The following is a 144,179-nucleotide window of genomic DNA, read 5'->3' on the forward strand; positions in this document are numbered from 1 at the left end:
ATTGCTGAGTTAACCTGAAGCAAGTTTGAACTGCTTGTCTGATTCCAGCAAAAAAATGCTCTTGAGAAACCTATATTTATTTCAGTGGACCTTGTGTGGGAGATGGCCAAGTGGCCTGACCCTGAGTGAAACCCTTTGACAATCTGTCAGTTTGTTAAATTATTCCCAGACTATGAAAAATAGATTATAGTGATTTCACCACTACATACCAACTTTATTGCTCATAAGTGCTTGATACAATGTCAGCTGCTTCTGACTTACTCTAGAGGCTTTCAGTTCCTTAGTGACATGGTAGGAACATATAATTGGTGGCTGCTTAAATGTTGAAGAATGTCAATGAAATGGAAACCGCTTTACCATATTGATTTGCTTAACAAGAGGGTGGCACAACATTAATAGTACCCCATTACATGTGACAAGATGTTCAGAGACCAGATGTTACTGTAAGGCTCTGTCACTTCGGCTGTAATAAGATAGGGGCTTTGAGCATTCTAGCTGTAGAAACTGACATGGTAACTATTATATTATCCTTCATGGAGAAGACCTTGTCACCATTTCCCTTCTTGAATATGTCTGGCAGGGTAGATGGATTATAAAGTGGCTGGCTAGGAAGGAATAGGACTTTCAGACAATAGGTTTTCAATTGGACTAAGCCTGGACCCAAGAATGGGCAAAGCCTGCCAAATTACAGGCAGCTAAGCCCATGGGCTGCCATGCTAGCTAGGCATCTTGAAAAATTGCCTGGGTGGTGTTCAACTAAGTTTTACTCAGAGTAGGCTCATTGAAATTAATGGATGTGATTAAGTCAGGTCCATTCATACCAGTGTGTCTACTCTGAGTAAAACCTGAATTTGAACCATCCATATTGTCAAATCCACAATATTTTACAGACGGTGCATTTGGTTTGGAAAGCTTTTTAATTCTAGTGGCTTGAAACTGAACAATTCTTCAGAGGAAATGTCAAGAAAATAAAGATTTTTTTTAAAGCCTATTACTTAAAGTCCATAAAAGCGTATTTAATAGAATGGAAGCTTTCAGAACCATTGAGAGTGGACAGCATGTCTCCTTATGTTGCTGATTTATAAAATAGTGCAAGAGTTATTGGTATTTTACAATCCGTTAACCACTTTATTGTGGTAATAGCAGGGATTGTACAATCCGCTGTGTCTTATAGCAGTAATTAACTGAAGCCTATTTTAAAGCCCCTGTTACTAACTGCTCGTACAGGCAGCTCTAAGTGTGATTTTCCATATGAATGCGTGATTCCTTATATTTCACTGGAGCTATTAATAAGATTTGGACAATAGGTACTCTAGAAAATGATTTGAGGCATGCATATTCAAACATTTTTACTCACAGTTAATGCCAACATGTGTGTGTTGAATGGTTTATTTAAATGTAAAGGTTCATCATTGTTGCACCCGATGTGTATGTCTTTAAGGGGCCAGAGCAAGGGCCAGAGTAAGATAACGAGACCCAGCTTTACAGCTGTGAAGCCTAGCAGGTGCTGCTGAGTTGTATTTGATTAAGGTGTGTCAGCATTTGGGTGTAGTATATAAGGGGCAGCACCTAGCTCTCCCATTCCCCTGGGGGATGGGTTGGTGGTTGGGTCTGGTTTGGTTGTTAATGTATTTAGTGTAAAAGGAGTTTTTGTTTTTCTTATTAAAACCTAGTTTAAGTTATTTTTGAGTCCTTTATTATTTTTTAATGCATGGTCTCCCCAGCAAGCTCTCTGCGCTACTAAACTGCAAACAGCCAACATCTTTGGTTATGGGCCCAGCTGCTGAGTGGATGACTGCATATTTTTGGACTCTGAGAAAGGTTTGAAAACTCCTTCTCCTGTTAGCGTAGTTCAGTGGGTCTGGAAGAGTTCCAGAATGGTTGACCGGGTTCCTGAAGCTGAGAAGGCTCTGGTCTTCCCACAGCTAACAGATGAGAACTATAGTTTATGGTCTTTTCGGGTGGAGGCGCTTTTGACCTCTAGAGAAGTATGGACCTATGTAACTGATGACCCTCCTGACCCTGTGACTAATGCTTGGTCGAAAGGAGATGCAAAAGCCAGGGCGATAATTAATTTGGCAGTCAGCAACCAGCAAGTAGTCTATATAAGAAATAAGAAAACTGCCAAAGAAATGTGGGACAGTCTTGCAGCAGTGCATGTTAGAAAAGAGTCAGCATCTGCATTGACGTTTTTCAAGCAGTTGTACCAGACGAAGTTGCAGCCTGGTGGTGATTTGGCAGCACACTTGAGACGTCTGGAGGCAATACGCTGCGAATTAATTCGAAGGGACATGGAGATACCTGATATTCAGTATGTTTTTATCATTCTATGTTCCCTTAATGAGGACTTCGATGGTATAGCTAGCCAGATATCTGCTGTTCCACCAGCACAATTAACTGTGGAAGGGGTAACGGCAAGATTAATGGGCGAGTTGGACAGAAGGGAGGCTTGTGCCATAAGCACTCCTATTTCCAGAAGTAATGAGGAACGCCATATGCAAACTTGTGGTGATACGACTGCATTTAAAGCTGCCAAGCGTTGTTGGTTCTGCAATAAACAAGGACATTTTGCAAAGGACTGCAGATCCAAAAGAAAGCAAAGTACTCCTAAGTCTGTTTCTGTTCGTCAGTCACGGTCGTCAGCCCAGCAGCCGACATCGTATAGTAGAGACAGAAACGAGCCGCGAGTTTTCCATGCTAGGACAACAGATCGTAAAAGACTTAAACGTGCCAAGTGGAAGTCTTTTGTTGTGGACTCAGGAGCATCTCAGCATATTTGCAACGATCGAAGCTTGTTTATTTCTTTCGAAGAGGAAGTTGGTAATGTACATTTAGCCAATTCACAAGTCTTGCAGTCGCTTGGCAGGGGTACTGTTAAACTTGACTCTTTAAACATTACAATAGCGAACTGCATTTACTGCCCGTCAGTGGACAATTTATTATCAGTATGGTGTTTTGCTCGTCAAGGCATAACTGTGCGTTTCTTAAAGTCAATGTGTGAGTTTTTTGATGGGAACAAACGTCTATTATATGCCCGGGAATCTGATGGTTTATATAGACTGTATTTTCGCACCTACTCACAATTGCCTATTAACTGCAGAGCAGCACAGTCAAGCCAGGGGTTGAGGAATGTAAGGCCTCATTCCGGGTGTGTCCACGAGGCACACAGAATTCTGGGACATCTGAATTTTGCTGATGTAATTAAGACAAAGAATATTGTTGATGGCCTCAACTTAAAACCATGTAAATTCTTTATGCAATGTCTATCCTGTTGCAAGAATAAGATTAAGGTTGCACGCAAGGGTAGATGCTCAGATAGGAAAGTAACTGAGCCATTTGAGCGTGTACATTGTGATTTAGTTGGGCCACTCCCACCATCATTAGGAGGTTCTAAGTACTGGCTCACTCTGATAGACCAGTATAGTAGATATTGTTGGACTTATGCAATAGCTGAGAAGTCCCAAGCATTTGAGAAGTACAAAGTTTTTTGCAACTGGGTAAAAACGCACTTTAACAAACCAATTAAGAACCTGTTTTCTGACCGGGGTGGGGAATTTGTTTCTGAGGATTTTGAGAAATTCCTGGAAGCGCAGGGGACTACTCATGAGTTATCTTGCCCCCGCAGTCCCTGGCAAAATGGGCTTGTTGTGCAGCAAGACCTGCAGGCAGGGGTTAAAACGTATCTGCACGATGCTAATCTGCCCAAAGACTTTTGGGCTGAAGCGCTTAATGCGTTTTGTTATGTTAGAAATCGCAGTTATCATTCTGGTTTAGATGTCACCCCCTATGAGAAGCTGTTTAAAAAACGCCCTAATCTGAAATACCTACGCATTTGGGGTTCAGATGTAATTATGCATTATCCCGCTAAGCAGAAATTGGGTGAACGTAGTGTCCAGGGAAAATTAATGGGCTACCAGCAGGGGGCGTACAGAATTTACATACCAGCAACTGGCAAATTTCATATTACCAGAAGCATGATACAAACTGTAAATTGGAATGGAGTTGCTGTCTTCCAAGATACTGATGGTATAGATAATACTGAGGAAGAAGAGGAAGAAGCAGCAGCAGCAGGAAATGGTGCTTCTGAATTAATGGAAAAAGACAAAAAGTCTGTTGAATCTGATTTGTTTGATGATTTAAAGTCAAAGGCACCCGAGGAGAGGTTAGATTCTCTTGAGTTTTCTGACCGTGAGCTTAGCCTACAGGCATCTCTTCAATCTGACAATGATTTACAACCTGAAACTAGTGGTTCACTTAGTCCCATTAAGTCTGAGGAGTCTGACTCTCCTTCCGGACTGAGACGTTCAGATAGAAAGAGACAGAAGCCACAACGTTTTGCAGATGAACATTTTAATACTGTGTATGCCAATAAGGCAGTTTTTGAGCCAAAAAGCTACAATGATGTTCAGAAATTACCTAAGCAACAAGCTGCAAATTGGTATAAAGCTATGAACTCTGAGATAGCTTCTTTAAAAGAGCATAACACTTGGTCTCTTGTACCACAAACCCCAGATATGAGACTTATTGACCCAAAATGGGTTTATAGAATTAAAATGAATGACAAAAATGAAGTTGTAAGGTACAAGGCAAGATTAGTTGCTAGGGGTTTTCAACAAATTCCAGGCGTAGATTATGATCTGTGTTATTCACCAAGTGTAAAATACGAAACAGTTAAGCTTATGTTAAAAGATGCATCACAATGTGGAAGAGTCCACTATGCAATGTTTCTCTGCTCTTAAGAGAGTGGTAATGTACCTTAAACACACCAAACATTATAGGTTGCAGATTACAACATGTATTGAGAAAGGTTTTGAAATTTTCTGTGATGCATCTCATGCAGTGGAACAAAATAATTGCAGGGGTGTGTCTGGTATGGTGTTTTGTTATAACGGTTGTCCATTTGAATGGAAGTCCCAGACACAAACCATTATTTGTCTCTCCACAACAGAGAGTGAATTATGTGCATGCGTTCAGGCCACTCGTGATGTAGAATGGTATCTGCAAGTATTTGCAGACCTACAGATGCAAGTAACACTACCAGTAAAAGTTTACCTTGATTCCCAGAGCGGACTTGCTATCCTGTGTTCAGAGACCAATACGCAGCGCACTAGAGTCTTACGGTTACGTTTGCAGTTTGTAAAGAAACTAATTGCTGACGAAATGATTGTATTTGAATATGTTCCAGGTGACAATCAAATTGCGGACATTTTTACTAAAGCACTTCCAAAGGTTACACATGAAAGACATGTACAAAATATGCTTTATGTTTTTGTTCCACAATGATGAACCGCAGGGGAAATGTTGAATGGTTTATTTAAATGTAAAGGTTCATCATTGTTGCACCCGATGTGTATGTCTTTAAGGGGCCAGAGCAAGGGCCAGAGTAAGATAACGAGACCCAGCTTTACAGCTGTGAAGCCTAGCAGGTGCTGCTGAGTTGTATTTGATTAAGGTGTGTCAGCATTTGGGTGTAGTATATAAGGGGCAGCACCTAGCTCTCCCATTCCCCTGGGGGATGGGTTGGTGGTTGGGTCTGGTTTGGTTGTTAATGTATTTAGTGTAAAAGGAGTTTTTGTTTTTCTTATTAAAACCTAGTTTAAGTTATTTTTGAGTCCTTTATTATTTTTTAATGCATGGTCTCCCCAGCAAGCTCTCTGCGCTACTAAACTGCAAACAGCCAACAGTGTGTAGCAAGCAGGGCCATGCTGAACGACTGTTCTTCAATGTATAATACAAACATCTGAAAATGACTCTTGGTCATTGACTCTCCACTTCCCATTCATATTGCTTTTAGCCATGTGTAGACCATGTGACCAGGGCTTCCACTTGAGGTATAACCCCCAGTCATGCAAACTGGATGGAATAGCAAAAAGGGAACAGAAAAGACCAATGCAGACAAAGTACAAAGTAAATCATGCTAAGGGGAAACAAGCTAAAACCCTCAAGAGCTGTTCAGATCTGAATTTCTTTGACTGCTGAGGAAAGAGATATCTGAGTCATGATAGTTCACTGAAAGCATACAGTGTTCAGTGGTAGTGAAAAAATGTAAACGTGGAGTAAAACCTATGTGCATATGAAAAATTGCAGCAACACTCAGTGGGACTTACACCCAATTAAGTGTAGACATGACCACCACCTTAATGGAATTATTAGAGAATGAAATTAATACAAGGATTATTTAGATTAATTTTAAAATGTAGCCAAAAGGTGGTATACTGTGTGCAGTTCTAAGGGCCCCATTTCAAAAGGGACATTCTAAAGACTTTACATGATCAAGTAGTTCCTTCCTTTTGCTAGCAGAGGCAAAGTATTTACTGCAAAAGAGCAACCTGCCATGATCTCTTCCATTAGACTAGTCAGTGTGCAAGGCAATATGGAACTTCAGTATGTCAGATTTAGGAGCAGCAAATACATGAGCTGTCACATCAGGAATCCAAGGAAATGCAGCAAGAAACAAATATGACCAAAGTTGGATTCAACATGTCCTTAAGATATTAAATATATCGAATTTTAGATGTCTGCTCATTAAAAAGATTTCATCCAAGAACTTTCAAATACAAATTTGTCTCATCTCCCACATTTCAGGGGATCTAGATGGATGCCTACAACTAACCAAAGTTGAACGCTAAGTTGAAGGCTATGGGTATAAAAATAGACATTTTGTCAAGGCCACTGAACAACATTCCCATGGATCCTTCTTTAGTGTGTATGAAGGCAGTGCTGTAACGGGCACCTTAGTTCTTTAGTTCAGTAGCTTGAATCCTAATATTCTCTCCCCTTTTCTTTCCCACATTGCTCAGGGAGCTCCCCTGACCCTGTGGAGAGGTGGGTGGCTCGGGTGCAGACTGAGGTTTGGGTGGCTTGGTCTGCTAATAATAATAATTCCCCAGCTCAGGCTGGCAGTGGCTCCAGCTGCCCCCTTTTTTTGCTCTTCAAGATATGGCAACCCTAATGTAAGATTTTCTGTTTTTTCTCATAATTCACAGATTTTAATAAAAACTTTTAAGAATGAACAACGGGTGGGAGCTATTATCATAATCTGCTCCTCACTCTGACTGTTGATTTCACACCAATAATGGCACAGGAAAATGACACCTGTTTTAACTAATATTTATTCGGGTTAGTTACAAATGTTAGTATCTGTTTCAACAGCCACAATATCTTACTGAAAAGAGCAAAGCAAAAATCACACATGTTCCAGGCTGTATTAAGAATCACTTAAGGCTGAGTGCTGCTTGAAGATTGAAGAATGCTGAATTTGAAAGAGAATAATGGATGAGTGCTTTATCTAAACACCTGATGGGAGAAAAAAAGGTGTGTGTACGCTACCTAAAATGCCCTTTCAGGTGCCGTGGATAGTTTCCTTCACTTCAGCTTCTCAGTTGAAGTGTTCAGTGCAGTGCAGTGTAGTCTCAGTGCAGTGCAGTGCAGTCTCAGGTTCAGTGCAAGACTACGTGTATTGTTAGAGTTAAGAATTCATCTTCTAGATAAAACAACTTTCAGAAGAGAAGAGTGGAGATTAGGGAAGTTAATTCCATAGTCAATATAGTATGTCCCGTGCAGTATCTATCCCTACTGGACAGATGTCTATAACCCAATTGAAGAGTGGTCCATAAAGCAGGAATTGAGCCTTTAGGGCTGTGACACCTTCCCCACTGGAATTCCTTCCCCTTGACTATTAGACAGGCACCATCTCTGTTGTCTTTTCAGCACCTATTGAATATCTTCCTCTTCCAGAAAGCCTTTTGAGATCTTTCCCTCTCTGCAACTGTGTTGGAATGGTTGTCTGTTAACAGGTGCGGCAACCCTAGGGAGCAGAGGCACCTTCAGCCCCCTCAATATTTTTTTAAGGGGGCCTGCCCCCCTCAGTGTTGATGGGGCCCAGTTCAACATCACAGAAGGCTGCACCGGCCTGCTCAGCATCGGGAGAGGTAAGTGACTTCCCATGTGCAATGCACACTGGGGCCCCCCAATCTTGGGGGCAACCTGGCGCCTCTGCCTGTTAAGGTAGCTGTATTGTTTTAGCACTTGTTTGCTGCCCTGGGCTTCTTTGGGAAGAAGTGAGGGATATAAATTTAATAAATAATAAAACAAGCAATAATTGCTTTCTTTGCTTTACTTAATAGTATTCTTATAAGTTTCCATAAGCATACTGAGATCCAATTCTCACATCCAGAAGACGCCACAGAAAACTTTTGTAGTTGACTCGTACTTTCAAACAGTGCCTTTAAACCCCAATTCTGCAATTCCCTCAGAGGCAAGAGAAAAATAGGAAATGGGTGAACGCAAGCAGAATTGTGTGAGAAAGAACAAACTTAAGATGTGTAGACAGAAGATTTGCTGAATCCAAAAGCTCCCCCTCATATAACATGGCTGTTATCTCTACAATTTATCCTCTGAACCTTCAATGCTGTTCTTCATTGTTGGAATCATGGCACTATTCAGCTTAATAATTGAGGGGCTAGGAGGGCTGCAATGTAGGACACACCCCTCAGTTACTGGGACAGGAGTCAGAGGGACAGGCTGTGTAGTTAGCACTGAGTCCGGGGCCTCCACAGTTTTTGCTTCAACATCATGGCCAGTATCCTCATTGGCTAGTGAACAACTGTCCTTTGTTTGCAGTGGCTTAGACTTTTCAAATCTTAGGGCAGGGCCAGAATAATCATATTCTATTGTATCATCCAGGTTATCCTCCCCAAGACGATAATGTCTCTCTTTCTTTGTAGAAATCTGAAAACAAATAAGAAGTTAGGTAAGTTCCATTTACCCCAGTTCCAAGAGCTAGAGCATAGATACCAGCACACACTCCATGAGAAGTGGAGAGCAGCATAGTCATTCCTCTCCTCCCAAGCACCAGGCGAGACATTTTAGGACCCAAAATAAAAAGGAGCTGTTGCCCACCCCCTGCAGGTCAAAGTGCATAGTACCCAAAGGTGGGAAAGTTTGGCATCCAAAGTGGAAAATCCAGAAGAATAACTCCCTGGGAGTAAAAACACCATAATGAACTAAACAATTTGCTGTCATGGTGCCAAAAATCAGCTGCTCTTTCATGACACCCAATATCAGTTCTCAGAAGTGGTAAGGTCAGCCCTGCAGGGCAGTAGATGGCATAACATGGGAATAGAAGAACTTCATGATAAGCCTTGACTACAAAGTGCTGTATTTACACATTATCCTGGCTTTCTTTAAAGAAGTAGATTAATTTTAAAGAATCTTAAATAAAATAGGAGTTCAGTTGCTCTCCACAGGAAGGGCATTTAAGAGATTTGGTGCTACCACCAAGAAGTCTCTGTCTCTTGTACCTGCACATCTGATCTCATGTCAAGACAACACAAAGAGCAGGGCATCACACACTGATCTCAATGTTTGGAAAGGTTTGAATGGGAGAATATGGTCCTTGAGGTAACCTGCTGCATGAGCACTCATGGCTTTAAAGGAAAAGGATACTGCTTTAAACTGATTTGAGAAATTAGCCAGCAAAAGCAGAAGAAAAGTGTTCCTGGTCACAGTTGCTGCCAGGCCCAGGTGCCTCTTCAAAATGCATACCTGCTTCTTCAGGGGAACATAACCCTATCCAAAACACGTTGTAAGTCTTCTCCCACATCACAAGAACCCTGCAATGCCTCTAATTTGTCCTTATTAACTTTTAACACCAACCATCAAATTATCACTCAAAACAGAAGCAACCTGGTGGAGGGGCCCTGCTTCCCTTCTCTCCCTCTGCTTCAGTTCCATGGAATGGCTACTACTGTGCAACTGATGAGGGAAAGAGGAGCTGGTATCATATTATACATTTTTTGGAAAATGTGTGCCATTTTTTGTCTTATCCTACGGATGGTAAAAAAAGATGACCTAGAGCATAATTTTATCCCAAGTGAATGATTACACTTCCTTTTACAGCTGCTAATGTTGGATAATCTTTTTCCTGGACAAGATCCTGCACATGGCAAGCAGAAGTAGCTTTTGCTACTGCTGCAAATTTTAATAGCTGAATGTCTGTTTTTGCCTTATTAGGATATACTAATAGCAGATCCTCTATCCCAGTCCACTAGCCAGATACCCCTTCTATTCTAGTCCTTAAAGAGATCCATTAATCCTTGGTTCAAGAGGGAGGAAGGGGAGAAAGAATTCTTACTTCTTCATCTGATGAAATATAGTCAGAATCCTCCATTTCTGTCCAAGTGGGAGCAAATTCTGAAAAAGAAGAATGAGGATAATTAGAAGGACTAGAACCAGGGCTTGGTTTCAGCTGGAACTCACCAGAATACAGTTTCGGTACCTCTCAGGTGAATACCATTGCCATTATAAGAAAACAAGGGAGGCGTTCATGGTTTCTATAAAAATAGCACTGCCTAGAACAGAAATATTAAAACTCAAACTCTCAAAGCATAACTTTCAAATTCAGTACTCAACTATTTAATAGTCTATTTAGTCCTAATAGGATCTAAGGCTCCATAAGAAAGCCTTATTATAACACAATGGAGGGTGGGGCAGGAGAGAAAAGCAGGACTGAAATAACAAGGATAACAGGTAGCATAAAAAGCCATCGCAGAAATGTGAGTAACAGTGCCTGCGGAACACCCCACTTTTAACCTAGGCTGTTGGTTTTTAGTGTAAGTAGAATAATAATTTCACCCATACAAACAACTAGGTATAAATGCCACAGGGAGGCTAATACCTTTACTGAGAGTTGCTGTCCCTTCCTATTGGCTTGTAGCTGTTCCACAAGGTTAATTATTTCAGTTGTGTGAAGTAATAACTGATCGTTTCCTTTCGCAAGAGGAACCTACTGCCCACAGATCTTACAAATACTTATACACTGAAGCACCATTTAAGTTAAATGCTTCCACCTGTTATGTGCTCCCAGCTCTAATGACTTTCACATTCCAAACATCCCACAGAGTTCTCTGTACCAAGGAATCAGGCATGTTCAAACTAGCACGTACACCTCAAGACATCAAGGCAGGAAGGGGTTGTAGCCACCAACTCTAGCCTACCACACCCTCTACCAGTCACACATGAGTGAAAAGGCCAAACATGGGTGGACTGATGGACATGAGTGAGTCCCCATATTGGAGAGGATCCTGCAACCATTCAGATTTTCCCCTACCTTATGTAAAGGTACACACATAGGTCCCTGCTCATGCGTGCTGGCTATACAGCCAGAGTGTTTCACATCTGGTGGACATGTCAGCAACAAGGGGCAGGGTTCACATATTTCAATGCATTATGGGGTTCATCTTAATCCTCCTCCTCAAACAATTAGCTTCCATGGAGAGACATTTACTTCATCCCAAGTTTGCAGCCTTTTCTTTGCCTGCATTAAGTAAAATGGAACGTCACTGATTCCTTGCACCTCCATATTGACTGTAAACCACATGACGTGCAATGAGAAGGAGATGTTGTGAGGTTACGGGACTATTTCCACTCATACCTTTTCTTGTGAGGAATCCTATTCGGAATAAGGGAATTTCCCTTTAAAAAAGGGAAACATTGTTCCAGAGATTCTCTTCTAGTCTTGACTTTCAATACTATTAAAAGGAAACATCAGATAATGTTAAGATTCACAGGACTGCAAGCTAGAGCTGAAATTAAATATCCTTAAAATTTCCAGTTTGACTTTACCCAAATCAATTTTTTTATCTCAAAATATTACTATTTTTGTTATCTCTTTAAGGTTGCAGTCCTGTAGACATAACTTACACTTAAGGAGGAACTTATTTCTGATATGACATGCATAGGGTTGCTCTGTAAAGGAATGTTTCCCAAATAGCTAAATGAATCGCTAAGGCTGCAATCCCAACTCTAAGTACTTGGAAGTACTCTCTATTGAATTCAATAGAATTTACGTCTGAGTAGACAAGGTTAAGTTTGTGCTGTAAGTCTACAGTCATAACCCTGCTTGCCTGAGAGTAAGCCCCACTGAATTGAATAGGGCTTAGGATTGTGTTGCAAAATTAGCACTAAAGACCGCATTCACAAAAGGCTATCGATGTCAGGTGTCAGATACTGAATAAACCTCAAGTGAGCTATTTAAAATGTTAACTACCAAGTATAGATGATTATTAGGTATAAAACATTGACATGAAATATAAAATATCCTTAGATGTCACAACAGCCAGAAATAGAATTTGAATGAACAGAACTTATCTGACACCAGCATGTATAGAGTTAATGCCTCTCCACCTACAAATGTGTGAAGTGATGTGCAATAAATACAAGCAAGCAATGGGGACTTTTCAAAATGTTGTATGCCCTGTGGATAAATGAAGGAGGCTGTTCAGTGACTTTGAGAATCCATCTGTTCAGCTATTAAATATTAAACTATTAAGGATTAAAATCTCTGTGCTGAATCTTGAAAACCACAATTTGCATTTGATATTAAAGCTAGGTCTAGACATAGATATAGATATGCTATTATATAGATTATTTAAGAATCAAATTCCATAACTCATGAGATCTATTATAAATTAGAGTATTCCCAATAGAAGTGCAGTATTTTGAAGTATTAGCAAAGATGCCAGGCTTTTGTGAGTACTGTTTTCATATATGGTGCATAACTTATTAATGCAGAAGGCAGGGCAGCCATTTTAAGATTGAAAATGGACATTCCATTCAATGTACCACTTCATTTAATTCACAAGCAAGGCGAACCGGGATACAGATTTTATTATTGTGTGTCAAAAGGCACTGGGATTGACTCAGCCACATAATTTTCCTTCTGTGACATTTTTTGAATAATGTTATAATGCTGAAACAGATTAAAATTACCTCAACATGCTAAGCATCTGAGCAGGTTTGTCTAAACAGGGATGTTTTTAGCAGGTGCTGAAAAGACTAAATGGAAGGCACTTGCTTGTGTCAAGAGGTGGGGAGTTCCAAAGTTTAGGCACTGCCACACTAAATGTGGAGCAGGTATTATGAGGCACCTGCAGTAGTGCCAGTTCCTTCATGGTAGAGGGCTGTTGCCTTTCTCTCCTGCTTGTGGTCTTCTGTAGGGGATTTTGGACCAGAGATGGACTTTAGTCTAATCCAGCAGTACTCTTACCTTCTGCAGGCAGCATACGGATGGCTTATGGTTACATTCCTGAGGAAGGTTCACTAGAGCAGGCATAGGCAAACCTGGCTCTCCAGATGTTTTGGGACTACAACTCCCACCATCCCTGACCACTGGTCCTGTTAGCTAGGGATGATGGGATTTGTAGTCCCAAAACATCTGGAGGGCCGAGTTTGCCTCTGCCTGCACTAGAGAGTCAATAATGCCCACTGAACACAGTAACAATTACTTGTAGGTAAGCAGGCATAAGATACAGGCTGCTTACACTGCTCTTCCCAGTTGCCATCAAGAAAAGGTCTTTTGTGGGGCCTGCACTGGGGAAAATAAAGTCTAAACTAGTGCATTGTTTCTTGATTGTTAATCATGCAATGAGTGCCAACCAGGGACCTTTAGTAGCTTCTTTTTAATTACTTGGTTGGCTTCTTGGTTTGTCTTGAAAGCACCATCCTGTGCATCAGTGAGAACTTCAGATATGGCAATGAGCTTAATAAAGATTTTGGTCCCCAAACTATTAGATTAGTCCTGTTGGTTCTCTGTGGCTGTTCATAAAAAAGGCAGCTGTTTCATTATCTCAATCTACCCATGGAACCATAAAGAGCAAGCTAGCATTTAATCCATTTTTTTTTAAGTCTTGTAGTAGGAGGCTATGTTAATATGCATTTGAGATGGAAAAGCATCTGAAGTTTAAATGAGTCAGAACTGCAGATTCCCAGGATTGTGGGAAATTCAGGGGGGGGGCAGTCATTATCCACAGTCCCATTAACAAATGAGGGTTTTTTCTGTGTATTTCTTCTACAGCTGAGGGAGCACCATGATAACACTGAGCTCCAGTCTTTTCTCTGGTTGGCAGTAGGTAAGTTCCACTTAGCAATATCTTTCCACTATATGGGTCCAAACCCAGTGATCACCCTCTGCCCACAAGTACACAAGTGACTCTGCACACAAGTGACTTGATTCCATTTCTAAATTATTATAGCATTGCTTGGAAGTAAATCCCAGAAATAAGCACTTAGAACTGCATTACAGAGACACCTCTTGTGAGACATTTTGTGCTTTTGTGCAGAGATCCCTGAATACAAAAAGCTCCCAAATGCATTGCCTCAGGATGAAGGGCATACACCCAGATGCTCAGAAAGTTGCTGTGAATCATAACCTCTTTTAGTATTTTAACTTTTTATATGTTTAAAACCATTATTGTATTCCCCCCTTGATTTTGTTTCATCTTTTTGTAAACTGCTTTGAGGGTTTATTTTTAAATAAAAAAAATGATTAAGCGGTGTATAAACTTTATGAAATGAAATAAATAAATAAAATATTTAAACAGATGCATTTCCCCTTCAAATACACACAAGTGGTGACTGGGCAATAGTAGTTTGATAGGGAAAGCTTGGGTTTCTCCTTGTGTGTTCTTTGCACATGACTTTGGTCTACATATATTTTGAAGTGTGCTTTGAGTATTTGTGCCGGTCTCAGTGCAAAGCACTGCATAAGAAGTAGCCCTTAGCTTTGGTCCTTCCTTGCCCTACCATTAGGCTGACTGGGGCAGGCGCTTCAGGTGACAGGTGCTAGGAATGGGGGAGTGGCACTGTGCTCTTGTAGAAAATCAGGGGCAAGGAACCTCCACCTTGTGGGCCAGACTTGGTCCACCAGTCCTCCCCATTTGGCAAACAAAGCTAATGTCAAAACAAAAAAATTTTTTCCCTTCCAGTAGCACCTTAAAGACCAACTAAGTTAGTTCTTGGTATGAGCTTTCGTGTGCATGCACACTTCTTCAGATACACTGAAACAGAAGTTGCCAGATCCTTCTATATAGTGAGAAGGTGGGGAGGGGTATTACTCAGAAGGGTGGTGGGAATGGGTGATTGGCAGATAGCTGTGATGAGCCTGTTGACGACTCTTAACGACTGCAATAGGTCTTACAGGAAAAAGCAAGGGGTGAGAAGGTGAAAAATGGCTTTGTCATGTATAATGAGATAAGAATCCAATGTCTTTGTTCAGACCAGGTCTCTCCATGGTTTTAAGTTTGGTAATGGAAAGCTAATGTCATCCATGATGCCAGGTGTGGGGGATTAAGGGGGTGGGGCTTAAAAGGAACAATCTGGAGCTTGAAATGGGATTCCACTGGCTCATTTGCTGGAACTAGGCATGCTTCCAACTGCCCATCAACTCATGGGTGAATGAAAGGAGGAACGCCTGGGGTGATAGGAGCATGTCTAGCTCAAGGAGGGGTTTTTTGGGGGGGGAAGGTGCCCCATGCCAACCCTCCAATGTCTCACTTTCTTGGGTCTCCCACAGCAGCAGTGGGTGCTTGAGAACTGTGCCATGGATTTTGACAGGTGGGTGCATGGGCGTAGATAGGCTTTATGTTGGGGGAGGCAGAACCTCAGTTAGTTCTGTATTTTTATTCAACGATTTAGGGGGCAGCTTCCCCCCTGCTGCCCCTTTGGGCTATGCTCATGGGTGGGTGGGTGGTTCAACCTATCCGTTAGTCATGTGAAGTCATAATGGCACCATGTGATTGACAGGCAAACATGCCCATCCACCTGTTGAATTTGGCCTACAAAGCTGATCCTGTTAGAGCTGCAAGGATTCTTCACCACTGAAGAAAATAGTTGCATAACCCAGCGTTGCTGCCCCGCTACCGCCCCCAACCTGGGGCAGAACTTGGTGCATCTGGCTCCTGGCTCCCAGGGAGATTTTGTTGGAACCTGGAAGTCACGGCTGCCGCCCCTTTTCCTCACTTCTCTGGCGTGGGCGGGTGGAGGACATGCCTGTGCTTCTCTGGTGCCACCGCGGGCACTTCCCACCCCCTGTCACCAGATAAGTTAGGAAAAGCGACCTCGCCAGAACCCAAAAGCTGAGTGACCCCGACTTTGGAGCAGGGTGCGGGTGAAGCAGCATTTCCCCATTTTGCCTTAGGCGGCAAAACGACGGGTAGGGTCGATCCTGGTCTTGAGCCTTTAGACTGCTTAGGGTTCATTTATAGACGCCTTTCAGCTGGCCCAGCAAGGAGCCTTCTTGGATTCATGTAATCCACAAATGGCAAAACCGCAGCCTAAAGGCAAGGCGATGCCAAAGCTCCGTCTCCCCTCTGATCTTATAGAGATGGGTGCTGCTACCTCCAGTAATATGGGGAAGGCGCTCTGTATATGCCCAGAAATATTCTCCCTCACCACCACCACCACCCAATCTTGCCTGGCTGCAGCGCGGATTGCAGAAGTGGCGCCTCGACCGCGCGCTAAAGCGACAAGGAAGCCCAAAGAGCCGGCAGAATAAAGCCAGAAAGTCACGCTGCTTTCCCAGAGAGGGGTTGTTGGGCAGGGGGGGGGGGAGGCAACCGCCCGTTACCATCTTCTGCGCGGTGGCAGAAAGACAGGGAGGCCACCCGCTCCTTTCGCGATTTGGCACCGTCGCCCTCTTTTAATCGCCTCTGCGGCTCTGGAAAGCCCTCTGCCTTGAGGAGGGGGCTGCTGAATCCGCGGCTTTCAGGACCCCCGCCCCCCAGCCCAGCCCCCTGCCTCGCGCTCGGCCCCCTCCCAAGCTGCAGCGCTGCATTTCGCACCAGAAATCGATAGTCGCGGGGCTGGCCCTGCCCAACGCGGAGGCTCCGGGAGGCTGGCCGGAGCCGCTATATAACCAGGAGCCAGCAGCTTGCGCCTTCTTTCTCCCTGCGCGTCCAGCGTCTCCAGGCGCAGGCAGGCCAAGGCGAGGAGAAGGGAGACCTTGCAGTGCTTCCTGCTCCTGCTGCTTCTCCTCCTCCTCCCTTGGACAAGACGCTTCTCCTTCTCGCCCAAAGGGGTCCTGCAAAAACGCGCGCGCTTCCTTGGCGCACGGAGATGCGCGCAGCGGCAGCGGGCAGGGCAAGAGCTGGCTCTCAGGGATCTCCTCAAGGCGGCTGCTGCTCCTGCAGTTGCTTGGCGCTTTGAAGGGACCCGCTTTGGAGCACCTTACCCGCGGAGGACCGGCCGTTGCGCAGGCGCTGAGGGTGCCTGCCTGCCTGACCTGCTGCTGCTGTCACTTCGGGGACTTTGTTCAGAAGCCCAGCGCCTCTTCCCTCGGCCGCTGCGATGCTCCCTTTTCCGTGCGGAAGGCGTCCCCAGCTGCTGCTGCTGGGCTACTGTTGGCTGTGGGCTCAGAGTTGCCTCTCGCTGCGAGTCCTGAGTGGTGAGTTGAAGGGAGGGATGAGGAACCTGGTTTCTTATTTGGGGGAGAGCAGCGAGAGAGCTGGGACCCCCTCCAGATGTTTCTGGACTCCACACTCCCATCAGTCCTGACCATTGACCATGCTGTCTGGGACTGTTGGGAATTGGAGCGCAACAACCTCTGCAGGGCCCTTTCTTTGCTGTATAAAGACCCCCGAAGTGCTCCGGGTATTCGGGTGCAATCCTTCCACTTCCCCCTTTCTTTGCTTTTCAACTTGATCAATGAACAGTGGTTAGAGATTCCCAAACAGAAAGGTGGCTCTTTCTGGCGGGGATCCTCTTACTTTCAAGCGGGTGGCGCTCTATTGATTCAGTGAGGCAAAGGGAACTCATGGAACGCAGCCTTGGCATTGTGTCACTGGCACTAGGGACGAGCTGTTTCCTGGCGAGTAAAAAAAGGCTCGATTTTTGTCCCAAGTTGATGATTTGACTTTGCGGAAAGATCACAGCCTCAATCCTGGAAACTCCAAAGATGAGATCCCCAATTCATATCTTTAAATATGGGGGTGGAAAGTTTGATGTCCCTTATATTGTGTCTCCTAAGTCAAAAGGTTTTGCTCTGATCTGTCCTCCATTTATAGAGAGTCTATTTGTCCCTCATTTTTAAAAAGTTCAGAGACTGAGAAGCAGGATAGAGGATCAAATATGGAGAAGCAGGATGGGGGCTCAAATGCCAGATAAAGAGTGATGTGAAAGAGATGCCCATCACACCTGACAACTTTCTCAGTTCCTGCTTGTCTGCAGTAACCACCGAAATCCACATTCATGTTTGTGGATAAGGATTTGTGTGGCAGGAAAGATATCAGTGCAAGAATACCTCTGAAGAACCATGTGTGCTACCAGATGTAGACTTCCACCCTGAGTAGTGGGTGGAAGGGGTATATGCGTGGTGTCCTAAACTTCTGAGCTCATACTTCTACTGAACTTTGACGTGAATCAGTATTGGAAAATCCTACAGCTTCCTCAGATGATCCCATTCTGCAGAGGGTTGGACTAGATGACCATTGGGTTCCCATTCTATAATACGATTGTCTTGCCTTGAATATTTCTTTCCAAGGAAAGAACTTCACAGGGAATTTGCTGAACTGCTCAATTCTTTATAATTAGGAAGCCATCTTCATATATTGAAAAGCTCCTTAAGGAATTTTAAAAGAAAATATTGATTAACATACAAAGTTTTTCAACTGCGGAGCAAAGTTCCTTCCTTCCTTATATATTTGCCATAAATATGTGAAATATGTCATAAATATGAGAAATATACTGTGCCTATCCATTCATTGCATGCAAGTGGTGGAGGAGCTGGAACCTGCCGTGTGTGTCCTGCACATAAAGATACAGTGTACATAAGCAATAAAGAATCCAGTTGTATCTTTAAGGTCAACAAACTTACTATGCAAGGAGCTTTGATAGGTTAGAGCTAACTTTCCCTGGTGCAGATTCAGTGTGTGCCTATTTTCTAGATGGACTTGTACATATTATTACCTGAGTGTGTTCTATAGGGTACATTTCAGTCCAATTCTAATGGTTTCCTGAAAGGTCAGGCAGGAAGCAAGGGACTAGAAATTGGATGAGGTGATAGTTATGCTCCAGTTTTCCATAATTAGAATAGATTCATGAAACATGAACACAAGAAGCAGGAACCTTTAGACCCCTCGTCATTGGACACACCACTTTTAAAATGAAATAAAAAGAAAAACATTCCAGGGAGTCTCTTAGGAATGGCTTAAATAGTTCACATAACCTAGAACCAGTTCTGATCCTTTTCAGCTCCTGATCACATGCAGCAGCAATCTTAAGGTGCTATGTAGGCACCAGGGGGTGTCAGTGTCAGGAGCTTGTCAAGGCTGCCACCACAGTTATGGGGACCACTGCAGATCCCCCCATCCCCTGTCTCTGCTTATCTGGCTGTTGTTTCTTGTTCATTCAGTGGCAACAACAAGAAGGAACATTGCCCTTTTGGGCAATGGTGAAGATGGTCTCAGGGAGAGGAAGTCAGTGACAGCAGTCACAGGGAAGCAAGTCCATGCAGGAATGGGGAAGTGTTGAAGGCAACTTATCCACGGGCCCCTCAAAATCTGGATTGTGATAATAGCTGAGGGGAGGGAGTTGCATGTAGCAAACAGGAGATTAATCCATGGCATCCCTTCTGAGCTTTGTGCCTGGAAGCCACTATACAAATGGAACATTAATCAAATCATAGAAGATAACACTGTCCATTCAGATGCCAGGCAGAACTGTTAAAAGTTCTGTACCATCTCCAGGTTGCAAAGTCTTTACCTGAAGACAGTGGCCATCCCTTTAAAAGTTCTAAAGTATTAGGCAACTTCTTCAAAGTACTGCACTAGTCTCTTTGTCCACCCACCTCTTTTCCACCAGAACACAAGGGGAAGAAAAGTGGAGTGGACTTTAGTGAATTAACTGTGCAGGAGGTGCAACAACTGTAGCCTTGGTGTAGAGCATTTCAGGAGTGAACTGCAGCCTATGGATGAAGACCTTGAGATACTTTTGGGTGCTGAATCCTTTGGTGTCTTCAGATAACCTGTTTATGAAGTACCCAACTTGATTTGTTTGAAGAAAGCTTGTGCTGCAGTTAGACTATGTCTTGTCTTTGTTGAGCATTTGTTTGTGGTGATGTTATATGGCCATGAGCATTCTTTCAAAATTCATCCTGATTTGCTTGCATGATGTTTATACATCGTCCCATGAATTGTTTGTTCATCCTACACTTTTCAGTGTAGATTTGTTGTGCCAGGGTAACAGAGTGCTTTGATCCACTTTAATTGCACACACCTAAATTTCTGGTATGGTTTGACTCCTTTCCACAAAATGCTGACACTCAGGAGGTGTCCATTGCCTGTAACAACCCAGGACAAATGCGAGAGTGAGAGTATTTGATGGAGAGAAATGATCATGGGATTTGGAGAGAGGGGCATTCAATACATTGGTAACATGGAGCTCTACTTCGTGTTCCTATCTTATTCAAGCAAAGCTTTAGAAGTGCAAAATATTGATGTCTGGGAATTGGGATGGCATGGATGAGGGCGAGGGAAATAAGCTCAGTCTAGATATGATGGAGCTGATGTTGCTGGGTAGTTTGACTGGCTTGGGTTCAACTCATTCTGGGAGGATCGAATCCTACAAGAGGATCATATTTGCAGTTTGGTGGGTGTTGATTGACCCAGCTTTGTCACCAGAGGCCTACTTGGCTTAAGAAGCACAAAACATTTCCCATTAGCTAAGGCTGGTATACCAGCTGTGGTCCCTTTTAAGCAGAGATAAGCCATAGTCATCCTTACTTTGGTGATTGCCTGAATAGGTTATGGCGATATGTTGTGTGCTGAGCTGCCTTTGAAACTTTCTGAAAATTTATGAATGCTGTTGTTAGACTAACTGAGATGAGCTATAGGTAACACATATTGCTAGTTCTGAAACAGCTTTGTTGTCGATCAGCCCCAAATTCTAAGAGCAATTTAAAGCCTGATAAGCAGTGTTTGAAATCCCCCAGGCGCCAGGCGCATTTTGAGACTGGCATGGGTCCAACTGTGACTATGTGGATGCCGGGTTGGTGACTGACATCTCCATCTGGCTGGTCCCTCCAGCTCTCTTAAGCAGGTAAGCAGAAGAGCTTTTTTACTGTATTTATATCCCACCTTTTTCTCCAAGGAGTACGGTACATGGTTCAGCACCCTCCTCAGTTAATCCTGGGAATGACCCTGTGAGGTAGGTTAAGAGGCTGTGACTGGCCCAAGGTCACCCAGTGAGCTTCATGACTGAGTGGGGATTTGAACCCTGATCTCCCAGGTCCTAGTCTGACACTCTAACCACTACACCACACTGGCTTTCTATAGTATTTCTGCTATGGGGCAGCAACCTAAATTAAGTATCGGTAGGTAAATAAGTATGGGAAAAGCAAATATGTCACCCAGAGAAGGATCTGAAATATTTTCCTTGAAGCTTGAATTTGCTTTATTCTGGATTGTTTCATTTGATGTTTTAATGTGTTGTAAACCACTTTCAGCTTTTTTTCTTTAAAATATAAAGCGCTATAGTAATGAAATGAATAATAATAATAAATTTCACTGGGAAAACCATAGCTATGTTTTCCCAGTAGTGATGTATGAAAGTGAAAGCTGGACCATAAAGAAGGCTGATTGAGAAAGAATTGATGCTTTTGAATTATGATGCTGGAGGAGACTCTTGAGAGTCCCATGGACTGCAAGAAGATTAAACCTATCCATTCTTAAAGCAATCAGCCCTGAGTGCTCACTGGAAGGACAGATTGTGAAGCTGAGGCTCCAATACTTTGGCCACCTCATGAGAAGAGAAGACTCCCTGGAAAAGACCCTGATGATGGGAAAGATTGAGGGCACAAGAAGAAGGGGATGACAGAGGACGAGATGGTTGAACAGTGTTCTCAAAGCTACCAACATGAGTTTGACCAAACTGCGGGAGGCAGTGGAAGGCAGGAGTGCCTGGCATGCTCTGGTCCATGGGGACATGAAGAGTTGGACACGACTAAATGACTAAACAACAAATACATTTCACTGCAAAAAAGAAAAGATGCCTAGACATGCCATTGTAGTGACCGTGACCCAGGTTTAAGGTGCCATTTGGTGATTAGCTGATATATTTGAGTTAATAGTAATAATAATAATAATAATAATAATAATAATAATAATAATAATAATAATTATTTATTATTTATACCCTGCCCATCTGGCTGGGTTTCCCCAGCCACTCTGGGTGGCTTCCAACAGAACACTAAAATACAATAACCTATTAAACATTAAAAGCTTCCCTACACAGGGCTGCCTTCAGATGTCTTCTAAAAGTTTGGTAGTTATTTTTCTCTTTGATATCTGGTGGGAGGGCGTTCCACAGGGCGGGTGCCACTACTGAGAAGGCCCTCTGCCTGGTTCTCTGTAACTTGGCTTCTCGTAGCGAGGGAACCGCCAGAAGGCCCTCGGCACTGGACCTCAGTGTTCGGGCAGAACGATGGAGGTGGAGATGCTCCTTCAAGTTTCTCACACTGCTGATAAGCCTTGGGACCTCAGGGTCCTCTTCCTCTCACATTTCCTGTGTTAACATCAGAGTAAATCGACCTTTTCGGGATGCTGCTGCTATTAGAGGTTAGATAGGTGTGTCTCAGGGAAAAAAGCCTTTTCAGCTGTGATGCCTCACTTATGGAACACTCTCCTCTGCAAAGGTTACCTGGTGCCAATTCTTATGCCTTTTCAGCAGCAGACTCTTTCTCTCTCTCTGCATATATACAGTAACGTTCTCCAGATCTTTTTATACATTAAGATAAAATTGATTTCTGCTTTTGGGGCCTCTCTCTGGGATAAACTTAGCAGCACAATGTACAAAATCATAGTCTATAACAAGAATGTACACAATAGAAAGAAGTTGTGTTCTCAAAACTACACCATGCAACCAAATTCCAAACAAAGTTAAGCACCTTAAGCCTGTTAATTTTAATGGGATTAGACCTGCCTATTTAATGGACTTATTTGCTGTATGTGTGCAGGAAGACCAAATGAGGAGGTGCCAATCACAGAAGAAGACTTCCAGGTGCACAGGAAAAGGTTGATTAGGCCCAATTTGTTTTGGAATAAATCCTCCTTTGGAAGACTCTTGAATTATTGCTGTCAACCTGTCTATAAACCACTGTTGTAGCTTGTTCAACATATACACCAGTATTCCTAATGGTGTAGTCTTAAGCCTGTTTACTCAGACGTAAGCATCTCTATGTTGAATGAGACTGGCTCTTTGCTGTGGAAGACTGGGGATTTCCAAGCCATATTGAAAGCAGAGCTACTTGAAGTTTTGTCTGAGGGTTTATGTGCAGTCAAAGGATTTTTATTTTTATTTTGAGCAGTTGACTCCCTCCTCATTGCTGCATCACAGACTAATTTTGAGATGCCTCTCAAAAAACAACAACAGTGTATTATGAAACATAATGGGAGAGGTGACAGCTGTTGGGGTGTGTGTGTAAAGTCCCCTTGGATTCAGGGAACTAGTTCCATAGACTTACGAATACTAGTCAGGGTTGAACTGTAGGCCACAGTAGGGATGGGGAAGAATTTCAATTCAGTTGACATTTAAGGGCAAGTCCACCTCTTCTGTATTTGCTGAAGAAGTATGTGAACCAAAATAGAGGCATCCCTTAGAATTTGCTCTTTCCCAAACTGTAGAGGGCAGTTCTCCAAACCAAGTAACATGTACACAGATGCATATACAGTGGTACCTCGGGTTAAGTACTTAATTCATTCTGGAGGTCCATTCTTAACCTGAAACTGTTCTTAACCTGAAGCACCACTTTAGTTAATGGGGCCTCCTGCTGCTGCCGTGCCACTGGAGCACGATTTCTGTTCTCATCCTGAAGCAAAGTTCTTAACCCGAGGTACTATTTCTGGGTTAGCGGAGTCTGTAACCTGAAGTGTATGTAACTCAAGGTACTACTGTACTAGGGTGCATAAACTGCATGTACCGGTATATATTTGTGAAAGTAACACAGAATAATACATTATATTAGGGGAAACTGGATTGCAAAAAAATGTTTATAACAGGCAAAATTGCATATTAGGAGAAATTCACACTAAAACACTCAATAATTTTCAAGATTACTTTTTTTTTGCTTTTAAAGGAAAAAGTTTAAAAATGAGAAACAGAGAGAAAATGAAATGGATATATTTTCCCATCCCTGGTCACAGCAAACATAATCTTTGTTGGGTTCTAAATGAATGCTCCATAAAATCACTGGAAAGGTGTCTAATTGAGTTCAACAGCTGTGACTCCAGGACTAACAAGGTAACTGCAATCAAATGCCATCTCTGCAAGTTAGGCCAAGATCACATAAAAGGCACATTGTAGCCAATTGTATTTGTAGTAGCCCCTGATTCAAGTTTTCAGTGCATTTCTGATGTGTAATAGTGCCATTATTTTCTCTTATCACCATCAATTAGCTCCCCAAATTCACCTTTTGTCAATAGGATTGAAAAGAGACGGGCAGCTTGGTTGTTATCAGCGAATATGATGGACATTTCTCCCACTATTTATTCAAAACTCTCCCTGCAACTGCAAGGGCTATAAGTATTTCTCAAAAAAAGGGGGGGAAGAACACTGGTAATAATGTCAAAATGATAGAATGGTGGAGATGAAAAGGATTTGATCTGTGGGCTTCATAAATGAGCTCCTGAGAACTGCATGCTCCTTATCCCCCAGCAGAGCAAAATTATTCTATTCTGTTCTCTTATCTCTGCTAACTCATGATACTTCATGGTAGCTTGCAGCATTTTTACATTCTACCATGTCTTATCTCATATCCTCGTAATTGACCCTGTAGCAATTTTTCTCATGGTGGTAGTGCTATAAGAAGTGATAGGGAAACACATTATGCTTTTGTGTTCATATTGAATTATTGGCAACAATAGCTGTTTGCAATGCAGTAGTTCAGAATGCCTGGAGTTGGCTGAAGAGCAGTCCTTAAAAAAGAAAAGAAAAGTGAGAAGACAGGGTTAGGAAAAACTGCTGAGTGTTACATAACCCGCATTGCTGTACCTATGACATCATAAAGCACATAAAGTGATGATAATGCAGTTTGCAAAAATGCAATTACTTTAAGTATCTGTTGGGCAGCAAATACGAGAGCTAATCTTTTTACTAGCCACCTAACAACCAATGTATTAATCAAAGCCATTATGCCTTAATGACTGCTGTTTGCTGTCAGTTTATTTTTGCCCTTTTATTTGTGATATTTTCTTGATTTTGTCAAGTGCGCATTCCAATATTTATGTGACAGTACTCAAAAAAATATCTCTGAAGATCAAAAATAATTCATAGGGGTGTGTGTGTGTGTAAAGTTGCCATTTACTAAAATGGAAATATCAGCAACAGAAGTGTGGCACAATTCCAGAGATAGTTGTTGTGTTAATAATGGGCAGACAATAACTACGGTAGCCCAAAGAATAGATGGAGATGCATATGTCAATCTGTTTCACAGTCCTTATGGAATGGTAGATCCCTCTGAACACTGGCATGAGCATCTGATCTGTGTGGACACTTTTCGCTTTTCTATGAGCAGTTACTCTGTAGCTGATCACATGAGTTCTTGCTCTAGAAACAGGCATCTCATGGAATCATAGCTCTCAAACTACTGGGGTAACATTCAAAAATGCCTTTATGTCTGCACATGCTCAGGCACACTCTTGCTTTTACTTTTACTTCACACATTCCAGAAGAGAGCTCTGGAAGTTACACAGCTTCTGGAGCCAGCCCCTGGCTCACATTAGAGCTAGTTAAAGGCTTTCCAATATTGATCCAAGACATTTGAATTCACATCACCACTTCACGCTGAATAGGAGGTTGTGACTTATGCTTCTCTACGAAGAATTACAACTGGCTGAAGCATGAAAGCATTTACAACTTTGCAATAAGCAATACCTCTGATTAGGGCAGCACTATGTCAAAATTAGACTAGCTAATTTTAAGGTTGGTTTCCCATTGTCAAGCTTGTATCACCCTTATGTTCAAGATGCTGGCAGCAAAATAGATGGGAATAAAGTAAAGGTTAAGGTAAAGGACCCCTGGACAGTTAAGTCCAGTCAAAGGTGACTATGGGGTTGTGGTGCTCATTTCACTTTCAGGCTGAGGGAGCAGGTGTTTGTCCACAGACAGCTTTCCGGGTCACATGGCCAGCATGACTAAACCACTTCTGGTGCAATGGAACACCGTGATGGAAACCAGAATGCATAGAAACGCCGTTTACCCTGCCGCCACAGTGGTACCTATTTATCTGCTTGCGCTGGTGTGCTTTCGAACTGCTAGGCAGGCAGGAGCTGGGACAGAGCAAAGGGAGCTCACCCTGTTGTGCGGATTCGAACCGTCAGCCTTCTGATTGGCAAGCCCAAGAGGCTCAGTGGTTTAGACCACAGTGCCACTTCCATCCCAGGCTATCTCACAACGGAGCTATGAGGAGCATTAGGCAGAAAGACAGGCATTTGCCCAAGGCCTTGAATCCAGGAGTATTTCCAGACTGCTGCATCTGACTTCCCTACAAACAAATCAAAATGAGTGTTCAGTAAATAATAATGTTTAGTCACCCTGCAAACAAATTAGGATGAATGCTCAATTGATGGCTTGGAAGTGACCCTCTGTCTCCCCAGTTCAATACAATAATCATGAGGCCACACTGACTCACTTTAGGTGTGATTGGCCATTTTCAAATATGCTTTTGATCTATTCACTTACTTCAGAAGATAGAGCAAACTAATGGATGAATATATGTTTTTAGAATCTTAATAACATTCTTGGAAGAAGCTTAGTGCGATTTATCAAATCATGTAGCAAAACACAGTTGGAAAAACAAAACAAACCTTGTTTCAAGACTTGAGCTTTCCTGCATATTCATCAAGAGCTTTGAAAAACCAAAGTTCCTTTATGAAAGCAGTGGTCCTCCTAAGATGTTATCTCCTCCGCAAGCAAGAAAAGAAACATGGAAGTGTGATGCTTCACAATATTTTCAGTTTAGAAAAATGACCCTTGATCACTGTGGCCACAGAAAATAAGTGCAGCTGCTGTAGAGGATCTGCTGCTTCTGTTACTTGAAGTGAAATGAGCATGTTCCACTAGGTAAATGTGGGTTGCACTTGTGGGAGGTGATACATAAGTAGCGGTCAAGTACAACATTCCTTGTTTTCCTAGAGTAGACATGCGGGGGAATGTTTGGTCCAGCCAGTTGAAAACTTACTGTTTACTCCTGGCTGGGACATACTTTCTTTGCATGTGACTAGAGGTGGGCATGACCTTACCTGTCCAGGTAACGAAAGGACAAGGCATGCTGCCACTCTCTCTCTCTTTGACTTCCTCCGTCATTGGAGCAGCTTTTTAGCTAGAAATGCTCTGTTGGCTAGAGGACACTGGGATTATCCTCATATGGGATAGATCCACATGCATATACTTTGCAACTAAGTCTGCCTTCAGGGATCCAATTGTGAACTGATGATGTGAGTAAACTTCTTTTATATACTTTAAACAAGATTGTGGCATTTTTATTCTTTTAAGAGGGATATAAGAAACTGACTAGGAACCTCATATTGAGAGGCTTAAACAAGCCTGCAGCCAGCTATCCTCTGTGCGTTTAAAAGGGGAATGTAAAACTCTGCTAAGTAAAGGAACTTGTTAGCACAAGTTAGGAAGGATATTAATAAACTATATAGCCTCTTCTGCCTCCTTGAACATCCCCACAGTACTTGCCAGGCATCTTTATATTGCCCCTGGTACAAGCAAATCTGCAGCAGGAAGGTAAAGAGGAAAGAGGCAGGTTATGCTGAGAAAGGCAGGTGAGCTGAACAGGTGAATTGTGTCCATTTCCAGCTTCAAAAACCATTGAAAACAAGGTCTCCCACTGACCAGAACATCTTCTACTAAAAAAAGAAAGGGGGGGGTTTAAAAACATCACAGCAGAATGAGAAGCAACTTCATGTGGATTTAGTAATACAATATTATTCAAATACTAATAATTTAATTATTAGTACAATTATCATGAGTTTCATCTGAGTGACTGTAGAGAAAATAAATAAATGAGTGTACACATACATATTATGCCTTAAAGTTATTCTCTGTTCTGTTGAACCAGGGCGCAGCTAGGGTGTGTTAAGTAGAAAACCCCAAGGCTGAGAAGAGCTTGTGTGCCACTTTTGACTAGACCAACAGAAGCCTACACAGGAAAGCCATTGGTTAACCTTTAGCTTCATGTTTAGAGAGAGTGTGTCCCATCCTAGGTTTCAAGTTCTGCTTCAAGATCTCTGTGAAGCCACAGATACCACCAGTTTGAGACTGCTGGAACATTCTTAAGAGACTTCTGCTTAGACAGAACCCTGGCTGTCTGCCAATACTGATCCTATAATTTACAGCTGCAGGGTCCATGAGATCAAATGGGGGTGGGGGAAAGCATCTATTACAGAAACAACTAAATGGGTCTCAGCCTCACATTTTATAGCATATTAAATATATGGAGTGGAACTAATGCCAAAAAATAGACATTTTCTACTTAGAACAGTAAAACTGTCAGAATTTTAATAGTTTGGCGCACAATTGCCTTCAGGAAATACTGTAATATGTAGGGCTTTTTCCTTGATAAAGGCATACCACTTAAACCAACAAGTAAAACAGTGTTTCATTTGCTCCTTCAGCATAATACCAATTTGCTGGTTGAAAAACCATTTATCGTGTATTGATCCAGGTAATTAGACTTCTGCATTTCTTCTGGAAATCTGTGAAAACTAAAATGCTGAGTCTGTTTTAGTCAGATGTGCAAATAAACTTTGATACAGTACTAATGTATGCTCAGGTCTGAAGAGCTCTGTTCTTTGTGGATTCTTTCAGAGCTCACGTTATCTGTGATTGCATTAAATTGGAAGTGTGACACTTTAGGTTATAGGTGATAGATGCATACTGCTCAGAACGGGTTTACACATCCATGTACATTATTTGATTTATCTGTATTTATATACCACCCAACTTTATGAACCCCTAACTAGGATGTGCGTCTTCTGGGTTGTGCTCGTGGGTGAGTTACATGACCCACACCTCACTTTTGCCTTGGGTTAATGTGAATTTTGCTGAGGAAAGGCACTGTGTGTATGAGACTGTGGGACCTGCACAATAACAAGGAAAGGGAAGGGATTGTTACAGTATTTGATAAGAGGCTGAGAAGATGATCATGAGGTGAAGCCATAAGACGTTTGGTAGAGATAGCTTTGAGAATATTCTGAGTCAAAATCTGTTTACGAGATAGTGGGACAAATCACAAGGCCAGTGCTTAAACTTTCCCCCGATTTTTATTTTTTATTTTGCGAACAAGGAGAGTGGAATAGTTCCCACCTCTTGCAACACAGAAAGGTCTGGCCCCACCTCTGATTGATTAATATTGATTAATTATATACCACTTAATGCCAAGATAGGCTTCCAAGCCATTTACAGTAGTACCTCAGGTTAAGTACTTAATTCGTTCCAGAGGTCCGTACTTAACCTGAAACTGTTCTTAACCTGAAGCACCACTTTAGTTAATGGGGCCTCCTGCTTCTGCCGTGCCGCTGGAGCACAATTTCTGTTCTCATCCTGAAGCAAAGTTCTTAACCTGAGGTAATATTTCTGGGTTAGTGGAGTCTGTAACCTGAAGCGTATGTAACCTGAAGCGTACGTAACCCAAGGTACCACTGTACAAAAACCATGTGTAAAATCCTTAAAACATTCAACTCTGAACATCCATAGCTTAAAACATGCAGCAAAACAATAATCTTGCAACAGAGTAACTAGAACAGGGTACTTGGATCAAGAGATCAAGAGAATTCAATATCAGAAGTTCAGGATTAGTGAGTTGGAGTATACTCTCTCTGCCTCTCTTCTCAGGGGAGTGATGGATAGAAAAAGTTCTCCAAGCCCTTTGTAGTGGTTGATATGAAGTACTTTGAAACTCAGAAGGGGCTAGACTGATTTAACTTTTAAGTAGGTGGACTAGAAGGGAGCTTTGGATAAGAGGAAAGCTTACTGTTTCTTTATTTCTACAAAGTTCTTTATTATCCTTATTGTTTTATCATTTCTTTATCACCCATTCTTCTTTGCATTTATAGTATTTCTCCTATTTTATTAAGCAGATATATAATTATTTCTCTACTACCCCTCGTGTTTTAAGTTTAGTTCACATGAGTTACCGTTTTCAGTGTATGGTCTTTTATTAGTGACTCAGCTGTACCCATGGGGAATAGTTTTGAACCCAGATTCATTTGCTGGAAAAGATGGCCAGTGGGAGATCTCCTACCATAAGGCTTGTCTCTCATGCGCTTAAGGGAATCTTAAATTCTGGATGCTCGGGCAAGATGTTCTTAAGTTCTGATTCTCTGGATGTAACTAGGTAGGACATTTGTGTACTTAGAAAAAATATATTGGCAATATATCTCCCCAGGGGATCTTGTACTGTTTTAAATAGTCACTCCCTGACTCACCAAGTCATGTATGGTAGCTTACAAAGAATTTGATCAACCTCCTTGTTTTGCTTCCTACCTGAGACCACCAAAAGTGTGTGTTCTCAGGCACCAGGCAGGTTACTATACGTGGTTGGTTATCAGAATTCAGCTTTATGGGTCACATATTGTGCAGGCTTGGCAAAAGATAACCAGCTAGAAGGATGAAAGACCAGCATAAATGTTGAAGCAGAAAGATGTTTCTTAGCGGAAAAGAAGCTATTAGTTTCCATATATTTATCTTACTAATGAATACAGAGTACGATTATGAAATTATGCTGCGGCAGTAGTTTTTGAAGAGACATAATGTAATGTGATTTATCCTAAAATGCAGATTAGAGCCCATCGATGGAACAAAAAAGAAAAAGAAAAAAAGGGTATGGTTCAGTGAAACATCAATAGTACTTAATGCAATTCATCACAAGATTGGCTTCTGAATCGGATCAAAGTTCTGACAACATAATAGGAAAGGATGATTGCTAATCATATGATACATCATGGATGGGTCAAAATGCTACCCTAGAGATCTGTTCTTTCTATTTATCAGCTCACATCCTGCATTTTCTGTGGCATGTTAGCTCTCAAGCTGAAATTGTGTGTGACGTTAGGTAGTCAGGATCACTTGTAGGATGAATAAAATAACTTTGGTACATTAACAGAGATATCAATGAATTTGTTATCATCATTTTCAGCAGCTGTGACAACCCGTTGCCTATTATGTAGCATTTGAGGGTATAGCTGTTAATTTAAAAAATGTCAAATTGGTCTTTAGTCCTATTATTCCCTTCAGGTTTTTCCCCTATTGGTATCTTCATTTTCTGATCTTCCAGGGATTCTCATACATCCCTCTTCTTTAAAACTCATGGGCATTTGTCAACATCACTCTTTGCCTCTCCAGCAAAACTAGTTTCTTATCCTCCATGGTTCTCTTTAATTCCCTTTTGAAGCTGTCCAGATTGGTGGCAAAAATCACACACCTTCTGGTATAGAATTCCTTGGTTTAACTAAGTGCTGTGTGAAGTAGTCCCTCCTCTTATTTGTCCTCATTCTTCCACCATGCATCTTCATTGGAAAAATGGGTTCTAAGTATTATATGAGAAAGAGAGAAAGACTTCTATCTACAGTGGTACCTCGGGTTAAGAACTTAATTCGTTCTGGAGGTCCGTTCTTAACCTGAAACTGTTCTTAACCTGAGGCACCACTTTAGCTAATGGGGCCTCCCGCTGCTGCCACGCCGCCGCCGCACGATTTCTGTTCTCATCCTGAAGCAAAGTTCTTAAGATGAGGTACTTTTTCTGGGTTAGCTGAGTCTGTAACCTGAAGTCTCTGTAACCCGAGGTACCACTGTACTTCTATACACCATGCATAATTCTGTCAATTTGACCTTTACACAACAGTCAGACAATGGTTTGATGTTTTCGTCAAGTTGTTCACCATAACCTCAGATCCCATTGTCATTTATGTGGTTAGGATTCTTTTTGCTCTAATGCAAATCACTTTCTACTTGGACTTACACAGTGGTACCTTGGTTTACAAACTTAATCCATTCTGGAAGTCCGTTCTTAAACCGAAACCATTCTTAAACCGAGGCTTGCTTTCCCTAATGAGGCCTCCCACTGTTCGGATTCCGATCTTAGACCGAGGTAAAGTTCGCAAACTGGGATACTACTTCCGGTTTTATAGAGTTCGTAAACTGAATAGTTTGTAAACAGGGCTGTTCTTAAACCGAGGTACTGCTGTACTTAGACTTTATGTGCATACTTTATACATATACTGATTTATATTTGCTATGCTCATGCAGTTTTGTGAGTTTCTTTTAAGAGTTTCTTGCAATCCCCTTTTCTTTTAAGAACATTGAAGAATTGGGGGATCATGAACAAATATGGATATCATTCTGTTCCCCCAGAACTACTGATAATTTTTGAATGTTTAAAAAGCACTGGTCCTATACAGATCCTTGGAGGACCCCACTGTTCACTTCTCTCCTTGATGCAGTCTGCCCATATATTCTTATTTCTGTTATTTAACTAGTTTCTGATCCATACGAGGACCTCTTCTCTTATTCCATTCCTGTTGGCCTTATCTGGTACCAGATATGCTTTCTCCTTGTAGAGCTGGAAAGTATTTTTATTCAATTCATTCATGAAAGCCAGCAAGGAATAAATGCATGCCTACCTTCATTCATTCAATATTGCATGCTTTTGATATGGTATTTGTTGGATATTTCACAGACGATGTGGTAGGTATAAAGCTTTCTGGTCTAAATTATATTTTCATGGGAAAATACAAAAATAAATAAAACAAGGATGATGCTGTGATTCTTTCAGTAGGCTGAGTCCACATCTGAGTTTGCAATTTGTTTCTTGTTTTCCTTAAACTATTCGGATCATCTTGTTTCTGTGTCTTAACTTTATACTATATTGTTAAACAGGGTGTTTATTATATTAATATAGATATTTTATTATATATATATTTATCATATTAAACATGATATATGTGTGTGTGTGTGCATGTTAGATAAATGTGAATTTGGTTACTAACAAATGTACATCTGGTTCCTTTGTCTGGATGCCATAACTCACGACCACAGCCTAGGGTTGCATATAATTTTCTGTTGCAGAATTGGGACCACACATGTGGCACTGAAAAGTTGACCAGTTCTGCCATATATGGTAGGGCTAATCATGTGCTTGGGCATGAGGTACAAGCAGTGATGTGCACATATCTCTGAATCAGAATATGCAACCCATGAATTAGATTTCTATCACACTGTCCACTTAATCCAGTAAAGTCAGATTAAAATGATGCAACAATTTAGAACTATATGACAATCAAAACCCAAACCTGGCAATTAAAAGCCAGCAAGAGGTGGCAGATAACTGACCCCAAAACAAAACAAAAAATAATGGTTAAGTGATTAAGTTATAGTGCAATTCTATGCATGTATTCTTGGAAGTAAACCCCATTAAGTTCAGCAGGACTTGGGCTGCATTCAGACAGCACTTTATTGTTTTCCTGACATTTCCATACCTGATAATTTCTTATCTTTTATGTGGTATTTCACATGACATAAAAGCCACTTTTGGAAATCTGGTGGAGGTTTAGCACTTATTTCCATACTAATTGTTGTTGTTTTTTAATCTGTTTGCAATCCCATTAACTCGCAAGCCTGATAACTTGGAAAGCTGAGTTTTGTATTGTAGTTCCATGTGATGAAAAGTGGGGCAATATCCCAGCAAGAGTTCTTCCCCACTGTTCAAAATTCAGCTTGACATGGCAGTATGTCAATCTAAAAGCCACAGTTCCATAATGCAGCTGGTACTGCAGTGTAAACGGAACATTAGAAATTGGGATAGAAGCTCTAGCCTTATTACCAGTAAAACTAATGCAGCAAACCTCACATTTGAATGCAGCCTTGCTTCCAGCCCATAACCATGCGTATTAGCCTAGCAAAGAAGTTTTGAGAAAGGCACTGAAAATATTGTAAGGTGCGGGATGACATATCTACCTAGGCAAGGAGTTACATACGCTGGGAGCCAACATAGAGCAGATCCCCTTCCACATTCTTACTGGATGTACTGCAGACAAAGGGAAGATATACAGCATAACCTTATCAGATGTGCTCAGTGATAGAGTAGCCTAAAATGGGAGAAGGAGGACCTTTACATATTCTGGTCTCAAGCCTGGTAGACTTCAGTAGTGCCAGCAAGCACTTTGATTGGAGTCCAAAAACTTATTGGTATCCAGTGCAGTTAGTACAGCAAAAGTGTTATTATTATGTCCCAAGGACCAGCCCACATAGTGCTCTTGCTGCTAACTGAAGTTTCTGAAAGCTTCTCTATAGCAGCCTCACATAGAGCACATTGCAGTAGCAGTCCGTTCTTGAAGTAACTATGGAGCAATGTAGTGTAGATAGATATTCTTTTCAGAGTCCTTAGCAGGGCTTTTTTTTTCTATCTGGAACTCGCCAGAGTTCAGTTCCAGCACCTCTCAGGTGGGTGCCATTGCCATTATAAGAGAACAAGAGAGATGTTCATGGTGAGTTCCGGCACTTCTTTTTCTAGAAAAATATCACTGGTTGTTTGGAAACCATAGTTTCATGCTATGTCTGCTATGACCCTGTGTGAGCATTGGGTTCATGCGCTTCGCCCTCTCGTAATTTTTCACAGTCACAAGGAGAGGATTAGAAACATTCATTTCTGCTTTTGAACAAATCACAGTTTCTGATTACTGGTGCTGGTTTTAGCCTTTAAAGCCCTAAACGGTTTGGGCCAAGGATACCTGAAAGACCACTTTCATCCATATGAGCCTCACCAGATGCTCAGCTCAACATCCGAGGTCCTGCTGTCTGGCCAATCAATAAACCAAATATTTATATGTTTATATTCTTACATTCGTAGCCTACGTTCCTTCCATTATGTAATCCAAGACAGCATTCATGTGCTTCCCAAAGACAGTCTTTCATCTATTTACTGACCAGAGCCAGAACTGCTTAGCTTCATCAATGTGGTGGCCTCGTGATTCTTCAGATCAGACCTTGGGCAGGCACCTTACACAGGGCATTCTCAATGGTGTTCCCATACCCTCGAACCCTCTCCCCATTTTTGTGACTTAAAAGGTTTTGCAAGAACAAACCATGCTTTAGATCCTGAAGGGTGTATTAGAAAAGTATTTAAAACATGAATACTGGGGAAACTGGTTTGTTCTAATTAAACCTAGTTTGTGCAAATCACAACTCTCTGAATTCATAATGGAGGACTGTAGTTTGTTTAAAAGCTGAAAGGATGCTTCCAATGAAGCTCACTCCATTTAAGCTTCTGATGAGGTCCTTTCCAGTTCCATTTTACAGGACCAGTATCAGCATTTTGATGAGTGTTCAAATTACACTTGTCTCAGGACCTATCATGTGACATTTGCTGAGGAGACAGCTTTTGCTCATCAATCTCTGTAGTTGGATAGGAGCAGAGCAGTTAGGGTAGAGAGGATCAATGGACGAAAGATGTCATTTTCATGTCATTCCATTTCTTTCATTTTCCACAAAAAATTGTTCATGGCTCCCACAAAAAATAATAATAATGAAAATGTACACATGATTCATTGATTTCCCCCCTTTTAGTCTGCACTTGTGGGTTGTAACCTTCACGAATATTGTACCCATTGCGTCTCAAAAGTTATCCTATCAGATTCTTACATTTTTAAGGCACATAACATTTTTGAGTTGTTTATTAATTTTTCAATCATTAGCATGGAATTCTGGGAAAAGTTAAATAAAAGATGGTGCGAGAGTAGGGGAATGTAACCCTGATGTCATTCATATGCTGTTTTGCTATGAAAGAAGGCTCCATTAACCTATAACTGCATGTCTCTATATTGGTGTGTGGTTGTTTTTTTAGGGCAAAAGATATGTTATGGTGATTCAACACACCCCTGCTACAAGATAGCCTATTTTCAAGACTTGTCCAGACGTCTGGGATTCCAGGAGGCTCGCCTGGCCTGTGAAATAGATGGTGGAGTACTCCTCAGCCTTGAAAGTGAAACAGAGCAAAAGTTAATAGAAAACATGCTGCAGAACCTCACAAAATCAGGCCTCGGCATTTCTGACGGGGACTTTTGGATCGGGCTGTGGAGAAGTGGAGAGGGACAAACCACATCAAGTGCCTGCCCTGATCTTTACAAGTGGACAGATGGAAGCAATTCACTCTTCAGGTAAATATTTTGTGTCATTTGCTGCTGCTGCTGCAAACAGAGACCAAAAGGGGATTTGGGGCTGCTAGGCAGACTTGATATTGCCCTGGGGCCCCATAATCCCTGAAGAGAAAATGGATCCTGTGAAATAAGAATAATGAATTATGTATTAGTAATTTATAAAGAAAGAAATGTTTACTAGTGAAATACCCACCAAATGCTGGCAGCATGTATAGAAATGTGACTAAGTGGGTAGATAAATGCTAATCTCAATTTTCTCTGTTTTTGTCTCACTTTTCCCATTTCTCTGCTCCATCACTGAATCTAGCATAGTATTATTTATATCCAGGGTAGTCAACATGCTGTCCTTCAGATGATGTTAAACTGCAGCTCCCAGCTTCCTTAGCCATTGGCTATGTAGGCTGAAGATGATGGGAATTGTAGTCCAACAACATTTGAAGGCACCATGTTGGCTACCTCTGGTCTTCATAGGCATACAGTGGTTTTCCAAAGCTTCAGAATGAAGTATTTCTCAGTCCTTGCTGGGAATTGAACCTTGGATGTTTTGCCTGCAGAGAATGTGCTTTACCACTGAGCTACTCCTGCTCCCTTTTTTAGATCCAGCAAAGCAAAAACAGACTCACAAGCAATAATAGTTTTCAAACTAATTTTTACTGTAATTTGTGTATTGTTATAGAAATTGGTATACAGATGAGCCTTCCTGTGGGAGCGAAGCTTGTGTTGTGATGTATCATCAACCAACTGCAAATCCTGGCTTGGGAGGGCCTTACCTTTACCAATGGAATGATGACAGATGCAACATGAAGCACAATTTTATCTGCAAATATGGTCCAGGTAGGAAATGCTCAAGATGACCTTCATATGTTGTGTGTGATTTCTGGTTGACTTTTCAAACCCTTGAAGTCCTGGTGACTTTACCCTAGTGCAGGCCATGTATCTCATTAAGACAAGTGAAATTCACAGTTTAGTTGGATTAGTGTATAGAAGCAAGATAAAATGTAAACAAGGGGGTACTATGTTATTCTGTTACTAAGAGGCAACATCACCCTGCTTCAAATTTTAACAGAGGGCCTAGATTTTAGCAGAAGTTAAACTAATCATTACACACTATTTTATTTTCTGCCTCAAGCACAGGATCTTGCATTAACTATCCATACAGTAGTATATATATATCTCCTTATAAATAAATTCCATTGAGTTCAATGGGACTTATTCCAAGGGACGTAGGTATAGAATTGCAACTCTAATTAAGTACTTCTTAAGATGCTACAGGATGTATTGTGTCCTTAAGTACAAAAATCTATCCCACTGAACACAATTGTCAACATATGGTTTTAAGTATCTGAAAAGCTGCTTATTTAAATTTAGGATTGCCTGAAAAATGTAAACAACCTATTCCTCCCTGCCTTGTTTATATATTATTTTAACAGATGACATCCTAGAAAAAGAATTAGGAGACAGAGCAGATCCAGATTATGGTAAGAAACGTTTGGATTGAGTTGCAGTGGTAAAGCAATAGAATCTCATCCATCATTTCCAAAAGCAAAACAATCCATAGATTGGAAAAGCAGAGTAGCCATGGAACAGCTGAACAATGAATCCTGTAGAGAATAATAGTTACCATGTATGTTTTTATAAGTGAATGGATACATTTTGGAATATTTCAGTTTGTAACTCTTATTCCAGATGTTATCCCTATGTTACAGTAAAGTCCTTAGACGAGTTTATCACCTACACGTATTCATGTTCAAAACTGATTAATCCAGTTGCCTTTGGAGCTTTTGCAAAGTGCAGTAATATGTGCAGATGTCCCAACACAGGAATTCGATTTTGTTCTTTTAAAATATGTAATTACTTTCACAGAAGCCCAGCCAACGGTGCCAGCAGGGAAGCCTCACGATTCAAGCAAGCCAGAAGATCATTTTCCGGTGGTTGTTACTGAAACTGGTAATTGATGCATATGATTCTGATATCTCAGTAATATTTAAATATAAAGCATAGACTGCAGACATGCAAACCCCACTTATTCATCATATGAATAAACTGGCTGTACTCCCAGAAACTAAAATGAACCTGAGCTCTGGGATTTTAAAAAGAAGAAGAATTCAAGATGTCGTTGCTGCAGGGCAAATAGCTCTACTTGGGTTTTTAAGGGGAAATGCTTTTTGTCAAGGATAGACATCACATCGCAAACAGCCAGAGTCAATATGCCAAGTATTTTCTCCCACAGTTTCCTCTCATTCTTACTTCAGAGCCACACACAGTGAATGAATTGCAGGGGGTTCTGCATGTTCAAGTCTTAATCTAGTCCATTAAGCTTAATGGACCGCAGAATAACTAATTAAAAAAAATGATCTAACAAAACATTTGGTTAATGAACAAGTTTTGGAAAGTCAGCTTTTTGCTAAAGTTCTGCACCTTCCCAATCAGGTTCTTGTTTTGTATGTTTGGCTTTTATAAATGGTGGCTGGTGAGGTTGTTTGCTGAGTACAACTGCCTACAGCTATGGTGCTGAAGTAGGGGGCATGCATTTTCCCCTACATTGTTAGGTAGTGCTGGATGTGGGGTACTATTGAAGCAACCTGCACCCGTGCTGGGTTGACCATCTGGTTACCAATCATACATGGGACTGGGTTCAGCACTCTCTGCTTCCACTCAACACAGAAAGGAAATGATGAGAACCAAAAGCCCTGGCCAGGACTGAAGATAAACCCTGGGTCACTCTCAAAACTTTTGCAGTTGTACTTTATGTGGAAAGGTCTTTAGAGGTGGGCAAGTTGTCTTTCAGGAAAGCTTTACTGCCATGACCAGTTTTTTCACTGAGGCCTTGAAAGAGCCTCAGGGTGGTGTTCTGCAGTCTACAGTTTTAAAATTGGAAGAGTAGAGTCCTTAAGGTTGGACACCTCTTGGGTTGTAAGATTTCATGGACTAGATCACGCTAGTTCATATGTGTGAGCCATTGGCTTAAGAGATCTCTGATTGTTGTGATTAACTGGTGCAGTACAAGAGAATTTGTGCAAGCAGAGCCCATGATTTCAATCAAAATACAATAATGAAACCCCTTTTTTTTGTAGGTTTAATTCCCAATTTAATTTATGTTGTTATACCTACTATACCACTGCTGTTGTTGATATTAGTGGCTTTCGGGACTTGCTGTTTCCAGATGCTGCATAAAAGGTAACTATTATGACTGGACAGAAAGAGTGTCTTGTAACTTAAGCTCATGTATTATAAAATTAATCCTTCCAACTGACTCATATTCAAGGCCATTCCACACACAAAGCAAGGCCATTCTCATTTGCACTTGAAAATGAATATTATTTCAGTGTTATGCCTTGACTAAAATGGCAGGAAGTCCACATTTAATAATGTAGCCATATCGTCAAATATATAATGTGTTCAACATTATTAGCAGGTATATTGAGTTTGCAAACCTTTTGTTCTAAGTAAGTTAATGCTGCTCTCATGCTAGTGAGAGAACTCATTGCTTTTGTAGATTAGTCATGGGGAACCTTGGCCTTCCAAATGTTATTGGACTACATTTTGCATTTTTGTTGCTCTTTGGCCATGCTGCCTGGGGCCAATAAGAGTCTATCAACATCTGGATGGCTGCTGCTTTCACACACCTGTTGTATAGTATAGAAACTAGAAGACTAACATTTAAACCCAATGCCTAAGCAAACAGCCTTTAGATAGAAGAAAAGGTCCTTGTTGTGTACTTGATTACAATGCAAAACTGAACTTACTACTTTTTCTACCCTGCTATCTGTTATCAAAAGGATCACAGGAACAGGCTGTTTTTTAGGGCTGAATCAGCTGAAACACTTTCTTTGACACAGGCTGTGTACCCACCAAACATTGAAAGTACATGACACCACCTGAAGAATCCTGGGAACTGTAGCTTAACCCATCACAGAGCTACAATTCCAGTACCCTCAGTAAACCAAAGTCCCTAGGGTTCTATGGGGGAAAGTAATGTGCTTTAAATGTATGATGTGCACACAACCACAGTACGTAGTCTTGGAATATTGTGGGCACTGTTCTCTCTGCACTGCAAGCGAGGGCGTAGCCACTGCTGCTTCTGCTACCTATGCAGAAGAAAGAGCAATGGCAGGAACAGAAGGATTTGATCCCATGCTGAGCTTTGTCCTCATCCCCATAAAGTTTACCGTATTTTTTGCTCTATAAGACTCACTTTTTCCCTCCTAAAAAGTAAGGAGAAATGTGTGTGCGTCTTATGGAGCGAATGCAGGCTGCGCGGCTATCACAGAAGCCAGAACAGCAAGAGGGATTGCTGCTTTCACTGCGCAGCGATCCCTCTTGCTGTTCTGGCTTCTGAGATTCAGAATATTTTTTTCCTTGTTTTCCTACTCCAAAAACTAGGTGAGTCTTGTGGTCTGGTGCGTCTTATAGAGCGAAAAATACGGTAGTTAGTCTTACACCATCCCCATTTCCTTAACCAATCGGCTGCAGTCAATGATGTGGAGCTGAAGTGGGCTGGGAAAACAACACAGGAATATCTGACTGAAAGTTGCAAGGAGAGGTAGGAGTTGACGCACAAATGCCATTTCAGCAGCAAACTTATGTCAAGAACACACCAAGTTCTGCTCCAACAGGATGCTCTATTGCTCTTGCTCTCAAAGGAAGAAAAAGTTATGATGGTCCCACAAGTAGTGCTAAAACCAAAGTAAGGCACGAGAAGCATCCACACCGAGCATTTCTCCTGTGCTTTATGGCAAACCAGCAACTCATTCATGCTTAGTGGCTTTCCCTTTCCTTTCTTCTAGGGAAGCAAGGAGAAACTGCTTCAATGACTCATCTCCATTATCATCTGAATGCCTTGCAGAAAGTTTAGATTCTAACTTGGTATATTTCTCAGTTTCTATGATTGTATTTTTAAGGTAGAGCTAGGGATCCTGGCAACTCCTGTGATCTACAGAACGCTCTTCCAAGAAACTTTGCACAGGGACAGAATCTCCTCACCAGGGCTCGGTTGGCTTCATTTAGTTTGGTGGCCTTGAAATTATGTTGATCTATATCTATGGATATAGTTCAATCTATGCACTTGGTTCAGAACATATTTTTGCTACCTTTGTTCAGATGACATCCCACTCAAAGTGTCCTTTAAAAGCAGCAGTACTGGATTGGGAGTAACTTGTCCTTTCTTCATTCCATGGCACTGTGGCAAATTCTAAAGGTTTGGCACAATGTGGTTGGGATCAATTGTGCTTTTATTATCAGATTGTTCCTAGCCCAACCCATGCATCTCAGACGACTAACACTTGTATGGGAAGGACTCAAATGTATTGCTAGGCTTTTAGCTGCAGTGCCTTTGAATGGAGCCATAGAAAAGAAGCTTCCACATTATGGATGTAGTGCCCTTAGGTTAGCTGAGAAATAAATGCATACTGCAAAACGGGTTTCAAAGTATAACACTGCTAATGGTGGATTGAAGAAGGAAAGCCACTGGGCTGATTCAACAGCTATGACTATTAACTACCATTAGGAATTTTTGACTCAATACAAAGAAGCTATAGATCAGGTAATGAATAAATGTACTGTAAGATAAATATGTAAAGTACCACACAAAGCTTACTGGATCTAAGCTTTAGACTTTAACTTTTGCCTGAGGGTGGGCATAGATTTTGAGGATCATATAGATGATAGATCTGTGAGAAAACACAGCATTGATAGGCTCATCTTGTATACTTCCTTACCAAGAAAAACATCCTGTCGAGTGTGAGGTCACTTTCCAGCTGCTAAGTGTGGTGTAGTGGTTAAGAGCGGTAGTCTCGTAATCTGGGAACTGGGTTCGCGTCTCCGCTCCTCCACATGCAGCTGCTGGGTGACCTTGGGCCAGTCACACTTCTTTGAAGTCTCTCAGCCCCACTCACCTCACAGAGTGTTTGTTGTGGGGGAGGAAAGGAAAGGAGAATGTTAGCCGCTTTGAGACTCCTTAAAGGGAATGTAAGCCGGGATATCAAATCCAAACTCCTCTTCTTCTTCTTCTAAGTGCATAATCTTTTTACAGGAGGCCAACCAAGCAACATTAGTAGCAGAGACCATTTGGAAAGCCTTTACAATTGTTTATTGTGCACCGTCACCCATCTTTCATTGCATACTTACATGAACATATGAAAGGAATAGATGTATAATAAATGCATGTATATACAATTGTGTTTCTAATTTTCCAGTAAAGGAAGAACAAAAACCAGTCCGGACCAGTCTACGCTATGGATTTCTAAGAATGCACGGAAAGACAGCAGCATGGAGGTATAGAGATATGACTGAAAAGAAAGCAGGAATAACACTTTTCCATTCAGGATCTATTATAATGTCATGTCAGATATTAGCTTGGAATGGCTTGGAATTGCAATGGATCAGCAAAATGAACTGGAAGCTCCCCCTTGAGGCAATTGTTCAGATCATTTTTATATGCAATGTTTGATTTTGAATTCAGTAGCAAAACATGGCACTCCAAAAGAAAAAAAGAATGCATTTATTTTGCTATGGAAAATGACTCTGCTACAGATAGTAATGAGATGGAAAGAGCATTTGGAATATATATGGAAAAATGTCTACTGTATATGTCACTTCTAAACAGTCATTTCTAGTTTAAATTTTAACTCCCTCCTTGTTAGTTTCTCATACGTTGTATTGTCTCTTATTAATGGGTGTACTGTAAATTCAGTTAATATAAATTTACAGTGTAACAAAATAATTTATCTTTGCATAAAAATTTGATAAAAATATTGACTGTAGGATTATTTATTTGAAATAGGAGGTGATTTTACTGTTCTTATTTGACTTACATTACTAAAGACAGTTGGCAACACTGTGCTATTCTGCAAGGATAAACTTCAAAACCACGGGGAAACAAACTGATGAACTGTAATGAGTACACTTTGGTAGCAAAAAGGGTATTTTGATATTATGCTTGTCCAGGGGCAACTTGAGTCATTCTGCCCGTGGCAAGTTATTCATTCAGTCCTTGGAAACAAAACAAAAAAAGGGGGTGGGAAGGCAAAGATCGCTAGTTATTGCTGTGCCAAGTAACTAGATTTTAAGAACAATTGTTGACGATCTAAATAAATAAACTGTCCCCACCTGTGTTCTGCTATGTTAGGAAAGGCAGAAATGTCCAGGGTCCTAGTATAAAGAAGCCAGCCACTGGCACACGGGGGACATTTTGTCTCCTTGTTTTGGTGTTTTTCCTCTTTCCTGCACTGGGAGAGAGAAGACACTGTCCCAGTGCATCACAGTTTCTAGGTCACTGATCCTTTCAAGACCCTGGGAAGCACAACTGCTATTCAAAGGCGGTGGCAGTTGAGGGAGGGATATATGTGGCAATTGAGAAGAAGCTTATATGAACAGCTTCTTACAGTGCAGTATCAGAAAAGCACAACTACAGTCATTCTAATGATCCAACACCAATGGAGGTTGTGTAGGTTGTGTAGGTAGGTATATCCTTGCAGTAAGGAAGCGAAGCTGTGTTGCGTTTTGACCTTCAGAAATGCCAAAGTTGCCTGTTCCAGGAACATTTTTTTGACAGCAGAAATCTCTGCTTCTACCTCAGCATCTTAAATAATACTTCAGGATTGAGATTTCCAGTAACCAAAATCAACAGGAGGAAGGCTTACTTGCAGCGTCTTCAGTACTTTATTTGTGATGAGAAAGGCACAACGAAAGTTAAGCAGAGAGAGCAGGCATGAACAGTATTCAGTACTACAAAAACACATTTTAAAACTATGATTCCTTCATTGCAGGGCGTTAGCTTAGATGTCTCTTGGGGTACCTTCCAACTCTACAATTCTATGATGCTATGGTATACATGTCACAGTTGATGTTTCAGGGTAAAGAGGTGCATTTATAGCATACAGTGATCGATGAAGATGCAAGACACTTCTCTCTCGGGAGAGAGTTCTACCATTAGGGGCTGCCATGGAGAATGCTATCTCCTGGGGTACTGTTCTCTGCACTGCTGAATGTGGTACCCTTTTCTGCTGATTTTGTAGTCCTAACAGGACACTGTTGTCCTGTTAAGTTTCTCCAGAACATACTTATTGTGGAGGGTGGAAACACAGGGGGAGAAGAGGCAGTGGAAGTTCTTCTGAACAAGTGGAAATCCTTCTATTAAAGGAGTGGCTTTGTTGAATATAACACTCTAGTCTTCCATCCATATATTTAAGATGGTGCTAATGGATAGTCTTTTTTATCCAGTCGACAAATTTCGAAACTTTCACATAAACTCCGGGACGATTTGGCAGAGCACACTGACGGCCAAAGGATATCACGCCAGCCAGTAACCACCTTTCATTCTCCTGACACATCAGTGGCCCACCAGAATCTCCCTGGAATGACAAATATTGTTACCTACATTTGTTTTTAATTGGAGACAAAACGCTATGTAAAGCTAAAATGGGATTTGCTATGGCCTTCAGCATTCACTGAGATGCCTGTCAGTTATATGCAGTATTAACAGAACCCTCTGCATGAGCTTCTACTTTAAGCTAAATTCTTTGAGCCAGCATGAAAGTTGTGTCAGAAGGGTTTTTGTAAGCATTGGAGTAATAGACATTGCCTTTCTTAGACGGCAGAATATCTTTAGAAACAATCTGAGGATGACAGCAGCCCATGGCCTGCAATGCTATCAGTAGTTGCTTTGTATTCCCTTGGAGGTGACAGAGCCTAGAGGTTGTTGTTTCTCTAAATAAATTCAAGTATGCTAAGGTCATAAATGAGAAGAATTGAAAGCAGTATGATAATGATGATGTTGATAATGATGCTGTCCTTAAAGAAAGCTCCCAAGTTAAGTAATGCTTTTTCCATATATCAGTTATCAAATTATTATATAGAACATTTAGCACCATAAGTAATGATCAGAGAATCAAAAAATGTGCCTAATAATCATAATCATAATCATAATAATGTAGCAGCTGTATTGTAGCAGAGAAGACATATGTTATCAATTTTACCTGACAGGAATCAGTTCCTCCTTCATCATATCCTGCACATATCATATTTTCAGTAATATTGTACTCTGGCATCAATTGCTGGCATTTCTCATGTGTTATAAGAGGGACTTCTGCTTCCTGCAATATGCTTGCCACAGAACCTGTTTAAACATATGCATTGAATGAGCCTGATCCATAATGTAAAACAAGTTCTTCAAGCAATATTTTAATTCATTCTAACATTGCTCATTTCCAACGGACAGTTTATAGATGCCTTATACTGCCTGTGTTACCCTGCTAATAAATCCAGTGAAGTCTATGGGCAGCTAGGTTTCCATAATGAGTAGAGAGCTTCTCTGCATGTGTGTGTGTATATATATATATATATATATACACACACACCTATTTTAAATACCCACATTTGGGAAACCTGAATCATTCATTTATAATTACTTATGTCTGTACATTTGGGGTTGCAGCAAGACTCATAGAAAGTCAACAAGATGAGCTTGTAGCAGATGTGTACATGAGCATAGCCGTGATAATGCACAGGCTGGCTTAAAGTTTGGACTAACATAGCCAGGTGGTCTTCTTATTAAGTCATCTCCTTTTAGTTGTTAAAAACAAAGATTGTCACAACTATTGACATTCACACAACTTGGGTGGTGTTCAGCTATGCTGTGATTCCACCCTTGCGGGGGATTGTACTAAATGACCCTCAAGATCCGTCCCAACTCTTCAATTCTCTGATTCTCTGATTCACATAGAATCTTAGACCCATTGAAATTAATTAACATGTTAGGACTGAATGGGGTGTCAAAAGAAATGCATTCATTGTTGGTTTACATTTTAGCTTCCATTTTACCTTCCATGGAAATGAGGTTGCTGGCTGGTCCCAGCTGCATCTCTGAGCCTTGGTAAAGGTACCCCCCCCAAAATATTTGGGTCCTTACATGATTGCTCAACCTAAGCAGGTTTTGGTGCAGTCAGTACCTAGATGGGAGAGTGCCTGAGAACGTATACCTCCATAATCAAATACAAATGTATTAGATGAAATACTAATGTTCTATTAAACTACGAATAAGTAAGATATTTAAAGCCATAAAATTGTAAGAATGAAATGCTAAGACTAAATCTAGCTGAATCCTAAGATCAGTTCTCCACAAGAATCTATGAAATTTGAAAGGGGGGCGGGCGAGAAATCACATTTAAATTTGTAGGCTGTTAACTGAAACCAAACTATTTTAAAACTGGTAAATTTATGTTGGCTGCACTACCAAAAGCATTCCATTTAATACTGCACAAAAATTTAGCCAAAATATTTCTCTATAGAACAATGAAAAGCATCTTTAACTTCTTACAAGTCACAAATAATTCCTAAAGGATAACTGAATATCTGTTTGAAAACGTGTGACACATTCAAAACAGATTTATTGTGGCACGAGCTTTTGTAGACTAGAGCTGCCCTCGATTTACAGTTTTTATTGTTTGTAAACATCTATGTGTTTGCCAAATGAGGAGGATACTTGATGCATCAAATGAAATAGGCTCAGGTCCATAAAAGCTAATGCGACAACAACTCAGCTAGTATTTTTAAAGTGCCAGAAAACTCTTTGCTGTTTCTGATTTATTGGTATCTTTAAATATAGCCCCTTGTTTATACATATAATTGAAAGCATAGTCTAGAACAGAGGGCCTGTGGGCACATTTGCAAACCAGAGAAACTGTTGTGGGCACCCCTCCTGCAACCAAGCACACAGCACAACCTCTTCCATTGTCTACAAGAAAATGCTTCTTTCAGGATGAACCTCAGTGGAGAGAGATACCTTGTGAATGACAGGGAGGGTCTTTGTAGGCACATGTGCATCTGCCGGTGAGCCCTGGTCTAGAAGCAGAGGCCAACATGCAAACCAACATATCAGAATGGAAAAAATAACTTTCTTCTCCATGGAGCAACTTGATGGGATTGGTAGGCATTCGTGAGAAATGAGGCATTATGTATTTGCACCATGTATTGATGTTTCCTGATTTCCTTAACCCTGGCCTTGACTGCATTCTGTCCTTTTTAACTGGTGCAGATCTATGCATATTGGTTGTAATGTGCATTATTTATTCAGGGCTAAACTACATGCCATGCATTATTGAAAAGCAGTCACCTTGATCTGCTAATTTGATTGCAGCAGGTGGCTAAATTACTAATTCCTTGCACAACATTTTCCAGATAAAAATCTCCACACCCAATCTGTTGTTTGCCCCACAGAGGGAAAAAAAGGGCTTATCTTTTCTTCTTATGGCCCACACTTTGGTCCAACAGCTCTCCTGGGTGGGGGGTATAATTTGTTCCATTGCAGCTAGTGCTATGACAGTTATAAGAAAAATATTTTTCTGCATAGCAACATATATTTACTTCAAGTACCTTGTATTGATTGCATCATGAAAATACCAAAACACAGAGACAAAAAAACACAGAGAAAAAGTTCTGTTCTGGATTTTAATAGGGCCTTTTAACAGTGTGATGACGTACCTTGATTTGTAGTTCTTCCCCAGCCAGCAATGGAGCAATTAGTTCCTGGCAAAAATTGTTTTGTATTTTCTGGGAAGCAAATGGGCTGAATGTAATCTGTGAAAAATAAATGATCAATCAGTTTCAATTCCAGTGTCCATTATGTCCATTTTGTGATGTCATTATACAAGCAGCTCCTCCACAGCAATGAGTCCAGAATGCGTCCATTACTCAGGTCTATTTTATAATTTTATTGGAAACATGTAGTATCTTAACTTTCCAAAGTTATTCCAGATTTGACTCTAAATCACTTCACCATATGAAAGAAACCAGGAAAAGAAAATGATCCCACCTGTGTAATTCACTCGGATTTGAAGATGCATCAAAGCAATGTCACTATCTTTCGTTCGCTTATTGTAATGGGGATTTATGATGATTTGATCGATCTCTTGAATAACTATTTGAGGATATGACAAATTCAGATTGTTATGCGCACCAAGTACGGCTTTCCACTGAGATGGTTTTAAATTCCTCCTGAGGAATTACAAGGAATATTCTGAGTCAGAATCAACTGTGATCAAATAACAAATCTGAGCAATTTGTGACATGTAATTTCTGTTAATTTCTACTTTTACACCACTTTGCACAATGTCTCAATCATTTGAATGCAGCTGGACCATGCAATGGGCTCTTACTGTATCATTTGAAATTGGTATGGAGGTATGACAGTATTGTTGATATAAACCAGAGCATGCCAAATTTTTACAAGATTCCCACATATTAAAATTGGAGAGACATATTATTTTAACACAAAAATTACACACAGCCTGAAAACTGAATAAGCAATCTGTTTGCTACTGTGAGAAAGGTAATCTAATATTGTGCCCTGCATTCCACCCAAAACTTTGTGGGATGTAACATAAGCAGTCAAGTACAACATTTCCTGTCTGCTCAGAGTGGACACATGGGGATGGTACTCCAGCCAGGAGGACTTCCTGTCACACCTGGTCTGGAGCATCCTCCCCCTGCCTGTGACCAGGTAGATGGATGTGATCCTGTGAGACCCTTTTAAAAGGGTCAGTCATGCAGCCATCTTCCTCTTTGACTCTTTTGCTGCTCTCTTCTGATACTGATGCTTTTGCTGTCTGCTGGCTCTCAGCCATGAGCCCAATCCTCATATGGGATGAACTCAATCTCTATTCTGTAACTACAAGCCTGCCTTCAGGGAGCCAACTGTGAACTGAATGTGAGAAAATTTCTTATTACTTTTAAAAGAAGACCGTTGTGCCTTTATTCTTTTTAAGAGTGATAAAAGGGGAAATTTCCAGGAATAACCCAATCTGGACAAAGCTAGATTGGACTGCTTAAGTAAAGAGATTCATACAAATATACCAACTAGCTGCCTGCAATACACTGGGGAATGTACTCTGCTACTGACTCACTAGCGTGAGTGAGGAAGGATAATATTTAATCAATATATCCTCTCCTACTATCCACAACATTCCCACAAGCCTTCCCTCGGTCAGTTGATATTGGGACTATACTTTCCTTAATTGCCCAATAACTACAGTATGAACTGGACCAGTATATGACGGTGTAGTTGTACACCTTCCTGGGGATACCTCTGCCCATATTTGGTACCCATCTCTCTACCAGATGTCAGGGACTGGCAGGGTTCCACTGAATGTGTGATGGAGGAAGGGGGCATAGAGGCTGACCCAGGAGAGAGGGCAGTGATTTATGCATTTTGGTGCCACCCGCAAGGCAGGAGCCAGGATTGAAGCAGTAAGAATTGGAGGAGGGGGACAGGGCATGTCAGAAATGGAAGTAAGAGGCAGTTTGGGTGAGGGACCTGATCTCTCCTGCCCCACTGCCCCCAATGGGAGCTTGTATAAAAAAAGCACAGGGACAACTTTCATGTCTCAGGTTGTGTCTGCGCACTCTGTCAGACAAGGCTACACAAACTGGGATGGGGGTGGTCAGAGTGGCTTGGTCCCACAGTTGCTTCAACCGCTTCACCCAGCACAAACCTGGGAAAGTTAATGCTAGCTACGTAGACGCTAGAAGCATGTGTGCATTTCTATCTGGTGCGCTGTAATTGTGTGCTTTTGTCAATAAAAAAATTACTATCGTCTGCTTGTCTTCCTTGGCTGGGTGTGCACAGGACACCATGTCTGGTTTTACCACAAAGTGAGGGATGATCCAACAGGGTGCTTAATTTTTCAAGTCACACTTCAGCTTCCACCAAGGTGCCTGGGGACACCATTATGGAATACATCAAAATGTTTGTACATTGCATTCATATTTAAGCAGCTTTTCAGATGAATTTAGATTATTTGTGAATAAAGAAAAGTACGTTTGATAGTTACAGACTTTAATTTAACCTGACTTACCACTGCCTGTATTTTGTGTCTCATTGCACAGGGAAGGGGGGGGGGTCATCAAAGAGGTAAGGATAACGGATGCATTTATTCCACTGCAGAGACACGATCACCTTCTAGCCCAGTACTATCTATTATGCAGCCAAACGAAGAGGGCTCAGGAGTATATTATTGTGCTTTCATGACAAAGGCTAAATGACAGCTTGGTCAGTGACAAATGGGGTGCTTGCTAATACCACTTACATTGCAGAGTGTAATTCATTGCTCTGGTGGTCAAACATAAATACCTTGGCTTATTTTGCCTTACATGGATGGTTGTATACTGGGCTGTGAAGCTGAATCTACCTTTAGAAGATATGAGGTCATTTCTTAATGACACCACTGGCAACATGTTGGATGAGTAATGCAGATACTCAAGTGATTCTAAATAACATGGGAACACTTAGCCTGGTATAGCATATTTCATGTAGATAACTTTACATTAATCACTTGTTACTTGCTTATATCCCCTATTGTAACTGATGAGATATAAGGTTGCAAGTAAATTGAAGAATCATCAAACTGGATTCCATTTTTAGAAGTGAAGAGCTTTGACTGTATTAGATACATTACAATAAATATGTTCACATTCTGATATACTGTAGAAGATTTTAGTAATATGTACTCTGATCAACACTGATTAAAAAAACTGAACTGAACTGAAAAATAATCAACAGTTTATCAGCAAAAGGTTAAATATATGTTAATAATTTATATATATTTACATATGCACAGAGACAAATATATAAATACCAGAAGGAAATGCCTGGCACTGCCCAAGTATTTTTGGAAACCAAGAAATATTGTGATTTTTAAATGAATAGTGTTGAGTTTTTGCTTGTCATGCCAAAAACTGGGTGAAGTCAATTCACTGATTGTCTCCAAAGAACCTACCGTAATTTTGTCTCCACACACACTTTCCCTTTACACCAAGATGACAATGCAGTTGCTTCTAATACTACCATAGCAGTCTTTAAGATCTCCTCCAAAACCATTAACACCTCATTAACACATCAGCTCATAGTGATTTTGGGCCCCAGAGCGTAACTGTCAGTAAAACAGAGCTATTGCTTTGTGTCAGCTCTATTAAAGGCAGCATTTTGTTAAAGAAAATAAAAAGCAACAAAAACCTTGATAGAGGCACCTAAAATATCTAAAAGATTGAGAGACCCACATGATGTTGTGGAAGTGTGCTATGTAAGTTTGCCTAGTTTTTGTTTTTTTTAAAAAAATCATTCAATATGCCAGCATATCTTTAATTGCTAAGGCATTGGAAAATGGCATGCTTTAATAGTGCTAAAGTTCTGTGTTATTGTTAGAACAGTATGAATAAATACAGCTGAGTAAGAATTTCCCAGAAGATCTTCATAACATTAATAAATCTAGATGGAAAAAATGAAGAATTATAACTGATTATGGCTATTTTCAATTAACCTTTGGGAAATCTGCCAGAAGAATTTACACACTCCTTTTGTCTATATAGCAGAACCATCTTCATTGTCTCTATCTATGTGCAACAGTGCTTTTTGGTATAGTTCTTAAATGAGCATTACACCAAGATGCCTGATAAAACCTGATTGAAAGAGGGAGGCTGAATGTATATGATTCATTTTCACTAGAAAGACATTTTGGCACCTGAGGCGAACTACAAAATGGCACCTTCCCACAAGCGATGAAGTGGTGAATGAATTTCTGCATTAGGAAAAAGGGAAGAATAAAGATCTACATTGGGAACAAGGTGGGGAATCCAATCAACCTTACCCAAAGGCTGTTGTGGGTGAGGGGAAAGGGCCCACTGAATCACACCAGGCAGGTGAAGATTCCAGGAGACCCCAGAGGGACATCTCCACCATTTCTTCCCTAGGGAAGGGAGGAAATCAGTAGTGTCTCCTATACACCAAGAGGCAGCTGGTAGCAAGGTGGAGGATCCAGCCTCCAAGGAGTGTGCTGTAGCTATTGTTGCTGGAGCAGCATGAGTGGGCCAGCCCTGACTAGAGCTAAGCTTCATCCCAGAAAACACAGCATGCAACAAGGATAATGAGCCCTTTGCAGCACCAGGATTAAATGGTGATATAATGAAATGATATAACATGAAATTTCATATGATCCCTAACCCTGATCATTCATGATGCTGAGTTTGAAGATTTGTCAGTTTCAAGGTCTAGGGCACCGTCCACCCCACCCCCAATGATCTAAGATCAGAGTGACATGGGCTAAAACAGGTAATGGGGTCCTACATTGCGTCACGGCCATTTCCCCCAAGCCACATCTACCTGCTCTATACCTGATGCCATATGACATCAAGTGTGGGGCTAGTAAAGCAAAGGCTGCAAAGAAATCTTTGGGAGCCTTAAAGTGCATTCTTGATATTACCCAGCAAGAAGGGCTGTTTTTGGTGTCAAAAACCTAGCCTGGCTGCATTTAGGCAGGAGCTCCCAATCTGAGCTTCTGCAGTTGATTTCTGCATAGAGTGGTGCTGAGTTTTGACAGGAATATTTGCAGCCCCAGCTTGAACTCAAGCCATGGCTGCAAAGATCTAACCTTTGCAAGCCCAGTTTAGCTCAGCTGGTAGAGCAGGAGACTCTTAATCTCAGGGTCATGGGTTTGAGCCCCACATCGGACAAAAGATTCATGCCTTGCAGGGGGTTGGACTGGATGTACCTCGTGGTCCTTTTCAGCTCTATAATTCTATGCTTCTATGAAATTAAAGCTGGGGTTGCAAAGAATGAAGAATCAGGCGTGTACCTGACAAAAGTGGCCCCTGAAAGAGGGGTCAGATTCATGTATCCACTCAACCCTGATTTTATGTTAGCTTATGGCTCTCCCCAAAATGGCAAATCAAGCACCATAGCTCAGTTGTAGAGCACTGACCTCTATGTGCAAAAGGTCCCAGGCTCACACCCTGCTATGTCCCCATAGGGTTGGGAAAGACCCCTGTTTGAAACCTAGAGAACCACAGCCAGTCAGCATTGACAATTTGCTTATCTATTTAAAGTATTTTTATACCTCCTTTTATTTGAAATCCCAAAGCAACATAAAACAACATGCTAAAATTACAATAAAACAACAACATAAACAGAATCTAAATTAAGAAACAGCATCATACAGAAGCCAAGGAATACTAAGCAAGATGCACCAATGGTCTGACTTGGTATAAAACAGCTTCCTAAATTCCTAATTCCCGCTAAGCTATCAGAAGTAAAAATATTATGACAACAAAGAACCAGGTACATATTACAAATTAAGGATAGCATTAAGCTTACCCATAAACACAGTGTGCAGCAGAGACCAGCCATTCATTGCTGACAAGAGATGCTCCACAAACTGGCCTGGAATTGAAACGTAACGAGACCATCCAGGGCCAAGCACCTTCTGGAGCATCAGAACCACCTATAATTTTCATTCCATGTTCCTGAGTAATCAGCCTTTCCCCACATGCTACCATTAAAAGAAAAGGTTAAAGTTAAATCCATGTCATTTGTGGGGCTCAAAATCTAGAAGGAAGTATAATGACTTTCCAAAGTGTTGGAATTTCATTTGAGATTGCCTTCTTTATGAACAGTTTATGATCTCCAGAATTACCCAGAGCTACATTATTTGAGTTTACTATACAGACAGATGTCTGCCCATAGTGGAAATCCTTTCTCTTAGAGCCTTCACGTAGCATGAAGATGGATATTTTCTGGAAACACTTAAAGGTTATTTTATTTGTGCTGCCTTTTGGTGTCCTAACTTAAGCTAGGATTTACAATACATTTTGCTCCTGTGAAATCTATTTTATACATGTTAAATATAAAAAACCACATTGTTACATATAGTATGGTAAGAGAAAATGTACGTGGTGCAGGCACTATGTGTTAAACTTTTGAATGTTCATACACTCACGTTTATTGTTGCATTGCAGGTGAATCACTGAATTATTGAGACAACTAGCCCTAGAATGAGAACACAATAATTTTATTTAAGCTGTTTAGTGAAAACAGATTTTCATTACCTGTTGGAACACCATAAGGTTAGTGACATGGTGCTTCTCACCAGATACATTAAATTTTTTTTGTTTAAAATATGCAAGTACCGTATCTTTAAGGATTATGTAAAGTCTACACTGCTGTATAATCTACAAAAAAAGCCACCCCAAACCCTGTACTTCCTTAATCATTAGTATTAGGCAGCATGCACATTTTACAATAGTCTATAGACTCTCAGTACTCTAGTAAGAAAACAGCATTGCTTTCTTATATGTTTACACAGTCATTTGCCACTAGAGATCAGTGTGACCAAAGATTTAAAAATGTTAGCTTGCTAGGAAGTAATGCCTACATAGATATAACTCTGCTCTGTCAGGACTATCTTAGCTTTGCTCAGAAGACTGAGAAATATTTGGTCAAGAAAAAAAGAAGATAGATTCCAGAACAGTAAAAGACCACAGATCAAAATGACTCTAGTATTTCTGTGATCCAGGGGCTTGAAGAATATTTCATTAGCCTGCAATTCATCTGAGCCCCAGAGGCTGTGACTGTGCCATTAGTTAACACATCACAAATCAGTAAATATCAACAAGCATCTTGGATAAAAATTTGCAGATAAATAGAAGAGAACTCCACAAATGAAAAAAAGAATACACATAGTGAGAGACTAGGGCAGGGGTAGGCAACCCAAGGCCCAGGGTCCAGATGTGGCCCAATCGCCTTCTCAATCCGGCCCGTGGATGGTCCGGGAATAAGCGTGTTTTTAGATGAGTAGAATGTGTCATTTTATTTAAAATGCATCTCTGGGTGATTTGTGGATCCTGCCTGGTGTTTTTACATGAATAGAATGTGTGCTTTTTTTTAAAAAAAATGCACCTCTGGGTTATTTGTGGGGCATAGGAATTTTTTCAAAATATAGTCCAGCCCACCACATGGTCTGAGGGATGGTGGACCAGCCCACAGCTGAAAAAGGTTGCTGACCCCTGGACTAAGGGCTTTTGCCCCTGCTTGCATTGCTTGCCAAGGCTGCCTCCTCCAACCAACCCCTTACTCTATTGCCAACCCCCTGCTCACCCAGGTAATCCCCTAGAACTTCCCACCTGATGCAACAAGTACTATTGGCCCTGGGAACTCCCCTCCCACCCTATCCCCAACCATATGCCCTCAACCCAGGCCATAGCCCTCACTGGCCTTGCTTCACACACTGCTTGTGAGGAGAGTGGTATAAAAGGAAGATGAAAGGCAAAGTCAACAGGGTCAAATCTGCAGAGGACTTGGAGGTTGTTCAAAATCACAATAAGCTCAGGTAGAATGTATACAGCAGTTCAAGAGGTACCACTAGAGCCAAGAAGATGCCACCATAGTTAACAAGAAGAGAAAAGGTAGCTGTTAGAGGCAAGAAGGCTTCCTTCAGGAAATGGAAGTCCTGACCACATGGGAAGAAAAAGGAAGACTAACTTTGACAGAAGAGATGCAAGCAAAAAAAAAAAAAAGGATGTAAACCCCACCCCCCACTATACCATTGGGACTGACCTGCAGATTCTGCATAAGTCCTCTCCTAATGCCACTAGCATAATCCTTTTTTATAAAAGATGAGATGATCAGATGACAAGCTGAATTTAAAGAAAAAAATAATAATGTGCCCTAAGCACAACTTCAATTGTTTATCATCATATTTTTAGAATACTTACTTGGGTGTTAGTATTAAACTGTTGTTGACTGCTTTTGTAACTTCCACAAAAAGTCCTGCCCGATCAAATAAGACAGGATACGATCTATTCACACTTCTACAAAGGAAAACAATGCTTGGAATATATTCTTTAAAATAATAATAATAAACCTTCTAGAAACAATTATGCCAAATGCCTTATTAATATAGCAGTGGCTTTAAGAAATGGTCTGATGGATTTCTTTCTTCCTCTTCCTCAAGGAATCTTCCCTTTATAGATACATGTCACACAACATCTGTGATGTATGGAGAAATGTGGCCAGTAAATTGAGCAGTCAGAATACGACAGCCAAAAATTGCTGTGATCACAATGGCACTTTGGCCAGCAAAGGGCAAAAAGTGCTGTACCTATCACTGTGTTCTCCTGTTTCTGGAATGGGACTATGCATGAGCTTGCTAGACACAATCCATTTGAGAGAAGGGAATCAATCCACTTACCTTCTTGCTTTCCCTCCCCAAAATGAGAGAATAGTGGCATCAATACTGACAGTGTCAAATTGTACAGTTTTCATCAGCAACCAGTGATGATAGTAAAATTCATTACGTATTCTGAAAATGTTCAGTTAGGAAGGATTCTCTACATAGACCAATGCATTCCCTGGTTTCAGTCCAACCATATCAAATGACGTATTATTATTATTATTATTATTTTACTGTACTTGACTGTAGTAAACAGCTACAGTCACATAATCTGTGGATGTAAGCATTACACATGAAATCCTGAGCTTCTATACCTAAAGCAGGCTTTGGGGACTAGAGCAAGAAAGTATAGTGCAAATTTTCTCCATGAAAGCTAGAATATTTTTTCCTGAACTCCATTCCATTTTATAAATCCTAGCATGTTTTAATTTAGGTGAGCAGGAGAGAAGGTTAATGTCTAACCCTTAGGACTTTCATTTTACTTACCATTGACTAAAATAACATTTAATTTTAGAAGTTCTGTATGACAGTTCAAACGTGATTTGCTCTTGTGTTTTGTGGTGGCAATACCCAGTAGGACTCTTCATTCCCATTGTGATAAAATATTGAGGAAATGAAAATATAGGCCAAATATCAGCAGAGCTCTAGAATGCAAGGCTAAACATGCAGAAGTCATTGGGCGATTGGCAGAATATCCTGGAAGCTGAAAACTAGGCTAGCTAACACTAGTGTGGAAATACAGCTGGAGAACAATCCCACACTTGGCAGGAAGATGGACTAAGTGACCTAGCAGGTCTTTTCTATCTGCAGTTTCTTTGATTTTATGATTGACTTTGCTCTTGCCACTTTACCAAAGTGCTTGGAAGCAGCAGGATATGCGCAGAGGTTTGAGGGTCTGGCGGAATACAATACATCCATTATAAAAAGAATACAACATAGTCATCTTCCCCCAAAATTTCAAGCAACGGGGATGCTGTTGGCAGTTAGCTGAAGCACACACACTGTGCTAAAGACGGCCCTAAACCACTCTTTCTGTTAAGCTGGTCAGTTTTACACACTGTTCCTCAAGTCATTATCAAGAAGGATGATGCTGAGCACATGCCCAGCCCCTCTGATTTACTTCTCCTTGTCACCATGGGAAGACCAGACATTTCCAATTTGATCAGCGGTTAGTCTTTTTCCTCAGGAAAAGGCTAGGTAAAAAGTGAATTTCCTCATAAATCTCAACTGAAAAAAATGAACTCCTTTAAAAGATCTGCCTGCTCCACAAGCTGTTTTAGCTGCTCAGTTCAGTGCTATCTCCAGTTCAGTGCAAGAGAGAAAAAAGCTAAAGTGCATTGCTTGCAAGTCTCATTAGCTACTGGACAATGCTCAGGAGGACATCACTGGCATCAAATGGCAACTCCCTTTGCTCATGCCCATGCAGTTTTTCAAATATTAGGGTGGTATTCAGTTATATTTTATTCAGAGTAGAACCATTGAAATGAATGAGCATGGTTTAGGGAGCAAGCCAGATCCAAATTCTGCCAGGATGTGACTTAGGATCCATCATACCATGCAGCTAGGGACCTAGGCTGAATCTTAACTCTACTCAATCACATTGCCTGACACCCTGGCAGAAGTGAGGCCAGCAAAAAGGATGGATTAATTCAAACCACACAATGGAAGTCAATAGAGAGGGGCCAATCCTCAGAAATCTGGTCCTAGCTCGCCCTAATGTCCCACACCACTCTGAAAGAGCACTTGGGTAGGGGTGCAGCAGGGGCCTTGTGAACACTCCAGGGAACATACTTCACGAACACTGGACACTCTGAACACATTCCCAACGAAGTGCAAATGGGGAAGAAACAAAATTGTCATGCTAACATCTGTTTCCCAAGCTTTTTCTCCCCACAGGAATGCACCAGCAGTAACAGATGCAATTTGGAGATCCAGTAACAGCAGCAACTGCCCACAAGGAGCAGCAGCCACAGAAAGCAAGGTCAGTTCAGGTAGGGGGATCTTCAACAGAAGACCAGGCAACACCCCCATTCCCAGTGAGGAAAGGTGGCCTGCTAGTGTATCTCACCAAACAACTCATGGTTGACATTGCTCCTCTTAGGGAAAGCCTCTCTGGCCACAGCAGTCCCACTGCATCCTAAGAAGAGGTCCCTCCTCTCCCAACTGGTCACAGCTGATGCCAAGATAATGCTGTGTGCCTGACAAGTGCTCCTGCCAAGCAATGGTGTTGCAAGTGTCTTGCTGCTACTGCTGCTGTGAAAATCATTGTCCTTAGCTGCCTACCCTACTTGGCTTAATGGCAAGGACTGGAATGATACCTACAAGAACATTTGAGGCTGCCCACCCAGGTGGCCATGGTGCAAAGGTGATCCTCGGTCCAATCCTGTCAATGGAAACCATTTGTGGGGTGGATTTCCTAACAGGTGCATGTCCCTGCAGAGGAGAAGGTGTATAGAGGGGGAGCTGGGCCTCTGAGTGCCTGGCAGCTACAGGATGGACGGGCAGCTTCCTTCATGCTGATAGCATCCTTACGATTAAGATGATGATGGGGATGATATCATCAGTTGTATGTTATAGCATTCTGTCCCTTTCTTTAAAATAGTGCTATTAATAGATGCTGGTAATACTCCATTTAAGAAGATGTCTTCTAAAACTAAAGAAAGAAGGCAGAGTGCATTGGCCAATGCAGGTTTTCTGAACGATTCAGCATTTGTTATGAAAGTTTTGTTTATTTGTAATAGACTTTGTGGAACTAAATCAGCTATACTCCACAACACATTCAAGAGGGTACCAGTCTTAGGGCCCTTCCTGCATCCCTGCTCTTTCTCAAAGCAGTGTCATAAGCTGCCCACTGCCCTTTCCAAGAAGTGCCTTAGTGGAAGAACAAAAATATAAATATATAACCTCATAGTATTGATCCACTAAAAATGATGCTCTACATTAAGGATGGGAAACCTATGGCCCTCCAGATATAACTGGACTTCAGCTTTTGTCATCCCTGATGATTCAGCTAAAGCTGATGGGAACTGGAGCCAAACAACATCTGGAGAGCCATAGGTTCCCTATTCTTCATCTAAATTTTCATTGGATAATCACACATGTATGTATACTGTCCTTTGCAAAGTTGGCCAATCTTCTACCAGATATAGCTATTATGAAGCATATACAGTCTGAAACAAAATGAATTAAACAGCCTTACTTACCCAAGTCCCAACCAGTGACAGACACTGCTTGACAATTGTTCAGTCCACTCATCTGCACAAGCTGTGTACCATTCATTCTCAACCTTGAACTGCACCAATCCATTGAAGCTGAGAGAACCATTGACCAAGCGCACTGTTGACAAAGTAAATAGACTCAGAAGTAAACTTCTAACAGTGCACAATAGATTGTAGGATATTTCCACTCATGAAGAGGAGGCATGGGCTCAACTTAAGGCATCCTAGCCAAGAATGGGAAAAGGGAACTAAGACTGGTGCTAAGACTTCTCCCTAATTTAGGTGTTTAGAAAGCTACTCTGAAGCCAGCCATAGAGTGTGTGTGTGTGTGTGTGTGTGTGTGTGTGTGTGTGTGTGTATAAGTTTGGGTCCTGAAGCAAACACCATTGCAATCATGAACCCATTACCTGTAACCCAAACAGGTTGGCTCTACCATGGTTAACTCCTGAATGGCCAGTAAAAAGCTTTCATCTATCAGTTTCTTGCAACTGTATGTTGCTTAGCATCCCTTAGGTACATCTGTGGATGGTATGATAAGTACACTGTTAGAGGAAACATATGGACAGACAATTTTACGAATGCCTTGACCAATAAAAGAGGAACAAAAAAGGTCACTGCAGTAGCAAAGTACATGCAAATAAAGTATTTCATATTGCACTTTAGGGATAGGTGTTCAATTAACCATAACCACAGCCACAATTTTATGGGAGTAAAATTGAGCAAATAAATACTTGTATTATTCAGATTTTAAACCTTCTATAGAAATTACTGCCAACATTTGCAGGTTCATATTTGTTAAAAAAATAAATAAAGTATAGTTTTTAAAAAATAAGCTTCTGCTACAAAAAGCAGACTACCGATAAAAATGTCGTCTTCTTTAAATATAGCAAGATAAGATGTATTAGGAGCTGTATTTTGCCTTTGGACACATATACCACTAATGATACCTGCCAACAGATGTCTAAGAGTTTCACTACTAACAGTTATGATTTATCTAACATAAGCCAAGGAAATACGTGTCTCCAAATCTAAACATCCACCCACAGAAACGATTGTGTCAGACAGCTCTTTGTCTGTGAGAGCAATTTCGTTTTTTTAAAAAAAACCAGACCCTAGCATCATTTTAACATCAGTTCTGCATATAAATTGGTGCACAGAGACCATTATTTCTGTTTTATGAGAAACAGAGCTATGTATGGAACATTTAATTTTGGAAATAACTACCTCCACAGATGGTACTGTGACAACAGCTGTCATAGTTGTCAAAGTAACCCGCATATGTGTTGCAAAGAGTTGAAATGGTGCTCCCCCGCAGCTGTTTTATGCTCCTGTCAAACACTTTTATCAGGCTTACACTTGATCCTAAACTCGTTTGCTTGAAAGTGAGCTTGAGAATTTAGTCCTAAGCATGCTTTTTAAACAAACATTGAAGTGAATAAATAGGACGTTGCAGAGGCAGTAAATCTACAGCTCCTACGTGTATATACATTCTGGTTCAAGATACTAGGCTGCAAGTCTCAGTCCTCAATAGTTTCTTCTTTCAGTTCAGTGGAAACAGAGCTGAACAAGGAGTCTAAGGGATATCATGTACTGATTTCCCTTTACCACTAAAATGAACAGAGCTCACAAAAGATCATGTGTATTCTCTGGCCCAGGGCATACTAATTCAGAGAGGGTATGTGCATAGATACTGAGCATACAGAGCTCAGAGTACATTTGGCTCTTCACTCTGTTGGCCTCAGTCTGCTTTAAATATTGTATATGTATAGATACAGCAGTATGTAACATGGTTTACATTTTGGTCGATAATCTTGGCCTGTGTGAAAGTTTCAGTAGGGTCAGTGGAATGAAGCCTATTGAATATAAACCAGTGGGTAGATTGTTCCCATGGAGATAAAGCAGCTTGTACTGCTTCACATACCAAAAAAAAGCCCTTCACCTACCAGAAAAGTAGATGTGCAAGCAGGGCATATCTACTATGAAACAAGTACATCTTTCCAAATGTACGCTTGTCTACTTGTGCCATTCAGTTTGGTTGTTGTTATAATTCCTTTGCTTGATCCTATAATCCACTCTACAGGTATAAGAGCTCAGGAGTTATAGCACTTGTCCAGTGAAAGCAAAAATTCCATAAAGAAGTGTTAGGAAGACTTAGTTTTCTAACTAGTGATCTCTGTAAACAGAGTTCTTAGTTCTTCACATTTTTTTGAGAGAGAGATTAGCACAGGAAAGGTGTGGTGATGTCACCGTCAAACAAGATAAAGTAACAGCTACAGAAGATCAAGGATAGGCATATTGTTCATTACACTTAGGTAAGAAAGCTGGGATAGTAAAGCAAAGTTTTTAACATCTACTTTCCTTCCTGAAGATATTCTATATATGACAATTTCTTATTGAATTTTTTTTTTTACTTATTCAAGAATGTCACATGTATTAGAAATGGGTAGCTTGTTTTTAGTTTTTGAAATAAAGATTTACCACAGTCTGATTCATCAGAATTATCTTTACAGTGCTGTGATTGATCACAAAGGTAAACCAGCGGGATGCATTCTCTACTTCCACACTGATAATAATTGGGACCACAGGGATCTGTAAAATAAAAATATGTATCATTGGCCATAAAAATGTAGCATTTTAATTATTGTACTGAACTTGAATTCTACATAATGTTAATAAAAATCTGAATCCATTTTATCTTTAGAAACTTGAGGCAATTTTCTGGTCTCTCATGTGTAAGGGCATTCTTGCAACTCCTGCAAGAAGGACTTACAATTCAAAATGGGGCTTAGTTAACCTCTTCTTGTGAAGAGATACTAGGTTACCCTGATAACCAACATTAGTTGAACAGCCACTTCTTCGTTCCTCCATCTGTCATCAGAAGAAGGTGATTTGCAGTGGGGAAAGAGCAGGGAGGATGCTTAACCCTTTTCTTCATACTATTTCCTCTCTGAAAGCCCATGATTTCTTAGACCCATATTTTTAAAGGCAAACACAGCCTGGCATCTCACAGGAAACAGAAGTGTATGGAGTTGACAAGGAATCTCAGGGGAAAGTGAGAAGAGGGCAATTCCCTCCTTCCCGCCCCCCCCCCCGGTTCTCTGCAGCAAATCATCCCTGCTGAGCTTCTTTGGAGTACAGAATTAGCCATAACTGAATAACTGAAAGTTAGTGTGTAAGATGTAGATTAGTTCAACAGAGGTCCTGATAAATGTGAATTACATTTGAAGGCTTTAGCCTTATACACTGTAATAGAGGAAGCTCCATTAAACCCAATGAAACTAACTTCTAAGTAGACATCCATAGGATTGTTCACAGTTTCATGTGCCCTTTTAAAATTTTTGAATAGAAATGTGTAAGTGTGAATCTCACCTGGCATGCCTAAATGGTATCCTGTAGTGAAATTGGCTGCAAATCCTTTCTTAGTTACAGAATCGTCAGTAATAAAGAATACAGTCATCTGATGAGTCGTAGAGAATATATCTGGCACCGGGGACTTTCCTGTATATACAGCTACCCATAGAGAAAACAGAAATATGTATATTTTAGATACAGATCAAATGCTTTCTGCTTAGAAATTGTGTGAAGTGTTGTTATACATAAAAATAAGAAGAAAAAACCCAACCCCATAACTTTATGAGTGAAAAAAATGCCATTGTCCTTCATCTATATCTAGGGGACACAGTTTTTTAAGACTAGTCTAGAAAAAGTATCCTGAATTCTTTCAATGTGTTTCATCCACATATATTGGTGAATTCTGCCCAAACTGGAATTTGTGGGGAAATGTACCTGAAACAGGACCAACATCTGTAATCTATTAGCAGTTCTGGTTCAAGCAAGTTGTGGGTTCACTACTAGAATCTGCCACATATGCATGGAAGCCTCTCTACCACATTGTGGTACAACATGCTACAATGGTGCTACAACAATGCCTGACACACTGAAAGCCTTACTACACAGAAACCTATGGAGCATCATGGGATAAACGGCATTTCAGAGTCCAGAAAGACCTCTCTGTAATTCTTTTAAACTATACCAGCCAATTTGGAAGTTTCAGTGAAGTCTGTGTGAAAAGCCCACCAAATTGTTTCCAGAGTAGAACCTGCCCACTTCTAGTTTCACCTGCATTGTTGCAGCTAGTGTTATTGATGTTATATTTTTAACTCTAGCAAGGATAAACCATCAAAATATTATCTCATGCTCAGCTCAGTGAAATTGTCACAAATGTACTATAAGCAACTTTCATTGTGTATTTTTTAAAAAACTAACTAACTAACTAAGGTCGCCTGTGTTTTCCAGAAAATATGAAATACTGCTCAACCACACACAGTATTCTAATTCTGCATAAATTTGTGGGTTATACTTGCCTAAAAATAAAGAACCAGTTCCTGTGCCATCTCTGATTTCTACAACGTCATTAATATTTTCCAGATCAAGGTACTGGAAATGAAGTTGGATATTTTTTCCTTTCTCTGCATTTAAATACCATACACCTAGGAAATAAAAGACAAACAGTCCCTTTGTTTTATAGATATACTAGAGCTTTGATTTATCAACATCTCCACATAGAGAGATATGAGTAGCAGCTTAAGCAAAGAGGCAGACATAACAACGTTCTCTTCCAGTCTGAGAATGAATATAAAACCAATTCCTGCCTCATGTGAAGTCACTCTGGCATGTCACTTCTTCCATTTATGCTCTACCTTTCAGTATGAACATCTTTGAACATCAATACATCCTACAATCATTTACTTGGAATTATCTGACTGTGTTCTATGTAATACAGAGAGACACAATCAAAACTGCATTTTGATTTTTTTTTGGAAATTGCACCTTTTACTGCAGGCTGTGGGCAAAGGGAACTATAAATAAAGAACCATGTTATTTCACACTAGGGACAGTGAAGAAATTTGATTCAGTTTGCATTCAGAGGCAATCATGCCTAATTCATACTTTCTGATACAATGAGAACCAAAACACAGGAATCCTTGAAATTCATACTTTTCTTAATTGTGCGATATAGTTCTCCAGTCAAGCAGTGTCTACAAAAATGCATATATCCTGTGTAAGTATACATAAAAATGAATATTTTGGTGAAAATAACAAACAAATGCACTTTATTAGGGGAACTGCTTGCAAAAATATGTACATCAGTCAAAACTGCATACAAAAATGTGTTTATTAGAAAAAATAAATGCTCATAATTATTATTAGTTTTAAAATAGCAAATTACTGCAGAAATGTGGGGAGGAGTTTAAGACTGGAAGAATGAGAAACTGAGAGAACTGAAATTAACAGTCCAGTCCACCCCTATTCCACACCAAATAAAAGAGGGAATGCAACCATTTTTGTGTAGTGTTTAAGCACAGTGTACCTTTCTAGGCTCCTAGTAGGTTCGTAAGATTTTCCTCATGTATAAGCACTGTTCATGACCACATACCATATTCCATCCAGTCTAATAACAGCTTATGATGTAAATTGCTTAACAGAGTTTTGTTGATTGAGTGGTATATAAATGTTGTCAAACAAACAAACATTTATTAAGTTCTGAAGTTATAGTACTTACAAGAGGCTAGGTTGGGGTAATTATTTGGATAATTCATGGAACTAAATGTAGTGTTTGGTTCCCACAGGTCAAATGGTCCACCACAGTCAGCTGAAAGGGGGAAAATGATAAAGAAATGACAATCCGTTTATTTATCGACTAGTGTATATCAATACAGTTGTTTACTTGGCTGAAAATTTAGAAGCTGTGCTCCAACCTTGCTCCCTCTTCCATGTAATGCTGTTTGGACTTATCCTTATTTTATCCTTAGAAAGAGTATATGCACCATACATTGCTGTGCACTTGCTCCAAATGTGTGCATTCACATAGGCACAGGATACATGCTTGCATTCATTCATTCAAATGACAAAAGCCCCATGCTTTCGCAAGCCTTTGGTTTCTAAAACTATAACTGGATTAAGATATTCCAAAGTGGTGGAATTTCAAGAGCAGTGTTGCTAACAGAGACACAGCCTCACTGGCTTTTGGAACTCTTGGCTTGGCGTCCATTCTTGCACTTCTTAAACACTGAACACAAAGAGATTTTTGGAGAGTGGCGTTGCTGACCTGGCTGCTTTCTGAATCCCGGGACATATCTTGCTGGGATAAGCTTAGCCTTATGACTTGTAAACTCCCACTTTGGTTTTCTGTGCTCCTCCTCATCTACTGATCTTTGACTGGCAAAGTCTTGACTGAGGAGAACTGCCTGCCTTTTGAACTTTCCCTGATACACAGTAACCTTGCCGTTGTTAGCTTTCCACTGCACCACTTCAATGCCCCTCCTTTCCCTTGAACTCTAAAGCATCACAGCCTTCTGGACATTGCAGTCATCTCAATTCTTATCCTCCCTCTACCTTTCTTTTCTCTGAGAAAGCCTTCAATGTATAATTTTCCAAGTACCTTACAAGGGAATCCCAGTATCTAGACTAATTCCTTAATTGACACACACTGCCCTGTGCATTTTTGTAAATGTCTCCAAACCCAGCTCTACCAGATGGATAGTGACCTCTCTTCCAGCTGAATAATGCCAGGCATGCAGTAGAAAAAGGACTGCACTAGACATAACCTCCCTCTTGTGTTTGAGAAGGGCTTATTCCTGATCACAGGAAAGCATTTTTGGATATACGTACCCCAAGTAAACAAGGCAAAATATTATTTTGGGGTCAATAAGTCCTTTTGGCTAAGACATTCTAATAAAAAAATAAACAAACATTTCTCAAGGGGCTAAGAAACACAACATTGTATTTATAATAAAATCAGCAATGTCACAATCCGGTCTACTGATTTAAAATCAAAACTGGGGATTGCTAACCCCTGCCCTGGAAAATGGATTAGGTCTCCACACTAATTGTTCTGTCCTTGCTAGACACCACAGAGTTTGGCGGCAGTGGCAGCAAAAGGGAAATTAAAATAGACCCAGAGCTGGTTGGTCAGAGGGGTTAAAATCTCTTCACTCAGCCGAGGGCCCTAGCAATGTTTAATTACACAGAAAGAACTTGGGAAGTTCAAAAAGTAGTCTGTTTATCTCAAGATGGTTTTTATGGTCCTACAGAAAAAATATGGAGAAGGAAAGAAATGTCATGGGCATTAATGAGCCTGGCAAAATTACTAAGCCTCTCTAATATCTACAATACATACTAAGTAGAAGATGTATTCTTAAATAATGAACACCCAAGTTTTGGAATAAAGTATAATTTTACACTGAACACCTCACCAGGCAATGTATCTTTTATTCTTTGTCTAACAAGATATATTAACAGCTGTCTAGGTACAGATGGCTTGAAAGAAGCACTTACAGGATCAGCTATTATAATTATAATGATACCATTAAATCTAATGATAATTTGACTACTCTGTGTGGAACAGATCTTCCTCTATAATATTGCTTCATGCATCCTCTTATACTATGCTATTAGATATACTAATCATACAGCGGCAGAATAAGCATTCAATGGAGAAAGGTTGAGAGCTACATATTTAAAGAAAGAAGCCTCACTCTGGACTGTCTGCCCTAATAACCTTCAAATGGTGAGTCACAAGGTGGTGGGGCAAAGTTCAGTTTTTAGTACTTCAGGGGTTGCTGCTGAAGATCAGCATGCTTAGCTGTACAACAGGCAGCTTGGGTATCTGTTTCAAAATAATTTGTTTCCTCTAAGAGAAGTTGATAAGTGTACCAGTGAATTAATATGTTTAAATATTCCATAATTGCAAGGGGTCCAAATAAGAAAACTTTTGGAAGAGAGAAATAAACTTGGTTGACTATTTCATGTTACTGATTAGTGGACTTTAACATCAAAGAACATCCAGTCACCTGGGTTCTTAGGAAAACTGTCACTGCATAGAGAGAGCAATACAATGGATATGTATGGGTAGGAGGGGGACAATCTGTGAGTGGCAAAGCTGCCACTACTTCCTATGTCCTGCTGGTTAGCTGCGGCCAGAGTGGGAGGAGATATTGTATCTCCCCCCCCCCCCGGTCTCTCCACTCCTAAATTGATTGCAATAGGAGGGGATTAATTATGCCTGCTCTGAGTTGGTATAATTAGGGGACCCGCCTGGGACTATGGTGGGGGAATGAAGGGGCTTAGGATCCAGCAGATCCACTGTATCCCACCTGGAGTGCCCTGTTTTCACCCCTCAATGGGACATGACCACCAGGTAGAGTTTTCTATTGCTGCACCATGGGACTTCTGGTGATGGACCTCTGGGCACTGGAGAGATAGATCAGAAGCATCTTGTTGTGCCTCAGCCACCTTCCCTTGGAGCAAAGGATTGTTCTCACAGTTTATTAACTGAATTACTCCCCCCCCCCTATTTTCTAAGACAGAATAAGATATGTGTCAGGACATTCTTTTTTTGTTCTCATGTGCCAAATGCACAAGATCACACCCTGTATGTGGCACTAAACAGAAAAACTGCAACTCCCGAGTGACATATTAATAACCATTTGCACAGCAGACTCATCATTCACCTACCTGTGTCATACTCTTGACATGAAGTAGATCTATCTATGGCTGCCAAGTGTTTGTGAAGGGCAGTAAGCTAAAGTTCTAAAGATATTGTAGTTACCATTGTTACCAGCTACTGTTGCTACTGCTGTTTAATCACTGCTGAGGATAACACACTAATAAGGGATATTCTAGGTATGTGCATTTGATTCTAATATATGACATCCCAAAGAGAATACACCCTTATTTAATTTTTTTTTAAAATATATATACAAATCCCACCATTTTTTCCTATGCATTTGTGGCACATTGAGGCTGAAAGATGGTAGCACTATGGTATCAATCTTTGTTTTACATTGAGTTTAAACACTATTTGCATGTATTACATATTTCAATTTGGCGGAACAACTGGATATATAAGCCACATAGGAAACCCTCAAGAAACCTGACATCAAGCATAATTTAAGCAGCTCTTGGTTAATGTCCTCCATGGCTAGGGCTATAGAGACCAAGGTTATTTGAACTGTTTACACATGGATTGGTCTCCCCATACTGAGACATATGGTGTTAAGTGAAGTGTACTCATACAAACAGCCCCAAACTTGTCTCAAAAGAATGCCCTCTTACATCCACTGAAAGTTTAAAGAAATTTGGAGTGTGGTCCTGTGAAGATGCGCTTTGATTGCCTGTCAATTTTTTTGTTCTATGAACTGCTGGGTGCTACAATAAAGAATAGACTTGTTTTCATTTTTCAGTGTTGGCCAATCTATATGGTTTTCTAGTTGACTGAATTGCCACGTCCAGAGATAGCAAAAGATGTGCAATAGAAAGAAGCTACACACCAAGTGACATAAATTTAATGAAGATATTGATAGAACTAGAGTCAGGGGAAAACCTCAAGTGAAGTCCATTCTCAACAGATATAAATCACTGGCATTTTGTTTTGGAGCAGGTTTTTAAGGCTGGATAACAAGATGAGGAAAATAGTGTCTCTCTGTGTGTGATCTGATGATTTAAACAGAATCATAGAAGCAAAGTCAAAACTTGAGCTTGGCCAAAATTTGATTGTGTATGATTCCTGTACACTAGATTTCCTATTCATGAATAGGAAACATAGTTCTATTCGCAAAAGTAATGGTTTTATCTTGAAATGTACTTTCAAGATTGTTCATAGTACCTTCCAAGCCATCAGACTGGAAGATACTTCACTTTTCTATGTTTATTTTGAAATTGCGAGGTGATCCAAAACTAAATAAAGGAGTAAGAAAATGTCAGGTATCATTGTATGTGCACAGTAAATTACTTAGGGACAAAAATAAATTCCCAACCAGATGCATGCTGAATGGATCTTCAGTGTCTGTGGCCACCCAGAAAAGTCATATTGGATCTATAGATGGAAGCTCACTGGAAATGTCATCTGACTTCAGTGTTAAGAATTATTACGAAAACAGAATCTCAAGAATGACAAGGCCACACAGTCAAATTTGGAACACTGTGTAAATGGAGCAGCTTCCTTTCGAGGAAAGGCTAAGGTACTTAAGCATTTAGTCTGGGGAAAAAGCTGAAGATGGAACATGTTAGAGGTTTATAGAACTATGTAAAATGAAAATGAATAAAAGAAAGATGACAGATGCTGCCTAGTGGGGCTGGTTGGACAAAGGATGGGGCATTTAAGAGCAGGGGTAGGAAGAGCCAGAGGTCACAGTAGGTAGAGCAACCCCACCTTCTCTCTCACACACACAAATTTAAGCAATGGGAAGAGAAGAAAGAGCAAGGCAAAAGGCTGGGAAGGGTGTGGTGAAGAGTGTAAGCATGACCTGCCTTTATGTTCAGTAGGTGGACCAGAGTGAAGACTAGCACATGAAGTCTTCACTTTGGTCCACCCAGTAGACCATACCCGTCTTTCTCAGAAAGGAACTGCAGCAGCAGCAATGCGAATGGTTGAAAGCATTTTGAATGAATTCTGATTGGTTCAGTGACACACTCAAGAGTAACATTGTGGGAAACATTTTGAAGTGGACTAGCTGTGGAAATTAGTTTGCAATGGACTCTTTTCTGCAAATAGCAGCAAATAACTATGGGGGGTGTCCAAGTATATAGTTTTGTTACTGCAAGGACATTTTGTGTGCAATGGAACTTCCATCTCCTATCATGTCCCCATGTAGAACAGAATCTGAAGAAAGAGCTATAGATATTAGTGATATACTAAAAGATGGCAAGGGTGTCCCCTTCCAATGATTTTAAACACCATGCCCTGTTTTAAATTTTCACTAATATCCATCCTTTTAAAAAAACCATATATTTCACATCTGGAAATGGGAATATTACAGCAACGTGTAAAAGATGGCCGATCCAATTCCTTTAAAATCACTGATGCTTTGCTATTGTCTCCAGTGAGTGCTGCGTTACAGCTAATGTCTATTGGAGTAGACTGAGGTAGGCTCAGGTCCTTTTTGTCTGTTGTTTATGGCAGAACAGATTTAATAATATCAGTAGCATTATAAAAATGTGACAAGTTGAAAGATTGAATTTGATGGTATTCAAGATTTCTGATAGCTCTACAGGGAAAACAATTTTCAGCATGCTTTAGCAGAAGGAGGAATATAATAAAACTAGACATATTAGCCATCTTTCCCTGGCCGGAGTTAGTATAGAATATGCTATTATTTCATTATGTGAAGCAATCTGATCCTGCCTCAGAACTTCATTAACAGTTTCATATGCATGTATGGCTGACCCTTTATCCTTTCCACCCTTGTTATTATTTGTCAGTTCACTGAATGTTCATGAGATATAGGTTAGTGTTTCTCTCTGAAATGGACAGAAATTACTCATGTGCATCATCAACTCTGTGTCTTTCAGCATCTAACACAGCAACAGCAGCAAAATTGGAAAATATGTGAATTTAATTAAGACATCCTTATTTCCCCCCTGCGCACGAAAGTCATATCCTATCAATGCTTTTGCTGAGATTTCCAGTGAACATCAAGTTGTCACATAATGCAATAAATGGGATTTTACATTAGTGATGATCTGCAAAGTGATGCCATGGATGAATTTGCATCAGTGTGTGACGTTAGTAGGAAGTCTGGATTTTAATAGGTTACAGTTAATTTGGGGATGCATTAGAAATATTACACTTTCGTCTTAAGGCCTACAGATAACTTCCAGTTCAGTATATTGGCACCACATAGTGAAATATCCCTCCTTGCTCAAAAACTGGCTTCTGTGTGGCATAAATCAAATAGCCCTACTATTTCCCCCATCATCTGCCATGCCAGAGGGTTGAGGGCTAGCATGGCACTAGCTAGTTGTTTGGAGTCAAGGGCTCAAATGTGCTAAATTAGCACAGCCAGTCCCCAAAGAAAGTCCTGGGCAGACATGCCATTCAAAATTTAAAATAGTGGAACAGTAGAGCATTATAACCCCTTGCACCGCATAATTGTACAGTGCAGAGGAGAGCTATAGTGCAGCAATGCTGATAAGAGTCCAGCCCTGGCAGTGCTAAATCCTTAATTCCCACCTTGACTGGCTGCAGCAAGCAGAACAGCCAGTAGGAAAGAAAGAGATAACATAGGAATGGCAGGTGAAAGGATGTTATTCCTTCTTCAGATATTATGCCTCAAGCTTTGCTTTGTTTTTCTGTCATCAGCTGTTCCACTTACTACTGATACACTTACTCCAAGAATACAACATAGTAATCCAACCTATAATGAAATGCTTCTGTGATCACAGAAAACAATAATACTTACTGGGCAGCTGAGGGGTTGTAGGGACTGTGGGGACCAAAGTAGGCTCTGGATAAACAGTTTCATTGCAGCCTCCATTTGTCAGACCAATATCATCAAGGGCAATGCCATCCCATCCTGGTCTTTTAAAGGCATCAAAAGCAACCTGTTTAAAAAAATCACATAAAATGTTATACATACCGTTTCATTTTAGATTTTACTTATTTATTTTAACTAATTCTACTTATTTACACATAATTTATATATCGCTATTCATAAAAAGATATAAGAGCTATCATATATAAAACCACACAACGCAGACACATTTTTAAAATCAGACACACATGGGAGTAAGAACCATGGGATTCAGTGATGGGGCTTGCTTCCTAGACATGTATGGGATTCCACTGTTATAGAAGGAATCTTTCTACATTTCTAATTTTAATAAGTAGAAATGTGAGCAAGTCATCTATGTGAACCTTTTAATGGCTTTACAAGGAATTCTACCTCCCCTAAAAGGAATCACTACACATTCAGATTCTCCAAACATCTCTAGCCATTTTTGCTAGCGACATTGTTAGTGGATGGAAAGATGACATATGAATACAGTAGAACTTATGGACCGAATCCATTTTTCAGTACAGGAAAGCTGAAGGAACAATTCTTCAATAGAAAGGTTCTGTTGATTTATTGGGCATGTTAGGCCAATAATTTATAAACTAGATCTAAGCACGTTCTCTTTAGAAGCCAAGTTTGACAATGTATGCATAACCAAGTCCTAGAATTGCTGTTTTGGAATCGAAAGGTCCCTGGTGTGAGTCCCAAAAGAAATTGGGGAGGGGGAGAGAGACTTCATATTGCATTCCTATATGAAGTACTTCAAGTAAAGCAGGTAAATTTCAGTTGTAGATATATTTCATCACTCTAGTCAAGGGTTCTTAACTGGTGACAAAGCTGGCTAGCCCAAGACAGAGAGAAGTTTCAGTGTTCCAACATAATCATAATAATTTCTTCTGTCAAAAACATACAGTCTGCTCATATTAACTAGTCTTGTGTGCTCTAACCATTTTTTGGCAGACTGTAATGATAAAAGTATTCTTTTTGCAGCTACGAAGATTGGGATAGAAGATTGGGAATGGTCATAAAGGTCCACTGAACTCAGTGACTTGACTACATACTTTACTGATGATAGATAGCTTGACATACTTTAAAATTAGATGTTTCATTTAGTGTTATTTGCCCATAGTTCCAGTTATTTCCATAATTTCCTTCTTTCTGGAAAACTGTCCTTTCAGTGTTCTGATCATACGTGATGGTAATGCTCAAACGATACACATTAATACCATACATGTGATACCTGAATTGGAAAATGAGAGGTAATTATTCATTCTGGCATATTAAATTGAAATCCACCTGGTATCCACTAGCACAGCAGACTTCAGCTTGTGCGGTGAGCTTTTCCTCCCCTCTGCAGCCCCTCGTGGACCCTCAAAATCTGTTCCAGACGGTTGGGGGTTTCTCTGGAACAGATTTTGAGGATGTGTGGAGGGAGGAGAGAGAACTGACTTTGCAATTAGTGCATATGGTATGTTCACAATACCAGAAACTTAGGCAGAACACATCTGAAGAGGGGACTAAGGATAAGCTTAAGAGTCGAACTCTCACAAGTCTGCCTCCAGACATCATTGGTGTTGAAATGTAATAGCCTGCAAGACAGATAATAATATATATTAGGTAATTATTAACTCCTTGTTCCACCAACTACCTAAGGAAGTACACTTGCTAAATTGCTGCCCTGAACTTCTACCCTGAACAATGGAATATACATTGAATAAATAATAATAAAATAATTTATACGATTGGCTTCAATGGGACACTTAGTTGCTGTAGTTTTATACAAAGAGACACACATAGTCCACTGGCTCTCATACAGATGCCTAAGCATGATGGATCACTGGGCTGAGGGGAAAGGTCCAAGGAGCCCATGTTTTGTAGCCCCAGGCCTGACAAGCTAAAACTCTCAGTTTTTAGAGCAGACATTGTTTCCTTTGCTAAATACAAACAAACATTCTTTACTGTGCAGATATAACAAAAAGAAGGGGGGCATTGTTAACTCACATGAACAATAAATATAATCCATCAGTTCTGACCTAAACATTGATATTAATATATGCATTCCATTGGTCCAAATAGGTATCCAAATGGGACTGATGATTATAAGATATATTGTCAAGTGTACAAAGAGATCTTCAAGAGGGGAAATTATCCCTCCTGCCTTGCAAGACATTTCTATTTTATTTTGCAAAAATACATTGGTAAAAAAAGAAAATTCAAATCAATTCATGTTTTGCTCATATCTTAATTCTTACCTGATAAATTGCCAAATGTATGATCAAAGTTAGGGCCAGATGTAATAGGGAATGTGGGACCACTAATTCTTGCCCATTCATCATCGTCATCTAAATCTTGAATCCAGTAACAAAAGCCATCTTCAAAAGTGCAGCTAAGTTTCTGACTGTCTTGAAGCGAAATGTGAATAAATTAATGAAACGAAATTTAATAAATTAACTCAATGGACTGTGAACAATGACATTCCACCATGTACTGATTTATTATAATCCTTTTCATATCACAAGCAAAGTGACTGTGTTGAAAGTGCTTGCCATCCAACCTGAAAATACATCACCCAAATGTTAGCTTCTATGAGCCTTGGCATGGTTTTCTGTAGATAATCCACACAGACTTATTTTCTGTACTAGTTTCATGGTAGGTTTAATGGCCTTTCCCCATTCTCAAAGCACTAAACATGAGTACTATTTCCCTCAACCGGCATTAGGGGATTGGTGTTCGACTGGATGACCCTTGGAGTCCATTCTCACTCTGCAGTTCTAGGATTCTCAATATACAGTAAGGCTGTAATGCATATGCAAATCTCCCTCCATTCTAATATTCATTCTAATATTCAACCATGGACTTATCCACACTTACATTTCCTCTGCTTGTTCTAGGCATGGTCCACGCTTTAAAGCTCTATGTCCGAGCACCCCACCCTTTTTTGCTCCAGAGCCTTTCCCTGCAAAACTCCACTCTTTAAAGCTCAGTTGGAACAAATGGCAATCCGTGGAAAAGCCAAATTGATATTTGCTCTGATGGAGCGCTCAAAAAGCAGGTTTTTGTGGGGAAAGCTCAGGGGCAAAAATACACCCATGCTCAGACACAGAGCTGGGTTGGGAAAGAGTGGGGGGAAAGGTAAGTGTGGCTAAGCCCTAGGCCCCTCTGCAAAGGAAGACAGAAATGCCTAGGCAACTGGAGAACTCTCCCTCTCTTCAAGATCAGTGCAGCAACTTGTATCTTTTATGACTGTAAGGTTTGTTAATAGCCACAGAAGAAATGAATATTAAAGATACAGGTCTTTGTTTTCAGGGCCAGAGGATATTTGCTTCAAAATAACACATGATATTACAACTCATGGTTCTTATGCATGAATGGCTACATTTAGTTTGAACCGTGTGTGTTCCAACAGGGTATCTATTTATATGAAGAAAGAAGACTCAACTGAAAGCACTTAATGTCTTCTTAATGAATATAGAAGTTGTGTTTTTGCTTTTGTTTTGTACAACATGCTGGGAATAGTTGTTACCAGCTCTGACTTTTAAAGCCCTAAACAGGTTGTAACCCAGTTATCTTAGGGATCACTTGCAACCATACCAGACTACCCATTTCATGAAAGCTATGCCAGATGCCCTGATGTGATGCCTGCAGCCAAGCACAAGAATCAGGGCCTCCTGCCTATCATGCTTCTGCCTATCATGGTTTTCAATTTTGGAGGAATTTAAATTTAAAAGAATTTAAAAGACCTGTCAATGCGCATTTTAAAAAATGCCATTTGGAGAGTAGAGCATGATGCTGGGTGCTGGTTTGAAGTAACTGGATATTGTCCTAAAAGGTGCTACAGAAATTTCTTAAACAAAGAAATATATTCTTGCATGCCACTAGTCAGACATTTCAATCAATTTAATTTATTTTTTCCCAAACCAGGGGGTACTAACATCTAGGAAAAAAGTAACATAATATTGTAATTATCAAGGTGAAATGAGAATTAAATGGGAAATCATCTTCATTAATCTGTAAATCCTGTTAATTGTGTATGTTCCTGGGTAACATCTCTAGGTATGGATACATTTTCCCAATTTTGATTTATTTTTTTTAAAGGAAGTCTAAAGAGTTCAAAGCTGAAATACAAGTAAGCAGCCTTGATGATACAGCACTTCTGGTATCTATAAGCAGCAAAAAGGGTAATGATATATAAAGGGCCTGACCAATATAGAAAGGGATAATTATTCATGGGGTGTTTGGACAAGTTAAGTGGATAACAACACATTGTTACATTAGCACTTCAAAAAGGATTTGATAAAAGAATACAGTGTCTGTAGCATAAGGCTATAGACACAATGTAAGACTAACATTTATGGGAGCTGTTTTAATACATCCACTGCAAGTCACATGTGAAATCAGGTGCATTTGTCTCCATATCAGAGCAATGTCACAGTTTTGCTAGCTGTGGCTAGATCTCCTCCCACCACATATACTAACAATGTGATATTTAAACAGAAGTTAGAAAGACTACTTACCTGTCAGTTCACTTGTGTTAAATGCAGTGTAGGTTGCATTAAAGCCATTATAATTTTCAGCGTAGTCTGTAACAAATTCTACAGTGGCTTTATTAGAAAATATGTAAATTGTACCAGGATCAGAACCTGAGAAGAAACCTACAAAGAAAGAGATGGCAAAGATATCTAAAGGGTATAATGCCACATACATGCAAATAATCCAAATCAGTAGTCTTCAGTTTACAGAAAAGTGAGCCCAAAAGTGAGCCTAAACACTTATGCTTTTTCTACTATTACCCATTTGTATACCTAAAAATGAATGGAGTTGCTCATATTTAAGCATCAAACTGTGAGTAAGATTACAATTTGCCATTGGAATAGTTTCTGCCCTCATAAGAGTGTTATCCTAGAATATATCAGATTATCTTCTAGAATCTCATGATGAAAATAGACAGCAATTTATAATTAGAATTAGAAACACCATTGACTCGTAACTTCATGGAAAACAAACAAATCATTTATATGACATTGACACATGAAGAGTTCAGCATTATTGTGGGCACTGGTTCCCCATGGCTTTGGGCATATAGTAGTGGTTGACTTCTGCATAATCAGAACTTCAACTAACAGAGGCTTTGCATGTGGTTAGAAGTGCAACCTGGAATGCTTTTAAGCAGAGATACTGCAACAAGTGTTGTGCTTTCATCCGCAGGAAGAGTATAAGTTGGACATTGCATTTATTATAATAGCAATTCTTACTTCTCTTAGAACTTTTGGAAAATGCAAATGGGACACATAAAGGTGTGATCAACTAAAAGCCTATTGAACTGACTAGCACATTTGCAATTGCCACAATGAAATTGTTGAAAGGAATGTACACAAGGTGCTATCTCCTCCATTCAGCTGAATGGGGAAGCCTGCTCATGAAAAAAAATCCCTGCGTATCTTGAAACACAAAACTCTGGATGAAGAGCATCATTCTCACCACATGGGATTATAAAACATTGCATTGTAAAAAGAAAAGGATGCCTGGTTGCTGTAAGTATCACAGATTTAAAACAGTATTAAAAAGGTGTCTTACCTCTTAAAATCTTCCCTGGGCCTACACCTTCATAAATACTTAGAGTGTCTGCATACTGTTGTGTATCAAAAGCACTGAAATTCAGCTTAATAGACAGTTCTTGATTTACACTAAAAGGGGCAAAATATTCTGTTAATAGCTGCATGGTTGCTGAATGCAGTAGACATAATACACAGAAATGTGAGGACATATCTTGAATCAAATCCCCTTCCCCTAGCCAGCAGCAATTTTGCTTTGCATTGCAAGCTAAGTGCTGGAAAAATGCTGCTCATGTAAAGAGCATTGGAGCCCCGTCCAGATGTTCAAATAGTTGATTGCACATTTTATTTACTTACTTTATTGCTTTCCACCCCACCTTTCCTCCCAAAGGAGCCTATAAAGGTGCTCCTTGAATTGTATCCAAGAGAAGCAATTCAGGGACAGTTATATTTTGAAAATTACACACTTCATTTATTTATATTTAGGAGAGTATTTATGTACGGCCCAATCATAAAATACCAGAGTGTTGTACAGCAATAGGAGCACATTAAAAAACATTTAAAACAGTGCAAAATGATGATTGAAATGACCGGCTAGTGGCTACTCAAGAAAATGTTAAACAACCACATAGGCCTGGTGGGATAAAACAATATTCAACTTGTTTGAAAGTCAGTGTCTGCTGAATCTCTGTTGGAAGAGTGTTTCAAAACATGGGGCTGGAGACTGAATGCTCAACTTCTGATTGAGGCCAGTTGGGCCTCTGTAGCATGGCGGACAAGTGGTTGACATCCCATTCTAAACAGACTAATTTTGAAGCAAGTCCTAACAAATTCTATGAGCCACCTAATTTAGGATTTCAGTCTGAATCTGAATCCTGTTTAACTAAACTTTCTCTGTCCCCCCCCCAAGTTTGTGCAAATCTAAGTATAAGTTGCTGATTTGTATAACAAATAAATATAAGCATTAATTGTGCACTATCTGCTCTGAAAGTTCATGGCAATTTTTAAATTATTTGTTGGAGAGTATTGTTTAGATTATATTTTGTCAGCTTGGAATTTAAGGCAATGAATTTAAGAAATCTGGTAATACTATGGCCACTTCACACATTACCACGTTAGAAAGTGTGCTACATATGATGCCAATGTATCCTGTAAAATGGGAGAAGATTGCAAATTTATTTGAGCAACGCATGCATCCTGGATGGAGCTGGTCTATACAAAGTATATATGCAATGTACGCAGAGTTTTAAAAACAGGATACATTTTATCATTATACCTAGGAACTTGCACTACATCCATTATGTAACATGAAATGGAACTATACCCCCCCCTTTATTTTAGAGACATGCACGTTCAGAAAATGACATAAATCTGCTCCAGGATGTCATGTATCCCAATCTTCTGGAGCAGATTTTGGGGGTGTCTGAGGGCCATAGGGGAAAATTCAGTTATGCAACTGGAACTCTGTAGCATGAACAGAACAACAGTGCTGGAAACAATGCATAGTAATTTTGTAAATAAACAATAGCATCATCTCAGAAACAGTCCTCATTTCCATTGTCATGTCCTCCTCCTTTTAGAAACTAGAAAATGTGGAATACTCAGGATGTGAATACAAACTTCAAACTGGCAAACTGTTTTGAATTTACTAAATTACCTTCCCCCCCCGGTTGCAGTTCCCAAAAGGAATTGAAGTGTTTGACCACAACCATTTCAACATGCTTGTCAGAATCAATTTGGAAAGCACAGTAGAGCACATTTTTAATGCAATCTGTAATCCTTTCTATTTTTCTTTTGTTAGCACTTGCGTAGATAGAAGAAGCATAGAAAATTATATCTGACAATAAGAAAGCTCAAGGAAAATGCTGGGAAAAGTAACTCAGTAAGGCATATTTGGCTAATTTAATATGATAGGGTAATTTGACAACAATCAAGTTATTTTTCTACATTTATTAAAAAGAATAACAATATTATATATTTCTGTTCAGGAAAGAAGCACAAAATTGGATGAGGAAATGGAAAATCTTCATAAAAGCTTAAGTCAGAAGAAAGCAACAAAACAAAACAAAACCCTAACAGATCATCTTTGTCCTGCTTCTGATTTACTTTTGAATCACTGACAACAGCACGTGCAGGAGTTCAACATGTTTATATCATCATTCAAGGACAGGAAGCGTTTGAGTAATTTGTTGAATCCTTCCACAAATATCCCACATGCCACTCAGCTCCTTCAAAATACTATATACCCCTCCAGTTTGGCTGGAGAAGAGGACTGGGGTGGAAGGGGAAGAAAACACCTAGGATATTTCATCCTATATCCTGAGCTTGTGCTTGTTTTCCCCACCCCTCAGGTATTTAGCTGGGAGATTGAGAGCTAAAGGACTCTCATCCATCAGCCAATATTGGCCCTATATTGGGAAAAAAACATATTCCTCCGCTGCAAACAAGACAAGCAACAGCTGTACTTTGGAGATCTATGTTCATCAGTAAGCATCCCCACCCCCTGACCTATGAGGTGCTCCTAGAGATGTGTCAGTAGTCTCCGATGGTGACAACATTGATAGTTAGGTTATTAAGGAAAGAAAAGGAAGTCATTTGTTGCATGAGACAATGTTAATTGACCGATGCATAGAAGCAGGTAAAATGGATGCAACCCATCCTGAGGTTATGCATCAAGACCAGGGCCGGCCCAAGACATTTTGACACCTGAGGTGACCACAAGATGCCTTCCTGCCAGAGAAGAAGGCGTGAGTGAAGATTTACACCAGGAACCAGGGAGAGTGTGTGCGTACATGTGTGTTGTGATCTACATTGGAAACAAGGTTGGGAGGAGACCAGCAGCACCTCCTATTCACCTATTCACTACTGCAGAGGTGCAGGGCTGCTGAGGAAGTAGCAAATCTGGCCTCCAAGGAGTGCACTGCAGCTGTCGCTTGGAGGCCAGATATGTTGCCACTGTAGATTCTGCTGCACAAGGCAGTTGCCTCACCTTGTCTCAGAGATGGGCTGTCCCTGATCAAAACAAGGAGAGAAGCTGGGCACGTTGCAGACAGTGGGCTGCTCAGTGATGGCTCAGTGCCTGTGGGAATCACCTTGAGGAGGAGACAACACAGAAAATGGCCCCTCTGGGGTTTCCCCTTCTGGGATGCCATTGGGGGCCAAGAATTGCACCCCATGAAGTTTGCAGATAGGTGGTGGAATGATCCCGAGAGAAAGAGACCTCCGGGTATAGGTTAGTATAAAAATTCAATAAATAATAATAAATAATGAAAGACAGGGAAGTGAAGATATTCCAGGGTGAGAGATGCAGAGGGAAGAAAGGCCCCCAGGTGAGAGCAGAGAGGGCATATTTCCTAATGTTTTATTTATTGTTTATGACTACTTTTATGTTGTAGTTATTTTTTAATGTTGCAAGTCGCCTTGAGCATGGTTTGTACTATGGAAAGGTGGCATCCAAATAAAATTATATACCGTATGTATGTAAATAACTTATTGGTGCATATTATGCCCCGCATTAACTGGAGTGTATAAAAAACATTGCTGAGAAAAAAGTGTTTGCATTTTATCTGCAAATACAGTCTAGTTGATAGAATGTTGTCAAGTGACTTACTGTATAATCCATCGGCAAGCAAGGTTTGAAATATAAGGCTCTGGATAATGAATAGAGTGGAAAGATCCAGTGGAGCCAGTCAAAATAAATTTTCCGTCACAGGATGTAGCTGTAAATAAATAATAATTATCTTTTCAAGAAATTCAGTCTCAGAGATTGCTCCAGCCCTTGATTATAAAGAACAATTGTACTTTGTTTTCCAACTATATTGTCTCAGTAACACATTATGGGAAGAGGAAAAGCTTCACAGTTTGAGATAAATTTGGTTATATTAGCAGACAGAATATAGATTTGGTATTCCTCATTTTATTTTTACTGTCTTGAAGGGGCTAGGTTTCTTGTTTCCAGGGCTCCCCCTTATACATTAAATTGATTTCTGGAGCAGGAAAAATTACCTCACAAATCAGCTGCAACCATTATTCTAAGACAGTGATAGTAATTCATCCACTGCTGCAGTTAGAGCCTCCTTTCTGGATATGCCTTAACTATCACTGGCACCATTGCAAGGTCTGGTTAGATAGAACTTGGTACAGTATACTAGAGACATGGAGCTCATTCTTATGAAGGGCCAGCCATACCATTAGCCACAGTCACAGAATCACGTCAGACAGCAGATGGTGGGAAGTGGGGTGGTATTCGAGAGAACTGCTTTTGTGCCACTTGCTCTGCTCTAGCTTTCTATCCTCAAATTCAGTAGGAGATGCTATTCCATCACTACTGTTGATGACCCCCATCTGCACTATACATTTAAAGCCATATCATACCACTTTACACAGTCATAGCTTTCCTCAAAGAACCCTGGAAACTGTACATTGTTCAAGGTGCCACAATGCCCAGAGTTCCCTGGGAAGGGTAACTGGCTGGCAAAGCACTCTGAGCTCTGTAGTTCAGTGAGGGGCATGGGGTCTCCTAAATAATAGCTCTCAGTACCCTTAACAAACTACACTTCCCAGGCTTCCTTGGGGAAAGCCATGACTGTTTAAAGCATTTGATAATGCTTTGAATGTATTGTCCAGATGGCGCCTTAGATTCAACTAATCTAATAGAATGGGGGAGAGTGCCATCTTGTCTTTTGCCTCAGACAGCAAAAATCCTCGTGCTAGCCTTGTGCGCATGAGGTAAATCCTTGTGTTGTGAATGTGAAGAAATACAAATCTGGTCACTTTTCTCCCCCAAGGGAGACCAATCTCTGGCCAAATGAGTTCAAATGCTCAGAGCATATTTTGTTTTTGCTTCTTTGCTGACTCATTACAGCAATCCAAGCACATTTTCTTGAATTTGTCCTTAGGATAATGAGGAAGGGTGTCCATGTCTTCACAGCCAATCCATGCTAACCAAGATATTTTGTTGACAGGTAGTTTCAGATACAATATTAGCCCTCTTCAGGCATTAGTAAATGGTGACAGTAAACATGCAAGGGAAGGCATTGGGGATGAGTGTGCTAGCATTAGTCATTTTGCCCCTCACTGTTTTCATAGCTTTCATGGAAGATAACAATTTGAAGCTGACACTCTTTGGTATCCATGGGGGCTCCCCCCACATTTTACAACCCTGATTTTGTGTCTACGTTCACTGTTTAATAATGCCTGCAGAGGGTTATTGCTATAAACAGTATATAGCTGTTCAAATTTGTTGTGTTTAGACTTAGCTGACATCTCTGTCTTACAGTCATACAATCCACCACTTCTTTTAAATAAAGTAACAACTTAATAAAAAAAACCACTTTAGATTTCCCATATATCTCTGTCCTCTTTTAACCAAAAAATCTTTTAGTACCATGACTACTTCTACTATGATTACTACCTGAATTTCAGTATAGGACAGGGTTCTCACTTTCTAAAGCTGAATTAAGGAATGGGGACAATGGTGGAGTCACTTCATTTCATGGCGATTTTATCATTAAAACTAGGGGACAGAGGGTTGAAATGTCACCTGTTGTCTGCATTTCAGCTGAGAAGCTAATTGATTTCACTGAACTCTGACAGCATCAGGAAGAAACTGTTAGAATTACACCCTTCCTGTGCTGTGGCTTTATACCTCTAGCATATGCTGAACTCAGTAGCACTAAAGGGAATTTTAATGGGGACCGGATGGTTTTGGACATAGGTTATTTTGTGGACAAGAGTAGTTATAAAATGACTATAAATCCTGTTGTAATTTTTTCCAAACTTCACAGGCAGCTATTATGGAAGAGGTAATGCCCCTTTGGTAATGGGAACCAAGTGAAAAATCACAGACCTGGAAAACTTGGCCTGCATTCTGACAGTGTAAGTGGCTTGGTTCACCTCTTGATGGTCTTTCTGCTAACTCTGCTAGAAGAACTAAAGCCTGGCAGAACTCTTCCTCACTTCCAACTATAAGACCATAAAAATAATGGTCAAAATGTCACACTGTTATCCCAACAGAAACCTATTCTCCTAAATTTTGTGGAGGGCAGGTTTTATCTACTTTTATTATTATCATCACCACATTTATATACCACCTTTGCTCCATGTATCCAAAGGTAATATACCCACTTTTCTCTCTATTCATTTTGTCATCACAACAATCCTGCAAAGTAGTTTAGGTTGAGAGATAGTGCGTGGCACAAGGTCACCCACTGGACTTCACAGGTAAGTATGACTTTTAATCCTGCTCTCCTAGGTCGTAATTGAATACTCTAACTGCTGCACCATGCTGGTTTCTTTAGGGAAGCAATGAGCTGAAACAAGCACTTTGGCCATGTAGTATGTTAGCATCTTATGCACATTTAACTTGTGCCATTTCAACCATCTGTGGCTGAAGGCAGGCTGGTTGAAATTCTCTTGGGGTTACCTGCTGCAGAATGACCTTAAAAGCTATTTTCACATCGGGTAACCCAGCTTAGGGGGCAAGGCCCACTCTGACTCCCAGTTCAAGGATGCTCTCGTGAGATCTTGAGGGGCAATCTGAGTTCCAGCATGTGAACGTTCTTAGGCTTCCAGAGTCAGTGTGCTGAGATGGCCTTGCCTGGCAAACAAGGCAGTGAGCTTTAAAAGCTCTTTTCATGCCAGTTAAACCAAGCAGACCAGGCACAAAAATAGCTTTTAAGCTATTTGCCTGGTTTGCAGGGCACCCAAGCCCATTCAGCTTGCAAGATGTCCTTGAAAAATCTTGCTGGGTCATTTGAGCTCCCATGAGATCTTCTGAAAGCATCTCTTGCCTTCCAGATCCAGCATGCTGAATAGGCAGAGAGCTTAAATGCTCCTTATGCACCAGGTATCCCCAAGTGGACCAAATGCCCCCCCCAAGCTTTTAAACTTTCTGTCTTGCTTGCAGGGCAGGGCCCACTCAGCACACAGGATCTGGCAGTACTGAGGATTCTCTCTCCCCCCGCCCCCCTCACATTCTAGCTGCAGGGTGGCTCCAAGTGTTTGATTATAGGTAATTTTCAAGTATAAGCAGAACCCTTTGAACCAAATCCCCACATAAGATGGGACCATACTGTATATGTATTGTGATGTGTCATTTCAACAAATAAAAAGAAGCCATCAAAAGCTTTTGTACACTGAGTAATAGCAATAGTCCAATAACGTCTCCGACTGGCAGTAGCTCACTCTGACTCAGAGCTATTGGGTTTATTGAACTAGAAAGCTCAGAGGTTTATCACTGAACTGCATACATGCTAAGCATACCACGGGGATATAGAGCTAAGCTTAATTTTTCAATTCTATGCATATGGATTTTTCACAGAGTCCCACTAAGCTGAAAGCTGAATTCTATAGGTAGGAAATAGAAAAAAAAAATCCTTGTGTATTGGCTTAACATCTTTCAATGTTCCTACACTTGAGGCTGTGATATATTAATCTTGCATCTACATTGTTCACATACTAGGAAAGAGACTGTATTCATAATTGCTCCCTTGATGGTTTGTGAAGTTTTGTTTTAAATGTCAGCAAAAGAAATGGGTTAAATGAGCAGCTTGTGTACATGCTAGCTTCTTAACATCTTAATATTAACACCAATGCTCTTGCTATATTGTCAACAGCAGAAACCTGAAATTTGAAAGAACAAAACAAATATAAATATTGAACATAAGCACCCACAGAGAAACATGATATTGGAACTGGGGAATAATATTTGATCGCATGTAACTAGAATACTTCCTTAAGGCACTTCCTGTAAAGTTTTCCCTTCAGGGGCATCAACATGAGTTGTGGACATAAGTGAACTATCTCATAACCTTTGTTTGTGTAAGCAAAATACAGCTCTGGGTTATGTGAATATGCTCAGAGTAGCTGTAGTGGCAGAAGGTGAAGGTGTGCTTAACCAGCTGTGTTAGGTACAAAGATTGAAGAATCAGAAATACTACTACAAATAGTAGTAGTAGTAGTAGTACAGTGGTACCTTGGGTTACATACGCTTCAGGTTACAGACTCCGCTAACCCAGAAATAGTGCTTCAGGTTAAGAACTTTGCTTCAGGATGAGAACATAAATTGCGCGGCAGCAGTGCAGGAGCAGTGGGAGGCCCCATTAGCTAAAGTGGTGCTTTAGGTTAAGAACAGTTTCAGGTTAAGAACGGACCTCCAGAACAAATTAAGTACGTAACCAGAGGTACCACTGTAGTAGTAATTTCCTGTCCAACTGGACCACTCTTGTTGGTTGGTTTGTTTAAAAAAATCCTGATCTCCACTGCTTTTTTTCCAGAAGGGGAAAAGGGACCTTCTATCATTTTCTTTACAACAGAAAAGCAGTTGTGGGAGGAGGGATTTTGACTGAGAAAATCATCTGCAGTGAAACAGTCAAGCATCTTTCTACCACTCTCCCATTCAAATTTCTAGCCCTTCCCTGGTTGTAATAACTAATAACAACCACCGCTAGACTGTTCATGTGTCTCCCATGCCTTCACTAGTTTGGTGCTTAAAGTCCCAACTGCTGAAATGTGATTTATTTCCCCACCTTATCTGAATGCTCTGTTGTTGGCCTCCTGATATTGAAATCTCAACACAAACAGTCATCATACAGTTTCAAGAAAACAACCCAACTATCCACCATCGACTGGCCTGCACATGAATGTAGGAACATAGGAAGCTGGCTAATGCTGAGTAGGAGCATCTAGTTCAGAACTGGCTACACTGACTGACAGTGGCTCTCCAGGATTTCAGGCAAAATGTTTTCCCAGCCTTACCTGGAGATGCCAGGGATTGAACTTGAGACTTTTTATATGCAAGGCAGATGATCTACCATTGATCTACGGGCCTTTCCCTTAAGAATGGGCTGGGAAAGGGGAGGTAGACTTATAAGGTAGAACAGACTACACAAGGAATTATATTTCTTAATCTTTCCCTGAAAATCAACACGAAAGCAGAAAAACACACACAGTAGTGACTGAACTGGGCTACACCAAAACCATCCCCAATCTTGCCACCCAAAACACCTCATCTGTGCCAATACTACAACTAGAATACCAATGGTGGGGTGGCAAGGGCAGCAGAGGCCTCCATGCTTATAAAATGGAGGCATCAACCAGAGACCTCCTTCTCCTCCTGTGGATCCACATGCTATCATATAGTCTCCAAGATGCCTTCCATGGAAGACCATCTCATCTTACATATGCAGCTTGGCTTTTCACTTCTATTTCTTTCTATTGTAGCCTCTGTCTGAAAGGAACCAGACCAGACTGAGGATATGAATACAATATGAATTTAGAGCAGTGAAAGCTGGATCTTTGTTTCAAAGCAACACCATATCTCAGCCTTTTAGTTGGCATAAAATAGCTATTCATGGTTAATTGCATAAATCTTTTTGTAGTCAGAATATTGCTTTTCTGTAGTATTTCACCTATAATTTCTTTATCGTTATTCTTTTATTTTAAAAACTGGTAACTCAAGTTGCAAGAATTTCTTTCCCCTGATGGGTTAAAGAAATAATATTGTATTACCTTCCACATATTGTATTACCTTCCACACAACACTGCATGATGTTGAGAGAGTCTGTAAAGGGTCAGAAGTTAATTGAAGGAACTCAAATTCTTACCACATGTTTTTTCATTTTCATCAGAACCATCTGGGCAGTTTGGTATTCCATCACAAAATGATTCTCTTCTTATGCAGCTTACACCATCAGCACAAAGCTCATCAAGAGGTAAGCATTTCACTAAAATAAGTTTTTAAAAGGAAGATGGCATTATTCAGAAAGTTGCTTTGATCACACACAGTTTGTTGTTTAGATTGTGCACCAATTATAGATTTTTGAAATATTAAGTTACATATCAAGCTTTAAAATAAGTAAATAAATATAGCAAGGGTGGTCTGGGATGCCCAATCCAAAATACAATATTGACAGTGTTCTCTATACTTCCAGTGCAAACTTTACAGTGTACAAACCTGGAGCAAAAGACAGACATGCATTCTTCTCCCAGATGTGCTACTCTAGTCTTTCCAATAAGATTGCTAACTGTCCCTTTAACAGCAGTTTGGTTCTGCAGCAATCAGGAGGTTAAAATGTTTAGCTGTGAAGGATTGAACCTAGAACTGCAACAGTTTTACCTCTGAGTTACAAGCCCTCCATCCACTTAAGAGAACTTTGTGTCTTCATACTATTCTGTGAGCCCAATATTACCAGTGTCAGAGACTGATTATAAGTTCTGAGATACTTCAAGTAAAGGCATAATAAATCCTGTGAAAATAATCAGTAGTAGTCTGCAAAAACTCAAAGAACTTGAGTTTTATTGACGTTAGAAACTGTGCTTATAAAGGACAAGTTTAAGTCCTTTTGGAATTAAACTTCAGAAAACTAAACCACAATGCCATCTACTGGGGAAAGAAAATGTGCTTTGTTCCATTACTGATTCTCTTTCCAAGTCAGAATAACAAGCATATCCAATCATCAACCTTTTTAAGCACAAATGTTCCTTACTTGTTCCTAATATCCACTAATTGGTACAGACACTGGTTACTGAAATAGATGTATATTAGTGTAATGTGGCAGAAAGTGCTGCTCATAATTTGAACACAACCTTTTAAAGCCTTATCTGCACAGGCTCAGTGTGGATCTTGTGGGTGGAAAAGCATATGATTTACTTGATTACAAAAATACCTGGAATCTTTGATCCAAAAAACACTATATCTTGCCATTTTCTGTCTACCAACCTGATGTTGTCAAAGGACTTGTACCAAATGTTCTGAAGTCTTCAAAGCAAAAAACAAAGAAAATTGGGGGGGGGGGACAGAAAATTATTTATAAAGCAAATGTTCCTTCCATTCATATTATAAGCTTGATAGTACAATCCTATGCAGTAATCCCCACTGAGTTCAATGAGACTTACTCCCAAGTAAATGAGCACAGTATTGTAGCCTTATGCAACAATGTAGAAAATGATGTGAGCAGTATATTACTTTGGTTGTTGCACTTCATCAATGACTTTGTCCAGATTTCTTTTAATATTAGATTATATGCTTTGTATTTACTAACCTGATGTTGAACCAGGCAGAGGACCTTCTCAGTAGTGGAATTCACCCTGTGGAATGCCCTCCCATCAGATGTCAAGGAAATAAACAACTATTTAACTTTTAGAAGGCATCTGAATGCAGCCCTGTATATGGAAGTTTTTTTTTATGTTTTATGCTTCGTTGTGTATTTAAGAATTTGTTGAGAGTTGCCCAGAGTGGCTGGATAATAATAATAATAATAATAATAATAATAATAATAATAATAATAGTAATACAACATGTCAGAATGATATTGGAAAGTGTGGGAGTATATTGTTTAGCCATTGGAGATCATCAATTATTTTTCACAGATTTTCCTTTTAATTAGGCTGATATAACCTTTAGAACATATTAACTAAATGAATTGAAATTATGTTTGTTTTCATTCACTTGCTTTTTGGTGTTAGCTTCTTTGTTGGACCCATCTCTGCTATTTATTCTTGTTAAAACTGAATGTTGTTGTTTTATAAACTAACTCCTCAGTGTCTCTCTATCCCTGCTTTATTCAAACTTCAGTCATTGTTTAAAATCTCCATTTCCCTCAGTATCTCTTTACCTTTGCTTTACTCAAATTTCTTTCATTGTTTAAAACTACTATTTTCTCTCTCTCAGTGGAGAACCTTTCACACAGAGAGAAACACTTCTCCCCTTCCTTGCCTCAGCAATACCTTCCCTTAACCACTCAAAGTCATTTATTACAGACACGATTGTGTCTTTTCCTTCTTGCCCTTCCTCCTTTCTATGCCCCACCTTTAGAACCTTGGGAAACAAGCAATGAAAAGAGTGTGATGATGGACTAATGCAAATATAGTATATGAGAGAGAGAGAGAGAGAGAGACAGCGCACGCACGAGAGAGAGCGCAAATTTCTAACCATCCATTAGGAAAAAATAACAAGTAGGAAATAAGAAAATCACCCCAACAGTCTAATTTTGCCACTTACACACTGGTCTCATAGACTGGAAGAGAATGACCACTCTCATAAAGGACTATGTATCTTTATTTCAACACCCCTACCCTAAAGCACTGTTACTAGAGCTGCCTTGAAAAATAATTCACTGTGATTTCAAAATGAGAGATCCCCCACCTCTCTACCCAATTCCTTTTTTTCTACATCTTATCCCCTCTCAAGTTCTGGTTGTTTGTCCAATCAGCTTGGTTTCATTTCTCAGAAAATGCTATATGATTTGTACTTGTATTTACTAACCTGATGTTGTCAATGGACTGTTTGTGCTAAACATTCCTGAATCTGCAAAGCCAAAACAAAACTGAATATTATTTCAGAAAAGGAAAGGAAAAACAAAAGAATAAAGTGTCATTATTTTTTTGGAAAAGAACAAGGAGAAAGAATTGGGTTGGAGACTCCCTGCTCCAATTTAACATGCCTTGTTAATTGCACGGCCCAACTTGGGAATGTGAGAATTTGCCCTGATTTTACCCTGATTCACCCCTACCAATTAAACATAAGGTCTAGCCAGTAAGGCTGATGCTAATTAGATGACTGTGCAACGAACAGCTGCCTTTTCAATTAGTGGTTTCCATAACAATGAATTCCAGTTTGGACTTCAATTTCTGAATCTAAAACACACTAGGTATGAAATATTTACACAGAATATAACCTCTCAAGTGCAAGCTATTTTCAAATGATAGTTTTACTATGTGCCAAACTTAGAATGGCTGCTGAGGGGTGAGCAGCACTTGCAGCCTGTCGCGGGCTCTCCCCATGCCTGAGGGAGGGGTGAAATTCCTTTTGGTGCAGCTAGCCACTGAGTCCTCCCCTGGTCAGCTGTTTTGGATGGCGGGATAGCCTGCCAAGACTTAAAGGCCTGATGCACTCATTTCACTCATCTCAGTCACCCCAATGCAAAGCAGGTGTAATTTCAGGGCACCCCATTAGAGGGGGCTAAGTGCAAGTCTCTGCCCAGAAGCCAAGTGTGGGGCAAATGGGCCATAGAGCTTCCAGCAGCAGTCAAGGATGGGCCCCATCAGGGGACCTGCATCTTGTCATGGTCCAAATCCCAGTCACAACCGTGCTTAAACTTCATCCCTCCCATCAGGTGGCTGATAATAGATATACACCCGGACTTCCGGGTTAGCGCCAATGGCTAATGGCGAATTCCCTCCGAGCTCCGGAGGGAATCGGCTCCACAGGATCAGGGTCGTACCGCTGCGGCGACGCGGAGACCCTTAAAAATCACAGGCGGAGAAGCCTGTGAACCTGGAGGCTCGGCGGGCACCATTTGCGCCCCCCCGACCTGCGAAGGAGTCTTTTTAAAGGCTCCGGAACGGGGGACGGGGTGAGCGGCGCGGTGCTGAGAGTCGACTGCTTCTCCTGTGGAGTGAAGCCGCGCTGCCATGGCCGGAGAGTGCTGACTTCTTCTTGTGATTTGGACTCCAAAATAAGAACCCGTGAGTAGTACGGAAATTGGACTTTTAAAGGAAATTTTTTGAAGAATCAGGTACGATCGGGGGAGGTGTAAACAGGAAGTCAGCCTCCTCCTCCTGTAAACAATCTAAAGCAAGGACCTGCTAACTAAGGTCGAGTGAATTATTTCTTTCATTATTTGGCAAAAGACATTAATTTCACGATTTGGCACTAGAAGAAATATTACTGGAGGATAAGAGCTAATTTTGGGAGTTGAAGTACCACCCCCCGGACCCGGGAGCGATCCGCGAGAGAGCCTGCTGAAGGTATTGTAAGAGTTTGACAGCTGTCAAATTAGCTGTCAGACGGAAAGAGAGAACTTTGTTTCTGTTGCTTCTGCTGGCTATATTTGTTACAATTTGTCTATATTATGTTGAAAACAAGGAAGAACTGATACAAACTAATCTGATTTTTGGATTTGAACTGGAAAGAACACTAAGTAACCAATATCCCTCTAGAGGGGGTTTTGGGACATTACAAGAATGGCTGAAGGAGGGGAAATTCAAGTTGAACTGGACAGAGTCTTTGTTCTCTTGGGAAAGTTACAAGGCCAAATTGATGTTTTGGCTACAAATGTTACAACTCTGGACTTAACAGTAAACAAATTCATTGAATCTGACAAGGAATTGATTCAGGAAGCAGCTGAACAAGAAGAGAAACTGGAGAGCTTTGAGAGTGGGAAGAAAGAGATATATGGTGTTCCTGAGAAAAAGGAAGGAGGAGCTGTAATTTTACAGATGGTAAAGGAGAGCCAGAGGCCTGGCATGATGGCTGTAAAGGAAAATAAGAACTTGATGGTGAAAATTTGGCTTGAATTGGAGATTGAAGAATGGAGAGATCTTCTTGTGTGGAGATCTGAAGACCTATGGATTACAAATCTGATTAAGATGGAAGTTGGAGCTTTCGGGACATTTGGATTTAAAAAGAGTAAGAAACAAGACTTAGGCTCCACTTTTGAGTATGGAGGTCTGGCTGGAAGAAATATGGACTTTATTGGACTTGAGCTTCTCCGAGACTTGGTGTTTAATATTAAGGACTATCTAAAAAGCCGGCAGAGAGGAACTGAGAGAGAATTGAGGGCCTCGGACGTGAGATCCCCAGGCTGAGAGTAGATTGACTGATGGACGATTATTGGGATTAGAACCGGGAAAGGGGGGGTGGAGTTTGGGAATCAAAAGGGGGCATAATTATAATTTGTTTTGTTTTTATCTTGTTTTGTTATTTGTATGAGAATTGGGGAAATCGTGGAAGGGAATTTAGGTCGACCTTAGAAAAAAGGCTTTAAGTATCTGAACAGATGTGCAATTATTGATGTTTATAAGTTATAAGTTATAAATTTATAAGTCAAAAGTTTAAAAGTTAAAATTGGTTTTTTTAAAATGACTGAAATGTAAAAGGGTTAAAAATTGGGGATAAGAACTTGTTGAGCCAACAATTTGAACTGGAATACAAGAGGGGGAGGTGGGGGGAAGTCAGGAAAATATATTATTGAAAGTGAGGACTTTGAATTTTATGTGTTTTTAATTTTTTTTTTTGTTTTCTTAATTGTGTTTCTGTGTCTTTTTTTGTTTTTTGTTTTTTGGATAATGGAAAAATCTTAATAGATATACACCCAACGCCTGAGTCAAAACCTAACCTACATCTGTAATCAATAAAGTTGTGGCCAATTTTTAATTCCAGACTGTTGTCTTGTCAAGTTTGTTCCATCACACCATTGCTATTCACTTTACCCTTCGAAGTTGGGGGCTCTGCAAGTGGGTCCACAATTGATATTGTATATGTAATATCCTGTACTAATTTTTTTTTTTTACATTATTAGATGCAAACTATTAAATACTACTGAAGGCAGAACACCAGATGTTGAGTGCCAAATAACAAATGCCAAATACTGAACAGTTTTCTAGTCCTGTCACTATGGAGATGGATTTGGGGGTTGTTAATTTGGGGTAGGAAAGCAAATAAATTGGGACACCAAATTTCCCTATTATATTATATTGTGGATATTCACCCCATTTGGAAACTTCCCCATCCGCTCTCACATCTTCAATGTACACAGTGCCTGAATTTCACTTCTGACTCATCTTACTGCACCTCACAAATTCAGTCATTTCTTTGTTTTAAGTCAGCCTTGTTGTGGCTGTTGTAGGTAAATACTTTAGGATGCGGAGTGCTGCTGACTCTTATTGACACGAAAAGACTTGTTGGCAGGAGCAGGGGTACTTTGGAGAAGACACCACTGTTGAATCAGGAATCAATGGATAGTAGTTGAAATAACAGCACAATGCAATGTTTCAAAAGGAAATAATGATTACCTGTTATTTCTATGCTGTTCACATCAATGCTGAGAGTCTGCAGAAGATCACTTTTATTTCTTTCAATGCCCAATGCAAGTTCATTCTTTATAGTTACACCAGGCACCCATTGTAGAAAGGAAAGGTTGAATAGTACAATAATGCTGCCATTTCTGCCAAAGAACAACAACAAAACAAAATTAAAGTCTGCGAAAAACTTTTTTGTTTAGATAAATTCAAATGTAATGCATACTTTTTTTAATACCTCAGGTTAAGTACTTAATTCGTTCCAGAGGTCCGTACTTAACCTGAAACTGTTCTTAACCTGAAGCACCACTTTAGCTAATGGGGCCTCCTGCTGCTGCCGCGCTGCCGGAGCATGATTTATGTTCTCATCCTGAAGCAAAGTTCTTAACCTGAAGCACTATTTCTGGGTTAGCGGAGTCTGTAACCTGAAGCGTATGTAACCTGAAGCGTATGTAACCTGAGGTACCACTGTATATGAAAACTGTTTATTTCATTGATACTTTGATAATTTTATTGTCTACTGTTCTTCTCACTGCTTTGATCATCAGTGGGATCATGGAAGTTTAGGGAGTGAGCCAGAAATGGTGCAGATTTCAAACTCCAGATTAGGAGATAGTAAAAAAAGGTCATCGTCCCCCCTTAAATTGTCACCACACCAAAACTACATATAATCCTTGTTTATATAGTGCTATAATGAAAATTCAAGATCTGAAATAAGGGAGAGGAGATCTTGAAAAATATATTTTTGTAAGAGACTGCAAAAAACATGGGTGTTGACTCTGAAAGCAAAAGGGGGGGGGAGGGAAGGATGAAAAGAGGCCTGTAAATGAATCTGGTGAATAAGTGGGTGTGCATTCAATCAGGCTAAACAAATTAAAAAGAAACTAGTGGCATATTTTAGAATATACCCTTCATAAGCGGGGAGAGTGAACATGACCTAAAATGCTTCCATCCTTTGCCGTTTAATCTGAGTATTGGGATTTTTGACAACATTAGTTTACCCAGTGGAAGTTTCTGCTTGGTTTCCTTCATTTTCTTTACTCTCAATATAGATGTCTCTACTTGTAGCAATATCTGGACTGGCGATGATGTGTGACTCTATAATAATGCTTACTGAAGTGAAGAAAGTTTTCTCGTGGTTAAAAATCAGCAGTGACCTTTCTTATTTCAAAGAATTCCTGCCAGCAGACTGTCACTGATACAGCTGTGCTTTGGGGTAAGAGGTGATTAATCCTATCATGGAGCAAAGCAGAGGCTGCGGCAATGTAGTGAAAGATTCTTCCCTTTAATTTCTTAAATGATTCTAACAACCTCTAGGCCATGCTGAGTAAACAAAAGCTTTTGATGCTATCTTTGTGACTCATCTGATTTCCAGGGATGAAATAAGAAATCGGATTGCCCTGAAGGATAGGGCAAACACTTTTCTTAGGAAAGCTGCACAAGGACACACTCTTTGAATCAAAGTAACAATTGAAGTTGGTCGGCATGCAAACAACGTTGTCTAGGAAAATTTAGGGCAATGCTGGTAAGTTTAGGCCCTGAAATTCTGAAGTTGTGCTTCCTCCTTTATTGCCCTGCCCAGTTGTAAGGTTGTGGGGTTGGGGAGGACCTATTCACAGAACCATCACTAAATGAAGCATATAGGTAGGGCTTCTTGGCAGTAGCCTCTAAGTTGTGAAATGGATTTCTCCAGTTGCACCTTGTGCCAGCTTTCATAAGCAGGTGAAGATACACAATTTTTGCTCAGGCTTTTGGAGCAGGGTGGTGAAGTGATGCATTTAGTTCAGTGGTTCTCTGACTTTTTTCTCTGGGCCACACTTTCAGAATAATTTTTTTTCTTGTGCCACACAGCATTGATCAGTAACAACTGCTAACGGTGCTTGATTTATAACACAGAACACAGCTGCTTGGTAATATGATTGTGGCACATTTAGAAATTGTAAAACACTGCAGCTACATAAGAACAGGAATCATTCTCAAAATATAATACTGATTGTTCTTGAATCTTCCAACCACAATTGCCATCCTCTCCACCACACAGTTTGAGAACCACTGTTTTAACCAATTCCACCTTCTCTGTGGTGTTGATGTGCTTGCTGCTTGTACTGTATATTTACTGTGATTCTAAGGCACAATATTTTATGGCTTGTATCTAATGCAGCACATAGTAGCTATCCTGTGAGTGCAAGGATTTTTGCCTGAACAACAGGACTTTCCCAACTCTCCTCCTCCATCAGGTACCCTGCACCTTCTCCAAAGCTACTCTAGAGGGTTGGAGGAAATCCCAGAACAGATTTAGAGATGTGTGGTCAGGGGGAGGGGGGGCGGAAGTCCCATTGCACAAGCAGAAACCCTTGCGCTATTGGGAAGGTTACTTGGTGCTTCATAGGATTCAAGCCAATATTTTTACATTTTATCCAGCATGTCCTGGTACCCTTGGCAGAGGGGCAGAGAAAAAGAAAACAGTGGGTGGGTAAACTGAACTCCACATCCCAGAGAAAGCCAAGGCTTATAGGTCAAGTGGAGAGTGATTCATCAACATTCAGGAAGTGCTGATTAGGGATCATTTTTCAGTGTTGAGTTGAGCAACCATTGCCTGTGTATGCTTGAGTATACATGTTGGCACTTTATCCAATGTAATCGATATGTGGAGTTGTTCATGCAGCCTAAAGCTTCATCGACAATCTGAATTACAGTGGGGTTAGATGTTCAAAAGATCTTAATTGATACTGCTTTGGTTACTAAAAACATTTATGTTGTATTTGGTTTCATTTTATTTCTCAGATTGTAAGCCAAAAGGTTCTGGTTTTACTTAATTTGAGTATAACTTGACAGCAAATGTTATTAAACTTGGGAATGGTGATTCTGTGCTTCATTAACATTGTCAAAGGCACCAGCCAGCTGCTGTATTTAGCAAAGGGAAAATGTGTCTTATTTCTTGACAGATCTGCTGGAGAACTGATTAGAATGGCAGTCAGATATGCTATGAGGAAATGCACAGAGTAACAAAAATCTTGGAAAAATCAAAGAAACTTTCAGAAGAAATAAGCAACAGACGTTCTATGGCAGCACAGTTCCCTAGGCCTTGCTGGAAGTGTTATTATACAAGTCATGAAAGAAACTAAATAAACAAATCCAGGTCTTAGGACCCATTGCTAAATTTGGAAGGTGTTGGGAGAGCTAGCACGCTCCTCCCCACATCACCATCCCTGTCACCCTCACCTTGTGGAAGGTATTTGTATGATATGGGCAGAATCCTGTATCTGTGAGGTTCCATGTGCCTTATGGAATTATGTGAAAAGTCAGGATTGTAAACCACATTGTGATGTGTGGGTAGGGCTCCATGGATACAGGAGACTGCTTGCTTCACACAATAACTTCCACAAGTTGAGAGTTACAAAAATGAGGCAGGGTGGAGCTAGGATGCTTGTTTCTGCTACCCCATCTCAAACATTTAATACCACATCGTCTTTAGTGGGCTAAAGAGAAGCATGAAGAGGAATATAATATGCTGTATTATTATCAAAATAATTTAACCTCCATTCCTGTACACATTTGCATATATTTCAATCTGTATGATTTTAGCAGTATTTAATGTACATAAAACTGCAACCCCCCCTCTTTTCTTGGGGGAAAAATACACCTCACCTGAATTGCAATATTTTACAGTCCTTGTAGTCATTTTGAAGTTCACTTGACTGAAATATATCATCCACCTAGATAGAAAAGGATGACATAAAATGTTTCAGCTATCTAGAGGGGGAAGGATGACAGGCAATTATGACAAAATATTTCAGTCAGTGCCTATATACAAATTTATGAACTTTCGAGTGAGGTATAGCTCTGTTTAAAAGAAAAAGAAAAAAGCTCTGGAAGGTTCTGTGGGTGGAGAGAGAGAGAGAGAGAGAGAGAGAGAGAGAAAGAAAGACTGAGAATAGGATCCACAAGTACGACAAAGCTATATGGGACCAGGTAAGAATATTGTTCTTGACTAGGCATCAAGCTTCAATTTTTTCCGAACTACTGGTGCTTGACAATTGCACATGTGTAAGCATGGAGGCTTCTAGACACAGACTTAATATTGTAATTGGATCAATCAGTTATCATAAATGGGTCATTGGGAACAGGGTTTTTATTTAAATCAAATTTTCCACAGAAAGGGTAAATCTGGATTAAATGAAGAAAAAGTGTAAAAACACTCAAGGAAGATGCAGCGCCAGGGAGAGGTGTGGCATGGGGAGAATCCTGTGGGATAGATAGGGAGACCTGGAGGGCTGCATTTGATTCCTGGACATGAGATTTCCTATCCCTGCCTTAAACTAGGACACACTGCTAAACATCACCACTATTTGGCATCGGAAGGCATTCAGATATTGATGCCAATGGCAATTTTCATTCTGTGCTAAATAGCATCTTTCAGGATATAGGGGTGCTTTTGTCCAGACCATAGCATCAGCTCCCTCCCTACAAGCCCATGGTGGCTACTTTAATGATAGAAAACAGCCACATAGTGCCATGTTCATGTACATCATTAGATAATAAACATCACATCAGTCGATTCCAATTAAGTTTCTTTTTCTCCCCTTCCTGCAGGCCTCAACCATGAATCTACTCTGGAGGGTCCCAAACTCTCTGAAGCAGATTAGAGGTGGGCTGCAGGGGGGAGAGGATGAAGGGTAAATTTCATTTCCACAAATGGCTACCACAACTGGATGTCTCCCACTACTGATATCTGCATGTAAATGGCAGAGAACTTAGATAGATTTAAAACTGAAAGACAATATAGAGGAACCTGTGAAAGCTAATCGATTGTAATTTGGTAAAGAATGTATTGGTTGATACTTACCATTTGCTGAACATCAAAGGCAAGAGCTTTAAAGGCTGTTGATGATTTATCTTGCAAAGCCGGACTGAAAGATGCTCCTGACAGTATGGTGAATTTGCCCTGGGCTGTAGTTCTGCTCACATCTGATATAATTAAAGGAGATATATACCAGCAAGGATACATTTCTCTCATTTTATTTAGAGCTGTCCTTTGCACTTTCTGTGAATTCCAAAATGGAACCACAACATCAAGGAGGAATGAGTGACAAACCTTATGTTATGCTTATAAGTTTCCTCACAATTTTGAAGTATATCTCTGACAATGGGTTTGGTGTAAATACCCAACCTTGCAGTGGCAGACCTTGGGATCTCAAATTTCAGCAGCTTTTGGGCAATGCCAATATTCTACACCCTTCACATGTCACATTCTGTTCGAAATAATAGTTGCAGTGTCCCCTGTGGCTCTGCTGAGGTTCAGCTACCACTGCAGTCAAACTCCCTTAAATCCACCTCTGCAACCACAGCCTGGACATAATGCTTTCTTTTATATAGTTACACTTCTACTGCAGAGGAATGACGGCAATTTCCTGTAGCAACACACACACACACACACACACACACACACACACACACACTGTGGTTGGCATCAGCTATGGAAGTTGTGTCACTTCTGTCTAAGGAAGGGACAATGGCTAGGCAGCCAATTTTATCCCATACAGGAAATCATGCTGAGGAAATTGAATACTTTCAGGGTATTATAAGAACTAAGGATTAATGCTATTTCCTCTGGGCATGAAATAGATACAATTCTCTGATGTACCACTTTGAAAGAGGCTGCTTTGATTTGACACAGATGTGTCTGACCTTTTCTGTCAGAACTCATGTATTGCTTTGGTGAATGTAGAGAATACCTTCCTACAGTCATTTTGATCTTTCAGATTGGTAATCTTATAAAATAAAGTTCATTTCAGTCATTTGAGATCTAAAAATAGCACCTTAAATATTTAAATTATTTAATTCAGCCTAAGATTTTTTATTTTTTTCCAGTTCTGAAAAACAGCAAGGTTTGAAAAGCAATTTCTTAAATAAATCCAATGTTCCTCGTGTTGTCCCTTTAAATGCAGCTTAATTTGTTCATGGAGCAATGCCTCTGCTTCACGTTCCTGGTTGTCACTAGCAGATGCAAAGAGACTGACATCATGTGGTTGGGCACGACACCGTTAGTGAACTATGTTATCTTTTTGATGTTGTGAGTTGCCCTAAGCATGGTTTATTTTCAAAGGTGGCATACAAGTAAATGATGGTGATGATGATGACAGTGATCAATCTCCCATGAAAATATAACTTCTGGTGACAGTTCTGTGGCAAATTTAACATGATCTCCAAATGTAACATGAGACTGGGACTCAAAGTGTTGAATTAAAAGGTAAAGGTAAAGGACCCCTGACAATTAAGTCCAGTCACAGACGACTCTGGGGTTGCGGTGCTCATCTCACTTTACATGCCAAGGGAGCCAGTGTTTGTCCACAGACAGTTTTTCCAGGTTATGTGGCCAGAATGACTAAGCCGCTTCTGGTGCAATGGAACACCCGACACCAGAGCAGTGCATGGAAATGCCGTTTACCTTCCCTACCTATTTATCTACTTGCACTTTGACGTGCTTTCGAACTGCTAGGTAGGCTCACCCCGTCGCGGGGATTCGAACCAATGCGTCCCAACCAAGTGTTGAATTACTTATTAGTAAAATGTACCACAGGGGTACTGTCATATTAGAAACACTTAGCACTTTGCAGAATGTGGTGCCAAACATGCTTCAACAAAAGAACTTATTTTTCCTTCATCCATCTTTTCGTTCAATGCACTGTAACATTCCATTGATTTAAGCAAGTGCCCTATAGCTCATACAATCAATTCTCAAACTTGTAAATTAAAGGAATTCACACAAAAGGCTAAGTACAAAAGCAACTTTCATATCAACTTTAAAGTCACCCTGTTCTATTCTGTCATTAACTCAGTGAACATATGCTTTAGTATTTAAATTATGGTCTAAGGGTTCACTACTTTTATGTATAATGATTCTTTTTCAAAGCAGCAGTACATCTGCCTAGCATCAAACATGACAAATAATTAAAGTAACATGAGCAGTTGACTTCAGAACTCAAGGTTGAATCCTACCTCCTTACCTTGTTCAGCTGGTTTACTTTCGAACCACAAAAGTGTTAATAATCCAATGCAAATGCATAATGATACCGTAAACAGAGCAGCAAACAAAATTTCATAGCTGGTAAGAGGAATGCAGGTTTTCTTTGATCTTTTTATCAGGTTCATTTCAGGATAGAAAATGGTGACAAATTAAGGATTGCCACCCGATGCATGTAAGAATAACAAGAACAATGATCTGCTTGAGCAGATATTTATAAACCGATGGTGATTAGAAACTAATTGCAACTTTAATCTTCATTTACACTCAGTCATTTCAGCCCAGTTTTCTCTGTCATCCAGTGTAATATGTCCTCAAGAACATATACATAGTATGAAAATGTAACTCCTGTTTAGAAAGATAATATTTTTCAACATAACGTATGTAAACAAAACACCCAAGGTTATAAATGTTAATTGTCAACTTTACATTATTATTATTCCACCATTTATCTGTCACCAGTGAAATTAATGTGACATTCTATATTGCTACTAGGCTAGAGGTATTGGAAGCCTTGTGTCAATTTACCTTTGCACCAACAAGATATGAAATCAAAGTTCTAAACTGCTAGAAACAGTGGCAGTCAGCTTGGAAAGGTCCATTCACATTCAAACCACTTATCTTCAAACCACACACACAGTTGCCCAGGGTTTGCTGAAGAGATACCGTCACCTAACACAAGGTTTTAAAATGATCCTCCATTCCTGGATAAAGATAGGGATAAGTAAAACCTTCAATTTTTTCCTGATTATGCTATTTTGTATGAGTTCACCCATTAGTCTATACCCTCCCATTTCTGCATGTGAAGTTCACATGGGCAGAGAAATCTGAATGGGGAGGGAATGCAGGCAGCTTTCAACCCTTCTCCTTCATTCTGGGAGCTTTACAACAATTTCCTTTCCATTTAGTTCATCAGAGTGAGGCTGAGGCCACTGGGGCTGGGGTGTGGGAAGCATAAAAAATGACAACATACAGTCATACCTCGAGTTACGAATGCTGTGGGTTGCATGTTTTCGGGTTGCAGACCGTGCCAAACCTGAAAGTACTGGAATGGGTTACTTCCGGGTTTCGGTGCTCATGCATCCGCAGAAACACAAAATGACTTCACGTGCATGCGCAGAAGTGCCGAATCGCATCACAGGCATGCTCAGACGCGGTCCTTCAGGCTGTGAACACTGCAGGTTGGGAACGTGCCTCCAACACGGATCACATTTGCAACCCAAGGTATGACTGTATTGGGATTGAAATGGCCACATCTTTATTGATTACAGATGTAAGTAGGCTTTGGCAGAAGTGTTGGGCATGTACCCCAAATCAATGAGCCCAACTGCTGGCTGATTACTTCACCAGGGTTGACTTTTACTTTATCAGGGTTTAGAATCCCCCCATGACAGACATCAAATAGGGAGATCCCTCCATGGTCATGTGTGAAGTTCTATGGCACTTGCTGCAGCTTCTGGACCAGATACAAGGGCAGTCTGTGGCGAGGTGGGTTCATTTTCTCGCATGTGGTGGGACTGCAAAAAAGTTAAACATTTTTGGGATTCTATTTTTGCAGAAATAAATAATAATAACAACAACAAGAACAGCAATAACTGCAGTACCAGAATTGGCATTATTAAATGTGAATATGGGAACAAACCGAGTGTTGCTTGCTAACAAGAAACCAATTGGTTTTCTTCTCATGGTAGCTAGGATATTAACAGCCCAACACTGAAAAGCTCAAAAGTTCTTACTCTGGATCGTTGGTACAATAAAGTATGGGACATATCCTTGATAGAAAAGCTATCTAAGCAACTATACCTGGTGAAGGGACAGAAGAAATACCTGAACTTACCTTTCATGTGAATGGACTCCTCTCCAATGATATCTGTTTTCTTCCATGTTGCCACCTACAAAATAAATGGTTATATTAATTTATGTTCCAGATTATGTGCATGTTTATGTTCTTGTTTTCTCACACTATCTGTTTCATCAGGACTTAATTGAAAACCTCAATGAACATTGTTTTTATTTTGTAATTTCTTTTTAGCGTTTCATAGGAGACAACCAGCCTCTGTGTCAACCACCGTTAAATGTCTGTTACATGCAGAAGGGCTGCCATCCTCTCAAGCACTGTTTTGTTAAGTGCTTTTCATAAACTTTGTCAGTGTCAAACTGGCCAGAAGTCTTGCTGGTTTCTTTTCTGAAAAATGTTTTACATATCTGAATCCCCACAGATTCATGTTTCGATGAAGTTTATGTTGGCTCAGCAGTACCTGCAGTTTCTTTGAGATTTACAGTCTCATTTTGCTGTTTTTATTTTCTCCTTTTAATCATGACTACACAAGCAAAAGAAGTTGCTGACACAGAATGGGAAAGCACAGTGGTTTTTTTGTTTTTTTAAGAAGAAGAATCCCTTTAATTCCAGATATATGTGAAAAGAAGCTAGTGCCTGACATATTGTTAATCCATCTGTGGGGAAATGATTTGGTTACATGCACAGGATTGCCCTCCATTAGCAAGATGAAGTCAGACTCAGCTTTCCTGTGGCAGGTGTGTTAAATGATTCGATCCATTCTGCAGTGCTAGCTGTTGTGAAAAAAGGTGAATAAACTGCATCAACGGATCTGCGATGAAAACCTGGGGGAAAGTCCAGTTGCTTATTTTTGCTGACACTTAGAGCCTATGCTTATGAAAAGAACTCTTAGATGGATATCCTTGCCTGCTGGGTGAATCTAAGAATTTTGAAATATAAGCAGGTTGGTCGTTTGACACACATCCAAATTAGCACAATGTCTTGTTAAAAGTCATATTTTAAAAGAGTATTAGCAAAACGCCAATTCTGCAATATGTTATATTTATGTCACACACTTCTGTTAAACATTTAAACACACCTGCCTTCCCTGCATAACTCTCATTGTGACTATGTTACCAAAAAAAATGCATTTTATGCCTCTGAATTAGCCTCCTGCTTATGAAAGTTAATACGATTATGACAACAACCACTAAAATTAGCTGGTTCTTAAGGTGCCTTTCTTACTTTGTTAACTTGTCACTGTATGATAAAGACAAGATCCTATGATGAAGGGGTGGTATATAAATCTACTAAATAACATAACAACAACACATGGAAGATATCTTGCAACCACAAGAAAAGAGTGGCATTTCAGCAGATTATCTCTCAGAGCTTATACAGGACCTCTATATTAACCTGAAACTATTTGGCTAATTATAGACTCTTTTGGGGCTGACTTAAAGGAGTTAATGGTGTTCAGGAATGTATAATGTCATGAGAAAGGACTGTGGTCTTTTGTTAAAACTACAGCATGAGAAAGTACAATCGCAAGGGTGGTGGGCTTTGCTTATTAGCCATGATCCTTGGCCACTGGCCAGTCTTGGAGGCCACCAATAAGGAAAATGGAAAAGTTTGGTGACCTCATATTGAGACATTACAAATTCTATATAAAGCCAGTAGTGCCCTTGCTTAATTGACGATTGCAATGGATGCTTTAGGCTGCATTCACATGGCTCTTTATTCCATTTCTTTGACATTTCCCTAATGGTTAATTTCTGCATTTTATTTGAGCTCTCACACAACAGAAAAGCAACATAAAATACTGCAACAGAGGAATTAGAAAATGGGAAGTGACATGATACACTTTAAAAAAAAGTTTCTCTCGGGAAATAATAATAAGCATAGAGGTATTTCCTTTATTTCTTTTAAGAACTTAGGTGCACCCAGGAGTTGTTTACATTTTGTGGGGTAAGTCACAAAACTGCTTATAAAGTATAGATTGAAGTGCAACGCAATGCATAGCTCATTTTTAGTCTTTATTCTCCCTTTGTATTGTTAAATTTGCTGGAATTGTTTGTTGTGGATGTTTGGTTTGTATTTTATGATTTGTGCAACAATATGTGTTGCGCTACCGATTTCTCCACTTCTCTTTTATATGGGGTTATCTACTGATTCAACTGAGATATTTTCAATAAACCATGACTTGTTCTGCTTCAGTAAGTTGTACTACTCCTGTAAGTCTTTCCAATCTTTATCCTAATTCAGAGTGTGAGACACATGAGAGCTGTGGCCTTAACCATACATGTAAATTAACAGGAAGCACACATATCTGAGAGAAGGCCAAAAGATTACTTCGGACATTGCATGAGAAATTGTGTGCATAAAAGCTCATCACACACTGCAGTATACTGAGACCAGGACTGTAAGAATCTTGTGGTTGGGCCATCAGGAGCAGGTTATGAGCGATAAGAATGAAGGATGCCACAGAAGATGTAACTATGGACTAAGGGGGTCCATTTACATAGTAACATATAGGGCTCTGCACTAAATTCAGCTGAGTCCTGACCCAAATCAGTAAAATTTGGAGGTCAGTCATGGATCAGTGCAAATTGGGGTGGTTGGCCCAGAGTAAACCATCCGGATACACAGGAGAGGAAATTGCAGAGGAAAGCTGAGACCTACCTGACTGGAGGCTGCCCTGGAAGCTTCCCTGGAGATGGTAGACCCACTGCTGTGACTCTCCTTCCTGCCTGAGGCCTGTGGGATCAATGCTTTCACTCAACAGCCATCATGTGGAGGTATCAGTCCCATTGAGTGCAGGTGCTACTTCACAACTAGCTCCCCTGCAAAGCAGTTTCCCCCAATTTAAAGCATTTTTGTCTGTTATTTTTACCAATAAGAGCATTTTAACATGTAGTTTATCGTAATATGTGCATTCCCCCCCACATTACTTGGCTAGAGACTTGCATTTCAAAAGTCAGAGAAGCTTGCATTTTGAAGTATGTCTGCCTTTCAGTTTACATATTCTTTCAGAAAGCGTGATTTTTTTTTGTAGGTTTGCCTTTAAAATCAAACTTAATTGCATTTCTCCTCATCCCTCGCTGCAACTTTCTCTCTGGAAGTTCAAAGGCTTGTGCAGTCATATTTTGGCTTACTGTACCATGTGCCAGTATAGGGCTTATTTCGTTTTTGTGTGGGTTATGGGCAATCATTTGTTTAAAAGCATTACACAAAGCAGAAGGAAGCTGTGGGCTCATTAGGGCTCAGTCTCTTTTCTGTGTCAGGTTCACCTAGGATGTGAAGCAGTTCATTGCTAGGAAAATATATGTCTCAGTCCATGCACTAGGCACAGAATTCCAGGTCACAGAGTACTTAGCACCACTCCAAAAAGGGAAAGCACTGAAATGATGAGGGGGAGAGGTATACAAGAACTGCATTTATAAGATAAGAGGCATCATGGACTATATAAATAAACATTCAGATGAGTCAAAGTCCTCTCTGCCAAAGGTAAGGGCACCAGTCACTGTGCTATAACTAAGAAAGAAACAGTTTCTTATCTCCACTGATAATGCTAATAGCATAAGAGACAGGCACAGCAGGAGGAACAAAAAGAAGCCACAGCAGCATTGGCGCCAAAATGTTTTTTTGTCGGTGGAAAGTGGAATGAGTTAATAATAACTTGATAATGGACAAAGTTCTAGCTCAGCTTTCAACAGGTGATTTTAACATACAGTATATTACATTTTGTATCCACAGCTGAGGCAGCAACCAAGGTTAAGTTCTCATCACAGATGATATGAGCCCATTCCCCAAATCTAGGAAGCTGAACAAATAAAAGTTTGGAGCTTTGGAAGGGAATTCTCCTCCACTTGCAATATACTTAAGAGTTAATGGTTTGGGGCCAAGGTACTTAAAAGACCTATGAACCTGCTGGAAATTTGAGATCAGCTACAGAGGCCCTGCTTGAATGCATGTCTTTTTTTTTAAGAATATTTTTTTATTAACCGACCAATCACATCAAATCAAACCAAATTACATAAATTCCAAATTATACAGCCGAATTTTAAATTTTTGTTGGGGGTACCCATATTTCAAGTTCCGAAGGGGATCCAATCAACTTCTTGCTTCTTGCTGCTGTTTTAATGTGCACAAATCTAACCATATGATGTTCACAGTACTATCCAGTCCTTTCTTATTGTTTTTCCACATCTCTTGTTGTTATTTTCATATATTTTTCCTTTCTCTTTGTGACCTCTGATAGTCTCCACAAGCTGGTTAAAACAGTTTGTAATCCTGCGTGGATATTTTTTTATTATTCAGTGGCCATATCCGGACGTTTTCCATATAACATCACTTCCATACATCAAAACAGTCTTAGCGTCATTAATCTTCACCAATCTGCCTCCTTTCTCAAACCTCTGAGGAGATTCACCAGGAATGCAGTCTGAAAACAAGTCCATTCCTCCTCCCGGCTATAAATCCTTTGGCAAGATGGCGACTCTGAATTAATTGCTACGCCATTCCAAAAGCTCTTATTCCTTCTCGATCTCCATAAAGCATACTTTTGGTTAAAGTTTATTTCCACACAGACCTTAATCATCCTGCTTGGGTCAGTTAAACTGACGGTTCTAATGAGGAGGGGTTCTTAGTAAATCACATAAAAGAAAAGTAAAAAAGGTTCCCCCCCCATTCAGTCCCGTTGCTGACATACCCAGCCTTTGATGTATCTTCATCGTAAAATATTCCTGTTGCTCCAACCTGTCGTCTTCTTTCACAGAGGTCCCTTCAATTAGCAGTCTTCACTCCCCTTCTTCACTTGAAATATGTGCATTTGCTTCTTTTGTAATTAATTATTCCAAATTGTTGAAGCTAGTGCGCTATCAGAGACAGCGTCCAGGAGAGCCGAGGTCCACATGGGGGCATTCTGCCTAGTGCCCTCACCCCCTTCTTTTGAATTTGGGGCTGATTTATGGGCACAGCAGGCAAGGTGCAGTTTTCCCCATTCCCTTGGGGCAACAAGGGAGGCTGCCTACTCCCATAACAGCCTCTTAATTACCCTGTGTGGGTCGGAGAGATCGTATTGTCGGCCATCTTCCAATGCGCCCCTAGTGGCCCCCCTGCTTGCATGCATGTCAGGAAGGGAGATGAGGCTTGCAGGCTGGAGAAGCAGGGCCTTCTCAGCTGTAGAGCTATCTCCCCTGAGATTTACAATCAGCTCTTTTCTTGGTACTTTCATTGTTCCCACATCTAGCAGACTCCAACTGAAGGCTGATATAGCCCAGGCCACAGCCAACACCAGCTGCAAGTGCCTGAGTCTGTTCTAAAAGCCTCATCTCTTGAGCATCATCATTACTCTCAAGGAGCTCTTTACCTTGGCAGTGAACATTGGGCTCTCAGGCACACACCATTGTTGGGTGGTTTGGATCTTCTGGAGCCAATGTTCTCAAGGATACATGTTTGTGTGTGACTCAAACTTCCCCTCTGACTTGGCCCAAGCCTCATGTGTCAGAGGTGGATCGGAACCCCCACCCCAAGGGTCCTTCTAGAGTCCCCTTTGGTAATAGACCTGGGGAGATCCTTCTGATGTACCAGGGTCTTCAGTCAAGGGGCTCTCTTTGCTCAGCTGGGCTTTTGATCAACAGGAGGTCCAGGTCCTTAGCAGAGAATTTTTCCATCGGAGCTTGGCATAAAAGTTTAATTGTAAGCCACCTAGGTGGGTAGAAGGTGTTGATCTTTGTGCTTTTAATAAAGTAATAAATGATAATGGATTGGATCTAGACTGGGTTGGTTGCACTTACTTTGCATTCAAAATCAATGGGATCTAAGGCAAGCTATGACTAACTTGTCCCATTGATTTCAGTGAGACTGAAGTTCAATTTACTTAATCTGGATCCAACCCAATATGTCCAGAAGAAGGATCTGCCTCACTGTTAGTTTTAGTGCATGTTTTGCATAACCATATGAACCTTTGATTATGAAACTTTATGGTGCAAATCAGCAGTTATTACTGAAACCAAACCTTGTTTGTGTGCTTCCTGAGATACATAATCCTCACATAATTTAATATTGGCAGTATGCTAACTAACTGTGTTAGAATGAGTCTCATAAATTCCTAAGTCATAAGACAGCACTGCTATCATTTGAGTAAACAAAGAAGCATAATAATTTTATGTTTTGACATAACCAACATGAAAGAAAAACCCACAAATCAAGCCATTTTACAGTGTTCTTGAATATTTTGTGCCTTTTGTGTGTAACCTTCCTCTATCTTCATTTTATCACTGGAAGATTGATGAGGATAGGAATGCCTGAGGGATCTATCTGCCACCCCCTGTTAATTGTGGTAATAAGATTACAGAGGTACATTTCTGGATCATCAGGCTTGCTCAATCACACTTACTTTCTCTTCCTTGCAGGATCCACAATCAACAGGGGAGCTGACTGCTGAACGAGAGATAATTTATGCACTTTTAAGCACCTCATGAGGAAAGACATTCAGGTTAGACCTCTGTGGTAATCCAATTAACTCCTTGCTCCTAATTAGCACTTCACAGTGGACACTTGACAAGATGATTGAGAAATAAAACGATGACAGAACTAATGTGGTGGGCTTTCTGATCTTCTTTGGGTCAGATTATGTGAAAAATGCACAGGAATTCTTAAAACAGGGGTCGCTTATTATATATTTGCCTACGGTTTTGCAAAATGTTTTTTTATCCATTTTTTTAAAGATGGAATGCCTTGGGATGAAATGAAAATCCTGCAGGAAACACAAAGCTGGCACTGATTATAGCAGGCTCCCTGTTCTTGCTTAGGAATACCTAGTGAAACATACCATACCACACCACTATTTGATTAAATAATAAGAATGCAAACATGAGAAAAAATTTCTAGAAGAAATAACAAAATACATACAACATTTAAGACTAAGCACAAAATTAAGCTCCAAGCAATATAGAATAGGAATATACAATCTGTCGCTCCCTAGTACATCCCAGTTCTGTGCTTATACAGCAACATACACAGAATCCGCTGAGTAGGTGCATCTGTTTGGTGCTCTTATTATTAATCTTAGTTGTACTGGCTAAGGAAATCTAAAAGGAATACCAATGATGCATAGTATAAAACCAAGTTCCAGTTAGAATAACCCACAAAGAGGCAATCTTCAGGCACTTCTCAGTGCAGGTAGCACTGTGGTCTAAACCACTGAGCCTCTTGGGCTTGCCGATCATAAGGTTGGTGCTTTAAATCTCTGCGACAGAGTGAGCTCCTGTTGCTTTGTCTCAGCTCCTGCCAACCCAGCAGTTCAAAAGCATGCCAGTGCAAGTAGATAAACAGGTACCGCTGCGACAGGAAGGTAAACAGCGTTTCTGTATGTGCTCTGGCTTCTGTCAAGGGGTTCTGTTGTGCCAGAAGTGTTTTAGTCATGCTGGCCACATGACCTTGAAAGATGTCTGCAGACAGACGTTGGCTCCCTTGGCCTGAAAGCGAGATGAGCGCCGCAACCCCATAGTTGCCTTTGACTGGACTTAACCATCCAGGGGTCCTTTACCTTTTTACCTAATTGAATTCAGCAGTTGTTCAAGGGAAGGGAGGAATTCCTGTTCTTGATTCCTCTGTAAGGGCATTGAACTGCTTAAAACCTTAGTAGAGAAAGGTAGATTCTAATTAGTTTACATTTTTCATTTAAATGAGGTTATACTATGATCACTGAAAATGCGGCCTCCTGAGTCTACTGCAAATTTTTCTTAAAAGGTACATTATTTATTCATTTTAATAACCTCTCAGGATTACTAAATTTGGCAGACTGCTCCTACAATGTCTGTCTGACTGATATTAAAAGAAGTAGGGACTGAGTAGCTCTTTATTTTGGAAGGATCCCCTCCCCTCAAATCATGTCTGTATCGCATGATGGACAGATCCTAAACTGAAGGGACTGAACTGCCAGCATGATGGATGATTTTAGATTTTCCAGATTGTATGTGGGCACATTAGTAAAAATTCTGACAAGTGTTTCTACCGACTGACTGTGCTGCAGTGCTTCAGTAAACAACATTGGCTGTGATATGCAATATTCCCTAATATCCATGGGGTCTCTCTGGAATCTAATATTTACTAGTTTCTCAAAGTAGTGTTGGTTAAGGGTTTTAAAAGAAAAGACAGCACAAAGAGAAGCAGAATGAAAAACCGGCTTTCATATTTACATACTAAAATCTCTGTTTGATATGCAGCTTCTACTATGTAATAAATAGTGCTTGCATTTCTTTGTTTTTTATTTGGCGAGGAAGGGGGGCTGGATCACGACTCCACCTGAAAAAAGAGGTGGTTGTAAAATATATATATTAAAATGGAAGTTTTATAGCTTTATTAAAAAGCATCTGGAAGCCCCAAAAAGTTTAGCAAGTGCCTCTAAGGGACTGGCCAAATGGGAAGACAACAGCAGACTATTCAAGATTCAGGAAGAATGGTGTCCAGAAGTTGTGCTGATGTTATAGTAGCATTTCAAGTCTTCAATCTCACTTTGCAGACCATCTGTTGTATACGTTGTAAACAAAACTCTAAGGGGAAAAAAGGAAGTCAACACTACAAAAAAATCTAAAGCTATTTCCATGTGCGATAAAAGCCCCTTTAATGCATTCAAAAAGGCTGAACAAACATATGTGGGGATCAGGGAAGTGGCATCGCCGTGGCAGGTTCTGTCCCAGACCAACACATATTCATTAAAACCTGTATTCAGAGTCCAAAGCATATTGGTATATGCTCTCTACATAGGGGGCTTCAGATGATATCCCTCAAGTGTTAAAAGCATGCTGGGTCACCCGTCTGCCATACCTTCTAGCCATACCCTCGCCACTAGCTGTGTGTTCTGCGATGATGAAAAAGGATTATATGCATGTAAAAAAAATGTAAAGGACCCATGGATGGCTAAGCCCAGTCAAAGGCGACTATGGGGTTGCAGCGCTCATCTCGCTTTCAGGCCAAAGGAGCCGGCATTTGTCCACAGACAGCTTTCCGGGTCATGTGCCCACCATGACTAAAATGCTTCTTGTGCAATGGAACCCGTTGATGGAAACCAGAGTGCACAGAAATGCCATTTACTTTCCCGCTGCAGCGGTACCTATTTATCTACTTGAACTGGCATGCTTTTGAACTGCTAGGTTGGCAGGAGCTGGGACAGAGCAACGGGAGCTGTTGCGGGGATTTGAACTGCCAACCCTCTGATCGGCAAGCCCAAGAGGTTCAGTGGTTTAGACCACAGCACCACCCGCTGTACCAGAATAGGTACACAGAGACCCTCATGATCCCACTAGGAGTTAGTACATTCATAAGAGCCCCTTCTCCCAGCTGTAGAGCATGGGGCTGGTGGATGCGATGGCAGCAGAGACAGGACTGGTGCTATTATTTATGTATTTAAAATAATGCTGTCAATTACAGTTTCTCTCATTTTGCAAGCTTAGATTTAGTTTGCCACGTTTCTGCATCAGAACTGTTGGAACAGTTACAACAATATTATTTGCACATCTTAATCACAAGCCTACAAGATGTCAATATAAAACAGTATATGGTATTAGCTTAACTACTCGCTTACAGGTTCCTTTGATAAAATGTGGATCTTTTAAAGCAGGTACACATAGGTCAGGTAATATTTACGTATGTAACATATTTTCCCCAAAAAAGATATTGTTTGTTTTCATTATAATAAATTATGGTCAATAATTCTGACTATACTATATGCTTGAATATTTGTTCAGCAGAAAATGTAAGTCAAGTGCTCTTGTTTCATTTTAGCACACAGAAAATTGCTGCTGTTGCACTGGGAAATATCCTAGAAAAGAAAAACCTACAACCCACAGAGTTCTATAAATATTTTACTGGCCATTTCACTTCTATACCCCTGGGCACCTTCAAAGTCTCAGATCAAACAATCCTTTTCAGTCGGTAAGTACTTGCCGTTTGGATAGTTGGGAAAGTTTGACTTTTTGCTTTGCATTTAAAATCCTGGTAAAGCCTGAAGATTCGTGCTGGAACCAATGCAACATATATTTGACATAACTAATACTATTTCCAGAATTGTGAACAGTCTAAAAACTCTTTCAAATATAACAAACAATATTACCTTAAACAGCATTGTACACACACATATACACATACACCCCTTCAATCCATCCATAAGCGGAGTTGCTGTTGATGTGTGGCTAGATTATCACCAGTTATGTAGCTGGAAAGTGGATCTACCCTATCTATTTATGTAGCAGGTTTTCAAACTTTACTTACTTCCACTTTTGACTTGTTTGTAGCAGCACACTACATATTTGCCACACGCAGCTCCCGTGGGCTGCAGATTATTCTGCATTCGAAAGCACACTCATATTTAACATAGACACAAGACAGGCATGATAGATGTCATATCCTAGCCATGCTTGAGATTGGGACCGAGAACATTCCCAACGCATGTCTGTGTATTCCAGAAGACCAATAACATTGAACAATCTTTTTTTTTAAAGGGATGTTTGTCTGCCATTATTAATCTATAGGATTCAGTAATAAGCTTCCAAGAAACCCTAAGGTCCCACAGAATAGAGTGTGAAAACGACTGCCATAGGTAATTTGACTAGATAAAAATGAAACACGGCTGCAAATGGAATGGCTCTTAGCACACTGTGGGCTACAAATAAGCATGGCGGCAGCAATCATACTAGAACAATGAAGTTTCCCTTTAGAGAGAAAGTTTTCATTTTCAGTTTTGATTTCCAGCATTGTTTCATTGTGGCTGCCCTACTTTTATGGCTCATTTTCAAATATAATGGGGGGGGGGAGAGCAGTTGCATTATAAACTCTCAATTTAGGGTTATATTCTCCTTTGAATGCATAATTCCCATTAGTGCTAATGAGAATTATGTGCATGCACCTAGGGAAGAATCATGTCCCTAAGCTCATTTAATAAAAAAAAGCAAAAGATAAAAGCAATTGCTGCTGCTGTGCTGTTTGAAAGTCTTTGCTCTTGTGGCCTGTTCTTTTTTACTGAAATTCCTGGGTGGCGAAGCTCTATTGCATACAAATGAATATACTTTATTCCACTTCAGTGTCCTCTGGGGGAAGCAGGGAGCAATCATTTCAATTTATTTAGAGGAAAAAGAAATGTGTAGATGTTTTGAATGACACAAAACTCAATTTTTTCTCCGTTTTCCTTTAATGTTTCTGGAGTTGTTGGGATCTTGATCTGCCTCTGTAAACAGCAAAGCTGGTTTGTTGGAAGGTCAAATTTCCATGTCATATATCTTCTTTAATTATGCTACCTTTTAAAGAATGTGCCTTTCTTTCACAATCAGAGAGTTTGTCTAATATGGCCCTGATTGTGAGATTTTCTGCAGAGTAAACAACCTACCTGAACCCAACCTGAAACACAACCTACCTGTACCCAACACCCACTCATACACACTGCTGGTGGCCCATATTTTCTAGACTCACCCCGGTGCATGATGAGCTGTGGCTTCACCAGGCTAACTCAGTCATCTCTCATCCTGAAGATGCAGCACGTATAGTTAAAGTCTCACAAACAAAAGGCAAAACCTAAGGCTCATTCACATGGCAATATGAACAGTTGGCAGCAACAGTGTTTTGTCTGGTTTATGCTGGATTTTAACCCTTGCTGCCAAATGGTAAGTTGGTCAAATAAAAGTCACCGGCTACCACCTGATATGTGCTGAGCAGTTAATGTGCTTTTACTATGTACTCCAAAGCTACAGGTATGGTGATATGCATGCAAAAGACTTATTAGCACTTAACTCATGGTGGGTGGTTTTCACTTTCACAAAATTATCTCAGCTCAGAGCAAGCTGGGTGAAATAATTGATCTTCTTGCTAAAGAAAATCCATAGTCTCAAAAGAAAAATAAATGAAATGCCCCTTGGGCTTGAACAATTCATATTGGTCACCTCTAGGTCCATATGCAGAATATAGGTAAAGGTAAAGGGACCCCTGACCATTTGGTCCAGTCATAACCGACTCTGGGGTTGCGGCGCTCATCTCACTTTATTGGCCGAGGGAGCCGGCGTACAGCTCATCTGGCCAGCATGACTAAGCTGCTTCTGGCAAGCCAGAGCAGCACACGGAAACGCCGTTTACCTTCCCGCCGGAGCGGAACCTATTTTATCTACTTGCACTTTGACGTGCTTTCGAACTGCTAGGTTGGCAGGAGCAGGGACCGAGTAACAGGAGCTCACCCCATTGCGGAGATTCGAACCTCCAACCTTCAGATCAGCAAGTCCTAGGCTCTGTGGTTTAACCCACAGCGCCACCCTTCCCATATGCAGAAAAATTAACATTAAATGGTGCACATGGGCGTCCTTCAGGGTTACTAAAAATCTCATGATCATGAGACACTTAGGGAAATGTGAAGTGATCCATAGTGGAGTATGATTTGTTGAAATGTCTGCCACAAATTGCAACAGAAAATTTCAATTTTGTTATCAAGTCAATTCTGCTTCATCTGAATTCCCATTCTTTCTATCATATGCCTAACAATTTAAAAATGACACAAAACACTGCTAAAACTGAGAGGCATTTAAAAAATAATAATGTGCAGCACCATATTATGCATGTTTACTCAGAAGGAAAATCTCAGTGAATTTAATGGCACTTACTCCAAGGCAATGTAGAGGATTTCATCCTTTGTGTAGAAGATTTCACCCTTTATCTTGAATCTACAGTATATACAAGCTGTGTCAGAAATTAATGAACGCTGCTCACCCCATCAAATCTGAAATGGCGCTCCTGAAGCTAGACATAATGATTCAAATATTTCCATGCATCTCTATCATACAGCTAATATGGATGTTTCTTTAGAATTGTTTCAACTAACCACCTCATTAGCAAAAGGTCAGTTTTTGAGGGAATTTCTTCCAACAACCAAAAGAAAAAAAATTGGCATGGATATTCTGATGCAATACAAATTGCATATATATGTGTGCCTGTGTATTATGTTCTTATGGCTACTAATACTTATCGCATTATGAACAGAGAGTTTGAGCAGCCAAATTAGAAAATATGTGGTTCAAATGAAACACAATCTATGAACTTTACATACTTTCCAATTTGCAAGAAATTGAACATGGATTCCTAGGGGATGGAACTGTTCAGAAGCTTAAAATGAAATGCTTATTATTGGGTCCCTATTGAGGCATTCCCAGCTTTGGTCTAACATGACATCCTTTTTTACTTCTAAATCATAGAATTGTAGAGTTGGAAGGGACTCTGAGTCCAACACCCTGCTAAGCAGGAATCCTGCCCACAGCTATCCCTGGGTGGGCTCGAACCACCAACCTTTTGGTTAATAGGCTGATGCACTAGCCCACTGTGTTACTGGCTTACTATTATATCAGATGCCCAAACAAAACCACCAGTAAGAAGACAAAGGATTCACAGTCACCCCTATGGACCAATCCAATATTTCTAATTATAAAATATCAGGGTCCCATCATATGTCAGAATCAGCTAAACACGAATTGGGAGCATCCTATGTACATGCTAACATGTAGCGTCCAATGGTCCCACTCCAGCATTCGGAAAGAATGAGAGAAAAGCAGTGTTTCCTTTCCCAGAGCTCCAGTGTGATTCCACTCTTGAACTCCAGCCCAGAACCTCACTGCTCTGGACTGACTTGACCTGGCTATAAACATTTCTGGATCAGGTCTTGATCCCAGTTAGTCTTCTTAGTGTGGCTCGACAGTTTTTGTCTATACTCTTCTTCCTCCTTGCCTGCCTGCTTGCGTGCCCCTTGATCTCTTCGCACATAAGGTGCAGATCTCTGTGATACAGATACTCTGGTAGTGGGACAGAACACAGACAAGCTACAAAGAAAGAGCCTGGGGTGGACTTCACTCAGTTTTTATTATCATGGGGGCAGACCTTAGCAGTCTTTGATGGTTCCCAAGTGGAGCCATGGAACACAAGTTGTCTGTTTAACCAAGGTATATGTCTACCCAAGAAAAACAGGTGAAGAGGGGAAACTGCATCTGTACTCTCATTGTTTAGCCTAGATGCTGAGGTCCAGCTCTGAGGACCTTCTGGCAGTCCCATCACTAAGAGATTGAGACTATAGGGAGCCAGAAGGCCCTTTCAGTAGTCACATTGGCTCTGTGGAATGCCCTCCCAGCAAATGTCAAAGAGTTAAACAACTATTAATTTTTTTGTAGGCATCTGAAGACAGCCCTATTGGGAAGCTTTCAAAGATTGTTGTTGTTTTTCCTGTATTTTTGTTGGAATCCATCCAGAGTTGCTGAGACAACCCAGTCAGATTGGTGGGGTATAAGAAATGTATTATTATTGTTATTATTATTATTATTATTATTATTATTATTATTATTATTGCAACTGGCCTGAAGGCGGGGAAAACATTTACAGGCAATGAACAATTTGCAATCCTACATGCACACTAACCAGTCCTTCTACCTTTCTATCAGCCTGGCTACATATCTGCCCAACATTTCCCCATATTACTGAATCTCCGCTCCAACCTTTTTTGGACAGACTTCTTGATTCATAAATCAATCAGTTAAGTAAATTAGGCTGCAACACTTGTCTGGGAGAAATTCCCACTGAACTCAATGAGACTTGTGTCTGAGAAAACATACATAGGCTCACACCACTTGTCATATTCAATGCTTTTATGTCTATTTTTCTCCACTTTAATACAACAGTAGCCATAACTGAGAATACTGAAATGTGGGGAAACTGCAGATTGATTTTAGATTATGTGGGACTGTGGATTGATGCTGATATGACCCTTTAAACAAACCTTCCTTTGCCAGCATTAACTAATAGGTACACGTTATATAACAGACCTCCTTAAACGTCCTGGGAGGTTAGATAAAAAATTGGTACTGCCTATGTTGATAGGTATCTCTTTTTGCATCTTACTGTGGCCAATGCACAAAATATTTTCTATTTTGAATTACAGGTGTTATGGCTACTTCTCATTTATTTTAAATAGTATGTGTCAGGGAACTGCCATCTGAGGCGCAGGAGGTGAAAGGGCTCACGGAGGGTGAGAGAGACCATTCAGCTGAGGAGGGAACCAGCAGGGGGAGAAGTGGAGTTCCAAGGGAAAGTGAGTCGGAGGGAGGGCTCAGAGACACTTCAAGCGAGAACAGTGGGGAGGTTTCAGGACCTCCTATAGGGACACCCACTCCTCGCCGGAAACTGTCACGCCGAGAGTCCAGAAGACGCGTTTCCGTTAAGGAGCTTTTATGCTGGAAGAAGTTCCGTAAACGCCCACTGTCCGATTCAACGAGCGACTGATGGAGCCATGCTTAAGGAGCTCCGTCACAGACAGAGGTTTGTGGACTTAGCCAAACTCTGAGGGACTAGGATTTTACGCACAAGCAGCTCACCATCCCATCACAGCAATCGGACAGTCCCTGAAAGCAGCTTGTGCAGAGAGGCATCATGAGCAACCCAGCCGGAGCCGGGGGAGCAGGAGGAGCTGGAGAGGGTCCAAGCCTGGAAGAAAGGTACAGGGTGTTGGAAGTCCAGCTAGCACTGCAAACGGCGAGGCTAGAGGAAAGGAGGGCGCAGGATGCAGAAAAGGCAAAAGGCGCTACACTAGCAAGAAAGATGCCAGGATTGGTGCAGAAGTTTGGGGGGGACCCCAGGAACTATCAAGCCTTTAGGACAGAGATGCAGTATGCTCTCGAGCTGCAGTTTGACGACTTTCCCGACGAGGCATCGCGAGTGGCGTTTGTGATTGGCCATCTCGAAGGGGGGGCGAGAGACTGGGTTAGACCCCTGATGGCAGGGAATAGTGAAATGCTGAAGGACACGAGGAAGTTTTTTCGCGCCATGGATTTGATGTTTTCCAGCGAGATTGAACAGGGACTGGTGCGCAGACAATTGATGGCTTGTAAACAGGGTAGCCGATCGGTTCGTGAGTACTGGACTGAGTTTACAATGTTGATACATAAATTGGGGTGGGACCTATCGGCGGAACCCATTCAAATGCTCTTTGAAGAGGGGCTTTCTTCGGCGGTGAAAGACGAACTTTCCCGGGCGCCCAGGGCGGAGTCTATGGACCAGCTGACCAAATCAGCGCTGAACATTGGAGCGCGCCAGGAGGCAAGAGCCTTGGAGAAGCGGGAAGGGAAAGGAGAGCGTTGGAGGGAATTCCGCATTCCAGAGATTCCGGAGCCAAATCTCCCGCCAGGAGAGCCGATGGAAGTTGGAACAGCGCGCGCGCGCGCAGTTTCAAATCCCAGTGAAGGGAGGAAGAAGGAGGGAAAGAGCGCCAAGAAATGTTATCTCTGCCAGCAGCCAGGTCACTTTGCCAGAGTCTGCCCGCAAAGAAAGGAATGGCAAGGGATGGCGGGAGCTGTTGGGGGGAAGGAGGAGGGAGTCCAGGAGCCAGTAAAAGCCAACGCCTGGCTGCCACCGTCAGGGCACTGCAGCCAGGCCAAGGAGCAGTAAAAGTGCCCACTCCGGAACCTCCAAGGCCAGCCCTGGTAATAGAGGTGTTGCTAGAGCTGGCAAACGGATACCCACTAAAGACAAAGGCGCTGTTGGACTCAGGCAGCTCCTGTAATTTTATGAGTAAGGAGTTTGCAGCTGAACACCAGATACAGATACTCCCTTTAAGCAACCCCCTGCAGGTGACCACGATCGATGGGAGGGAGCTGTTGGGAGGAGAAGTTAGCCTACAGACCGTCCCAATGGTTATGAGGGTGGCCAGGCACACCGAAAGGATAGCGTTCAATGTGGCCACCCTGGGAGGGGCTCCCGTCATTTTGGGAATGAGCTGGCTAGCGTTGCATGATCCGCTAGTGGGCTGGCATCAGAGAGTGGTTTCCTTTGGGTCAGCGCATTGCCTGGAACACTGCAGAGAGGGAAAGGTGCCAGAAGGGGCAAAAGCCTTTCTAGCAGGGACGGAAGTGGCGGACAAAGGGAAGGTGCCCAAACAATACGCTGACCTGAGCAAGGTCTTCAGCGAAAGGGAAGCAGATAAACTACCACCGCATAGAGCCTTTGACTGCCAAATTAACCTGGTCCCTGGGGCCCAGCTCCCCGTGGGCAAGCTGTACGCCATGTCAGACAGGGAAATGCAGGAGTTAAGGGACTTTATTGATAAAAACCTGAAGAGGGGCTTCATCAGAGAGTCCAGAGCGGTGGGGGGGAGCCCAGTGTTTTTTGTGGACAAAAAAAACACGGATAAACCCAGGCTTGTAGTGGACTACCGGCGCCTAAATGCCGTGTCAGAACCAGTGACTTTCCCCATGCCCAGGATTGATGACATTTTGACCAGGGTGAGGAAGGGAAAGATATTCACGAAACTGGACCTGAGAGGGGCATACAACCTGATACGAATGAGGAAAGGGGATGAATGGAAAACCACCATGTTCACCCCTTTGGGGGCTTTTGAATATTTAGTTATGCCATTCGGATTGCAATCAGGCTCCGCATGTTTTCAATCGCTCATGAACCATGTCCTGGGACCTTTGCTCTACAAGAATTGCGTGGCCTTCCTCGATGACGTGCTGATATATTCAGAGAATGAGGAGCAGCATGTAAAGGATGTCAGGGAAGTGCTGAGCCAACTGCAAGCAAACCAGCTGTGGGTGAAATTAGAGAAGTGTCAGTTTCACACCAAGGAGGTGGAATTCCTGGGGTACCGCTTATCAGACAAGGGATTAGCCATGGATCCAGGCAAGGTCCAGGCGGTGCTGGAATGGAAGACACCGAAAACGAAAAAGGACGTGCAAAGGTTCTTAGGGTTTGGGAACTTTTACCGTAAATTCATCAAGAACTTTGCCCACTTAACGGCTCCCATCATGGACTGTCTAAGCAGCAAGAAGAAATTCGTTTGGACGGCGGAGGCGGAGCAAGTATTTGAGGAATTGAAAAGGGCATTCGCTTCGGAAGAACAGCTCCTGCATGTGGATTTACAAAAACCCATGAGAGTGGAAACTGATGCCTCAGACCGGGCAGTGGGGGCGGTGCTGCTTCAGCCAGGGAGCAATAAGTCGGAATGGAGACCGTGTGCCTTCTTTTCGCGTAAGCTGAACAAATCCGAGAGGAACTACACCGTATATGACCGAGAACTACTCGCCATTCACGAAGCGTTCCGGAGATGGAGACATTTACTAATTGGCGCACAGCATAAGGTGCAAGTGTGTACGGACCACAAGAATTTGGAGTATTGGAGAACGGCACGAGTGCTCAACCAACGACAAGTGAGGTGGGCCCAGGAGTTCTCCAAATTCCATTTTGAAATTTGCTATGTGCCAGGTCCAGAAAACATCAGAGCGGACGCTCTCTCACGCAAACCTGAATATTTGGAGGGGGAGGGAGCGCCTGAAGAGAGACATATTATCCCAGAGGACCACTGGGTGTGTGGGGCGGCCTGGGTGGGGCAAAGGGAACTGGTAGAGGGAACGGTAAATGATGAATACGCCCAGAATAAGCTCAGAGGTTTAAGGAGAGAGGGAGAAGACCCCGGAGGTTTTGAAGAAAGAAACGGGGCATTGTATTACAAAGGGGCACTATATATACCCGAAGGGGAATTGAGGGGGAGAGTACTCAAACAGCTGCACGACAATCCCACAGCGGGGCATTTTGGGCAACACAAGACCATGTGGTTGGTGACCAGGGAGTTTTGGTGGCCCAAGGTGAGGGAGGATGTACGGGAGTATGTGAGAGGGTGTGACCAATGCCAGAGAGCCAAAGGAGAAAGGCGGACGCCAGCGGGGTTATTAGAACCGTTACCCACACCAGAACGACCGTGGGAGGCGGTATCGATAGATTTTATGACTGATCTGCCTAAATCCCAGGGGAAAACCGCCATACTAGTCGTAGTAGACCTGTTAACTAAGATGGGTCACTTTGTAGCTTGCTCACATGCAGTCACGGCGGAAGAGACAGCGAAATTGTTTGTTGAACATATTTTTAGGCTGCATGGCGCCCCCTTGAGGGTGGTCTCCGACAGAGGGAAACAGTTCACGTCCAGATTCTGGAGGAAACTTATGAGCTTGTTGCACATAGAGGTCAACTTTTCGACTGCCAGGCACCCTGAGACCAATGGGCAGGCGGAGAGGGCAAACGGTATCCTCCAACAATACCTGAGGTGTTATGTCAATGACAGAGAGAACGATTGGGTCGAAAAGTTGGCGCTAGCAGAATTTGCTTACAATAATGCGGAGAATGTGTCCACCGGGATGAGCCCCTTTTTGGCTAATTATGGGTGCCACCCCAGGGCGTTTCCAGGGGGAGGAGGGGAGAGATGGAGTGTCCCGGCCGCTGAACATTTTGTAGAAGAAATGGAAGCGATCCATCGTCAACTCCAACTCAACTTAGAAAGGGCCAAAGAAGAATATAAGAGGCAGGCAGACAAGAGCAGAAGGGAAGGTGAAACCATTAGGGTGGGGAGTCAGGTCTGGCTATCAACCCAAGGGTTGCCGTTCAAGGGGGGTTGCAAGAAATTGAGACCCAAAAGATTGGGACCATTTGAGGTCATCCAACAGGTCAACCCAGTGGCTTTCAGACTCCGGTTACCGAACCACATGAAACTGCACCCAGTATTCCACAGGTCATTACTGTCACCATATAGGGGGGAAGGTGAAGGGGTATCCACACGGGGGCCAGTCTTAGAAGAAAGGGAAAGCAGCAACCATGTGGCGGAAATCATCGACTCCAGGTGGAAGGGTAATCGGGTGGAGTATTTGGTCGTGTGGGAAGGGGAACCGGAGTCGGAAAACACCTGGGTGACGGCAGAGGAGGTCAGTGACGAGATCTTGATCGAAACGTTCCACCAAAGGTTCCCCAGGAAACCTCAGCCAGTAGCGAGGTTCAGGAGGGAGTACTTTGGCACCACCGACGATGAGGAGGAACTGGAAGGATTCAGGGAATCGGAGTTGGAAGAAGGAACAGACTCCGATGAGGAGGAGTACTTGGAAACCGGAAACAGCAACAGGTGGAGGGAAGTGTTCGAAACTTCGGAAGATGAGGGAGGTTCTTTCAGGGGTTTTGCTCCCTCGCCTCCCGCAGAGGAGGGGAGGGAAGGGGGTGAAGGGGGCCCTGGAGGGGAGGTGGATGTCAGGGAACTGCCATCTGAGGCGCAGGAGGTGAAAGGGCTCACGGAGGGTGAGAGAGACCATTCAGCTGAGGAGGGAACCAGCAGGGCGAGAAGTGGAGTTCCAAGGGAAAGTGAGTCGGAGGGAGGGCTCAGAGACACTTCAAGCGAGAACAGTGGGGAGGTTTCAGGACCTCCTATAGGGACACCCACTCCTCGCCGGAAACTGTCACGCCGAGAGTCCAGAAGACGCGTTTCCGTTAAGGAGCTTTTATGCTGGAAGAAGTTCCGTAAACGCCCACTGTCCGATTCAACGAGCGACTGATGGAGCCATGCTTAAGGAGCTCCGTCACAGACAGAGGTTTGTGGACTTAGCCAAACTCTGAGGGACTAGGATTTTACGCACAAGCAGCTCACCATCCCATCACAGTATGCTTGCAGAAGACTAACATATTAATTAGATAAAATTCATATATCATAAACTTAGATAAAAGCAATTATGTTTCCTTCTTTCTGTTTGCTTTTTAAGGAAGATATTTGTGGACTTTGTCCAGAATTGATTTCCTCCTATATGAAACCATGGCTCTTATCTATCTCACTACACTGTAATCTGTAATTATATTGGCAAGCAGCAGGGATTGCAAACATACCCTATTTCTCACAGTGCCCAGTATGATTTAGGATAGCAAATAGGAGAATAGATCCATCTGAGTGCATTGCACATCCTTAACCAACAGCAGACTTGCTGACAATGAAAAATATTCCTCATAATTGTACATAAATGTAGAATCATTGCCCCTCTAATACTATGGCAGTTACTTCTGAGTAAGTTTGCACAGAAGTGGAACATACTGTAAGAATGTCTACTCAGATGGCTGCATCAAATTTAATTGGGTTTACTCCCAGGTACATGGTTATAGGAGGAAATCCTATGATTCTCTGAAACTCTCAGTCTAGGGAACTTTGGGAGTGGCCTTCAATTAACTGCAAGTACCGTAGTTGGGATGACAAAGAAGCACAAAAAACTGGGATAAAGATGCAGAAGCACTGGCATGTGTCAAAAGTGTTCTTGTTGTCAATTTTGATACTGTTTTCTGACCCCTGAGCCATCTGAAGGCAATCCTGTATAGGGAAGGGGTTTTTTATGTTTAAAGTTTTATTGTGTTTTTTTATATGTTGGAAGCTGTCCAGGGTGGCTAGGGCAACCCATAAGATGTATAAATAGTAAAATTATCATTATGGAATGGGACGTCCCTATTTTCATTGGAGAAATGTTGGGAGGGTATAAAAGTGATATGGTTGTATCCAAATTTAGTGATATTCAGAGTAGACCTATTGAAATTAATGGACATGACTAGCAAAGGTACATCAATTCCAATGGGACTACTCTAGTTAGACAGGGGTCAGCAATTTTTTTCAGCAGGGGGCTGGTCCACTGTCCCTCAGACCTTGTGGGGGGCCGGACTAGTTTTTTTTTTGGGGGGGGGATGAACGAATTTCTATGCCCCACAAATAACCCGGAGATGCTTTTTAAATAAAAGGACACATTCTACTCATGTAAAAACACACTGATTCCCAGACCGCCCATGGGCCAGATTTAGAAGGCGACTGGGCCAGATCCAGGCCCCAGGACTTAGTTTGCCTACCCATGGATTAGAATTTAGTTGGATACATCTCATTGTTTCATTAGGATAGTCAGAAAGAATGTCATTTTTATGCCACTAGTATGGCAAAATCTTGAACCTATGTAGAAGAAAAGTTTCAGATGATTGGACTGTATATTAAATTATTAAATTACATGCCTCTAAACAAAAGCAAAAATAAACAATAGCCATTAAAAAAATAAAGGAAAGGAAATTCAAAATCCCTTTAACAAAGAATGCATATTACCACCAGGGGGCATGGGTGCTCTTTCTCAACATCTTTAGCTATCTTGCTATGAAGAAGCTGCTTAAAATTCTCTGAGCTGGGATTTCAGGTTTCTGTTTCTTCATGAAGAAAGATAATATACAGTGCTAGTAATATTATTTCTCAGACAATTCACAGTGTAGAAAAGCTTAGACCAGCATTTGTGCTTAACAACTAGCATATGTTGCAATGTATATGGAGAAATATTGCTAGCAAGAACTGGATAAAGGGACTATACTGTCCAATTTTCTGATGAGCTCATTATTTCTGAGTGTCCAGGTTAAGATAAATTGTGCCCAAGCTTCAGAATTGCTGAGGATTAAGAGCTTTGATTAAAACCAATGACTGCTAAAATAGGAGTCATAGCTGGGCACTCGTATGTTTCAAAGAAAGCTATTTTCAAACCAACATCCTTTTTTTAGGAATCAGAATTATCTTTCGAATATATTTACCAAAGAACATACTGCACCCAATTTTTGAAACTTTACCACTGATGAAGGTGACAGAATTCAAAAGGCCTTTTAAAAAAAAGTCCTGGTATTAAGCCTAGAAATATAAATATATGAGGTTCTGGAAAATGGAATGATCAGCTGGATATTCAAGAAATACTTCACATAAGGGGTTAAAGGTTGTACTTTGCTTTGGAGGCCAATTCAAGGCACCCATATTGGTGTTTAAAGCTCTAAATGACTTAGACCCCAAGCATTGAAAAACCACCTCCAAACCTACAGACTCTTGGTAGTTGAGAGGGTGTTCTCTTGGTAGTTCTGTCACTCTCAGAAGTGCAAGGAAAGGCTAACCAGGAGATAGCTTTCATGCTGGCCACATGACCCGGAAGCTGTCTGCGGACAAACGCCAGCTCCCTCAGCCTATAGAGCAAGATGAGCGCCGCAACCCCAGAGTCATCTGTGACTAGACCTAATGGCCAGAGGTACCTTTACCTTTAATTTTTGGAACGTTCTCTTTACAGAGGTGCACCTAGCATCTTCATTAGACAGCTTCCATTGTATGCTGAAGACATACCTCTTATTTTGGCCTTTGGCAGTAAGGTATTATTGTGGGACCTTCTGCTTTGTTGAATCTATACTCTGCTGCAATTTATTTGGAATTGTTTTAAGTTGTTTTTATAATTGTATATAAATCATTTTATTTATTTTGCCTGTATAACTCTGTAAACCACTTGGTGACCTTATGGGGTAAGAAATAATGTAACCAAATAAATAGAATTGGGTATGACTTCAGACACACATATACATAGACACCTCCAAGACTTAAGTGAGGAGGGAGCACCTTCTGTTTCCTTTCATCATTATCCCATCCTTTTTTTGCTTTCCATTTCAATCATATTGGCAGGCAATGTGATGCCATAAGAAGACAGCATAAGACCAAGATGTAAGGGCAAACTGGTGTTAAACCATGCCTGGAATAGAACTCTTGATGGGCACTTCTGCATGGGAATTAAGAATATTGTGCTGGATGGAGGTACCAGGGTTTCCAGAAACCAGGTGAAGATATTTAACTGAAATTATTTATCAGGAAGATTGTCTTCTGTGAAGGCTCTTTCAACCCAAAATAGTTCCCATGCTTCTTCTTAGAAAAGAATGGGGGAAATGGTATGAAGCATTTCAAAGCATACTCCTCTGTTAGGATTGTTGGTATAGATTGGTTAATCCACTTTCAGAATCACATGGCAGTCAGATTTTTAATAACAGATTTTATTTCTGCTTTAGTACATCCTGCAATTCTGAAATATTCCACAGTGAAAAATATGGAGAAAGAAATGAGTGTAACAATTACTTTGACTTCTGCTTTCTTGCACTGAAATTTACAGTGGGGAGGAAGAGGGGAAGAACAGTTCTTTGGGAAAATAAATTAGTTTTAATAAGAAGAATGAAAACCTACTTCTATTTTCATCCCAAAGCATTCACAATTCAACACATTAACCCCTCAGTGCCATGAACTCTAAATCCACAAATTTAATGTTCTGTCATTTACTGTATAACACAGTGCACACTGTCTCTTTAGCAGTAAGTATTGATTAAATACTACAACAGGAACAGTGGCCTCCCTATAACCCACACTTTTCACACCTTGTTGTGGACCTGGGTTCAAAGAGTTGTGTGACAGATGAAGTGGAAGAATGGCAAAATAGCCTGTCGTGCCTCTGACCCAACAATTCCCACATTTCTTGCAGGGATTTAGGGGGTTGGGAACAGTGGGCAACTGAACAGAACAGGTAAACAACTAGGGTTGATTTAACAAGGGGAGGAGAGCAAGTTGAGTAACACAGATTTAAAAAATACTGTTGTGATAAATCTCTATACAAAAAAATAGAAGAGAATTGAGGCTGATAAAAATAATTATCCGCAGGAGAGCAATTAGAGTCTCTCAGACCTGTCTATGTCTGACTATACAGCCCTGGGCTGGGATGTAGTTGTAGCCGCAGTCTCTGTTATTCCCTGGTGCTAGAGCTGCTGCTGGGTGATGGAAGACAGCAGCCCTTTTCTCCCTCGCCCACTTCTCAGGATGGTTCCTTTCGTTCACAATCACAGCAGTCTCCTCAGTTTCCTTTCTCTCCCCCCCCCTGAATTTCTCTCATTAGCTTTCCCTTTCTGAATCTTTTCAACGAATGCTGCTCAGAATATCTCTGAACTCTTCCTCAATTTCTTCCAAAAGAACCATTCCATCCTCTATAATGGCTCCTAAGACCTTGTATGAATAGAAGCACATTCCTCTAACAGTGTGTGGGTGTGTGGGTGGGGGTGTTGTAGCAGTTAAAACCGGGAATTTTCATCTGAGGTAGCCTAGGGTTGCCATATTTCAAGAAGTGAAAATCTGAACACAAACAAATTGTTGACCTTTCTTTAGAAAATTCCCAAAGTTGTTGAATTCTTTTGGGTAAATAGCTCATTTGTTGAGGTTTTTTTAAAGAAAAAAACCCTAACCCCCTCCCCAATGATTTTTCATTTATGTTGCCGCTTTTCGGAAATCCCCCCTGGACGTCACTTCTACCATAGAAGTATTCACTAAGGTGGAAATTGAAGCAGGGACAGTCTTTTTCCAGATTAATTAACCCAGAACATATTTTTCCCTCTGGCTCCATCCATTATTGACTCTGGCTTCTCTCATGGTTGGTATGTTATCTAGGGCAGATAACTCTTGAGGGAGTGCAGTCCTTGGCTTCAAAAAATATTGCCTACTTCTGCTGTAGGGCTGAAACATAGGGGACACCTGAGTTGATTATGTGATGCTAAGAATTGATCTCAATGGGAGATTTTAGGAAAGGCTATTGAAATTATGAGATAGACAGACTTGGACATTCATTCCATATAAAATTGACTGTGCATGCCTAATAGATTTTTGATGTGGTTATTCTTGATGTTGATTAATCCTATCGATGGCAATACGGTTCAGTGGTTTTCCAAGAAAGATCCCTCTTTTTTTAGTCTTCTGTTTCCCAGAATGGGTCAATAGCCTTGACAAGAGCAGCTAGCATAAATTAAAATATCTCTTCCACAAACTTTGATTAAAAATACAGACACATCTTATACATAACATGATGTGGGCTCCAACTTTCAGTATCCTATATGCTTTTCCACTAGAAATTTCTGTATTTAGGTGAGAGTGCATGCCAAGTCAGAAGGTCACCAGTCTTTAATATAAAATGTAATGTGAATGTAGGGCAGCAAGTTATAAATTCAGATCCATACTCCTCACAGAGGCAGCAAAGGAGAATAATAATGGCTAGGTTAACTATGAAACAAATTAGCTTTTCAAGCCCTGATACTGGCTACCAGACTATAACATTTTTATCATGGTTGTAACAATAAATTAATGCATTGTTTGCAATCCTGTCTTATGACCATACGGTGCTGATGGGAATTGTAGTTCAAGAGATCTGGAAGACACCAAGTTGGTTGCACGAGGCCTTCTTAAATCCACCTAGCTGGTGCCTAAAACATCTTGTATGAGGCAGACAACAGATTGTACCTTCAAGACTAGAGAGAACTCAGACTGTTTTATTTGCTGGCGGTTAGTCATGCAGTTCTAAACAGGGCATATTACAAATAGCGCTGAACGTAGATGTTTTTTCCTACTGGTGTGCAGTTTACTAATGGGATTTCGCAAAAGAGCATGACCTCTCATCATATTAATATTTAATCAGGCAATAAACATGTCTTGCTCAGAAGCTCAAGGCTGACAGAATCCTCAATGGCTATGTTCTCTCCGTTAAATTGACAGTAATTATTGTGGCACATTTTGGCGGTTCGGTATGGAGAGTCTGTATAGTCATAAACACGCGGACACAGAGGACGTGCACTACTTTTAATGTATACCATGAATATATTTATATTTGATTCAGATCCACACGGCACATATAATTACCCTTTCTTAAATTCTCAGTATTCCTAGATAATGTTGCCTGCTTCCAAATAGAGCTTCCAAGGGAGAACATCATTGCTGCCCTTCTGATCTGTGAATTCTCCAGGGAACTGGCTGTGGGGAGCAGGGCAGGACAGGGGATGAAAGCATACTAGATACAAATGTACCTGAAAAGGTTTTAGCAGGCACTGCTTAGAGGATCATAGATTTCATGACGTTATAAATTGGTAGTTACAAGAAGACAAAGCTGCGAATGCATAACTGGCTGGGCTCCAGATCAGGGCAAGTTCACATGTTCATTCTTCAGTGGTGGCAACATCAAGTGATGACTTGAGTAAAGCAGGTATCACAATTCAAGCATCACAGACTGAGGTGCTAGATTACCTGACATCACCTCAAACATAATGTTTTCCAGTGAAGGCTATTCACACATTTAGCTGCTAGTCTCCCAACTGTTATAATATTCTGCTCATGGACATGATATCCTGAGAAGCTTTCCAACATGCCATCCTAACGATTAAGCATCCTATCTTAGTAGTTACCCTGCATTCCCCTAAATCCAAAACCTGTGTGTGTGTGTTTGCGTGTTTGCGCGCGGGGGCTATACTGTAGTATAAACAATTTGCTAGAAAAAAGAAGAGAGACAAAAAAATTGGCATTTGAGACTGTTTAATCGGCAGCAGATTGACAAGGTTATTGGAATGTATGGCTCAAACCGCACTGATGATGAATATGCATACAAAACCCTAAAAATGGCTAAATCAACATTGTAGTTAGGTAAATTTAGACTCTGGATTTAATAGTCTTGACAGGGAATATGGCTTTTTACATGGGATTATTCCACCACCTGACTTACTTCAAAATATGGCAAGCAAGTGGATGGCTTTCTGTTTATTCTGTCAATTGGACCCTGGATCTCTGCCGCAAAATTCTGCTCCACTGGCTAAACGTAGCGGCACATAAGTTAAAGCAGAGTTCATGTTGTGTAACTATAAAATGTTGTTTTATTCTACCTGGACCTGATTTTTTAAAAGCACCAACACCATTATGTTCCGCAAACATCAGTGGGAATAAAGGGGAAGGGAAGACAAATCAGAAGAAGAATCAGTAGTAAAGGGAAGCAGAAATTTAGAGTTTCAAAACTGCTTTAATATCACTGTTGCCTAAGGCAAGACAGTCTCCCAAATGTGATGGATTGACTTAATAATGAATTTGTGCTGGTACAGCTAAAGCGCGAGGCCTCTTCTACACAAACAACAGATGAGGTGGTGAAATTGTTCCTGGACTGTACCACATCAGAGTGCAAATGTGGTTCACATGACTGAATGCTTTCTCTTATAGGAAACTTCACATATAGTAAACATTAAATACTGGGAAAGTGTTTAGCCTAGCCTGCATGGCATACTATGTGCAGATATTTGTTTTTGGTATTCCCTCCCTTTTCCACTGTCACCTGCAATCTGAACCACAGCTTCCAGGAGCAGTTTCATTATTCCCACCAATTTATCATTTCTCGTGTTGTCCTGGGCGAGTTCTGCACCCAGGGTGCACCTGACTGTCTGGATGAAGTTTTCAAAAAAACAACAAAAAAAAAACATTTTTGTTCCCCTTTACTTTCAGATTGGGACTGAAACTGCCTTGGTCGCACTGGTTGATGATCTCCGGCGAGCTAGGGACAAAGGTGAGAGCTGTTTCCTAGTTCTGCTGGATCTCTCAGCGGCGTTTGATACCATCGACCATAACATCCTTCTGGACCGTCTTGAGGGGCTGGGAGCTGGGGGCACTGTCATACAGTGGTTCCGCTCCTTCCTCCTGGGCCGTGTTCAGAAAGTGGTGGTGGGGGATGAGTGTTCAGACCCCTGGGCTCTCACTTGTGGGGTGCCTCAGGGTTCTGTCCTCTCCCCCATGCTTTTCAACATCTACATGCAGCCGCTGGGAGAGATCATCAGGAGGTTTGGGCTGGGTGTTCATCAGTATGCGGATGATACCCAGCTCTACCTCTCTTTTAAATCAGAACCAGTGAGGGCGGTGAAGGTCCTGTGTGAGTGTCTGGAGGCGGTTGGAGGATGGATGGCGGCTAACAGATTGAGGTTGAATCCTGACAAGACAGAAGTACTGTTTTTGGGGGACAGGAGGCGGGCAGGTGTGGAGGATTCCCTGGTCCTGAATGGGGTAACTGTGCCCCTGAAGGACCAGGTGCGCAGCCTGGGAGTCATTTTGGACTCACAGCTGTCCATGGAGGCACAGGTCAAATCTGTGTCCAGGGCAGCTGTTTACCAGCTCCATCTGGTACGTAGGCTGAGACCCTATCTGCCTGCGGAATGTCTCGCCAGAGTGGTGCATGCTCTGGTTATCTCCCGCTTGGACTACTGCAATGCGCTCTACGTGGGGCTACCTTTGAAGGTGACTCGGAAACTACAACTAATCCAGAATGCAGCAGCTAGACTGGTGACTGGGGGCGGCCGCCGAGACCATATAACACCGGTCTTGAAAGACCTACATTGGCTCCCAGTACGTTTCCGAGCACAATTCAAAGTGTTGGTGCTGACCTTTAAAGCCCTAAACGGCCTCGGTCCAGTATACCTGAAGGAGCGTCTCCACCCCCATCATTCTGCCCGGACGCTGAGGTCCAGCGCCGAGGGCCTTCTGGCGGTTCCCTCATTGCGAGAAGCAAAGCTACAGGGAACCAGGCAGAGGGCCTTCTGGGTAGTGGCGCCCGCCCTGTGGAACGCCCTTCCAGCAGATGTCAAAGAGATAAACAACTACCTGACATTCAGAAGACATCTTAAGGCAGCCCTGTTCAGGGAAGTTTTTAACATGTGATATTTTACTGTATTTTTGGTTTTTATGGAAGCCGCCCAGAGTGGCTGGGGAGGCCAGCCAGATGGGCGGGGTATAAATAATAAATAATAATAATAATAATAATAATAATAATTATTATTATTATTATTATTATTATTATTATTATTATTATTATCCATTGGTGCATCTTTGTTTAGTTCCTATAGGGCAGGCATGGCCAAACCTGGCCCTCCAGCTGTTTTGGGACTACAGTTCCCATCATCCCTGACCACTGGTTCTGTTAGCTAGGGATGATGGGAGTTGTAGTCCCAAGACAGCTGGAGGGCCAAGTTTGGCCATGCCTGCTATAGGGCAACAAGGCCTGCAGAATGTGGCATAACAGGACCAAGGTATAATGGCCCTCAACCAGTACAACTCTTCCATCCTGCCAGTCCTAAGATGCTTGCTGGAAATGGTGAGCTGCTCCATCCTGCTAAGTGGGAATCATAACATTAACAGACGTTAATGTTATATGTGTCACAGGGAAACTTTTTTTCAGGGCGATATAGGGAAAAAGTCATTGACAGGGATGATCAACATGAAGCTTTTAAGTAATAATACAGTAATGATATTTCTCTTTCTCTCCCTCTGGTATTTTGTTACAACTGACTACATTCTTATGTTTTTTATTATTATTTAGTAACAATTTTAGTAGGAAATGTTTAGCTAAACATTTTAGGGGGAAATAATGTGCACTGATTCAGGGACTGTTTAATGCCTTTATAAATATGACGGGTGAGTGATTAAGATAAAAGCATCCCTGAATTGACTGAGATGCTCTAAGAGATTAAAGTAATGAAACAAAATAACATCACAACGTTTAAAAGTCAAAGACTGCCAAAGGTGACTGACTGTACTAGTGGGGCTTTTTTATGGTGGCTTACTCCTTGGGCAGATGTAACTAGGGCATACCTATTATTATCTACTTGTGCTCATCTATCATGTACTGAGGGGAAGAGCAAGATTTATAACTGCAAAGAGGTAGAGATTACTGTAAAATCTCTTATGTGAGTGTCATTGGTTTGTTGTTTCAGAGTGCTAAAGGAACAGACCATTTCTGTATATGAAAATGAGTGCAGCTTGATCTTCCCTTTGTGGCTTTTGAAGGGAGTTCATAAGCTGCTCACAGTGCTGTATTGTGATGAAAGAAGCTGTACCTGTGTGTTGATGCAACACATCTATGAAAGCAAGGCTTTCAACAATTGGGCTGCCAGACGTTGTTGGGCTCCAACTCTCACCATTTGTGACAATGGGCCATGCTAACTGTGCAATCCAACAGCATATGCCTTTATTAAAGACCAGGAACAGTCTGTGCCTCCTGCCAGTAAGATCACTGCCATTTACTGGCAAGGAAAGAGAGAGGTAGCAGAGAGGCCAGCAATGTGCAGACACATTGGCAGGAGTGCCATATTGGATCCATCCGTGCAACCACAGAGTGCCAACCTCCCTGTCATCTTGTCCCTGATTTCCCAGTGATCAGCTGCTCCTGTTAAAGACATGGCTGATCTAAGGACTGGTGGTCTTTCTCAGCTCCCATATGCTGGGCTGTAGAAATTTGGGAACGGCATGAATGTCTTCCATTTTCCACTTAAAACTACAACACTATGAAGCTACAAGCTGGCTCATTTTGCTGAAACACCACAGATCTACAGGGCATCGTTTCAAGAATCGGATTGATTCTCTGTACATCAAAAGAAAGGGAGACAGTAGCTTAAAAAAAGAGACATTTGTGGCATTTATGAAAGGATTTATAGTGTCTAGGTGTCTCTTTACTTTGAGAAAAATGAATCTTTCAGACACTGGGTCTATATTCATCCTAGAGATTCTTTCTTCTATTTCCTGTCTCATTTAAACCAAGCTTTCCTCTTTTCATTTTTCATTGGTACTTGGACACCACAAATAGAGAGAGAAGCATCCAGGAGCATTGGTTCACTAGAATAAGAGATCAAATAATGAATATAAGTATCCAAGTATTTACAAGCATCATTTTATTCTTGCTATTGAGCTGCCTTGACACAGGGTTGCCATATTTCAAATGTCTAGGCAGGCCTACCTAGACAACCCAGATGTATAAAGTGTAAGGACCAGTACTAGAGTTGAGCTGAGAAGCTTAAACATTTGTTTTTCAACCATTCATTGAGTCAGAGGGGTTGAATAAATCTCTGCCCCAAAGGGAAAGTACATTTCTCATCAGTGTGCAGGAAGGATGTTGACTACCTAACTTAATCTTACCTGGTAGATGAGGGTCACCAGGTTTGTGTGTGTGTGTGCACTATTCATTCATTCATTCAAAAGCTTTGCGTGGCTCACAGCACTAAAGCTCTCTTCACTTCCCACCAGCCATGTTTCCTGGAGTGCCTTGAGAGTGAAGCCACACCATGTCACATTACAGGGTTGCAAAACTGAGGAAGTACAGCTGGCAGGAAACTGTGGAGAGAGACTTGCAAAAAATAATAAAAGCAGGAAAAAATAGAAATCCCACAGCTATCTTATAAGGTTAATTAAGGTGCCAACCTGAGCCTCACAAAATTCTTTACCAAGAAAGCAACAGAAAATAGACTTCTGTTTTCACAGCAGAGAAGATTTTCAGGAAACCAATACTTTGTGTGTGTGTGTGTGTGTGTGGAGGAGGGGTAAGACCAGCCTCAGTACTTACCATTTTCTTGCTGAATACAGCTAGCTCTTATCAGTTTTAGCTACCAGCCTAATCTGCCCAGTTGCCACCCTGTCAGGAATCTGAACACATATAAAACCCAGAAGGACTTGGTAATAGCATTTGTTGCCCCAGACGTCATCTGAGAAATATCTACTTGTCAGCTTGGCTCCAGACTCATTGCAGGAAAAGCTGAACTCAGAATTTACAAAGCAGAAGTTTTGAGCTTACTGTTTAAGCCACAGGACATGACCAGTTTCAGCATCTTAGGCTATGGTCCTGTAACCAGTGATCTGGGAGTAAGCCCCATTGTGCTGACATTTGAGTAGATATGTATAGGCAGAAGCAGTTTTAGGGTTGCACAACCAGTGTGATCGCACTGGGTGCCACCCTGAAGGGGGCACCAAAACAATGTCTCAGAATGGAATGCAAGAGGTGCGGCAGAGCACTGAATTTTAGTGTTGCCACTGAAATTTGAGAGCCCAAAGTCCGTCACAGGTATCGGATTGTTCTGTTGGTGTCTTTGACTTTCCAAATGCATTTTATTGTATGTAGAACAAAACTGTATGCAGATTTTTAATTTTTTCCCTCGGATTTCTTCATCCCCTTCCCCCCATAACTTGGCTTAAGAGAAAAGAGAACAGAATGTCTGGAAGAAAAGTTGAAATAATCTTTTATGGTGAAGTTCTAAAGGCTCATAAATTTTCAACGTGAAGCAATGCATCAAGCTTCATTTGGGTGGTCCACTGTCTGTCAGAAAAAAATACCATTAAAAACCATACAGCATCTAGCACTTAATATTACACTTGCTAAAATAGAAAAATAATTAAGTGGTTTCCCAAGATCCTCAGCAGTTTTCAAGTGGTCAAAAGTTTGGGCATCCCTGCATTAGATGCTACTTGATTGGATTGGTGCTTATTTTGGCTATATCTGTTGCCTTTCTTAACAAAAAAGCACAGTGGGTATCTTACAAATATAGTTCTTCTGATTGAAGGACTGACTGTCAACACAAAACTTAGCATCAGAACTATCCATAACTTTTAGTAAGAGGTGCAATGCATATTTATTATATATAAAAACACCCATAAATTAATAGAACAGTGAATTTAAAAGTTAAGTTAAAGTGCTTAACAGCTGCACTTATCTGGTGAAATGAAATTACCAAAGAAGGACAGCATGATTATTACTATATAATAAAGAACAATTCTCAGAGTTCACATTGCTGAATTGATTTCACAGCAGCTGAGCTTCTAAATAACAATTCAATATATTTAAAAACTCATACTGTGACTTGAAGATGCTGAATGTCAGTCTAAAATGAGTAATCGGTTTGCAGTAGAACTTCAGCTAAGAAGTAAGAAAACAGGTTTATTTGTGTATTGGTTCAGCTGGTTCACAATCAAAACCATGGAACAAAATTTATCTGTATAACCAAAGCATTTCCTGCATATACTTGAAAAAAACCTAAACAATTTTTTCACATCTGCAATGAGCCCTGTTGGTGGTGCTACTGGTCTGTCACAGAAGACCTAGCCAATTTTAAAGTCTGTTTGATGCATCTTTAAAAGTAAATTCAGATTTGGCCACAGTATGTTCATGTGAGAGAACATAAAATGGTTGTAACGTTTTTTCATATATATTTTTTGTTATCATGCTCAGGTAAGCTGTTTCTTATAATCTGAAACCTGGTCACGTAAACATGGGAAAGTATAGTAGAAACAATTGCTCATCTGACAGATGAAAGCCTAAATCTACAAGGGAAGCAGCAGTGGGGAAACATTAAATTAATAACTAGATTGCAATGTACAGGACTGAAACAAGAGACGGGGGCTTTACCAGCTTAGTGTATCAGAGGAATGACAGAGCTAATTTCTTGGCAGAGAGTCAGATTTAGATAAAAGCTACAAGCTGGGCACATGCCGTTTCTCCTGTGACAGTTCCATGGGGATCTTCCCTTGATCCAATGCTTTCAACCTATAGGGTGGCTTTGGGTTGCCTATTTACTGATGTGTCTTTTCAAATGTTCATCCATTCCAATAGATGATCATTCATTTCTCCATCCAACTGCACATAAAATGTTCATGGATATCTCTGCTCTGTCACTCTTCCATAAGAGGATGTCAGACCTCGTGGCGTGTGCAAGATGAAGAGTCAAAATATGAACTTCCAATGTGATATAGTCAATTCTACACTTTCTTGGGAGTGAAGAGGTAGAGCGATGAATGAAACATGGCATGGTGTAATATTGAAATGGTCAGAGTAGCAAGCAACCTGAATCTGCACAAATGCATCAGATTTCAATCTTGGCTGTCTTTAGGAAGATTTTGGAGAAACCTATATCAGGCTTTTAAGACAATGAGGGAAGGGGGAGAGAGAACAAAAAATACATATTTTAAATAAATCATTTGATCATCTCACAAATATAGAAAGAGCAAAAAAACAACAACAAACCAGTGCAGCAATAGTTGGATAGAATATAAGGTTGGGTGAGAAGAACCTCAGAGAATCTAGGACTAGGTAGCCATTTTTTTCTTTTACTTATAGTACAGCTTGCTGGTAGTTTAGCATTATGTGATGCATCCATTTTGGGTTGAAAGTGGGCCATCATAGATCTCACTTTTAGAAAGAGCCACTGCAAACTGCAGACATCCTTTTCCTTCTTTCCCAAATAGTTGGCCACTTGGTTTCTTTCTGAACAAACTGTTTACAGAGCATTCATCCTGATTTGTTTGCTGGAAAATTATGGCTGTGCACACACACAAGCTTTGAAATGTACAGGGGGCATTTTCTAACTTTGTGCAAAAAAGTATTCTAAAGCAGCAGCTATTATCCATGTTATCTACTCACAGATGGGCATCTGTGTGTTTATAACTGATTTTCAATAAACATATATTAACAACAAAAAAGAGGTGTGGGGTACATTTTTTTACTTACATAATGTAACTATGCAGGCAGTTAAGAGCACCCCCCAATGGTATATGGGTGTTTGTTTTTTAATTTATTTTTGTTTTTAACTTGCTTTTAACTTTTTATGATTTTATTGTCTGGTTTTATGTTCTTATATTGTTGTAAGCCACTACGATATAATTTAACGACACAGCAGCATGTATATATTCTTATAAATAAATAAGTAAATCGTAAAACTGGCCACATACAATACCAAAACTTGGTATCGTATATTATAAGATACCAAATCTCTCCATAAAGTTATGTGTGTTGCTAGAGGTTTAATTGAGGAAGCAGATTTATTAACATACAAAATGGACAGGAACTAGGTTGCATTAAACATGTCATCTTTGGAGTGAGCTCTTACCACTCTACTATGCTGTATTAATCTCCCTGATGATGCTATCTCCCAAATCCCAACAAGCCAATTTTGAAGAATAAGACCAGATCTAAATTTTCATTTAGTGGCAACTTCCTTGCATATAACCATAGGTGCCATCTATGCAGAGCCATGGCAGCCTGGGCACCACCCACAAATTTTCTTTGAACCCAAGGTGCTATTCAGCAGCGGCACATCACAGTGACATCAGCATGTGCCCTGGACTCCTGCTGTTGTGGTGGCAAGGTGGTGCGCCTGCATACAGCCTTAGGGTTACGGTCACTCTCTAGCGAATGAGATTCTAGCACTGAGTCAGGAGTAGACTGCTAACCCACAATGGTAAGAGTTTCTTTGGAAGTTATTTTCCAAAAGCACTGAATCACTGTGCGCTGTCACCACATTTGTTTGGAGGAACCCAAACCTTCACATCCTCTCCATTGATTTGGGGATACCATGCCATTCATATGGAAAAGTTTAAGAGGTGTCCGTTGCCATTTCAACAACATTTTTAAGGTACGAGCTTGAATTTTGGTTGACACTATTTTAAGGAGGAAGGAAACTGGACCTCATTGATCAGGGAAGTGTACACCCAAATCTTTTCTCCATGAATCTGTCAGCACCTGAGAATTTCCCATCAGTTCAGCAATAAGGAGTTTATAAATTAAAGAAGCAGCTCCATCTTGATCTGGATTCGCCTTATAACAAAAATATCCATAAACAGTAAGAGATATTAGACCCCACCCCTTGCATACAAAACATTTCCCAAACGATAACACTTGAACAATTTGGAATCAATTTGGCTTGATTTCCTCTAATTGTGATTTCTCTGTTGCCCTCCCCTCAATTAGTGTTTGCACAGATCTGATTAGGCATTGTGAGACAGGGTGCTGTGCTAGACAGGACTACGGTTTGATCCAGGAGGGTTTTCTTATGTTTTTATGACCATGTCATCTCTGTTGAATTGCTATATTAAAGGGAGAAAAGAGAGAACATCTTCAAAATATAAGAGCTTGTATCCCAATAGAAAATCTGCATTATTTACTTTCAATTCTTCAAAGAGATGTGGCACAAGCTACGTTTCAGTACCTCATTTTGCAGAGAATTGGAAAGTGCACAGGGATTTTATCCTTCTAGTGAAGCATAACTGTGGTGACTAATAGAACCACTTATAGTAAAACAAATGACCACATGCTAATAGCCATTTGCTACATCTGAATGATGAATTTTAATGCTTTGAACACAGACAGTCTATAATCCATATAAGCAGCCATGAACACCAATGAAAATTGTAGGCACACAAAATTGCTATTCATTTGCTGAAAAATATCTTGGGAGCTAGAGATTTAATGAGATTGATGAATCAGTGTCATCTGGGCAAGAAATAATAGAAAACAATTTAATAATTAGAACTTCAAGGTCAGGCCAGTGATAGTTGATCAAGGTATTTGCGTGAGCACTGCACATATATTTAACCACCTTTCCTCCAGCCATTGAATCATTGCTGAAAAGGCTCAACAGCAGAATGGTATGAGGACAGTCAAATTCCATGTGATACACAGAGGTTTAAATATATAATTATTATTTTTAATTCAAATATGCTTTCCTTTAATTCAAATTGCCCATCAAAAAAACACACCACCCTCTCACCAATACATCACATAATGGCTTTTTGTTACAAAAATGAAAAGTACTATGGTTCTTATACCCACCGCCTTTGTTAAGAGCCCCTACTGCCTACTAGAGGTGTCAAGGGCTAAATCTGTGATCTTTGGCACGCAAAGGATGCACTGGCCCCTCTCCTACAGATGCCCCAGATTAATCATATCATGCAATGCAACATGTAAATTTGAATCAGGAGCCAACTGGAACCTCTGGGATCAAATCTGAAAGGTATTTATTTAACCAGGTTGCATAATTTGGTAACTCTGTTTTCACATGCACTTTGCTTTACATAGATCCAGTGTGGTATAGTGGTTAAGAGTGGTAGATTCGTAATCTGGGGAACCGGGTTCGCGTCTCCACTCCTCCACATGCAGCTGCTGGGTGACCTTGGGCTAGTCACGCTTCTTTGAGGTCTCAGCCCCACTCACCTCACAGAGTGTTTGTTGTGGGGGAGGAAGGGAAAGGAGATTGTTAGCCACTTTGAGACTCCTTCAGGTAGCGATAAAGCGGAATATCAAATCCAAATCCAAACTCCTCCTCCCCCCCACCCAGTGCTGTCATAACAATTTGTGGTGTACTGATTATTTTGTTCTATTGTGCAAAAGCTGATAGTTTTAAATTTTGTAACATGTTTTTATTTTAAAAATTAAAAACAGGCAAGGTAGACATGTACTAAAGAAATGCAAGTTCAAAAAGAAAAACTTTTAGAGAGATAGAGACAAGAGATACAAATATCAATATTTGTGCTATTCATAGAGTTTTTAAAAACTCAGTTGGAAATAAACATTGGTGCTTTTTTTGGAGATGGATCATTTTAGATATGCATGACTAGACATCATGGTTCTTTTACAGAAGATGGGGGGGGGGAGGAACTACTCCAGTATTCACCAGAGAAATACTTTTCTCACAATATATTGGCACTCAGTTAAGCCTTTAGCTTTCAGTATGCATTATGCTATTTAAAACTTAACCATCTAGGTCCTAAAACATTAGTTTTTTCCATGTATCTGTACATTTGGCAAATAGTCTGAGGAACTTACTAAATGAATAGCTGAATTAGACTCCCAATGCTTAGGAAGTAAGAAGGCTGATCTCAATGATTATAATCTCTCCCTCATATTTAAAAAATATGTCTGACTTGCTTCGGCCTGGTGACTATATATGTTGTGGTAGGATAGATTATTTTATTGAGAGATGCCTACATATCTCACTCTGTTATGGATGGTGAACACACGTTAAGCTTTCTTGAATGGATGAGGATGAATTTGTGTGCAGGTTATACAGTGGTACCTCAGGTTACATACGCTTCAGGTTACAGACTCCGCTAACCCAGAAATAGTACCTCAGTTAAGAACTTTGCTTCAGGATGAGAACAGAAATTGTGCTCCGGCGGCGCGGCAGCAGCGGGAGGCCCCATTAGCTAAAGTGGTGCTTCAGGTTAAGAACAGTTTCAGGTTAAGAACAGACCTTCGGAGTGAATTAAGTACTTAACTCAAGGTACCACTGTACTGGTAGCTGTGATTATATGTGACAACACAAGTTCATCCAAAAGGTGAAAATGGTTCCCTGCTCTTCCTTCTTCTACTGGCTGCTTGGTTCCTGCTGTCTGGCCTCTTCCTTCTTTCTCTAGGCCCTGTAAGAGGGATGTGTCCAGTGACATGTTCTCACCAATGGCCTTACCATTAGGCAAAATGAAGCAGCACAAAGGAATGTGTGCCACATGACCTGTCCATTGTCCTTTAAAGTAACCAGCACCCTCAAGTATGGTGAAGGGATGCTGTCCCATCACCAGTATTGAAACTTGCAATCCAGACAGCTCTGTACCTGGAATCAGAAGGACTGCCATCTCTTTGACTCAGGCAGCAAAATGTCTTGGGTCAGCCCTGTGATTCATCTTTGATATTTGGGGTTCCTGTGCCTTCAATGCATGCAGTGCTTACATGTCTCCCTATGCTGGGGTATTTCATGTTATCTCAAGGAGCTGCTATGGAAGAGAACATTAGCTCTCCTCTCCCTGCCCAGCTGGACCTGATGGCAGCAGAAAAACTTTTGTTTCTTGGTTTCCATCTCATCTCAGGTTGCACTGTATTCCAGACACTTGCTTGCAGAAGGTAAGGCATAGCTTCCTGTGCTCATGTCTGTCCTGCAGAAGAAGCATGCCAAGGGAGGAAACAGCTCCATCTATACCTTCTTTGGGGGGAGTCATAAAAACAGTGCATCTCTTCCTGTATTCGTGTTTCCTAGGAGATGACACCTGCCCTTAGAGTGACCTCTGCTGTGGCTGTCAGCATCTGGAGGCTCTGAAGCAGATAGTGACAGGCTGCCTGTATGTTACAGGTATGATAATCAATAGAAGTGGTATTCTTCTGGAATTAAGATTTGCCTGGGAACTGGAGGCAGATTGGGGCAGACTGAAATAAAAGGTCACATTAACATACCCATCAGTCATGGCCAGCAAGCACAGCCCTGCTCATGGGGGCCCCGCATTACCAGGCACAACCTCCTTTCATTCAGCTCTGTTTATCTCCTCACTCATATGCATGCTTCATGAAGCAAGTCTTCACTGCCACAAGGACAATATTAAATAGATCATTACAGATGTTCTTCTTAATCTCTTTCAAAAGTCCTGATTGTTAAAGAAGCATGATATACAAATTCTGATTTGAACCACCTTGTTAACCTCTCACATTTAGGCCTTTGACTAGATTAAGCGAGAAAGCTACTTATGTTGACATAATGGCTACAGTCCAATACAGAGGTAAGCACACTTAATTCCACTGCTTTTAATAGGCTTAAGGGTGCTTCACTCCAAGTTGGACTGTGGCCAATAACATGCAGGTGCTAGCAGCATTGATCTAGACTGGCTTCATTCATGCCATCTAAATGTATACTCAGAAATTATCCTTATTTTCATCTGCTTTTTGATGCTTTGAAATTGAGGTCATCCTTACATATGAGGAGTGGTGAACCTGTGACTCTGCAGATGGCTAATTGTCTCCAGATGGCCACTGCTCAGGGATGATGGGAGGTGTAGTCCAGCTACATCCAGTGGACACTGGGTTCTTCACCCCTATTCTTTGAGAAGTGTGATATAATGTAAGGCTCACACCAGATTTTCCTTCATTAATACCTGCAATCTGAAGCCAATTTTTCAAAAAGTTGTATCTTGTATCATGCTGAATTGTTCTCAACTTCTAGCCTTTGGCCATCAATTTCTTTTGAGTGGAAAATGTGAGTTAGACATTTTGGGTTTTATTGCTGTGGAAGTCTTATTCATTAAAGGCACCTATTATTTAACCATGAAAGAAGCAAAAATGGATCTGGAGCCAAAGGGGAAGGAATGGCATTTATTACAATGCATCAAACCTGTGAGTGTTGGAAACTTACCTCACTGAAAAAGAAAACAAATGCATATTTCTCCTAGTATAGCGCTAGCTATCTGCCATGCTTGGAAATAGTCCTACCTCATTGTGCCTTTCAGAATTGACTTCTTTAGGAATTTACACTTTTGCTTTGATATTAGACAAGCTGTGTTTCATAATGGGTGGGAAGGCCTGTTCTTCCTAATCATCATGTTACTAGGTCATTATTATTGGTTTCCACTTGGTAATTCAAAGCCGTGATGTCATGTTGCTGAATTCTATTGTGCCCAAAGTTGAATAGCCGCAGTAGGTGTTTAGGAATTGTATTTATTCCTATCAATGCTTCATTCAGTTGGTCAGTTGCCTTTCCTTTCTTCTGAGCAGAAATCATAGGTGTCATGCAGAGCTCAATCTGCCTCAAGGCAAGCTATTTCTATATCCCTATCTTATTGTTTAATCCTTTTTTTAGATTGGGCCAATTTTCATTTGATTTTTTCCAGTGTTGATCAATGAATAATCTCCATCTGTTTGCTTGTTTTCATTTTGGACCTTGACAGCACCAGTTCAATGCCTAGTTAATGTGGATATGAAACCCACTAATGACCAACTGATTTTCTTTCCACATTTTTTCATACCTCCATTTCCCCCTGATATTTTATTTTACCATATTATTATTCTTTGACTCAGTAGATGTTCTATATGCTAGACATTAGATGTTCTAATATCTAGTATTTGGAAATGAATGAGAAAACAAGTGACAAAAAAGATTTTTTCGTGAATCTTAAAAGAAGTGAGTTTATCCAACATCATGATGATCAGAATGAAGGCCCAAGGTTTAGCGCCATTTTATTTATACAAAATCACAAAGAACTGAACGTTTGCAAGCAAAAAAAAATCACAGATGTCAGGGCCAGTTATCATGCTGAAGTTTTAAAACATGAAATTGCTACCAGGGGGAAAAAAGCTCTTCTTTAGGAATCTCCTGTGGATCATGTTCTACAAGTGAGGGAGAATGAAGTGACATGCTTGACCAAAGAATGGTAAACTATCAGGGATGGTCCTTCTCTTCCACTGAGCATTCAGCTCCAGGAGGGAAACACATGGAGTATTGTGAAAGTTTGACCTTCCCTCATGCCACCCACACCAACCCTATCAATCAAGTGACACAGCCCACAATTACATCACCCTTGCACTGAGGTGACACAATGTAGTTTGGAGAAACAAGAAGGAACTCAGCATCTTGCCAAAGCACCCTCAAGCCCTTCGAAGGAAAGATGAGGATAAGCACATTCTGAGACATTCTGATTTGCTTGTGTGGTACTAGTATTTTCCCATTCGTCATTTGCTGGGCCCACACTTTTTGATGCCTTTCTCTTATTGATGCCTTTCCCTAAACACAGAAAATCCTTGAAATAAAATAACAAGGATTTCTTGTGTAAACGTATCTTTCTGTTTGGAGGTGCCCTAGGAGTAACCGTGCCCCGTTGATAACAAGCTGCCCAGGTTTGCCTTAGCTTAAGTGGAGCAGTTCATCTGTTACCTAAGATGTTTTTCATTAAATCTGTCTTAAGAAAATCTGTCTTAAGAAAAAAAAATATAAGAACTTAACAGTTCTTATATTTGGTTTAAGTGATAGCTATCTGATGACAGGAACCAGCCAACATGTGATAAGCTTGTTCCCTGTAGCTTGGCTAAACTGTTGGGTCTTTGCTGATAAGAGGCAGTGAACCAAGATGACTGATGAGAGCAGTTTGACATATTCATTGCTATCAAGCAATTATCAGGTGAGTAATGTAACAGGTGAACTTTCACAAGAGAGAAGGCGGGAGAGTGTTTGGTGTATTCAGGACAATTTAAGGTTCTGTTCAGCACCTTTCCTGTATAAATTCTGTGAAGGAAGTAATGATGTTACTGTAATGATGTTACTATAGGATATATGGGTTGCCATATTTCCGGGACACAGGTGGCACTGTGGTCTAAACCACTGAGCCTCTTGGGCTTGCTGATCAGAAGGTTGGCGGTTCAAATCCCCATGATGGAGTGAGCTCCTGTTGCTCTGTCCCAACTCCTGCCAACCTAGCAGTTCGAAGGCATGGCAGTGCCAGTAGATAAATAGGTACAGCCACGGCGCCCTGGTTTCCGTCACGGTGTTCCATTACGCCAGAAACGGTTTAGTCATGCTGTCCACATGACCTGGAAAGATGTCTGTAGACAAACGCCAGCTCTCTTGGCCTGAAAGCGAGATGAGCACCGCAACCCCAAAGTTGCCTTTGACTGGACTTAACCATCCAGGGGTCCTTT

General features: G+C 40.8%; 2 protein-coding genes across 5 annotated transcripts; one reads left to right on the top strand and one right to left on the bottom strand.

The window, feature by feature from the left end:
• Positions 1-16,618: 16,618 nt before the first annotated feature.
• On the top strand, positions 16,619-42,362 carry CHODL (chondrolectin). 2 transcript variants are annotated; one of them, XM_053386513.1, is made up of 8 exons: positions 16,619-17,221; positions 35,675-35,987; positions 36,664-36,821; positions 37,418-37,465; positions 37,851-37,934; positions 39,062-39,164; positions 40,775-40,853; positions 42,182-42,283. In XM_053386513.1, the coding sequence occupies exons 1-8, from the start codon at positions 17,125-17,127 to the stop codon at positions 42,182-42,184; spliced, it is 885 nt and encodes a 294-aa protein (XP_053242488.1). In that variant the 5' UTR covers positions 16,619-17,124; the 3' UTR covers positions 42,185-42,283. The 2 variants fall into 2 exon arrangements, with proteins under 2 accessions (XP_053242488.1, XP_053242487.1); XM_053386512.1 differs by lacking the exon at positions 40,775-40,853 and having other exon boundaries at positions 16,620-17,221; positions 42,182-42,362.
• A 1,806-nt stretch (positions 42,363-44,168) lies between these two features.
• On the bottom strand, positions 44,169-100,224 carry TMPRSS15 (transmembrane serine protease 15). Of its 3 annotated transcripts, XM_053386514.1 has the most exons (26): positions 99,895-100,222; positions 97,734-97,855; positions 96,536-96,603; positions 92,882-93,033; positions 89,352-89,393; positions 87,807-87,845; positions 86,692-86,811; positions 80,697-80,805; positions 77,109-77,218; positions 76,049-76,186; positions 73,787-73,936; positions 73,018-73,123; positions 72,624-72,774; positions 71,442-71,583; positions 64,763-64,852; positions 63,564-63,689; positions 62,569-62,709; positions 61,678-61,788; positions 59,185-59,317; positions 55,524-55,619; positions 53,750-53,799; positions 53,128-53,302; positions 47,797-47,978; positions 47,466-47,561; positions 44,963-45,102; positions 44,169-44,338 (listed from the first exon to the last, which is right to left on the bottom strand). In XM_053386514.1, exons 1-26 carry the CDS (start codon positions 100,037-100,039, stop codon positions 44,183-44,185), a joined length of 3,090 nt encoding a protein of 1,029 aa, XP_053242489.1. In that variant the 5' UTR covers positions 100,040-100,222; the 3' UTR covers positions 44,169-44,182. The 3 variants fall into 3 exon arrangements, with proteins under 3 accessions (XP_053242489.1, XP_053242491.1, XP_053242490.1); XM_053386516.1 differs by lacking the exons at positions 96,536-96,603; positions 99,895-100,222 and having other exon boundaries at positions 97,734-97,824; XM_053386515.1 differs by lacking the exons at positions 53,128-53,302; positions 53,750-53,799; positions 55,524-55,619 and having other exon boundaries at positions 99,895-100,224.
• Positions 100,225-144,179: the final 43,955 nt, after the last annotated feature.

This window comes from Podarcis raffonei, chromosome 4 (genome assembly GCF_027172205.1).
Source record: "Podarcis raffonei isolate rPodRaf1 chromosome 4, rPodRaf1.pri, whole genome shotgun sequence".
NCBI classification, from domain to species: domain Eukaryota; kingdom Metazoa; phylum Chordata; class Lepidosauria; order Squamata; family Lacertidae; genus Podarcis; species Podarcis raffonei.

Bases quoted from the DNA above. Each gene is read 5' to 3' on its own strand.
- CHODL (XM_053386512.1), top strand. From the start codon at position 17,125: ATGCTCCCTTTTCCGTGCGGAAGGCGTCCCCAGCTGCTGCTGCTGGGC. The intron at 36,822-37,417 runs GTAGGAAATGCT...TTATTTTAACAG, and splicing joins TATCTGCAAATATGGTCCAG to ATGACATCCTAGAAAAAGAA. The intron at 39,165-42,181 runs GTAACTATTATG...CTAATTTTCCAG, and splicing joins TTCCAGATGCTGCATAAAAG to TAAAGGAAGAACAAAAACCA.
- TMPRSS15 (XM_053386514.1), bottom strand. From the start codon at position 100,039: ATGAACCTGATAAAAAGATCAAAGAAAACCTGCATTCCTCTTACCAGC. The intron at 64,853-71,441 runs GTAAGTATTATT...TCCCCCTTTCAG, and splicing joins TACAACCCCTCAGCTGCCCA to CTGACTGTGGTGGACCATTT. The intron at 47,979-53,127 runs GTAAGCTTAATG...GTAATTCCTCAG, and splicing joins GCTGCACACTGTGTTTATGG to GAGGAATTTAAAACCATCTC.